Source organism: Polypterus senegalus, chromosome 1, assembly GCF_016835505.1.
Source record: "Polypterus senegalus isolate Bchr_013 chromosome 1, ASM1683550v1, whole genome shotgun sequence".
In the NCBI taxonomy this organism is placed as follows: Eukaryota; Metazoa; Chordata; class Cladistia; order Polypteriformes; family Polypteridae; genus Polypterus; species Polypterus senegalus.
The window spans coordinates 223204995-223349173 of NC_053154.1; the positions used below are offsets into that span (position 1 = coordinate 223204995).

General features: G+C 36.7%; 3 protein-coding genes across 4 annotated transcripts; all 3 read left to right on the plus strand.

Annotated features, from left to right (window-relative positions):
• The first annotated feature begins 19580 nt into the window (after nucleotides 1-19580).
• On the plus strand, nucleotides 19581-22832 carry hmx3a (H6 family homeobox 3a). Its single transcript, XM_039769476.1, has 2 exons — nucleotides 19581-20246; nucleotides 20981-22832. The coding sequence occupies exons 1-2, from the start codon at nucleotides 19955-19957 to the stop codon at nucleotides 21592-21594; spliced, it is 906 nt and encodes a 301-aa protein (XP_039625410.1). The 5' UTR covers nucleotides 19581-19954; the 3' UTR covers nucleotides 21595-22832.
• A 2743-nt stretch (nucleotides 22833-25575) lies between these two features.
• hmx2 (H6 family homeobox 2) lies at nucleotides 25576-34716 on the plus strand. 2 transcript variants are annotated; one of them, XM_039769498.1, is made up of 4 exons: nucleotides 25576-26294; nucleotides 32314-32457; nucleotides 32595-32881; nucleotides 33702-34716. In XM_039769498.1, exons 3-4 carry the CDS (start codon nucleotides 32596-32598, stop codon nucleotides 34244-34246), a joined length of 831 nt encoding a protein of 276 aa, XP_039625432.1. In that variant the 5' UTR covers nucleotides 25576-26294; nucleotides 32314-32457; nucleotide 32595; the 3' UTR covers nucleotides 34247-34716. The 2 variants fall into 2 exon arrangements, with proteins under 2 accessions (XP_039625432.1, XP_039625423.1); XM_039769489.1 differs by lacking the exon at nucleotides 32314-32457.
• Nucleotides 34717-36087: 1371 nt separating this feature from the next.
• bub3 (BUB3 mitotic checkpoint protein) lies at nucleotides 36088-92938 on the plus strand. The gene is made up of 8 exons (XM_039769512.1): nucleotides 36088-36274; nucleotides 38859-39053; nucleotides 61747-61816; nucleotides 68452-68603; nucleotides 78558-78716; nucleotides 78953-79130; nucleotides 86767-86983; nucleotides 92575-92938. The coding sequence occupies exons 2-8, from the start codon at nucleotides 38859-38861 to the stop codon at nucleotides 92582-92584; spliced, it is 981 nt and encodes a 326-aa protein (XP_039625446.1). The 5' UTR covers nucleotides 36088-36274; the 3' UTR covers nucleotides 92585-92938.
• The last annotated feature ends 51241 nt before the right edge of the window (nucleotides 92939-144179 follow it).

Genomic DNA, 144179 nt, shown 5'->3' on the forward strand with positions numbered 1-144179 from the left:
TCTTCCGAGCGGACACAGGTAATCCTACAGTCCCAAGCTCCAGTACTCGTCTACAGGACCAGGTCAACAACAGTATACCCGCCAATTACAATAAGTAGTGATGAGCTATGCATGTAATACAGGGGGGTCTCTGGTACCACCTATTATAGCAGGGAACTTCTGTGTTACTAGCCAATATCCCCATCATCCTTACATTTTCTGTAAGACGAAGGATACTAACCACTGGGATTCTCATTACCATATCCTATTTAGGAATGGCCATTGACTACGGCAAAGCTGTACCAGTTGTTAACATCAATGAACTTTGTTAGAACATTTCATGAGGCATCTCCATTTTCTGCCTTCCCAGTCCCAACCAGATCCTTTAATACAATATACAGCAATTCAATACTGAGGGATGGTCTGATGAACTCTACATAATCAACAACCTTGCTTACCAAACAAATCAATGTACATGTATCCGAGAAGTACAAAATCTGATAAAGCCTAGAGCTATAGGAGCTAGTGCTTTGATTTCATACGCCATGTTTCCAATACAAAAAAAAAAAATAAACAAGCCACATACTGTATGTTGGAAAGTCAATAGTAGATGAGGCTCAGCAATTGACAATTCAGATATCACAAAGATAAATACATTTCAAATAGAAAATATGAGCAGCTTGCATGATGGTTACTAATGGAGGCATGCTGCATAGTAGTACAATAATTAGTGTTTGTGTCTTTCTTCTCCACAAGTTTTTGCCTTAGTCATTGTCCTCCCATGTTCAAGGGGTGTTTAACAGCAGATATTCTGGTTTCATCCATATCATAAAGACATGTCTGTTGGGTTAATCACTACATTAAACTTAGCCTGAAATCAAAAATGTCATTTCTTATACTGACAGGGCTACATCATGTCTTCTTCTAACCCTGCAAATATAAAATGTGGGTACAGAATATGGAAAAAACTTATTTTCTTCTGTGTTGAATGTATTATTTACAAAATTCCTACAGTCATCACACACACTAGAACTTTGATATGTTTAATACTTGTGGCGCACAAAATTTAAAATTAATACTTATAATGTGACATAAGAAAGTAAGAACAATTCTGATGACAACAGGCCATTCATCCCAACATGACTTGTCATTCCTTATTTCCCTAACTTCTGCAAAACACCATAATGTTGGGATTTTAAAGTCCCCAGTGTTACGTTTTGGGACTTCCTTTAATTTTTTTTGCAATGATACCAGAGTGCTTTTTTGATGTTTACTCATCCATTTTTAATTTTTCCACTCAACTCAATTTTTATATTATTTTTGTATGTAATGTTGTTGGAGAATGTTACTTTCGTAGCTACACCATTTTGTATTATTATTGGTTGCCACCATTTTCCACACTTAGCATCCTGATTTCCATGATGATCATTCCAACAGGCACCAGTACTGCAATGTTTGCAACATCATTGGGGTAAACCTATAAAGATCAGCCCATGCAGCCCACAGTGTCAGTGTGCAATCATGTGTTGGCCTTAAAACTCGCTTTGGTTTCTTACACTTTTGATTTTTTGAGTTGCATTTTGAACTTGACAACATATTGTTTTACAATTTTGGTAGTAAGAGGGGCATGATTTCTTAAATAGATCTCATCACCTGATCCCTTTCATTAAAATCCTCACTGTCTCATCTTGAGTTAGTACACCCAGTACCACACATAGGTTTGTATTGAACTTAAGCTTGTCTAAATTAACATTTCATTGACTTAGGTAACAGGAAATAAATGTCATTTTAAAGGAATAACTCAAAATGATTATCATAAAGCAGATACACTTTGAAACACATTAATTAAGAAATGTAAATCAAAAGTTGTAGTCAAAGACTGATTTGTAGCCATTCTCCAAAATAATATTTTTTTTATATTTAGTGGCAGAAATACTATGATACTCCATGCACCTTCTGAAGTTATATAAGACTCTCAAATTGTGTGTCATGAGGGGCACAGTACTCTTTGCTTGTTACCTGCCCTCCTCTCTACTGTATACATCTAATTAGTTGAAATGTTTAAGTGTTTAATGAGAGACAGATTGTGAAAAGCATCAGCAAGGGGAGGCACAGAGTTGTGACTGACTTGGAGGGAGAAGGATGGAATTAGCATGCAGAATTCCTAGTATTTAGGGAGGTCATTCCTTAGGTTTTATGCAAAGTTCAGACAAATTACTAAGCAAGCTGCCATATTTCACTGTAGCACAGCAATGACACCATGCACCGCACATCATCAGGACATGTGAATGGTTATAAACATTGTTACCATATGTCAGTGGCCATTAAACATTCATAAAATATGAGAAAAATAGCAACCAAAAATAGTAATGTGATGATGTCACAAAAATTACAAATTATAGATAAACAAGAATAGCATTTAACTAGGATTCAAGTCTGCAATTCAGAAACCTATAAAAGAAAACAAATCAGCACAGAATTGATGTGTTTCTGACAATCTTTTTTTAAAAAAAGCTTTTGTTTATTTTTTTAAAGCATGTTATATTCCATACAATCAAGTCAACAAAACTAAATTCAATTCAACCCCCACCCAAGAGAAAGAAGGAAAGGCCAACAGCCAGAGTAAAACGTTTGAGAGTCGTATAGAGGGAAAGGAGTCTTTCACCCTAATATAAGCGCTTAATCTAAAATAATATTGATTAAAAACCATCCAGGTTTTAAAAAAGTTACATTGGTTCTGTATTCTGAGTGAAATAAGGACAATTGGGTTGTTAGTATATTGATGATACCTTGTATTTACTGGTGTACAAAGCAAAGAATATAAAGAGGTACTGCAGGAATTAATTTCTGTTGCAGACCAAGATAGTGTGTGTTCATCTATTTGTGTCAGTGTCCAGGTTTTTATAGTTTGTATTTTTGCCACCCAGTAAAAAAATTGTCATGCTGCCTTCTGATTTAGGTCGTTATAGGGCCACACTTTGGATGCATGGACATTTCGAATTTCAAATAAATGAGGTTATGGTTGAGTTGAATTTCTTAAAAAAATTTGTTAATGTATATGGGGATGTTTTGAAATAGAAACAGGAGCTTAGGGAGGATATTCATCTTGATAGTGTTAATTCTCCCTTCTATATAAAGATGGAGGGTAGTCCGTCTATGCACGTCTTGTTTAATTTTGTCCATGCAAACAGCAAAATTTTGTTGAAAAAGAGCTTTACATTTACTTGTGATGTTTAACTGCTAGATATTTAAACATCTGCAATGATAAAAGGGAAGGTGTCCAATCTAATCCTATTTACTAATTAACTGGAAAAACCACAGTTTAGTTCAAATTAATTTTCAGTCCAGATATCTTTTGAAATTCTGCTAGTACAGTTACAGCTGCAGGCACTGAATTTTATGGGTCTGATATATACAGTACCATATCATCTGCATATAGTGATATTTTCTGTTCAAGTCCTTCTCTGAAAATCCCTTTTATCTCTGATGCATTTTCAAAGTGAACAGTGAATGGCTTAGTGGAGATTACAAATAGCAGTGGTGACAAGGGGCATTCTTGTCTAGTACCGCATTCTAGTTTGAAGTACTGTTGTTAATACAAACTGAAGCTTCTGGACTGGTATACAGTAGTTTCATCCATGCACACATCTTAGGTCCAAACCCAAATTTATGCAAAGTGGTGAATAGCTAATCCCATTCAACCATACCAAATGCTTTTTCTGCATCCAAAGGTAATAAGATCTCTGGAGTGTTAGACTTTATGGGTGAATATATAACATTAAATAAGTGTTGAAGATTGGAAGCCAAATGTCTACCTTTAATAAATCCAGTTTGGTCTTGTGACATTACTGAAGGGAGCACTTTCTCAATCCTTCTAGCTAGGACTTTGGAGAGTATATCTTAACATCATTATTCAGAAGTGAGATAGGTCTGTATGATGCACATTGTAATAAGTCTTATTTTTCTTAGCAAAAACAGTGATTAATGCTTGGCGAAAAGTTTGAGGTAGAATTTTATTGTCTCTGTCTATAAGTGTTGGTAATAAAAGAGGAGCTAACTTGATTAAAATTATTTTATATAAATTAAGCAGAGTAGTCATCAGGACCTGCTGATTTCTCACTCTGAAGTGAGTTTATAGCATCTAGTAATTCTGATATTGTCAGAGGTTTATCCAATTCCTCTGCACAGAGAGTATCTGTGATGTATCAAAAATGCATTAGATTGTGTCTTGTCTTCTTTAAATTGAGTAGAATATAAGGACTTATAGTAGTCTTGAAATGTGTTCATTATATTTTCATGATCAATAATTTTATCTCTGTCTATGTTGGTAATTACTGATATTGCATTGCAAAATTACTGCTTATGGATTTGTTGAGTTAACATAATTTTGGCCTTTATACTTTCACTTGCCTTAGCTGGGCTCATGATGTTTCTTGCACACTTTTACTACCTACTGTGTGTTTCGCTTTGCCTGTAAAAATCGGAAAAAGTTCAGGAACTTTGACAAATTTGTCAAAATGCATTGAAGTCAATAAGAAGGGAGACATTGAGCTAGTTTTGACTAGATGATAAATGGTGTAATTGTCTTTTTAGTGTCCCTGAGGGCTGGGGAAGAATTTGCCAACTATGCTGGACTGATTATTGTGGCTAAACACTTGACACGAGCTGTGAGACAACATGGTGAGCCTCTGTGCCACCATGCCTCCTGAAGCTATAATTAATAGAATTAAATATTAAAATTTCCTGCAAACAGTTGCAACAGGTGCAGGAATCATAAGTTCACAGAAGCTTGGTCCCCAGAGATTCTATAGCAAGTCCTCACTTTTCTCAAACTAAGTTTTATTCTCTGACATTCTTGTTTGCTTACCGAATAAGCACAACACTAAAGCATATGGATTCTTCAGTCCTTTCTGTTTAAAGACCACAGCACTCTGGGTAATGTTATTACATACAGGTTACATACAAGTCTATACAAATATATATTACCTATAATACAGTGAAAGCTAGGTGGTGCCACTGGGCCCCAAGCCCCAAACTCAAACACAGAAAACAGTCCCGAGTTCAAATCAAAGGGGCTTTATTACACAAATACCTTTGTACAGAACAGTTAAACAGGTGCCTCTTCTTCAATCTCTCCCTCTTTCTCTCTCCTCCAAAGGGAGTGTTTTTTTCTGTCTCCGCTCCTGGTTCCAACTCGACTGGACAAGGCAGTGTGATCTCTTTTATTGAGAACTTGGAGTACTTCCAGTGTTAGGACTTCACCCATTTTAACTTCCTATAGCACCCTATGGCAGAATCCATCCATGGAGGGCTGCATTACTAGACTACAATTCCCAAATTTCCCTGCTGTTGTCCGCATGGGTATCAAGACCCAGGGGTGTTGCCACCTAACATATGGGGGGAGACAATAACCTAGATATATTGCTCTCCCCAGTTCTTAAGGTAAGGTTCCCAAGTCAAATCCACCTGGGACACTAGTCCTCACATGGCCTCCCTCAAACATGAATACTCTGACAAATTTGCAGTTTCCTTCTGTGTGTGTATTTTGTATTCAAAATGTGTTTGCAATTTTTCTGCTAATTTTTTAGCATTCCAGTAAAACAGTTCTAAATAAATCCATTCCAGAAGAACAATTTCATATGGTATAGCAGTTAATCCATTTTACCACCAACTACTAATATCAGTGTTATATGTTTAGGTGGCCATCCCATCCATCATTGGCTACTAAGGCTTGGTGATGTCATGCAGGCCTTAGAAAGCATTATGGGGTGCTGTAAAAAATATTTGCCTAATGCAGCTGCTTCAAAGTCACCAACAAACCTAGCATATTCACTGCAAAAACACTTTGGAGAATTTTGCTGAGACAACACTACTAATCACTGTCACTTAAAAACCTGATTAATGTGTAAGTCTAATACAGTTCAGTAGTATATATCTTGCTGATTTGTACTGCATTAATTGCAATTAATTTCTTTAAATCAGTAATGTTAAAAACTGTATAAATACATATCTTTGGCTGGATTAACTGAAAATAAATTACTTCTGACATTTTGCTTGTAGTATTGTAGTATGTAGCATTTTTAATAGGCAACATGATGGCATAACATTACCATTCTGAAGAACAGCTGGATTCCAGCCAGTACTGTCAGTCAATCATTTTCTAACTCACTTAGTCCTGAGTAGGCACAAGGAGAAGTGCTGGAGCCTATCCCACCCAGCATAGGGAGCAAGGCAGGAACAAACCTTGCAAAGGGCACCAGTCTGCTGCAGGGCTAACACACACATGTGCATCAGGGCCAATTTAGTATCGTCAATCCACCTAACCTGTGTGTCTTTGGACTGTGAGAAGGAACCACAGCACCCAGAGGAAACCCATGCAGACATGGGGAGAACATGCAAACATCGCACAGGGAGGACCCAGGACGTGAATCCGGTCACCTTACTGCGAGGTAGCAGCGCTATCACTGCGTCATCATGCCGTCCACCAGCCTGTACTTCTTTTTCTGATCTACTTATGCATTGTAACTTTAGTTATGTTAACTATATAGTATTATTATAATTATTATTATTTTAGTTATATGTCTTTTGCTTTTAAGACAATTAAAACAGTTTAAGAATTCATGCATTACTTTTAAATATAAAATAAAGATAATAATATATTAAAGGCAGAAATAACACCCACCTTTTCAAAACCATAAGGGTCAAATACACTACAAAATTGTATAGGCCGGAATTCATTATAGCAGAACTGGGGCCAGGCCTGGAACAATATAAATAATACTTGAATAAGAAATTGAAAGATAACACATTAGTTAAAAAGATATCATTATTAATCCAGTGCACTACTGATACCACCCCAGCACACTAAACAAGATAAGGTATCCTTTTTCTATGTGCTGACCACTAGCACCTTGAAGATGAAGTGACTAGACCATTGAACATAGTTTGATTTCAGACATGCAGGAAGTGTTTTTTATAAAATTATTGAAAATCAAATGCAAGTCCTTAATCCTCAGTTTATAGAATGAGGTTCCTCCTTAAAAAATAATATCCCAGTGGCAAGTTAAACATATATTATTAACTTAAATCAAATTTTATTTGTCATGTAAGATTAACCATACAGTATAATATGTAGTGAAATGCTTAGCTGCTAAAATCCAAGACTATGCATTAAAGAAGACTATAAAAGGACAATAAGCGATAATACACGACTTTATACATACATATATAAAAGCATGGTAAATGACAGCAATAGTATGCATTATATTACAATTATAAAAAGATGCAAAAAATAAGTAAATGATGAATAAAGCTGGTGCCCTGCCCAGGTATTTGTTTCCTGCCTTGCGCCCCATGTTGGCAGGGATTAACTCCAGCAGACCCCCATGACCCTGTAGTTAGGATATAGCGGGTTGGATAATGGATGGATGGATGGATGGATAATAAATAAAAAAACATAATTGCTTAAATACTTTAATATAAAAGAATTAACAATAGGGCTGAATATAGTTGTAGACATTTATTAGACAGGTCTAGATTAGACTCTCAGGCTGATTCCTGCCACTTCCAGTGACAATTAGCAAACATGGCCTCCTTACTTTGCTAACCCATTTTATATTCCTCTGCAGTGAAGTGACTGGAATGAGTAGATCTAACTCTTTCCTTCAAACCTTCCTGGGCTGGGCTGGAAATGGCTCTCAGGGGATTATGGGAGCATATCCTCACTGATACATTTCTGATCCTCTCCTGAAAATAGAACAGAACAGGCTTGGTGCCATTCAGAATTTGGACTTCACTTTTTAACATTTTCCATTGTGTTCTCGAGTGACTTCAAAGATACGGCATAATACGCTGTGATAGTCTCCTCAAAACTTCCCTTATTCAACAACACCAGTTACTTTACAATGAAATGTAACTCTTTCTCATTCACTGCTCTGAGAAATTGGTGGTAAATCTATATACAGTATAATGCAATGTTGACTGACTCACTCACACACTGATCAACCAAAACACTATTTTCCATTAAATTAAAAACCTGAATTTTATTAGGTTGGTATGTCTTGGGAACAAAGTACCTACTAACAAAGGACATTTCCATATATCAATATTTAGGGTAAACCTCCACCCCCCTCAATAGAAAAACTAAATATCCCAAAATCTCAAAACTGTTTTGACCAATTTAACTGAAATTTGGTGACATTAAAGAATATAGAAAACTTACCGTCATTTGTCGATATCTGTCTGTAACAATGCTATAGCAAGAGAGCTGTTCTTAGGGACCATGTCCTTTTTTCTGCTAAGCACTGGGAAGGAAGAGAAGGAATCATGCAGGGATGTAATGCTGCTGCTTTATGCAAATGAAAGCTACTGCCAGATATGAAGTTGAGGGACAAAAGTTCTGCAAAGCTCAAAGACCTTGGGCTTAGCAAGTTGAATCTCTGGGCACATGCAGTTCCCCCTAGTTTGTTGGGTTTTTATTAATCCTTGCAGTGCAGTATAAAATAAATACAAGTTCACAGAAATTGGGAAATGCTAGTACAAGCTTCAAGATCTGGGTACAACGCAAGTCAGGTGTGATGGATGGCATACCTACATTTGCTCAGATCACTAAAGGAGTCTTCCACAGACAGAACTTAGATTAGGTAAACACAGCTAGTTTTTTTAATAAAATTCGTATACTGAGAATTCTCAATTGAGAACCAGCCGGAGGCACATTTTTAGTCTATCAGTAATTTTAAACTATATAATAAATGCAAAATCCACAAGCTCTGGTCATTTTGGGGCTGTTAAAGGATAAGTTTGGTATTTTTCAAGTCAAACTTATATCTTCACAAATATGGTGTGTATGCATTTGCCACATGACATTGCGTTCTAAAGTTAAGAGTATTCTATTAATTTAATTAATATTCTTGTCCATACCAGTGCAATGGAGGCAGTGTGGCATGGGGCACCAATGAAAAAAAAAGTTCAAAACACCTACCGATGAAGCACCAAAAATTTTGATATACCGAATACATCCTCTTTGAGTTTTGATAAAAAGAAACATGCCTTCCAAGCTTGCAATAAAAAAAGAGATTTGGAAATAATTGTTTTACTGCATATTCCTTGTACTATTTTATTGTGGCAAGGATACATTTACTAATCACTTCTGCGAGTTCTAATATAAATACATAAATAAATTAAAGCAAAATAACAATGTGGCATGAAACGTTTACTGTAATTTTGTGTGTAGAGACGAAACTATGCCCTCAGGAGGTTAAAGATTGTGGCGCAGGTTAAGACTATTGCACACAACTGGTCACCTTTTAAAATGGCTGAATTTCATAATATAGGTCCAAAAATTACATGTATAAACAATTTTACGATGTGTGTGTAATTTCAAGATGCAGATCCATACTTGACAACTATCTTGGCTTGAAAAATGGATGTATTTGGTAAGTGTTTAAGTTTCTCCTCCATGCCCTATAGTCTCCATTGTAAAGTGCCAGTACGGGTAAGAGTTCTTATATTATAGAAAACACTTAATTTTAGAACACAGTTTCACATGGCAAATGTGTATATACCATGTTTGTGAAGAAATGAGTTTGATTTGACAAATACCAAACTTACCCTTTAATCTATATATGTATATCTTTTGATTTCTTACATACTTATCTAGTTATTGAAACAATTAATGATCCCTTTCTCTTCATATTCATCTGCTTGCATATCCATAGTCAATATTTCTTTCTCCAACCTACAGTAGTGTTTCTGCATTAAACGCAACAGGGGCACTGCTCCCCATATGTCCCAGCAGATGATGATGTGCAAACATTTAATAATATACTCACCTTAATAATTTAACTTACTGTTAAAATGTTTATAACAAACTCAACTTAGTCATCATATTCAATCTTTTTCAGTTTTGTATGATATGCTCAATGCAATTGGTGATACAACAAAAGCACACTGACAAAAGGATGTTGTGACATACGCAGAGAGGAAAAAGGAGCACAGTAACAAATGCTAGTATATCCCCCTCAGACATTCACACCTCAGTCTCAGGTTATTTAATAAGTAGGAATAGTAGTCCAGTTTGACATCTGTCTTTTTGTCAGTGGCTAACACATTAATAAAAACACACACCAAAAACCTAGCTGTAAATATAAAATAACATTAAGCTTTGCAGGGGATACTATGTGGCATAAACTAGACATGCAAAAGGAGTTATTGAGCAAGAGAGCGCCATTGCAGCTCCAGGTTGTACACATGTTATAAGCACATTATTGTTGTGTGCGCTGGAACATTAAACACAACTCAGATAGTTCAACTCCTTTCATTTTGAATCTAAAAGCAGTGAACGCCTGCTCCAAATGCCTTATTTCCCATCTTTTTACTGTGCGATACTGGTTGTTTTTGCTTGTCCTTTGCACATCTACCTGTTCCATTTTATCAATAAACTTTGAATATCTTGTGTTCAGAAATAACATAATAAACATAATGGCTTTATGATTTAATTTTTAATACATAAGATGTACTAGTTTTGTTCATGTTCAAAGCAGTAAAAACTCTATGGTAGCTTAATTGCAAAGTGTAGGCAGCTTGTCATCCTGCCAAAGCTAACTGCCATCTTGTACCTGTATAAGCATGTTATGGTTCAATACCCATAACTTTTACATTGAATCCCATGGGGCCCCAAACCTGATACACACGTCTAATGCACAGCTTCATTCACTACCACCCACATTAGAATTATGCTATATGATATTAGATTATTAGGGGGTCAGCACCACTACCGTTTGTTTACAGGTTCTAAGATTGGTGAAAGAGCAAAGCATCATAGAATTCAAGGCGTCGATGAACTGGTGTCGGAGATTCTTTGGAAGAAATAAGCTTTCAATAAGACAAAGAACTACTATTAGTCAGTGACTACCCAGAGGAGTAATTAACGAAATTTCAAAGTTATGTCATCAAGATGCGTCAGAAATACAACTACGGCATGAGCCAGATTGGACCAAACTCCGTTGACATTCGACCTGCCATCCGAGAACACAGGAAACATCAAAGGCACAAGGACCATCACTATGCGATCGACTGGAAACGAAAAGAACCGTTTCACCTTGATGCTTGGGTGTATGGCTGATGGTACAAAGTTACTACCGTACGTCGTCTTCAAGAGGAAAACCATACCCAAAGACAAGTTCCCGAGTGGTGTGATAGTCAAGGTGCAAGAACAAGGATGGTTCAATGACAGCATAATGGACAACTGGCTGAAAACAGTATGGATGAAACCTGATGGTGGTCTAGGCAAACAACGATCGATGCTGGTGTTAGATGCCTTCTGATGCCATACAACCGATAAAGTTAAATCCAAATTGAAGCAACACAATACAGACCTCGTCATCATCCCCGGCGGCATGACCAGTATTCTGCATCCGATGGATGCCGTCGTGAATAAGCCATTCAAAGCAGCACTAAAGAAAAAATGGGCTGAATGGATGATTAATGGTGAACACACTTTCACCAAGGGCGGCAACATGAGGAAAGTCGACATGCCTACGATCTACCAATGGATAGTAGACGCCTGGAAAGAATTGCCAATCAAGACCTTGGTGAAGAGATTCAAAAAATATTGTATCAGCAACATGTTAGACGGCACGGAAGACGACATTCTTTGGATGGACGACGCTGACGATGATGATGATGACCAAAAGGAGGAAGAGCTGGACTATCATGATGACTGTATAGCACAACAGGAGTGGGATGCTTTGTAATGAGGGCAGTGACGACGAGAATAAATATTGATGAATACGGTATTGTAATTTGAAATTTTTATAATAAATTTCTGATATTATAATAAATGTATAATTTTTGTAATAAAAGTATCCATGTATAAGACACACCTGGGTTTTTAGGCCTACTTGTTAAGAAAAAAAATGCGTCCTATATACGGGTATTTACGGTACAGTTAATTCTGTATGCCCAATTGATGGATGGATGATTGACAGTTAATAAGGCAAATTCAACCCATCTCAGCCCATTTTAACCATTATGTACTCCACACCATAACATCAAATGTTTCAGCCAGAAACTATGGCTACCTTGCACCACCACAGAGCATCTTAAAAGTCATGAATGCCAGAATCCTTCTTTCTAAAGCAACAAATCTTTGGAGTCATCTCTTGCACACAACCCCAGTTCTTCTGCTTAAAGAAGGAAAGAAAGAGATACTGCCAGAGCCATGAACTTTCCAAAAACCATCACATTTTTGACAATGTCTTGCTTTCTTTACCATTATATTAGTTTTGATTTGCACAAAATCAGATAACGTATTCCTCCAAAACTACTAGCAGTCAAAACAACATCTCTTCATAGGTACTTTAGCACCAAAAATGGTAATATTTAGAACAATGGCTACATAATTGGACTTTCTTTTTCTTGTTCTTTTCACAATTTTATTTTTGTATTATTTTTCCTAAAACATGACATTTCTCTAGCAAAACTAATCTTTTGATGTCTTAACTGGCAATCGTTGACACATAAGGATATTTTGTAATACATTATTTAACAGTGTAGTTAGATAAGTGTTGCAGTGTTTTACCTTTAAAGTCTTCACCTGTTGTCATTTTTGACTTAGAGCACTGTATTCACATTTAGTATAACTCATCTCTTTCTGAATATTTGGATTTATAGCTCAACACCAAATATTCATTATTATTGGTACTATTTCATCAATCCGACATCCCATGCATAAAATAGTAATTATTACAACAGGACATTGGCAACCCCTCCTTGAACCATCACCTTATCGTGGTGGAGGGGTTTGCGTGTCCCAATGATCCTAGGAGATATGTTGTCCGGGGCTCTATGCCCCTGGTAGGGTCACCCAAGGCAAACTGGTCCGAGGTGAGGGATGAGACAAAGAGCGGTTCAACAAACCTCCAATGATGAGCGAAAATTTTGGACGACGTTTTCCCTTGCCCGGACGCTTGTCACCGGGGCCCACCTCTGGAGCCAGGCCTGGAGGGCTCGATGGCGAGCGCCTGGTGGCTGGGCCTGCACCCATGGGGCTCGGCCGGGCACAGCCCAAAGAGGTAACATGGGTCCTCCATCCCATGGCCTCCTCACCTATGGGAGGACCCAAGGAGGTTGGGTGTAGTGTGAATTGGGTGGTGGCCGAAGGCGGGGACCTTGGCGGTCTGATCCTCGGCTACAGAAACTGGCTCTTGGGACGTGGAATGTCACCTCTCTGAAGGTGAAGGAGCCTGAGCTAGTGCGCAACGTCGAGAGGTTCCGGCTAGATATAGTCGGACTCACCTCGACGCACAGCTTGGACTCTGGAACCAATCTCCTTGAGAGGGGCTCGACTCTCTACCACTCTGGAGTTGCCCCCGGTGAGAGGTGCCGAGCAGGTGTGGGCATACTTATTGCCCCCCGACATGGAGCCTGTGCATTGAGGTTTACCCCGGTGGACAAGAGGGTGGCCTCTTTGCAGTCGATCTACGTTCTTACCCTCACCTATGGTCATGAGCTATGGGTAGTGACCGAAAGAACGAGATCGCGAATACAAGCGGCTGAAATGAGTTTCCTCCGCAGGGTGTCTGGGCTTTCCCTTAAAGATAGGGTGAAAAGCTCAGTCATCCAGGAGAGGATCAGAGTAGAGCTGCTACTCCTCTGCATCGAGAGTTGTCAGATGAGGTGGCTCGGGCATCTGATCAAGATGCCTCCTGGACGCCTCACTGGTGAGGTGTTCCGGGCACGTCCAACCCGGAGGAGGCCCCAGGGAAGACCCAGGACACACTGGAGGGACTATGTCTCCAGGCTGGCCTGGGAGCGCCTTGGGATTCTCCCGGAAGAGCTGGAAGAAGTGGCTGGGGAGAGGGAAGTCTGGGGCTCTCTGCTCAAGCTGCTGCCCCTGTGACCTGACCAAGGATAAGCGGAAGATAATGGATGGATAGATGGATGGACATTAGCATGGCTACAACATCCTTGTCATCTGTATGGCAGACCTAGGCTAGTAAAATTTGCAATTTACGACCTTTTCATCCTTCAAAAATCTTATGGTATTAGTAATGTTTAAAAATAAGTAGATTGATAGAAAGGCTGAACAATGCCTTTATTTTTGTAATTGTTTCAATGATGCCAGGATGACTCCACATATGTTCAGCAAATTCAACAACTGTACACTGGAGTCTGCCTTCACTGGTTCCACAATATTCTGGGATACCACCTGTTCAATTTAGGACTGCAGAGCACTACAGAGGTTGGTGAAGATGGCACAGCAACTCACTGGCACACAGCTGCATTTTGTTCAGGACAGGTGCAACACACAGTGCCTTAGAAAGGCAACAAGTAGACTCCATTCATCTTGTACAATGTTTTATGTTCTGTTCATGCTAGCAAACAGTATGAGACCACTAGCACTTGCACAACCAGATTCAGGGATGATTTTTGTCCACTGGTCTTAAGGCTTATTCTTTGTCTATTTTTGTATATGTTATATTTAAAGTGCAATGTTACCTTCATTATACTTTTGTCTATTGTTGATATTTTCCTAATGTCACCAGTCTGGGAAACATGCAAGAAAATAATGTAATTGTATTGTGGACACAAGGCAATAAACCTGAACAAGGAATCATCATATTACTGTATAGAGCTTGCACTTACCTGTAGTGTAATTTTAGAAAGAATTAAAAATATCAGGCCTGCAGTGAGGAGTGATCTGAAACAGGACAGTAGTATGCCTCTTTGCTGAGTGAAAGAGGTTTTGCTATTCTCAGTTTCGCCACAAGAGTGCAATAATTCGTTTTTTAATTACTGCAGACGGTGAGGTAGCAAAAGCCCTTCCATATCTGGAGGAAGAGTTCAGAGTGTGGTTTAAAAACCGCATCGTTACGGCTGATGTTTTTAAAGGTAAAGAAGTGTAAAATAAATATGTACTTTATTATAATTTTATATATTATTGCACGTAAACATAGAAAATGAAAATGTTAACCAATCACAAATGAAATATATCGTTTTAAAAACACATCTTAAAGTTAACGGCAGCTCCGGAAATGTGACATTTTTCATTCAACTTTATAAAGTCACACCTTTGTACAACTAATTTATGTTGGACAATTCTTCACAGCGATTTATGCAATTGTAGAAAGAAAAGAATCATGTTATACACTATCAACAGTCCACAAAACGACAAAAATAATTGTATACCCAATTATTGCAGTTTCACGCTTAATTAAATAAATATTTACAATTGGAGCCAGAGTACTTGTCTATTCTCTCCCACACTGGTTAAAGGATATTGCACTGTAGTCCTATTTACGAACCACTCATTCCAATGACATACAACCCAAGCAGGCAGCAATTATCGTTCTGAACATACTATTTCATTCGCGAACTACATGATTAACTATTATATTGCAGTGTTTATCATTTTAATACATGGTGAAATCTAGTAACAAGATTTGCTTTCACTATTAAATCCGTAGGACACTTCTGTACTATATGATCTGTTTTCTTATTAAAACAATTTACACACAAAATAAATTCTCTTCCTTTAACTTTGGTCCCCGATAGACGTTACACGTTATCATCAAAGTCTGTCTTTCACTGCAAAACCGATTTTTGAAACATACCATAATATATATATATATATATATATATATATAAATTGGCTGTTGTAGGATTTATACAAAATAGGAAACTCGTATGGCACGTTCACCTTGCGTTGCAGACTGCCAATCGTCTAATAATGATAAAAGATTGGCCCACGCACAAATCTAAGCTAATTATTTCTGAATACAATGAATACAAAATCATTATCTTCCCTCTTTGCATGGAGTTTGCACGTTCTGTGACACGTGCGTTTTTCCGATTTCTTCCCACAATAACGCGTTAGATTAATAGGCAATTCTAAATTGTCCTGTTAAGGGTGGGGGTGAGGGTGGTTATATAAACGAGTGCGCCCCCTAATGAACTACCATTCCTGTCCAGGACTCCCGATTACTGGCACAGGGTACACTTCTCTCCACTATGTTTTAAATGGAAATAAAAATCGAGTCGAGAAAATGGTTGGATCGATCAATGGTTAGAATTGATAGAAATAATAAATATCCTCAAGGCCATTTTCTCATTTTTGGTTATTCAATATATATTACTTAAAAAGATCTCATGCTTCTTTATCGATTGAAGGTTAGATAGACATTTACTTAAATTTAAAGTGAACTAATTCTTACTGTATCCGATGTTACAAATGATACCAAGAAAAATCAAATTAACCGTGTAATTATCCAGTATTGTTCTTAGATACTTATATAGGTATACATGGGAATTCACAGTAAATATTTTACAGCTGTGCGTATATTATGCATTTCTCAAATTCTTTACCCAATTTAAATTCGTGCTTCGTATAACGACTGTCTCTCCGTTAATATAATGAAATTGCATCATATTTTAATACTCTTGCTTACAAGATAAGGGATTTTATACTCAATTCCACTTAACAAGAATGTGAGCTGGTATAACGTGTTTAAAAACGTTAATTTACGTATGTGAATACTGCAAACAATGACGCATGAAGAAGAAAAAGTAGATACAGTTTGCTCATCAGTTTCTAAGTATATTTCGGTCTACATATTATTCGCCACAGGTGGGCAGAACTCTGATCCATAGGGGGCACTGTTCGACAATCTAATAAATACGCTACTGCGATCTTTTGCTTATTGATGGTATCATTCAGAAGGACCTTCCCTTACTTTTATGATGGACACAATCGCTTTTTAAATTGGACCATAGGCTCATATAAATAGGTAAAGTGTAAGAAATTTGCAAGAAGACCAATGAGAGTGTATTCGTATAAGATTCTTACTTCACTCGGAATAATTTCGTGATCTTATAACCAGTAATTACACGTCATATAAATCGTTACCTAAGAAATATGATGTTAGGAGTCTTGACATAATAGATACCCCTTACTAGAATACTTGCCTGAATAGCTTTATCCGCAGGCATTTGTTTAAAGCTAAAAGAAAAATGTAGGAGCCTGAACAATGTTTCACCTCAAGGGGACAAATTTAGCAGGGGAAAAACTCTGTAACTGAAGACGGATACTTGATGTATAATAACTTGAGGTTCTTAACGCTCATCTAAACGTACGAAGTTAATTAATCGCCCATTGAAATACTTAAAACACACAAACAGATAGATAGATAGATAGATAGATAGATAGATAGATAGATAGATAGATAGATGAACGAAACAAATAATATATATTCTAATATATTATACATATAATAAAAAATACACACACACATATACAATTGTGAACATCTAAAACCTTTGAAACATAAATTATTTTATTAACACATGGTTATCTCGGTGTATCAGCAACTTAAATTAATAATGATAGCATTATTAATAATGATTACACTTCAATGAGACTTGACAATAAAACATTACAAATTAGCAAATCACAGAAAACACAAAAAGAAAGAAAGAAAGAAAGAAAGAAAGAAAGAAAGAAAGAAAGCCTGATAACTTTAATTCAAAAATTATTTCCTGGACTTAAAAGTTTTCATTTGCACCAGACAGATTTGATATTCATATATTGAAATGACAACGGTGCTCATCACTTAACGTGAATGGGACACTATAGTTATCTTTATTCACCCATCCTTCTAATTCATTTAGCACATATTTACAAAGGCATATTTAAAGATAGAAACATCGCACATTAATGCAATTACTGCAACATTTTGAATATTTGTTTTTTAAAGGACGATTTTAAATTTGTTTTTTAAAAAACGCAAAAGCTAACATGTCCAAACCTACGTACAATTCTGACAGAAAATGCAATTGCTCATTATAGCATATAATGACAATTGATGAAAGAAAACGTATATTCCAAATACTTTCGGCAGTAATTTACATCTTTAAAAGAAACAGCAAAATGTTCAATTATAGTTTATTTATGTATACATGATTTAATTTAACAAAAGCTCTACCTTCGTATATATTGTTCTCAAATACCCTCGTGGAATAGCAGTATTCAGTAATGAAGTAAAATATTTTAAGAGCAGACTGATTTAAGAAGTGAACGACAACGAATACGAAGCCGCAGCAGTTAAACATTGTTTTTGCATCAATTAATTGCATATTTCACAATATTTTGTGCGCTCATTCATACTAGGGGTAATGAAAAAGCTTTACAGACAAATATGTATGCCTAATAGTAATTATAAGTTACTTCTGTCATCATTATCATAACAGCGGGCGCTGAACGAGGAGATAAATAGACCTACTGTTTTGTGAACATAATTATTAGACTGTCTTGCTAACAGTAAACCATTAGTTTATTAATTGAATGCGTCTGGTTCTACAACAAAGCTGATAACATGCCTATAAATGGCAACAGCTTGATTGGTTATTTATGCAATGAAGAAATAAAGAAAGAATTACAGTAACTTTAAAAGTTTATAAACCAATACAGCAGCATTTCATGTGAGATACAATATTATGCGTTTACACAAATATGTGATTGAAGGGGAAATTTTCTTTTAAGGACTTTGGAAACCATTATATTGCGCTTTAGTCACAGCGTATTCATCTACAAAACAGCTCATGTAGCGGAATCAACTGTCAAATATTTAATCTGACCAATTTGCGAACTGTGGATGCATTATTCATTCCCATAGCACTAGAAGATTGTTAGGTTTGATGTCCTATCCACGTACAGCCCCCTAACTAAATGTACAGTCTTTCTTGTAAACGTTTAGTTCTAATGCTATCGTCAAACTGCTGCTCTCTTGTAGACCCACAGTAATACAACCAAGCTAGTAAAAATGTAGCTCCTAACCTCCGCTGCTAAATCTAACGGATACAAATGAAGCGGATTTTCGTTGATCTAATTTTACATTTGAAATGTCTTGGTTTTAATTTGCTATACTGATAAATTATAACTGAGAGCATTAAAAAAGAGCTTCCCTCGTGATTTATTCTGAAATCGCGGTCAGGAGTTATTTTCCATCTCTGTAATAAATTAAACGCTACAAGCCGTTTATGTCATTGCGCTTTCACATCTGTTACGAATACACAGGGTGGTGGTCTTTCTTTCTTTCTTTCTTTCTTTCTTTCTTTCTTTCTGCCATTTCACGCTCTTCTATAAGTTTAAATGTGTTTCTAGTCAATTTGTAAACCTTGTTTTCAAAAATACTTGTATAAGATCATTCTTTTGAAAGTTTTATATATGCGATGAAGTTAATGTTTACGTATTGCACCAAAACTTCAAGAAGAAACAAAGAAAGAATATAATTTAATTTGTTACTGTATAACGTAAGCTTGAATGTGAACAATAGCCATTTCGGATGCATTTATCAATCGTGTGCTTAAAGGTTCTTAAGCATACCGCGTATGCCGTAGTCTTAATATTGCTATCCTTATTTTCCGTGCAATAGTATTATATAAGCCGAATAAGAGACAAACGCTTTCAGTCTGAAGTCAAACCGCAAAATATAGTGAGTGTGGACTTGTTGCAAAACCTTACCACCCCCCCTCCTCTCTCTCTCTCTCTCTCTCTCTCTCTCGGTATCTTCCTCTCTCATTCCCCTCTCTTCCCTAATCCCATTTGCCATTGTACGTGCCCAATCGCCGTATACTCTCCGCATTTAACTTTGATGACATTTTTATTTCATCATTAGCATCTGGCGCCAGACTGACGCAGTGAGCACTGTCCCATTTTCAGGAGGATCTCTTTGCGGACCGAATGCAAGTTTGTTTTTGATTTTTACTTTATTTTCTGTTTATTGCAGGCAATCACCCGCTAACGTAGATGAATAGTTTCAAACATACATATTATTTTAAGTGTATGTTAAGCTTCTCATAGCAGACGTATTGGTGATCATTTTAAAGACGCGCCGGAGGACGCCACTATACCTCAGAGCAAAAACATTTTGAGACGTGTGTTTATGGTGTGAGACTCACGGACCACCGACTCCCAGCAATGCCCGAGACAGCGCAAGAGAACGCCACTCAACCCAAAGAATCCCCCTTTTCCATCAAAAACCTTCTGAACTGTGACAGCAAGCCTTCCAAGCCAAAAAACCCCTTCACCCCGACGAAAGCGGCCTTGGAAGGAGCCGGTTTCGCTCTGTCTCAAGTTGGGGATTTGAGCTTTCCTCGATTTGAGATACCAACTCAGAGGTTTTCACTTCCTGCGCACTATTTAGAAAGGGCGCCCGCCTGGTGGTACCCCTACACCCTGGCATCGGCTGGTCACATCCCCCGGAATGAAGGTACGTTTTAACAAACTTTGTCTGCATTTAAGGTATAATTTAGGTCGTGACAGTAATCCGGGGACGACACACTTTTAAAAGTGGTTAAACTACAGAGCACAAAAGGTGTTTGAAGTTCAATTTACTTCTTCTGTACGTAGGGTGACTGCTTGAAGCATGATTAATTTAATTTTGTAAAGGGTGCATTCGCATTTTAAATAAAACGTTTTGAAGAGGGCCTGACTATGTCTATGCTTTTCATGTACACGTTATTCATTCCTTTGCTTCAGGATTACAACTTAATGGTTTAAGCATAAAATGCGATGTATTAAGAACATTTTTTGGTAAATGCATCATTTATAGAAACGTGTTAGCCAAAATAGTTGCAGTAATACTAGAGGTAAAATTTGCATTTGCTTACTTCTCGCAATTATATCTTTGGATCTGTATCATTGTAATAATAGGCTACTGATGCAGAGCTATATGCATTATTCTAATAGAAGCTAAAATCTACTTAAATATTTCAGTATATATTTTTAGAGCAAATGTACTATCAGTTATTTGCGCTGACTTGTTTTAGACATGTATGACAACCTTCACAGATTGCAATTATTACTGTGCGTTGTCGTGGCTGACTGTCAAATCTTAAAATTAACACCACAGCATTATGTTCTCGGTAGCTGCTCTGGGCATGCTGTGACTAACCTCAGGTCAAACATTTTTTTTCACCGATGATTTTTGTTTCATTTTTCCAGTTTCTGAAAAGGCCAGTATTCGAGACCTGTCTCCGAGCTCAGGCACCGATAGAGATTCGCCAGATCCCGGACTCAAATCCGATCTGGACACCAAAGAGGACGACTCAAATAAGAGCACTGAGGAAATCGTCCTAGAGGAAAGCGATTCCGAAGAACCCCTGAAAGAAGATTCCAACCCTGAAGATCTCAAGAAAAGGGAAGAAAGTCCTGACAAAAAGCCATGTAGGAAGAAGAAAACGCGGACGGTGTTTTCTCGCAGCCAGGTGTTTCAGCTGGAGTCGACCTTTGACATGAAGCGGTATCTGAGCAGCTCGGAGAGGGCCGGACTCGCCGCCTCGCTGCACTTGACAGAGACACAGGTCAAAATCTGGTTTCAGAACAGGCGCAACAAGTGGAAACGGCAGCTGGCGGCCGAGCTGGAAGCGGCCAACTTGAGCCACGCAGCTGCGCAGCGGATAGTAAGGGTGCCAATCCTGTACCATGAGAACTCGGCAACAGAAACTGGCAATTCCACGGGCACCGCCCCCGTGAGTCAACCGCTGCTAACCTTCCCGCATCCCGTTTACTACTCGCACCCAATTGTCACGTCGGTGCCGCTACTAAGACCCGTCTGAGAACTTTTCTATTCCCTCTAATTATTACTATTATTATTTTTGTATAAAAATCGAAAATAAATAAAGCAAGGTTTGTAGTTTCCCAAAGCCAAGAGGAGCAGCTAATCATTCTCGGTAATGTTTTGTAAGTACCGAATAATTTGTGCAATTCATCACTGACGCCAGTTATTTGATGTTGCTGATGTTGTGTGTGTTTAATATGTATTTATATTACCCTCCTACCTTTCAAAGATCCATTGTTAAACATACATTATCCTGTTAGTTTATTTTATTTTAATAAAAGTACATCAATATGATTTTGTTATACAGCTTCATGAAAATAATGACATTTTGGGTTCAGTATGTGGACTGAGTTAATACTTGCCAAAATATCTACAGTAGTCGAAAAAAATAACTTCATATCGACGTATTTTCAACGTGTTAAACGGGATTTAATAATATTCCTTCTGCAAGTCTGTTTTATAGACTGTTTTTAAAAGCAAAAATAATACGACTAAGTCATACAATTTAAGGCAGACTTACGTACATGTGTCTATTTTCTTTTGTATCTTTTATTTTTGTACAATGGTGTCTAGACTGAAAAGGACATGAGTGAAAGTGACCTAACTTATTGAATTTTGTAGAAGATTGTACTTATTATTATTATTATTATTATTATTGATATCCCCATTTGTTTTTTCCCAAAGGTTTGTTAGTTTGACTATTGCAGATGTGATAAAGGCAGTTAATTGTACCTTGAGTCTTGCTAAACAAGAAACAGAATCTTGTACTATTTCTTTTAATTCTTCGCTTCTTTACTTAAAATGTGTGCAATATTGTTAAAGCCTTGTTCAATTCCAATTGAGAATATTAGCTGTAAAATATGTCATCGACGGACTGGACTACTGCAGGGCTCATGTACTTTACTGCATACTGTACGCTTTAGCAGATTTTAAGTTCAGGCTCTTTAACCGAAGGACAATCAAAAACTTTATTTTTTATTTATTTAATAAATGTATTACTTAATTCTAACTTTGAGATGCATTTGGTCCAAAAGTGGAAATTTCTTAACAATCATGAGGTGACAATGCCAATTTACAGTTTGTAGATAGAATTTACTTCCTAGATGACTTGTTGTATAGGAACAGCAACATACCGTCAGCTCGCTATTTGTTTTCGTCTGTTTGTATAGGAACAATACTTTTTTTGATATTGTATTGCTGAATTATGTTGTGAAATAAACTGAACCATTCCTTATAGATTTAACAGTGTAATCTTCATGAAGTCAACACAAGACACGATTTATAATCTGGAGCAGAACCTTCTGATACCCCCACCATTTCTTACACACCCGTGGCACCCTCTTTTGACTCTTTCAAATGACATCCTTATCCACAAAGTACACAGCTCGCTAAAATGAATATACAATCAGAAGAAAATGCACTCACTGAAACACAAATTCTCTCAGTCATAAAACCACACAATTACTGTGTCAGTCATGCATTGCAGTGTAATTTAAGTGTTATTCTTAAGACACTGAAACTGTTTCGTGCACTATCGTTGATAAGGTTTGGCAATACGCACACAATTTTATAAAGTTATCTTGGTGTATATTTTATTGTACCTTCCTAAGAATTTAATTATTCCGTGTCATTTTCTTTTGCATTACATTGGGTATAGATTTTCCGAGCAAAACGATATCCTTTATATTACATAAAAAAGTAAACAAAGACATATAAATTGAGATGGTATGAAGTTGAACTTGTCTGTAAAAATTAACGTGTCATTTTACTTTCACTCTTACGGATCAATCCAAAGCAATTCGTCACCTGAGAAAAAAAAAATGAACAAAATTATTTTGAAAACATTGTCTAAGTAAATTATAGGCTAGTAATAGTTGTAATACATCGTGATTATGTTTATTTATCAGGTAAATGCAAATATCGAATTCGTGTTTACAAACATTCTGTATTTCATTAATTTTAAATTATAGTTAACACTTATTCAACAAGGGTGTAAGGCATTAACAAAAGAACAAACTAAAATTTTCTCAAAGCATTTTTATGGACGGTATAGTGCTGATTTTTTTCGTCTGCTACCTCTCTTTTCCATATTTCCGTAAGCTATAAGAGTAATGTTGAGTATTCATGCTGTTAAAAATGATCAGGTTTTCGTGTGGATCTTCGACCGTTCACTGAACATTCCATTTAACTCGGGGCGTGCCGTTTGAAAAGTGGTGATGAACGTTCATGGTGCAGAGTGACACAGGTCACTAAAATGTCATCTAAAGCTACAGGTACCGCCATCGGTTAATTTAACGAGTCTGAATTTGAAACAAACCGCTCTTTGTAAATTTGGGTCTGTTTATTTTGGCTATTGTGATGAGGGATGATGCTAAAACAAACTCCGCGGGGCCGGTCTAGTGCAGAATTTTCTCGTAAACTCTGAAGTTGGACTTGTTTGTATTAAAGTTAATTTGTTTTGACTTCTTTAGTATTCCTTAAGTTATACATTTGGAGCCACTCTTTAAAATGACTTCTTTTAATTAAGGTTAAAACAACTAGTATGCAAATTTATTAAGTCTTCTTCTTCTTCTTATTATTATTCGCCTTGAGATGGACTGGAGCCCAGTCCAGGGATTGTGCCTGCCTTGCTTCTGATGCTTGCTGGGACAGGCTCCAGCTTCCTGCTGTGGTCAAGCGGGTTCGGAAAAATTGATGGATTATTATTGTTAGCAATAGTAGGGGTACTTATTTGTCTGATGTCATGGATGTAATACGGACGTTTCAGTTTATATACCAAACAGGAGACATTAATCCTGTATATATGAATCGAGTCAAAATGTGAATACAAAGAAATAACGATGCATTTGTCTTAAGTTTGCAATTCGGAAAATCGAGCCATATGTCACAAGCAGAATATAAACAGACAATTGGAGTCAAAATATGTTCTTCTATGTATAAACCAGCAACAAAGTCGTGCCTCCTACTGTTTTTAGTCGCAACGTTAATACAAGTAAGTCAATGGTTGATAATTTGTGTTGTATCAACAAACATATAACAAGACAAATGGAAAACACAGCTGTTTCAAATGTCTGTAAAATATCTTGATATTTTGTGTTTTAACACTAAATCGACCTCACCTGTAATTCATGCATTGATTGATTCTAATTTTAAAATGGTCTAGCCCTCTTTTTTTAAATTAAACTCACACATCAAAGAAGTTTTTAATCACCTTGTGTTTTACAGATTGAAAACACGAATGCAAGAATAAATAAATAGACTGACTCTCCCACGAGTTATTTGCTATAGATACAAATATTACTATTTTGCAAATTGAGTTTGTTATCTTTATCTTTTTAATACAACTGCTTTGTGAGGAAAACATTTTAATTATTGTCTTCCTTAAAGATATTGTGGTCTCTGTAATTATTAACCCATTACAAATGAATTAATATGAAAAAAGGAAACAAATAAAATATCGTGAATTTATAAAATTGATCATTACAACAGGTCTCAATACTGATATATAGTGTTAAAATAAACGACCAATATGTATATGATAATAAAACTTGTAAGGGAGCAAAATGACCGACATTTTCAATTGTGTCAATAAAATAATAAAATAATACATCGTTTTGTTCCATTTTAGTAAAAGAGGAGTATGAATGTTAAATGTGACTCTCATTAGGCCTTTAGTGGTCATAGATAGATAGATAGATAGATAGATAGATAGATAGATAGATAGATAGATAGATATTAATATGAATTCTACGAGTTTGTATGAGTATTTCAGTGACTTGAGTATTAATGACCGGATAGGTGTGAACTTTTGTAGGCCAGATTTTACGAAGACAGGCACTAGCAATAATAATAATAATAATAATAATAATAATAATAATAATAATAATAACTAGTTTATGGGAAGTTTTTTTTATAAATGCAGCTTGAAAGACACCTGTCATCAATAGATTAGTAAGTATTTATGACTTTCAAGAAAAGGTAATGATGAATTTGCAGTGTGATGGTCTCAGACAATGTTTACATTTTTCTGCTATTTTTCCAGATTGAACTGAAATAAAAAAAAATGCTTGCCAATAAGAAGCATAGCGTAATGTTTATTTACATGAACTGTGGAGAAAAACAAGAAAGTGCAGTGAAATCACTGAATAAGTACTATTGATATGCAAAGCGGTGTTGCTTCAAATGACGCATTTCAGAATTAGGAGCACAGCCTTAGGTACCAAACGTCATTTTGAAGATGGCTTGATCATCATCCAAAAGATTAGAATATCGCTTACTGTTAATGAGCTAAAATCCCCATGAACGTTCATTTATGTTTAGAAATGTGCGGCTTACAAATCAGTGCGTTTGTTTGCAGTTAAAGAGTTACATAGGCTAGTCATAGACAGTGTTATGAGTTCGACTGCATGGATCTGGGCACGATGTTTGTATTTAAAACATACGTGTATTTCTTTTATTTGGTGTTAAAATAGTTGGTTTCGTGTGTATAGAAAACAACTGCAAAACACTGGAGAACATATAAACTTCAGTAATCAAATATAGCCCACTCTGTAAGCTTAATTCAACCAGTCTGAAGCGGACATAAAAAACATAATACTTTAATAGAGACAATCTTTTTGGTGTCTTTTTGTCGAAGTCATTTTGTAAGTGGAACTCTCATTTTTGCATGCTGTCATCTTGGCAACAAACTGAAGAAAGGTCAGTATACTAATATTATTCGCATTTTATCGGCAATGTTGTGTTATTCTGTAACACAGCTTCCTACGCTAAACAAAACATAAAGAATCAGGTTCTCAAAGCAGAATTTGCTATAACGTTTAAATAATAATGATAGTAGTTTACATATATGTATCATATCAGAAAAGAAACGAAAAGATGGCTATTTCACATACACCTCGAGGTAAAGGGTTAACACACTTAAAAAAGGGTTCATCCATGTGTCTTTGATATAATCACTTTACTGAATCGACTTATTATGCCATGCAAACTCAACGAGAGGCCATTAACAGCATTAACAGATTGGCATAGCATTATGCTTCAGTTGATATTGATCGAAAATGTCTGTAAAATATTGTTTCAAATAAAGGACATTGTTGGTGTGCTCTTTTGTCAGTGTTTATGACCTTGGTTTGCTCACTTATGAAATAATACTGCCCACTGATACAACATTTGTTAACGGTTTATGACAAGATTGAGCAGAAAAATATTCTTGGGCTTTTTTAACAAACTCAACTTTATCACCGTATATAGCTGAACATACTATTCTTTATTAGAGCTCAAACTTTCTTGAACATATTGGTTAACCAATGATGATAATTCCATCACTGTTCAGTATAATCTCGTCAGTAAAGCACGCGTACATGAAAGATGAATTTGTTTTATGACTAGGAAGTGCTTCATGTTGGAGGTAATAGTATAATTAACCACTTTTAGTTTTAATGATACTAGAATCATGACGGTGAGGTTGAGGTTTTGGTGGGTAATTTGCATGGGCTGTTTAGAGGGCTTTAGACTTTGGGGGTGCCCATAGCTGTATCTTTACGTATGTTTCAATTGACCAAAAGATGTAGGTCCGACGAAGAAAAAAAAATTATGTCAATAAACAAAAAAAAGTACATACCTCTGGTTGGTAAAACCACAAATCAGGTTAAAAAGTAAGTGAACCATTAAAAGTGTTCATTCAAATGCATATATATATATAAAGTTACAATGATAACATTATTATTGTGAAGAAGAAAAAAATACAAATAACGTATAAAATGAACGTTTGTTTCCTGGTCTTTTAAACCGCACTCGCTTTCATGATGGAGAACGACCGTCAGATTTTTCATCAAAGTTCTATTAAGTGAAACATAGGTTGCAGGGCACCCTCTGATTGAAACAGTTTAAATTTTAATTGTGTTTTTAATTTGACATATAGTTGCAGAGAAGAATGACACTGCAACGCCAAGGGGCGGTCGATTTTCTTAATTTCTCCCAGAGGAATTGATGAGTCTATCAGGGCAGTAGATTGGAAACTCATTAAAGCTCAATGGTTAGATTGTTAATTGGAACTTGATGGATTGGGTCCTTTGGATGGGCTATGCTGATCCAATCTTCATAACTTTCTGTTTTCCAATAAATCGCACAATTCATTTCACAGCCACAGATTACATAAATTGTACACCTTCAGGCCGCCCATTTTAAATAGGGATTTCTCACTCTCTGTCTCTCTCTCTCACTCTCTCTCTCTCTCTCCTAGCCCCCCTTTATCCCCGCACTGGTAGATGTCATTTGAACCGAAGAAAAGAGCAGCCTCGGTCTCCTGAATGAAAATCGAAACATAATCAACGTTTATACTTAGAAAATTTATTGAGATCATTTTCTCTGGTAATTTCCTTATTTTAAAGTTTGGACGCACCATATATCATAATCCACACGTATAAAGGGTTTGTGTTTAATATTTATCGGAACTTGATTCCCAGGATCAAACCTGTTTATGACTTCATCTGTCTTTTCCAGAGAAACCTTTCCTAGTGTTAACATAAAACCATGCATAGATAGATAGATAGATAGATAGATAGATTTCTTTAAAAAGACCAACTACTTCTGCGTGATTTTAGCATAGTTATCTTTTCCCATGTTTTTTTTAGTAAACATACAGAAAGGTTGCAGAAATTAATTGACTTTAGTTAAATAGTCCAAAGTGTCTCATGGTTATCACGTTATTAGTTAATGTACTTTAAAAATATACATGTGCTTTTAGTATGGCTTTTGTGAGCAAACACGTCGGTAATATAAGGTACTATAATGTATAAATTAAAAAGAGCGAAATATTTTAGCAAGCATGGATTTCTTTGCTAAAGCTTTTATATGCAGATGTTAGGACATTAACATTAATAACAGACTGAAAAAATAAATTCCTGAAATCCTTCATTGTAAATGATATAGCTATTGAAATCATATTTCATTGCAAATGATATAGCTATTGAAATCATATTTTCTGAAATGTTAATAAAAAGTCGTATCATCATTATATTTTAGTATTATTTTGCCATTACTCAGTATACATTTACGAATCCTTAATTTAAGGTCTTGTATCTTCTATACTTCTCTGAAGTGGCATGCAATTGCTAACAGATGTCCTGATTTAAACAAGCTTTAGACAGATAAGACGTAAAAAATCTACCCATTTAATGCTGTCATTGTAGATTTCACGCCTTATCCGTAGGCCCTATAAATTCTATTCAATCTCCCTCTGTAGCAGACAGCAGTAATCATATATCATTTTAGTAAAGTGCGCGTTTCAAGAACATATGCCAGGTTTAGTGTCCAGTGTGATCCGGCAAATATTTTAAAGCTACACACATCTTATGAAACATTCCAAAATTAATGTTTTCATTCATGGATTTCTAGAAATTTAGATGAAAATTATTTGTAAGCTTTTCTACAGGTGCTTAATGAACACAAAGCTTCAACACTAAAGGGCATGTTAAAAATAGTCCATAATATTTCTGGATTGCGGTTAAACAATGTTGTGATATACAATGATAAATAACTCAATGAAAGAAAAGTTTATTATTATTTTTTTTAACTTTAAAAATACTGGCTGCATCTATAAAACAAGTAGAAGATCTCAAAATAAGCTACTTGTACATTAAAGCTCTGTTCTTTTATACTTTATTCGACATATATTCGATGAATGTCGCCTTTGAATTTAAACCAACCCAAAATTAAAATCAGGTATAAACTGTAATCAAAAAACATGGACCTACTTGAAAAAATATAAATAAACGGATAAATTCCACCTTTTTGTTGTCTGTCCACAAAGAGGTAAGACGAAGACACGCGTTTTGTAACTTTTTGGATCGAGTAATATTTCTGTTTGGGGTGGAAACAGATTTGGTAGCAGTATTCTCCCTCAGTAGCAGCCCTGGGGAAGGGAGATGATCATCAATGAGCAGGAAGATGGCAGGGACAGTCTGGGTTAAAGAGCTGACACTATGATTAAAGCTGACCATTTGTAATGCGCCCGACCCCATGAAAAGCATTGAAAAGGTTAATGTGGTAGAACAGCGCATCATTTCCCAGCACCTGCCCTTCAGAAACGAGGAGGGGAAAGCTAACCCCCAAAGCCAATCAATTAGTCAATCAATTAGCCAGGGTTTCTACTGCTGTCTGCGGGGGTGAGAAAGATTATTCACCTAATTATCAAATTAAAACCTAATTGGATACAACACGTCGCATAGTAAGTTGCTTATTATACTATTAAAAAAGGTCTAGAGATTTGATTGCAAGCTATTAGTTCATACCTTAAGAGACGCCTCCTAACCATTGCATTACATGCAAGTGGTATGTGTGCGTGCAATGAAAATTTACTGTTGTTCAAAATTACTGATTTAAGAAGTTTCGTGCCCCCAAATATACCCCTCCCTCCACTCAAACCAGCGCTGGACTGCAGTGTACAGTCCTGCGCAAAAGGTTTACGTATATACGCTGGAGTAGGTAAGCATATTTATTCAGTCTGAATGTACTTGAAGAAATATTTGTAAAGAAAAAAAAATACATTGGCTTTATAGTTTATATTAATTTTTTTCACATGCAAATCTATGGAAGATTATGCGTTTTTAGAGTATATTATCTAACAAGGCGTAACAAAGCATTAACCGAGTTGGAATCTGCGCATTTGTCTGTTTACATGAAAAGATGAAGTTATCAAAAAAACATATCTAAATGTTTGCAAGCACTGCGTATGCCACTGACTTTACCTGTAAGTCATCTGAAGTGCATAAAATGCACGTACATGCAAAGAAAATGAACAAATTATATATTCAGGTTCTCACACGTGGGAAGCAGACACTGTCATGCAGTAATAATGTCAGTGGAAGTGCAAAGCAGATTTCACGGGACTAATCACCATATATTTGTCAGTTCAAGCAGACTTTGAAATTATTCACAGTATAGGCACATTGAGCTTTACTTTAAAATATGCATTTAAAACATATGGATATAATAACATATACAAAACTGTCATTTTAAATATAGCAAAAACGATATTTTTTAAATGCGGAAAAATTATTTCGATTTCAACTGTTTGAACTCGCTTAATCCCGTATTAAATGGTGTGAATGTGGGGAAACTGCTATATAAATAAAGTTTTTTGAGCGGGGAAACTGACATTATTATTATTATTATTTTAAGTCTTAAAAAAGTGATCTGACAAGACACCTCCCCCATCACACACATATACGCACCCCTCAATACACACACAGTTTGACTTATGAAAGTGGAAAGTTCTTACAGAAGATGTGAAATCATGTTTACGTACTTTCCGCCAATTAAAATGTGGTTTATCGCTTGGTTAAAGTCAAAGTGATCGTATTTTGCGATGCAACTAATACATGTCTAATTGCTTCTCCTAAGTCAGAATACCACAACCAGTTATCGCGCATTAGAATTCAACAGACAAAGTGTTACTTTCAAAGGTATTAGTGTATCTCTATTCTAAAGTTACTTGTATGTGGTTATGGAGATAACGTTCCCTTTACTTTAATGATCTTGGTGCTACAATACTGCAGTACAGATCAGTTTTTGATAAGCATCAAAGAACCGTTACATCCCTTCAAAAAACAAAACAAAACAAAACAAAAAAAATCTTCTGAACAGGATATTGGAGACGGATCAATTCAAGAGGTTTCCATTTAATGCAAATTTAAAAAAAAGACTTGCACTAGTTGCAATATAAATGTCAAGTAATGACATACATTTTAAATGCCATGTGATGTATGTTGGGGGGAGATGATGCACTAAGCATCATATTTGTTTGGTCATAAATTACTCAGCTCGAGTAGCATCTTATGAATGATACCTATACTAGCTCCGCCATAGCTAGAATTCCTGGCGCCAGCAAAATGCCTGCATACACATTCAATAATTTTCTTTTCAGTTATCTGATATAGATCCATAACGTACGCAGAGTCATGCTTTACAGTACTGCCAGCCTTATTGTAACTATCAACAAATATTAATAAAGTGCCATGTGATTAAATCTTTATAAGCTTATTCTGTATGCATTTAGTGATTTCTTGGTTTTATTTAAATGACAATCAATGCATAAATTACTATTACTATTATCATTAGTAGTAGTAGTATTATATTGGATATACATATATTTGTACCATATCATATATTTAAATGAATATATGTACATATACAGTATATATATATATATATATATATATATCTTCTAAGGCTGGAATCAATTTCATTATGCATAACTATCAGGTAAATTATTTTTATACGAATCCAGTTCAACACTGGAATATTATCCGGCATAATTCGCAGCAATCTGGAGCCAATTCTATCGCAGGACAAAATGAACGCCTCATTGCAAATCTAATAGCCTCGTCCCGCCACCCCATTGCTTTGCCTAAATATATCTTTACTATAGATACAATTTTATAAGTATATTTTAAAGAAATAATTTGCACAAAGCCTAAGGTTTTTCGGGTAATTCAATCAATTAATAACTATTACATTAACCAATATTTTCTAAAACAAAATAGTATCACTTAGACAGCTGTGCTTGTGTAGATTCAAACTAACTGCTAATTACATTTCTATTTACTTTGCACAGAACTGGAATGCAAGAAGAGTTTGCGTGTACGATAAACATTAATTACACTATTTACTGTCATCAAAGTATGACTTTTCTCTTTTTTCTGTTCTTTCCTGACAGAAAAGTAGTTTAAAATTTCCGGGGCTTACTTCGGCCTGTGATTGGCCCATGCGAGGCTAACCTACATGCAAATGAAGCAACGCCACAAAGCTGCCTTGAGATCGATACGGGTCTGGGCTGAGGTAGAGGGTACATACAAGCTGAGTAAGCGCTACGAAAAACAGCAAAAACCTTTAAAGTCTATCCTTTGCCACTTCTCTAAATTGAGACGTTTTATTTCTCCCTCTCTCACACTCACGACGTGTTTCTTTATCTTTTCCCTTTGCATATTATGAAACCAGAATGAGTAACAAAGACGAGGGCAGTAGCAAGTGTTCATCAGTCCCTATCTCCAATTTTACGATCCAGTCAATTCTCGGCGGTACTACTGAAGGTGGTCGATCAGGGAGCAGAGAGATTTCCAGGGGAGAGGTGCAAAGGAAGAGGACTCTGTCGGTGTCCTCCGAAGAAGAATGCAGCACGGGAGAGGAAACGTGCTTCAAAGAGCGCGGCTATGTATGTTCGGAACCTGGACACAGCGACACATGCAGCTCCCCACAGCAGCAGCCCATAAACTTCGCTTGTATCGGTGAGTACGTATACTTCAAATCATTTACACGACCATTGGTCGTGCTGTGTCTGTATTTGAAACTTAAATTGGGGTCTGATTTGCTGTATACAACAACGAACGCTTAAATGTTTAACAATGCTATGCATCTTTCAGCTGAAACACTGAACTGATTTGATTTTACCGAAACTGTGCAGGTGTATTTGCAGCCAAAAATATAGCTTCAAATGTATTCTTTTATTTTATTATTATTATTATTTTATAAAAAAGCACCCTATAATGATAACAGTCGGACAATGATCGATTAGGTTAATCGATTTAGAATACGCAAGAATTAAAACTCGACTTTTTGTTTTTTGGTCATATATAACATTATCGAATGCACACTTCATATTTATTTTTAAAATGAATATTCCATCCAAGAATTCCACCATATGAAAAATAAAAATAAAAATCAGCTAATGTGATTGGTGTTTTTTGATGGTCAAAAATGAAATCTATTTCTAAAAATTGTAAATAGGCAATAGGCATACCATTAATAATATTTATCATTTATATAACATGGGTATTGATGTGTTTAGGCCTAGAAAGAAAGAAAGAAAGAAAGAAAGAAAGAAAGAAAGAAAGAAAGAAAGAAAGAAAGAAAGCATGGCTGTAAAAGCATAACAGTAATTTAGAAATGGAAGGTTAAACTGTCAATAATGTATAGAAGTTGATGATGTTTATCGATTTGTTAAAAAGGTAGTACATTTGAAACAAATTGTCATACTTTATTGGTATTTAATATGTTAATAATGCGATTCTTTTGTATTGATTTAAAATGTTACTTTTCAATTTTTAGGTGCCACCAAAGGATTAACAGTTCGACAAGACGGACTGGAAAGAAAGCACATTCCGCCACAGCTGATACAGGATTATAAAGAGGAGAAGGACAGATCTTGTAGTCAAATATCGCCGATTTTAGAGGACAGACCAAGAGATGCAAACGACAAACAAAGCAGTTCTGCCAAGAAGAAAACACGCACTGTTTTCTCCCGGAGTCAGGTGTATCAACTCGAGTCCACATTTGACATGAAGCGCTATCTTAGCAGCTCAGAGAGGGCCTGCTTGGCCTCAAGTCTACAGTTAACAGAGACTCAAGTCAAAACGTGGTTTCAGAATCGCAGAAACAAATGGAAGAGACAGCTCTCTGCTGAACTAGAAGCAGCTAACATGGCTCACGCTTCGGCTCAGACTTTAGTGGGGATGCCACTCGTTTTCAGAGACAATTCATTATTGAGAGTTCCAGTTCCCAGGTCTATTGCGTTTCCTACCCCACTGTATTATCCGGGCAGTAATCTCCCAGCACTGCCTCTATACAATCTCTACAATAAAATTGACTACTGACTTAAAGTAAAAAAAGAAACGAAAACATAAAATGTATATTTATATATACCTGACAGCATTGTGTGTAGATTTTATCTTTCTTATAATACAACTGTAAATGTAAAACAATAAAGCTACTTGCTTCTTTAGACAGTATATGAAATAATACACCATGTGTATATTAACTATTTGTAGCATATTATTTAAATGGTAATTCCACGAAAGTTTTGTCATATCAGCTCAAAGCTATTTTCTATGATAATATGAAAAAGAAAAAAAGTAGAAATTCCTCTGTTTGTAAATTGTTTTACTTTGTTACAATCAATTCTGAACCTGTTTTTAGAAAATTCTTTTTGGCAGGTACTGTACTTTATTTTCCATCATAATCATATCCACTGGCCTAGATTATGGCAAGACCTCTCAGTTTCTATAAGATTGTATTTATATTGTTTTCAAATATATCCCGTCAATTAAAAGAGAAGGAAAGGAAAGTTGTAGTTCAAGTGTTATTTTAGTGACCTCGAAACATTTGATTGTATTTATTTTCCAAAATATATACGGCTGAAACATATTAAAAGGTTACTTAACATTGCAAAACTCAAAACCATCTGTTAAGATTCAATGTGCTGCCTGCCATCAAAAAATGTATCTGTACGATATGGCATAAAAAATAATTTACAAAACATTGGACAAAAATGTTTTCTTTTTTTTTAATAGTTAAGAGATAAAGAAAACGATATTGCACATTATATATATACATAAACATTTCGGCAAAACAGTCAAATAACACAGTTAACTACAATGCAAACTATGCAAAAGCACAGATCCGAGCTCTATAAATATATTTGTCTATTCATCTGTTGGAAATTAATTTGGATTTATTTTTGTAATCTGCATTAATATTTGGCAAAATTTGTAAAAAGTACCGATTTTACTATTTTACCTCAGATCACGACAATGCAAGCCATGCAAGCAAGCCCTGAATGTTTTAATTTAGTAAAAGAGACAACTATAGCAATTGCACTGAGTGTCGTAATCAATATAAAATGTTTTGGGTGTCCATTCATTGATCCATCAGCAAATCCTGAAAATTCAGCTATGTGCTTGTTTTTTTTCACTTAAAGAACGAATTGAGTCTTATGCAAAATTTAAAACTGGGTTCAATTTAGTAAACTAAAGGACATTCCTAAAGAAGACAAACTTGTGAATCTGCTATTATAAACATGTATGTGGTGAGCATGAATGTTTTTGATGTAAATGAATACTAATTTGCGCATTTTATTTGATTTGAACAAAAGAAGAAAAATGACCAAGAGCTGCGTATTATTCTTTCATTCTACTCATGTTAAGAAAATCGTGGGATATTTAATAAATACACTTTCAATATGTAATGAATTGAGAAATTGTTCTGCGGCAGAAAGAACAACTGCTTAAAATGGCTAAATGCTTAGTAAAGGCCCCTTAGCAATGTGCCTATTTATTTAATTTGCATTGCAGAAAAAAGGTCGAAAGCACTCCAAACGTCTCCCGACATTAAACTCATTTCATAACCATAAAGTACTGAATACAAAAACGAATACGCTATATTTTAAGATTAAACTCAACGTGTAAAAATACAAGTAATTAAAATATAAACGCAGAATTATCCCGTTGTTTTTTTTAAACATATTGTAATGATAATTGCTGGGGCGTTGTGCAATTGAAAAATAATACCGCTTAATATAGAACTATCAATATTAGCATTTGCAGCAAATACAACTATCGCTTTTTTGTTGACTCTCATGTCACATGATGCTCCGAGTGGAAGCGGAAGTGCGTAACGCCAAAGACGCACTTTGGCAGCATCATTTGGCTCGTGTTTTTTGCGTCATAGGCTAGTGTTCAAACTGGCCAATGACATCCCTTTACTGATTTGTCTTTTGGCATTGTGAGACCTGCATGGAATTTGCAGTTTTGATGCTAGGCTGGAAAAAAGGCGGCAATTTTATTCTTAAAAAATTTATTTTACCCGGAATATTTTGTTTTACATAACCAACGCTAATTATAACGGTAAGTTTAAAAGTAAAGAAAAGGTTTGTTTTAAATGTAATTCATTCAACTGAAAGTGTAAGGCCTGGTCTCAGTAGGCTTGTAATCGCGGCAGACATCTATTTGTTGAAACGATAAATGTTAACATTAAAAAAAATATATATATATATATATATATATATGTGTGTTTATGTATGTATGTAAATAAGAAAACCCCATCATATTTGGGATAAACCTAAATAACGTGTCTAGACGTAATCCACAATTTAGTCGCCTTTTGTAGTGCACTTCATTCAGTTTATACCGTTATTCAGTTTAATAAATACAACATAGCGTCGTTTTCTTTTTTTTAACCTGATTACCCGTTGTTGTAAACAAGTTTTCGTCAGTAAATTATTGAGTGTTTAGAGTGCATTTTAATGAGATTTACCCTACACTTGCCTTTTACCCTGGGAAGTATTGGTTTCCGCCTTGCACGCAGTGTTGTTGGAATGTGCATCGTCTCGACCTCGGGCTGGGCTTGAACATGAAAATAAGAATGATTGGAGGTTTTTGAGTAAAACTCTTGGCTTAATCAGACATAGACCCATTCCGTTACAGTACAGGGCAACAGAATTCCACATGCATCGTGTATTTAGTGAAGTTGATTAAAATGAGTAACGGTGTGCTCCGTACAGCAGTTTTAGTAAAAAAAAAAGTTGCTATACTTTGTATAGAATGACAATCAAGTAATTAACCGTCGTTTCTCAACCCCTATTTCCTCCCCATTAAAAAATAATTACAACTTATTTTTCGTGCACTGTCATGCAGCTTGTGTGTTAGGAAAAACATTTTAAATCTTCGTATAATTACAAACACTGTGTTAGAAGTCTATTTAAGGAATATATTATTTGGTGTAGAAAAAATTTGTACACTTGTTTATGTAAACTGTACATTCAACCAAAAGGAATGTCAGTGTTCTAATTGACATTGAGAGAATTTTTATGTGCTTTTAACGTTATGTTTAAAAATAGTTCATTTTAAAAGTAGGTTCATAGTAAATAAATGTGCACTTTGGTCCGGTCTAGGTATATTTATGCAGTGACCGCTATTTTAAAACTGAATTCAGTGTCAGTAAGTGTAATTGTAGGAAATACAGACATAATTATTTGTACTTTGAGGCTGCAGAGGAATGAAGGCTGGGTGAGTATTCCGTTTAAAAAAACAGTGAATACCCTGACAAATGATAACTCTGAAACTTCAGTGGAGCATTTCTTCTGTGTCAGTATTGGACTGAATTAAGACACAATCTGATCACCATTTACAGTGTAACCACTTCTATTTAGAAATGCACTTGTACTTTAAGGTTTAACATTTCTGATATAGCATCAACTGCAGGCTTCCTCAAGTTAGACCCGAAACTTGGCTTGCTTGCCATCTCAGCCAATGCAGATAGTAACCAAGGTCAGATTGTTAGTTTCACTTTGGATTATTTGGTTCTTTCACATTCAGTAGTGTCATGTCCTGGTCATCAGTGCTGCTAAGAAAATTTTGTTCAAATAATTTTAGCATTATTATTAAAAACTCTAACTTTTGAGGCAAATATCGCTTTGAATAATCACTGATATAGTATATCATCTGTTTATAGTCTAACTGGTTTGAGAACGAGGTTTAGCAGTTTTTTAGTCCAATTTTGAGATATTCCTCATCCTGCAAAAAATGCAGGTTGCATTGTACACCATTCTGTGAACATCAACATTTGTAGAGTTGCATTTTAAGTGAAAAATATTGTTTACTTATCTTATAAAATATTTGATGTTCATATATGCAACTCAGGACAAAGGATTATTTTAAGAAAATATTCAGTAAATTCAAGAGAATTATACAGATTTTACAGGACTATCAATAAACAGGCACTCCCTATACATTTCCTTACTACAAGCAGTCATTTGTGTTTGTGGCTGCTTCATCATGTTGAATATATTTGCCACTGGCAGTATTGAAATCGGGAAAGTCATTTAAGATCTGTGGCTGCTTTCATTGGACAGCTGCCTGGCAGCTTTTACTAATATGTGTAAAATAAAATGTAAAAAATTGTAATGCCTCACTACTTATACAGTTCCCAATATTTGTTAAACCCCTGCTTTTTCTCTCTCATTATCCCTATAAGAATGCTTAGTATCACAATTATTTTCCAAGTATTAAGATAATGTACGTTATTTGCAACAGTTAAAAAAAAAATGCTTATAATTTAGCCACAACTGAGAGATTCCTAGCCGATTCAACTCTTTTACAATGAAAACTTTTAAGGATTGGCCTTTATTTTTGATTGTGTAGTACCATCTATTAAATCTTTGTTTCTCTTTTATGTTAAAATTAAGCATGTTTCATTTGGATTTATACCTAGATTTTTTTCCCTTTCATTTCAGTGTATTTATTCAGTTTGTAATAATGCTAACATTTACAATTAACTTTTACATTTCCTGGCAACAAATGGCTTTTCAGCGATACCCAATCATTAAATCATTCTAAAGCCTAGTCTTAATTTTACTTTGTTTTAGCACACACAGTTTTTCTAAGACTCTTCTGTGCAGCTTTATATTATTACTTTTATTCACCTTTTTAGATGACGGGATCAAATGAATTTAAGCTTAATCAAGGTCCTGAAGATGGTGTTTCAGCAGTCAAATTCAGTCCTAGCACAGCACAGTTCTTACTGGTGTCTTCCTGGGATTCATCTGTGCGTTTGTTTGATGTTGCTGCCAATTCAATGAGGATGAAATATCAGCACTCTGCTCCAGTCCTTGACTGTGCTTTTTATGTAAGTGGTCTGAAATATGTAGTGAATTTTCTTTTATGGGGATGTCGATCTTTAAGTTAAATTAAGTACTGGTTAATGAATTATGGTTTGGTGATTTTTAATTTTGCATTTGAAGCTTTTGTGTACAGTGTTTTTTTTCTCTGAGTTAATATAGAGCACAGAATGTGAAATTTGCAGTTAAATAAGCATTACAAACAGGATCTATTGTTTGCAGTGTTAAGTTTTCAAACAAATGAATAGCTTTTACTAGACTTGAATGAGGTGTAGACAAATTATAATTTTCACATTTTGTTTTATTAAGAGGGGTGTGTGTGTATGTTTTATATATTTTTTTTCTATTCCTAAAGAAAACCATCATTAGTAACTTAAGATGTGGACAGAGCATATGGCATCGTTAATATTCTATACCATTTCATTCAAATCTTATGTTTTATTAAGCACATCTTCATTATGGAAAAGTTAAAAATATATATGGCATACCTCTCCAATGTTTTATGCCTCATCAGTCACATTTGGTGTTTCCTGGTCATGGCATTTTTTTTTTCATCTTCTGAAAATCCAACCAATTTTCAGCACTTCCACAAATATGTTGGAGTATATGTACATCTTAAGTAATGTTCAGCATTACTTTACTCGGTGCCTGTCATTGTGTGTTTTGCTGAATAGTTCATATAGTTAAATCACAATAGAAAGAGGACGTCCATGTCAGTATAAACATACCTTGTGATCAGGTATTTACTCTTTATGAAGAGGTGGACTTACATGACATGAAGTGAAAAGTATGGATTCTCTTTTTTTCATTAAGAAGCATTAGTAACATGTTAATCTTGGTTTAATTTTTAGCATGGTAGTGATCTGTGTTTTTTTTTTTTTTCTCTCTCTCTAAGGGTTAGTCTCATTTTAGATGAAATGGGGCAGTATGCTTATGTCGTCACTCAATATAAATAAAAAAATTAGTAAAGTAGTTTTAAAAGTTCTGTAAATGCAGTATGTGAAATCTTTCAACAGCCGCCAGGTCTAAAAGCCACAGTCACAAGGTAGTGACCCAGTCCCATTCTAGACAGTTCCTCATTTTATCAGAGGGAACAAAAGTACACTCCTTCATACATGCATGTTTTTGTTGCCTAATTACATAATAAGATTGCTGTATGGCTATGAAACATGTGCGGTTATTTTTTTAGAAGAATATCAGTTGTTTGTACATAAGTAATGAACATGTAATAATTACAGTCACAACTTGTTTAAATCAATATATAATGATATATGATGCTCCTGATAAGTTAATGTATAATTTCAAAATACAATGATATAAATACCACTTATAAGAATCAATATTTCAGCCACACAAAAAAAGTGCTTGTGTTTGAAATCTTCTACTAAAGAAGCAAAATACACATCATGATTAGGCTGGACACGTGCAAAACCCCATAATTACAGGCACATCATCATCGGGGAAACAATTTGTAGATCATTATCTGAGGTCTTAGAGGAGAGTTTGTGAGATGTTCAAATCTTGTACAGCCTGTCTGCCTGCCTAAAGCACCCATTCCAGTTGGCAAAAAGGCACTTGTTCATTGGAAGACCAAGCTAGTGTCATCTTCCTGCACTTGCCGAAAGGTTGTGAGCTTACATCTCTACACCTTAAATGAGTATAGACAGTGAATAAATGCTGTGCTCAGCCTCATGCTTACTTTATGAAAAAGAGTTTCCGCCAAGAAAGCTGAAATGTTGATTTGTTTAAAAAAAAAATATTGCTAACGTATTTTAAACAAAGGCTGATAGTCTAAAGGAATCCTTACCTTCTTGAGACAGTGATGATTTCATATTGTTATATTCTGTTTGTTTTATAATATAATAAGACTGAAGCCCCTTTTGTCATGCTTACTATGAAAACTTGTTTAAAAAAAGTGTTGCACTCTGGATTTATTTGTATTTATAAGTCTGTAGTACTAGGGTGTTGTACCGTGTTAGCCATTATGAATGTAGTGAAAAGTCAAGCAAAATGACACCTTTTATTGGCTAACTAAAAAGATTATAATATGCAAGCTTTCAAGGCAACTCGGGCCCCTTCTTCAGGCAAGATGTAATCAATAAAAGATGTCATTTTGCTTGACTCCTCACTACATTTGTATTTATAAGACATACAGTTTAGTTGCTATTTCTAGTACCTGTGGATTTGTTTAATAAATGAGTGTTTTTTAAACTTCAGTTTAAAACACAGTATGATTAATCAGATACTTAGTGTTTGCTTATAACGCATTTCAAAGAAAACTTGTCTTATTGTTTAGTATTAACAGGAAGGCAAATTTATAGAAAGTATAGGAGTCAATTCTAATAACTTTGTCATCTTGCAAGCAGAATGTTGCCTTATCATAAATGTTTAAATTCAGGACTGGATTCAAGTTAATTGATCATGTTTGACCAAGAAATTATTTTATTAATTTACTAATTCTCATACTTAAAAACATGGTTTTGAGAGTCGGCACCCATCCAAGCAAATCGTGGCCCAAGGAAGGGGCATACCCTTGATTGGACACCAGGCAATTGTAGGACAAGTTCACACTAACCCACACCAGGCCAGTTTAGAGTGGTCTGTCATCATAACATGCATGTCCTTGAGATGTGGAATAATAAATAAACTAAGAAAAAATTGTCTTTCAGATGTTTAAGGAAACCTGACTACTGGGGGAAAACCATTGCCCATAGTGGGATTTAAACCAGTCTCCACAGAACGGTGAGACATGTGTTAACCACTACACTCTTTATATAAAAAAATAAACCAACACTTTTTGTACTTTAGAATGGTAGGCTTGAATGCTATGACCAGGTTATGGCTCTGATGGGTGTTCTGCCCTCTGTTGAAATTTAGGAGTGTGGAGTTTTATTTTCATTTAAGGATGAGTTTGGTTAGTTTTTCCACAATTATTGTCTGGATTAATTTCCCACATGAAATTGTCCTTTAAAGGAAGTATTTTTATAAATTTTAAAGAATGCATTGCCTGTCTTTGCGGTTTAAAATGAGCTACAGTGGGTACGGAAAGTATTCAGACCCCCTTCAATTTTTCACTCTTTGTTATATTGCAGCCATTTGCTAAAATCATTTACATTTTTTCCTCATTAATGTACACACAGCACCCCATATTGACAGACAAAAAAAAGAATTTTTGAAATTGTTGCAGATTTATTAAAAAAGAAAAACTGAAATATCACATGGTCCTAAGTATTCAGACCCTTTGCTCAGTATTTAGTAGAAGCACCCTTTTGAGCTAATACAGCCATGAGTCTTCTTGGGAAAGATGCAACAAGTTTTTCACACCTGGATTTGGGGATCCTATGCCATTCCTCCTTGCAGATCCTCTCCAGTTCTGTCAGGTTGGATGGTAAACGTTGGTGGACAGCCATTTTTAGGTCTTTCCAGAGATGATCAATTGGGTTTAAGTCAGAGCTCTGGCTGGGCCATTCAGGAACAGTCACAGAGTTGTTGTGAAGCCACTCCTTTGTTATTTTAGCTGTGTGCTTAGGGTCATTGTCTTGTTGGAAGGTAAACCTTCGGCCCAGTCTGAGGTCCTTGGCACTCTGGAGAAGGTTTTTGTCCAGGATATCCCTGTATTTGGCCGCATTCATCTTTCCCTCGATTGCAAGCAGTCATCCTGTCCCTGCAGCTGAAAAACACCCCCACAGCATGATGCTACCACCGCCATGCTTTACTGTGGGGACTGTATTGGACAAGTGATGAGCAGTGCCTGGTTGTCTCCACACATACCGCTTAGAATTAAGGCCAAAAAATTCTATCTTGGTCTCATCAGACCAGAGAATCTTATTTCTCACCATCTCCGAGTCCTTCAGGTGTCTTTTAGCAAACTCCATGCGGGCTGTCATGTGTCTTGCCTCTCCTCAGTGTGTGGAGACAACCAGGCACTGCTCATCACTTGTCCAATACAGTCCCCACAGTGAAGCATGGCGGTGGCAGCATTATGCTGTGGGGGTGTTTTTCAGCTGCAGGGACAGGACGACTGGTTGCAATCGAGGGAAACATGAATGTGGCCAAGTACAGGGATATCCTGGACAAAAACCTTCTCCAGAGTGCTAAGGACCTCAGACTGGGCCAAAGGTTTACCTTCCAACAAGACAATGACCCTAAGCACACAGCTAAAATAACAAAGGAGTGGCTTCACAACAACTCTGTGATTGTTCTTGAATGGCCCAGCCAGAGCCCTGACTTAAACCCAATTGAGCATCTCTGGAGAGACCTAAAATGGCTGTCCACCAACGTTTACCATCCAACCTGACAGAACTGGAGAGGATCTGCAAGGAGGAATGGGAGAGGATCCCCAAATCCAGGTGTGAAAAATTTGTTGCATCTTTCCCAAGAAGACTCATGGCTGTATTAGCTCAAAAGGGTGCTTCTACTAAATACTGAGCAAAGGGTCTGAATACTTAGGACCACGTGATATTTCAGTTTTTCTTTTTTAATAAATCTGCAACAATTTCAAAAATTCTTTTTTTTGTCTGTCAATATGGGGTGCTGTGTGTACATTAATGAGGAAAAAAATGAATTGATTTAAGCAAATGGCTGCAATATAACAAAGAGTGAAAAATTGAAGGGGGTCTGAATACTTTCCGTATCCGCTGTATAAAGGACACAATTCCAGATCATTAAGACTTACTAAATATGTTCAGGCAGTACTTTACACATCATTGCCTGTCTCCCCCTGCAGTGGTTATGTGATGTGCACGGAGACAGAAGTAATGGGTATACACACGCAAACACACACATAGACAACACAGAATGTGCAGATGTGTGGCCTTTGATCACCAGGTATTTTTATTTAACACTACAATGCAGAACAGGCATATTGCTAAACTCAAGAACATTTATGCAGGCTCCCCTACTTTAATGGGCGAGTGGGGAATGTACCCAATATAGCAAAAATGCTGCTAAATGTTCTGACTAGTTATACCTAACTCTGTACATGCAAAACTGGAATGATCGCCGGGCTGTTCCTCACTTGCCCACCTCTCAACTTGTTGCCACATCTTTGTGGCCCCTTTTCTCACAAGTAAATCATTAGGACTTCTGACCCCCGCCTCCTTGTCTACTCCACCTCACATACTTTGGCTATTCCATCAAACACCTGTTATCCACATTGAGGTTCTCCTTAAGAAGGCTCTTGTCACCTTCTTCCATCAGGAATGGTAGACCCGTGTTTTAATGCTTTGAACCAGGAGATGCTTAGATACTAATAAAAAAATAGGTACTAGAAGATCAGTGCTCATTCGGTAGGTGTAACATGGACTGCAATTGTCAGTTGTGTAATTTGACCTGGTGCAGCAACATGATCATTGACTGCAGTCCGATAATCTGACATACCCCTAAATAGCACAGAAAAAGGTCATGTTATACGACATTGGCTTTAGTGAACAATATGCTTAACCTAAGAGCCAAATATGCCTATTTAATGGGTATACTTGTTAAGAATGTTAGCCTTGTATCTTCTTGACAAACATTATGAACATTTTATTAGAATTGTGGCTTGTAATTATGATAGTAATTTCATTTTCTTTTATGCCATATGTATTATGGATAAATATTGTACATGTTTTATTAAAGTATTCTAAAATACCACTTGGAGGTACACTCGTATGTATCACTACAGTGCAATTAAAACAGTGACTATTGTCACATTGTTACTAGAATGTGAAAGTGTAGAAGCAAATTACTCTACAAAAGAAAACTACTGTACTTAAACAAAACAAAAAGCACTCATGTTTTCAGTAAGAAATTCTGTGAGCATATTGCTGCTCCAGTAGGAGGAAAGAAAAAACTGTAAGAGTACAAACTCTTGTAAATTAAAAGGTCTGTAAATTCAATATTTTACAAATTCACAATTTTCTTTCATGAAAATTAAAATACTGTATTAAGCATCATATCACTCTGCATCCCACTAGCCTTTTCAGTGCACTTAGATTTAGTTATGCAAATATGGTTAACAGAATCGAACTACAATTTGACAAGAAGGCTATGTTGAAATTTTGTTTTCTCCGTAATGCGAATTTTGAGGGGTGGGGTGTAGGAGGAGATGGGACTTAGATACTAAACATTTTTTTATGTTCCACAAATGTTTTTAACCTTAAGTTGGCTAAAACTTTAACTGTCTTTTTATTCATATCTCTAGCTTGTACACAATGTGTGTGAATGTGTATTTTTATGCAACTAGCCATCCCCAGCAGCTTCACCCACATATTAGTGAAACAGAACTGTGAGGAGGGCCTGGCCCAGTTCTCTACTCCTGATGTCGCTCTTCCCCCACCCCTTGGCCTGCAGCTTCTGTCTCGGATTAGCACAAATATATCGCTCCTGCAAGTGTACTTTGACTCTTAGTGCAATGAGAGAAGTTGCAAAATCAACCAGAATTTTTAAGCAAATTATAGAAAAAAAAAAAAAAAGTCTATATCCGTAAAGTAGTTCTGTCATTCGCTAACTATGCAGAGTTTAGGTTACGCCCCGAGGCAGACACATGAGTGAGGAGGCCCCGCCCCCTCTCTGTAGCTCGAAGAGTCTCTCTCGGATTTGCGCTAATAAATCTGTAGCGCAAGCGAACTATAATACTTAGTGCGATGAGAAAGTCGCAAAATCAACGGAATGTTCAAGCAAATTATAGAAAAAAAATGTCTAAATCCGTTAAGTAGTTCTCTCGTGAAAAGCTGACAGACATACAAACAGGTCTAAAAAAAACTATAAGAAATTTCACGAAATTTGTAAAACCCTTTCTTAGTGAGCACCTAGAGGGCCAAGGGTAACCTGCATTCTAAATTTCAAGTCCCAAGTCATCATGATTCGGGAGATTTCGTGATGAGTGAGTCAGTGGTATTTGGCTTTTAAATCTATCTATCTATACTAATAAAAGGCAAAGCCCTCACTGACTGACTCACTGACTGACTGACTCATCACTAATTCTCCAAGTTCCTGTGTGGGTAGAAAGCTGAAATTTGGCAGGCTCATTCCTTACAGCTTACTTACAAAAGTTGGGCAGGTTTCATTTCAAAATTCTACGCGTAATGGTCATAACTGGAAGGTATTTTTCTCCATTTACTGTAATGGAGTTGAGCTCGAAAACCGTGGGGGGTGGAGTTTCGTGTGACATCATCACGCCTCCCACGTAATCGCGTGAACTGACTGTCAACGCAGTGCGTAGAAAACCAGGAAGACCTCCAAAAAGCGCTGAAGAAAACATGCATTATAATTGAGAAGGCAACGAAACAATAAGAAACGAGCGAGTGACATATACTACCATATTCATGAGTGCTGCTACTTCGGAAAGAAAGCAAGGCGTAAACCCAAACTTTAAATTAAGTTCAAAGACAGGCTGCCGCTGGCGTTTCTCATGCCCACGGGTAATGCGGGATACGAGTTTAATGAGAGGACACAGGATATAAACGAGAGTTTTGATCACTTTGTAACTAAGTTAAAATTGCAGGTGAAGGGGTGTGCTTATGCAAATTCCGAGAGACTGTGTTTGTGGGGAATTGACAGTTAAGGCGGGTGGGGGAGTCACATCATCATCTCCCCTCCCATTTACCTAATTTCGCTTTGAGCTGAGCTCCTCGGCTAACGCCGTCTTTCGAAGCAAGTTCGTCACACTGCCACCAAATACTCCCAGAAAAATCCACAAGTTAATACACACGCGGTCTGTAGAGTTTCTCCAAACTGAATCCTCCAGGCACTACTTACAAAAGGTTACATTGACAATCGTGTTAGGTTATTTTTAAAATCTTTCCTTTTCTTAGCACAAGCACAGCTGAGAAGCTTCGATGCATGTGTTCCATAACGCGTTAAAAAAATAATGCATTTAATCACACTTTGCATTACAAGCAAAGGGGAACTTTTGTCAATGCATGATTTCCTGGTACACCAATTACTTTGATCAGCGCTTCCCGATTTATTTTAGCCTTGCACCCCCTTGGTTTGAGAAGAAGTATGAAAAAATATGACGTTAACACAGATAAACAGATCACTAATTCAAGCTTTTTGAATAATTGATTCGCCATTAATAATTGTTTTGGTAAAGCCATACTCGGTGTAATCCTCCTTCCATTTTATCATTTTTCCCGCCACTAGCCATGATTAAATGAACGGTAAAAAAGTAACTTATTATAAGTGACTTATTTAGGCAGGCATATATATGACAGCAACACTCATGACATTGTCAATCATGACATGACACACACTACTTCTCCGCTGCGAGGTGCGAGTATTTTGATATATATATATATATATATATATATATATATATATATATATATATATATATATATATATATAATATATGAATGACCTCTAAAGAGCGCTGAGACTTTTGATATCGTGAACGTGTCTGCAAAAACTGGGGTCTCCTGCCCAGCAAAGTCGAGCAGCCGCCGCGCATAGCTGTGCCGGAATTTGAGACGCTGACTGCGCTTCTGCCTTAAGTCAAAGTGAGCACTTTTAATTTTTTTCATCCTCCCCCTGAGCTATAGCCCAGACAACTGCAAACACGGGACCCTTTTCTACAACGCGGCAAACTAATATTAAGGCGATTCCCACTTTTTTTGCATGTATACGATTATGAGGTTGTCAGCTCGGATTATGAAGACACGCACACGAGTGGAGGATTGACAGTGCCATCACAGCCGATTAATGGCAGGGACGTCTCACCAGTCTACACAAGACCCACCGCGACTGTCCCCAAAAGGCGATCATATCGTCGGCAAACACATCTCTCTATACTATATAAAAGAAAAAGGCAACTTTCCTTTCTTTACACCTTTTTTCCTTTTATCCCAAACCAAAGCCTTTCTCTCTTAACACTGCAGAGGACACAAAACTAATTTTCTTTAATTTGCTGGTAATGCCGGTTAGGCACGTTACCAGAGGCAGAAATTTGGACGTTCACATAGGAAATGTAATTTCTATACCACAGCCGTCGTGTAGCGCCTTTCAAAAGGGATCTACTACCGAGAGATGATCCATATATATTTTAGCTGCTGTTAGTACTACTTACCTGTTGTGTTACACAGTCTTTAAAATGTAGTTTACCCGAAACCACTCCAGTAGTGCTCAATGTATTGTAATGTTACGTAAACGTTAATGTTTTACAGTTTAATAACTTCTAGACTACATTTTATTTTTTGTCCCCTTGCACTCAGTGACCAAAGCTATATACACACACATATAGACACGTACACACACACACACATATATATATATATATATATATATATATATATATATATACATACAGTAATCCCTCCTCGATCACGGGGGTTGCGTTCCAGACCCCCCTGCGATTGGTGAAAATCCGCGAAGTAGAAACCATATGTTTGTCTGGTTATTTTTATATATTTTAAGCCCTTATAAACTCTCCCACCCTGTTAACATTATTAGAGCCCTCTAGACATGAAATAACAGCCTTTAGTCAAACGTTTAAACTGTGCTCCATTACAAGACAGAGATGACAGTTCTTTCTCACAAAAGAATGCAAACATATCTTATCTTCAAAAGAGCGCCGTCAGGAGCAGAGAATGTCAGAGAGAGCGCTCACTAAGAAAAGCAAACAAACAAAAAATCAATACGTGCTTTTAAGTATACAGAAGCACCGTGATAAAGCGGAATTTTGTAGAGGAGCCTCCGTGTCCTCTGTGCAAACAGCCCCTCTGATCACACCCCCTCCGTCAGGCAGAGAGAGTGAGAAAGATAGAGAGAAGCAAACAAGCACCGCGCGGGAAGCATATCTTATATCATTGAGGAGTTTTAGTTAATATGTAATACATGCTCTGATTGGGTAGCTTCTAAGCCATCCGCCAATAGCGTCCCTTGTATGAAATCAATTGGGCAATCAAACTGAGGAAGCATGTAACCTAAATTAAAAAAACCCATTGTCCACAGAAAGCGACGAACCAGCGAAAAATCCATGATATATATTTAGGTGTGCTTACATTTAAAATCCGATAGAGTGAAGCCGAAAGTCGAAGCGCGATATAGCGAGGGATTACTGTATATATATATATATATATATATATGACAGCAACATTCATAACAGTGACAAAACAATTACATTGACAATCCTGTTACGTTATTATCAAAATGTTTCCTTTTCTTTTTCATTACTTCTTCAACACACTACTTCTCCGCTGCGAAGCGCGGGTATTTTGCTTATATATATATATATATATATTTATTTATTTATTCATATATTTATTTATTTATATATTTATTTATTTATATATATATATATATAGATTTATATATATATATAGATTTATATATATATATATTTTCTTCCTTTGTAATAATTTCTGGTGTGTTTTCAGACCATAGTGTGTGTATATATTTATCTATTTATTTAAAAAGCTTCTGTGAAAAGCCACATTTCCCACTGGGAAGAAAATTAAATTCAATCTACAACTGGGAGCAGCAAGCTGAAGTTGCTGTAGCTCTCATGGGCTATGAATGTGTGAGTCATCAATAATTGTTTTATTTACCCTTATTCAGAAACAGAGGTACATTATAGTGAGGCAAAATTATATGGAAGTGAATTTTGCATTGTGCTCAGTAGTAGTCCTGTTACATGGTGGAGAAAGAAAACAGCCCATTTCCCAATACCTTCTTTTCTGGTCAAATCGTATGTCGTCCGCTACCATGTCTGTGCCCAGTAAGTGAGTCTTTCTACCATGCACAATACAGTGGAGAGGTCTCGGCTTTGTGCATAGTATGGACATTCTCATTTTTCCTAAAAGAAAATGTAAAGTTTTCGAAGATCCAGTCTGAACCCATAACTGTCAGTCAGTAAGGCATTTTTGTTGTTTACTCAATAAAAAAAAAAATGTACATTTAAATTTGAATGGTTTTGCACTTTAAAAGCACTGAAGTAGCTATTAAAGTTCATATGGTGATTTTTGTTATGTGTAGCATGTGGTAATTAACTTTAAGAACTCCTTATGTCACTGCGGTTTTAAATATTTTAATATTTAACATTATTCTACATACATTCACGGAGGTTGTAAGAAAGGAACATAATTGTCCCATTCCAAGTCAGCAAATGTAATTTACAAATGAACCCCCTCATTTACAGTGCTTGAGTAATGTGCATAAAGTAAGGGTACTTAACTTGATTTCTCTGAGGATGATGCAGACATAGGAGGTACATTTTAATGTACTTATGAATTCTGACTAAATTCTACGCAAATACAATGACTGAGTCCAGACAGAAAACATGACTGGCCCTCTTTTTTTTTTTTTTTGTAAATTGGTATTAAGTATTAAGTTTGTTAAACAGGCTATTTAACATGTTTCATTTTGCACTTTCTCTCCATAACCATGTTTCCCAAATTGTTTAAAATCTGTAAGAAAAATTGCAGTAAAACACAGTTATTAACATATTAACTTTCTGACCACAGGGCAGTTTCTCACTTTGCCTTAGTCCATTTTAAAAGAGTTTTGGCCCAGAGAAGATGGCTGTTGTTTCTGGATCATGTTCACATATGGCTTCTTCTTTGCATGACAGAGCTTTAATCTGCATTAATGGGTGGTACAGACAATGATTTCTGGAGGTCTCCATGAGCCCATGCAGTGATTTCCATTACAGAATGCAGGATGGCCTAAAGATCACGGGCATCCAGTATTGATTTTTGGCCGTGTCCCTTGCGCACAGAGATTCTGCCTCTCTAACATACTCATTTTACACCCAATCATGGTACTGACCTGTTGCCAGTTAACCTAATTAGCTGCAAAATGTTCCTTCATATGTTTCTTTTAAGTACCACTTATTTCTCCAGCTTTTTCTTGCCCCGTCCCAACTTCTTTGAAACGTGTTGCTGCCATCAAATTCAACATGAGGTAATATTTTTCATGAAATAGAAAAATCTGTCACTTTCAGCATTTCATGTTTTCTGTGTTCTATTGTGAATAAAATATCGATTTTTAAGATTTGCAGATCATTGCATACTTATTTTATTTACATTTTACACAACATCCCAACTTTATTGGAATTGGGGTTGTAATTTATCTTCCTGAGCAAATAATGTGGACAGATTCCAACACCCAGAATTTCAAAGTCTGAATTACAAAGTGTAGTTTAAACTGTAAAATGCTGCCTTTTTCACCATTCCTTATTCACATAGATGACCTGTCCCCCTCCTGTCTTTTTTTACATTTTTTTATTTATATAAACACTGCACTGGGTCTTTGCCTAAAACAGTGTCAGCTATATGTGGTTTAAGCTCTCCATAAAGCACAAAATACCACTGTACTTGTATGATCCATGTTTCACTATTGGCATAGACAGTTCACCCATCTTACGCAACAGCAATCGAGTATTTCATGTTACAATAGATGGTAGATCAGTCCTAAAACCATTTCGCCTTGCTTTTACTCTTGAGCCGGCACGTCACCCTTTACGTTTGTGGACAAACAGCTCCTGCAGTAGTAACTGAGCTGCTTAAGTACTTGCAATCACAGTGCAAGTAGCCGATTACGAGAGAATTTAACACCGTCCGCTTTTATTTTCTCAGTGTCTTTTACTGTTTCAGGTGTTGCAAATGTAAGGCAGCCTTCAGGTCCTGTTCGTGATCCCAACCAAGTTTGCAGCCAGTTTGAATTATAGTCACGAGAAGCAGACACCTGGGTTTGTTTGCCTTGCAGTTTGTGTGTATGTGTGTGTAGCTTCCTCAGTTGTCCCCTTACTTTGTTTTTGGTTATGGACAGCTTGTACTGATGGTCAGTGGTGTACTCTTCACTGGTGATTCCAGTTGACATGATAGGAGTTGTTAATATAGTAGGGATGGTGTGGAAGACTGGATATTAAAAAAGGTTAGCAGTGAGATGAAAAATTTATTAAAAATTGGTTCAGGGCATTATCTTCTTTTCACATACCCTTTTAGCATGTGAGCCCTGGAAACTTTGAGTTCAGTAATTATGTTCATCTTTATTCATATTTGTCTATATATATAGTTGTATAAAACTGGAGCTGAAGAGGCTTTATCTTTAAGCTCAAGTCACAGCAAGGCAAGGGTCACAGTCTATCAGTTTTCTTGCGTTCCATAATGCCTTAAAATGGCTTCAGAAGCCAAAAATGGGCCAATGGCATGCTCAAGACAGGCCTGTTGTGTTCCTTTGTTGCCAGAGACGATAGATTAAGACTTTCTATTATGTCCTGATTACAGGAGAGGTTTCCGCAGATCGTCAGAATAGATAACCATGCAAGGTCTGGTTTCCCTTGTTTAAACTCACCAGAACCGATGCAACACATCAAAGCTGGTCACCTGAGGGATCATTTCAAATCTCTCGCATGCAATGCTCTCTAAACAGCTGGAAGACACAATGCCTGTAACAGTGACAGTGAGAGACATGCTGCCTGCTCTTGTCTTAGCAAGGTGAGTGGCCTTCTGCTTAAAACTCCTAGATGACTGACCCTATAGTAGGATACAATGCCAGGTCACATACAGATCTGCTGTGGTCAGCATTACTGAGGAATGCAGCTGTGCATTTGCTGTATTGACTTGCCTTCTCTCTCCCAGCCCTAACTGCATATAACTCCTTTGAGGTGTCCTGAATTGTAACATCAGTAGATTTGGCATTCTACCTTTCTATGGCCAGCAACTTCAGGTTCAAGAATGAATAAGCATTTCATAACTGTAAATTTAGAGACTTGTTGGCTATGTGATCAGAAGTATCTGTGCTATAATGAAATGGTAATGAAAAACTGTAGGTTAACTATTGTTTTATCTGTTGCTTCTGTTAAATTTGTTTTGTTTTCCTATTAAGTTGATTTGTTGTTTCAGCAATGAATATCAACATTTCTAGAAAAATAGACATTGTGGTTCTTTTTTCCATCAGTCTGTTTGTTTGTTTATTTATACACACACACACAGTTGTGCAGTTATTTACAGCTGACTGAGTTGAGGTGATTTGCACTTAAGGCCAAGGGAAATAGAAAGATAACAGAGTAATGTTTTAGAAGTTGCCAAAACCAACCACAGTAGTATGTCTGTCTCTATTATTATTTCATAGGTTCTCATTTTTTAAAAAAAAAAAAAAATACTTTTTTTTTTTACTGTTGGAGGGCCCTTGATTTTTAGGTCGTGAAAATGAAGACTAAAGACCATTCAAAAATGTAGAACTGTTGTAAAAATACCTCAATCAGGAATGGGATACAAAATAAAATCCAAGTAATAGGAAAAATACGTAAGGCGGTATTGGTTCAATTACCAGGAAGTGGAAGTAAATTTAATTCATTTAAATGCTACCTAGAAATGTTTGTTCTTGAAAACTCTATGCAAATAAAAAGTAGACTTGTAAGAGAAGCCAATCACTTTGAGGGAGTTGCAGAGTTCATTACCTGTGACCAGAGTAAAGGTGCATTAGTCACTCATATCAAGTGCTCTACATTACACTGGCCTATATGGGAGAGTGAAACAAAAAAAGCCATTGTTCAAAAAGGAACGTGAACGCATGTGTTAAGTTTATCAGATAGCATGAGAGTGATTGTGTTGCAATGTGGAAAGTGATTTAATGGTCATATGAATTATGTTTTTTGGCCAAAGCGCAAAGATATGTAAGACTGCCCATACCTAAACAAAACATTATACTTCTAGGACTATCAGAATAAATGATATAAAAATATCCTTATTCAAAGGCAAATACAGATATATTTTTTATATAAAATATATATATATATATATATATATATATATATATATATATATATATATATAAACCTCACACTGATTTCAGGTATGTTACTGTAGAAACACTATGCTGTAATACTTTTTTTGCATATCATTTCAAATCAGCATTTTTACATTTTTTGTTTATTAATTAGGACAGATTTTTCTACTGCACAAGTGTGCTAAAAACAGATTTTAAACACTTCTCCAGTACCCTTGAAGTAGCTTTTTGCTCCTGATCCTCTTCTGTTTCTCTAATTTGCTGTTGCAAAACTGTTATTCATTATATTTAACAAAATACTAGTTTACTTTCTCATTAAACTTAATAGGAAATAACTGCCATATTTCCAATTTTCTTTTTATTATTATAACATCTTTATATTTGCTATTTGAAACAGCAATATCAGAGTCAGAAAAACATGCTTTGCTACCTCAACCAACATGTGTTTTTGGAGCCTTGCTGACTCGACACAATTCCTAAAATAAAGGTGACACGAAAAATTGTGATTATGTTTTATAATTTTGCTAAATCTGCAGAGAGGAAAAATAATCCTGTTTAGTTCTGTATGTTATTCTTTTTCTACCGGTACCCGTTCTGCAAATGTATCAAATTGTGTTGCTCTGCAAACTTGATTCTTCTTCCACAATTTATTTTTATTTTTTTCACCTATACCCTACACTTGTTGTGATTTGTTTGAAAAAATCCGCAGAAGTTGCTTTTAATGAAGACGTATTCCAAAATGTATTTTTTGCAATAGTGGAAAGGCACACAGCTGAGTGTAGGGTTGGAGAAGGAGGCAATATGAGGAGGACTAAAGTAACAGGTGTGTTTAATGTGTTTTGAGCAGTCGTGAGTGCTTTTGTATGTATTTCATATATAATTTTACAATTATTCAGTTCTCTGGTTCCACTTTTATGTTTGATCACATTATGTTCCATGCACAGAAAATCCTGTTTTTTGTTAAAAGCAAAAACATGAATAAAGATACAAATAAAACAAATAAATGTAGGAACACAATATTTTTTATTTACATTTGAATATATTTAAATATGTCTTAATGCAAGTATTTGAGCACTAATTTTCTTGCAAGTTGACTGCTGTAACCTACATTGTGTGGTTGTAGTATGCTGTGGAGGTGCTGTTTCATCTGCAGGTTAAAATGAAAGGAAGAATGGATTGTGGAAAACACAAGAAAATGTTGGAAGGGAATGTATTTCAATTTGCTAAAAAAACTGAAGCTTAGGCGAAAGTCTTAATTTTAAGCTGGACAGTGATTCCAAACACAAGGATAAAGTAGCCTTTGAGTAGTTCAAGTATAAAATGGTAAATGTCTTACAATGCCCCAGTCAAAGCTCAGGTCTCAATCCCACTGGAAATATGTACAACTGTTAGAAAATTTCATTGAACAAGTGTCATCCAACTAACTTGAACAACTTGAAATCAGTGGAGGAATGGGCCAAACTTACATCTGAATAGTATGCAAAGCTAGTACGTATTTATGCCAAAATACTTAAAGGTGTTATTACAGCTAAAGTTTTGTGTACAAAATATTAAAATGTAGAGGTTGAATACCTGTTCAAACAAAATACTTATTTTTTGACAAGATGTTTCTAATATAAAGCAATAGCTCTCATGCTACAGTGCTTCCAAATTACATTATATGACACATACTAAAATTTCAGTGTTTGATTTGTTTAGTAAAATTAGAAAACTGGTAAAGGCACTGAATATTCTTGCAAATGGAAATGGGGAGGGCAACGATTAGAAGTCATGTAATGTACTACTAATCTAATAATGAAAAGTAGGGGTGTAATCCTGACGCAGATAGTAAACATTTGAGGGGATCGTTTCAGGAGTGCAGGAAATAATCTACACTCGCAGTGTTGTGGCAGATGTGAGATACCTCTTTATTCTACTTTTTTAAGCTGTTTAGACTTTAACATTCTTTAGTTTAACCATGACATAGCTAATAATAATGAATGTTCTCCCCTCTTTGCTTATACTTGGCCTGCAATGTTTCTTTAAAATAATTGCAGTTTAACATAATTCAGATTGCTAATGAATCTTGTGTCCTGTCCTGTTTTGTTATTTTCTTTGCAGTTTTATTGCATCCCTTCTTGTGACACAAAATTGCCTATGGGCAAATAAAAAATAAGTCCATGTAGAATTTTTTTTTTTTTTTTATTAATTTTTCTCAATTTCTGAGCATTTGACTGGGTAACGGACATGTAGATTGTGACATGGGTAACATGAGCCATAACTACAAATGATACTGATTAATATTTTTTAAAATATTTAGGAGTACAGCATTCCTTTAAACATAATCTTGAAAGCATTGATTAATAATACTTTGGAAGCTTTAGGGCTCCAACTAATGATAATTTTCATAATTGATTAGTCTTGTGATTATTTTGATAATTGATTAATTGCATTGCAAACCTAATGAAATATTTATTATTTTCATGTGAAATTAAACGTATTAAGTGCATGAAATGGAAATGTCAACATAAAAAGTGTACAAAAGTTATAGAAAAATATTTAATTACTTGTAGATAATTTAAATAGATTATAGGTCTTAATAAAACATTTTATATATTAATACATTTTAAATTAATAGTATTACATAAAGAATCACTAAGTAGTACTTCTGGTTCTGGTTGTGCAATGAACACACACAATTTCCTTAAAACTGCAAAAATATTTTAATTAACTAAACTTGGAATGTGGCTTATGTATTCAGAATCACGTTTAATTAACACTTCAAAATTAGGCATGTAATTTAAAAGTGTTTATTCCTTTCTTTTTTGGGAAAGAAAAGATTGTTTATTGGCAAAGCACCATGTAAATATCTGGCCACCACAGAAGAGTCTGTTGCAAACTTTGTAACTTTGCAGCCATAACTAAAAATTAGTTTAGCACAGTGAACATCGTCATATGTTAGGGAAGTGTCCAAACAAGTAGTTTCATTTGTGTAAAACTCAGTTTTTTCTTTGCCATGTACTGTAGTATGCAGAGTTTATTTTAACTGAAAATGTAAATCTTTTTGAATCATTATTCTTTTTTTTAGTGTCTGAAAACCTTCTACCATCGCAAATTCTTTGGCACATTTGCTTATAGTTGACACATTGTCGCAGCCTGCTGCATGTTATTTGCAGCTTAATGTCTGAAGCTGTGATCTTGCCACAAAATCTGCCTTTTCATTTGGAATGAGAGGTACACCTTTAACTCACGGTTGACGTTTTCTGGCATACACTGCTTCACTCACTACTTAGTTCTATCTGTATGCTGCCAGATGGAGCCTTTTGATTTTCTTTGCACAACGAACTGGGAAAAGTGTTTTCAGCAAAGACAGAAATGTATGTTTCTTCACATACATTTTTTGTAAGCATACTAGGGCTGCAACGATTAGTCGACGCAGGTTTTTTATTGTCGACACATCATAAACAGAAGCTTCAATAGAGGCTCCAGTCACAAAGAACCACATTGGTTTTTGTAACTGCAATGCAGTACATGAACGTCTGAGGGCAGTATCATTTGTTATTGTTTGTCAAGACTGTACACAGTCCTACCAACGAAGAACGACGTCTGAGGAGAAGAAGAATGTAAAGGAAAATAAACGTGGTTGCAATGGCGAGTTGGATAGAGGCGGGGGAAGGAGATTGAAAAAAATTAAGACAGAAACCTGCTATAGTGTGAGAGCACTTCACCGAAAAAGAAAAAAAGTTGAATGGAAATTATGCAAAGCGGAGCTTTCTTTTCACGACAGCACCACTGCGATGCATGAGCCTCTGAAACGCAAGCATCCTGGAGCTGTGATGCCACCGTCTCTTGAGAATTTATGCTGGTGCTTTTAGTTAGTTAGGGTCAGATCGGGAGGGGAGGGAGAGCGTGAACAAGACTGAGGAAGTAAAAGTGAAAAAAGCTAACTTGTACAAGTAACAAGTTTACACCCGATCGGTTCATTTTCAAATAATATTGCATTAGTCTGATGATATTTTCTGATTGGTACTATTCAGGTCACACAATGATTTCTTCAAAATGTCACATATTTGTCTCTCTTTTTTTTTTTTCCCCGGTGCTGGGTGCTCCCCAGAAGGTGTGAGCTTATTTAGGGCTAGCAGGAGCACGCAGGTGGCTGGGTGCTTGTGCTATAACAAGATTGACCTGGTGGCGATCAAAGCACATGTACTATGCAAGGCATGTACGGGGTCCACTGAGAAAAGAAGAGTGTTCATGGCTCACCTTGCAGAGGAACATTCTTTCCTCTGCATGTCCTATAATCCTGTGCAGACTGGGCAAGATCGGGGGGGAAAAAGAAATGCGGTCATTGATTACAACCGCAAGAAGGTATGCAAATGAATATGAATAATGTTGCATCTCTGCCACAATGTTTTCCGAAATGTACTATAAGGTCATAAAATGAATAATTCCAAATATCATATATACCCATGTCTGGTTTTTTTTTCGGTGTGGCTTTGACATCACGGGACATAAGGCACATACTAATTCAGCGTAAGCAGGAATACTCAATAAAATTGAATAAAAAAAGTCAAGTGACACTGAGATATGAATAAGGCAGATTCGCCAGTGTTAGTGTTTCAGCTTTTATCCATCCAGATCAGAGAATTTCCAGTTTGATTGTCTCAAAACACCACTCGCATCTACAGTTATTCCCAGTTTCAGATAAAAACTAATAGCGTCAGATCCCTGGGGGGCAGTAGTATGTATCGTGATCGTGACTGAGAGAATAAAAGTGGAAAAAAAATCTTCTATAGTACTACAAGTACTATACATTTACAGTGGCTGTTACAGATGCAAATCAAATGTATTTATTGTATAATATTTACAATAAGACCAACTCACTACTCAAAATGGTAAATATATGAGGCAGTCAGGATCAAACCGGGGGACTCTTTATAAGTCAGCAATTTGTACTGCTGCACCACGGAAGCTATTGTATCGTCCTTGAACCTTTTGTGAAAGTGTTTATTTGACCTTTGCACTTCGGGCTTTATACATTATATAGTTTATGTCTACATTTTGTCATTTATTACTAAAATATGAAAAACGTTTCAGTTTCAACGATGTATTTTTTGGTTAAGTTAAATGCACTTTTTTTGTTTAAAGACTATGTGCACTTTAGTTTGTATTGTTTAATGTATTTCTTTTTTATTGTGATGGTCACACTAATATAAAAACATGATTATTTTCAAATTCAAATATTTTGCTGGTTATTTTAACTTGATTATTATTCATTTTAATCGTGTTAATGTAGAGACATCAGGGTGACATTCACAGGTTGACAGACGTGAGAAGATGAGGTAAGACATGCACTGGAGCCCAGAACAGGATGTGCAACCACAGGTCACAGGCATCAAAATAGTCAGGCATGAAATAATTGTGACTAATCGAAAAATAAATTGAATGATTAGTCGACTACCAAAATAATCATTAGTTGCAGCCCTAAAGCATACATGCACTATAATGCGCTAAGGTTACAGGTGTTTGCAAGTGTGTAATGCAGAGCGACTGCGTCAAAAAAATAAATAAATCGGGAGCGGTCTACCCTAGGCTTTGTCGTATTCTCAGATATGGGAATGGATATTTGAGGAGTAAACTGCAAGACAATGATTATATTAATAATTATGTACATTAAAGAACCATCATCGGCAAGTCAAATTAATAATATATTGAACAATTATTATAAAAGTAAAGTTGAATAAATCGGACTCTGCAGCTGCATAATTTAAAGGTGAAGTACCACTTCCGGTTAACGGAAATAGTCCAAAAGTTGATGGAAATCTACGTTTTGTACCTAATACTTATGTGCAAAATTTGGTTGACCTAAGTGAAAGCACACTCAAATTATTGTGTTTACATACACACATGCACAGACATAATTCCAAAAATGTTTTTTTCAGACTCGGGAGGTCTAAAACGTCAAGATTAATCAAAATCTCAAAATGGAATTTTTGGAGGATTCCAATACTTTCCCTATACTCCGTATACGAGGAAGTCATGGAGGTCTAAATCGTCGAGATTCATGAAAATCTTGACATCAAATCTTTGAACGATTACAATACTTTCCCTATACTTTGTATATGAGAAAGTTTAAAAAAATAATGGCAAGTGAAAATCTGAACATTTGCTAGCTAGTGGTACACATTTTTTTTTTTCCTCGCCTATCATGAAATTCTTTTGCATTTGAGTTTTATTCACATTGTATAGGGCTGAACTATGACTCTGATTATTCCCCACTTCAAACTGAAAGTTGTGTCATTATGCCTGAAAAAATACTGAGCTTGCTAGGATGACGCCATCCCCCTCCTCCACAGAGCCTATAAACGGTGTGTTTCTTTTTCAGATGTTCATGCATAACCATTGTGCTATCATGAGGTCAGACCACGTGTTTTGCAGTTCCCAGTAAAATGCACTTAAATTATGGAAGCCTTAGGTCGCACCAGCTTTTTTATCACTTTATTCCTTTTTTTAAATGCATTGATGAAATACAGTGATCCCTCGCTATATCGCGCTTCGACTTTCTCGGCTTCACTCTATCGTTGATTTTAAATGTAAGCATATCTAAATATATATTACAGATTTTTCGCTGTTTTGCAGATTTCTCCGGACAAAGGGTCTTTTAATTTATGGTACATGCTTCCTCAGTTTGTTTGCCCAGTTGATTTCATACAAGGGACGCTATTGCCGGATGGCTTAGAAGCTACCCAATCAGAGCATGTATTATGCATTAACTAAAACTCCTCAATGATATATGATATGCTTCCCGCGCGGTGCTTGATTGTTTGCTTTTCTCTGTCTCTCTCACTCTCTCTGACATTCTCTGCGTCTGACGGAGGGGTGTGAGCAGAGGGGCTGTTTGCACAGAGGCTGTTTGCCTAGAGGATACGGACGCTCCTCTAAAAAATGCCGCTTTATCGCGGTGCTTCGGCATACTTAAAAGCCCAAAAGCACGTATTGATTTTTTGACTGTTTGCTTTTCTCTCACGCTCTCTCTCTTTCTGTGACATTTTCTGCTCCTGACACGCATTCCTTTGAAGAGAAGATATATTTGCATTCTTTTAATTATGAGAAAGAACTGTCATCTCTGTCATGTCATGGAGCACAGTTTAAACTTTTGACTAAAGGGTGTTATTTCATGTCTAGAGGGCTCTAATAATGTTAACAGTGTGGGAGAGTTTATAAGGGCTTAAAATATATTAAAATAACCACACAAACATATGGTTTCTACTTCGCGGGGGTTTCTGGAACGCAACCCCCGCGATCGAGGAGGGATTACTGTAGTGATAAAATTGGATGCCACAACATGCTCAGCCTAATGACATAATCAAGTAATCAAAATGTTTTGCTTAAACTAGCTATGTAGCCCTGATTCACCCAGGAAATTTCAATAAACAGTGGTTATTAGTTATAGTGTCGTTGGTTAATAGGATGTTTCAGAAGTAATATATTACGAAGTGCTTTTCTGTAAACAATATTTGTAGTTTATTTTTAATCAAGCGATAATATTGGCAGGCTGTGTGGTGTAGTGGTTAAGACTTTGGACTTAAAACCCTGATGATGTAGGTTCTAAATCTTGCTACTGACACGTCCCGACCATGTGCAGGTCATTTAATCTGCCTGAGCTCCAATACTGATGTATTGAAATGTCCTTTCTTAGTAGATTCTTACTGGCCTAAATGTACCATCCTGACACATTTTAGGTTTTAAATGAAATAGGAAATATTGTTTCTGTTGGTAAACAAGTGTATGAGTCAGTCAACTTTGCATTATATATACTGTATACAGTTTATCAATTTGACTGTGAAATTACATTCTTTTGAGGAAAGTTGATGGCTGGATTTTTCACAGATTTTTCTGTTTAAGATTGGACAAGGCTTATAGAAACTGTAATATCTAAAATGTTTGGAAACCAGGCTATATAGAATTAAGTAATTCTTAACCATTATACTTATGTATTTTTCATTTTAGGACCCAACACATGCTTGGAGCGGTGGATTAGACTGGCAGCTAAAAACACATGACTTGAACACAGATCAGGGTAAGTCCAGCTATTTCTGATATTTTTAAACCAAGCAGGTTTTTGCCAAGTGTATTTTAAAACCCAGAATATGCTGTATTAATGGTCTATACACAGACTACCATTATAAATCACGTTTAATTTCAAGGTTAACATGTATACATAGTGTAAAAAGTCTTACTTGCATATCTCCTCAGAGTAAAAAAAAAATGCATGCCAGTGCATACAATGCAACATACATACAGTGCATCTGAAAAGTATTCACAGCGCATCACTTTTTCCACATTTTATGTTACAACCTTATTCCAAAATGGATTAAGTTCATTTTTTTCCTCAGAATTCTACACACAACACCCCATAATGACAACGTGAAAAAAGTTTACTTGAGGTTTTTGCAAATTTATTAAAAATAAAAAAACTGAGAAAACACATGTACATAAGTATTCACAGCCTTTGCTCAATACTTTGTCAGTGCACCTTTGGCAGAAATTACAGCCTCAAGTCTTTTTGAATATGATGCCACAAGCTTGGCACACCTATCCTTGGTCAGTTTCGCCCATTCCTCTTTGCAGCACCTCTCAAGCTCCATCAGGTTGGATGGGAAGCGTTGGTGCATAGCCATTTTAAGATCTCTCGAGAGATGTTCAATCAGATTCAAGTCTGGGCTCTTGCTGGGCCACTCAAGGACATTCACAGAGTTGTCCTGAAGCCACTCCTTTGATATCTTGGCTGTGTGCTTAGGGTTGTTGTCCTGCTGAAAGATGAACCGTCGCCCCAGTCTGAGGTCAAGAGCGCTCTGGAGCAGGTTTTCATCCAGGATGTCTCTGTACATTGCTGCAGTCATCTTTCCCTTTATTCTGACTAGTCTCCCAGTTCCTGCCGCTGAAAACCATCCCCACAGCATGATGCTGCCACCACCATTCTTCACTGTAGTGATGGTATTGGCCTGGTGATGAGCGGTGCCTGGTTTCCTTTAAACGTGACGCCTGGCATTCACATAAAAGACTTCAATCTTTGTCTCATCAGACCAGAGAATTTTGTTTCTCATGGTCTGAGAGTTCTTTAGGTGCCTTTTGGCAAACTCCAGGCGGGCTGCCATGTGCCCCTTTACTAAGGAGTGGCTTCTGTCTGGCCACTCTACCATACAGGCCTGACTGGTGGATTGCTGCAGAGATGGTTGTCCTTCTGGAAGGTTCTCCTCTCTCCACAGAGGATCTTTGGAGCTCTGACAGAGTGACCATCGGTTTCTTGGTCACCTCCATGACTAAGGCCCTTCTCCCACGATCGCTCAGTTTAGGCCAGCCAGCTCTAGGAAGAGTCCTAGTGGTTTCAACTTCTTCCACTTACGGATGATGGAGGCCCCTGTGCTCATTGAGACCTTCAAAGCAGCAGAAATATTTCTGTAACCTTCCCCAGATTTGTGCCTCGAGACAATCCTGTCTCGGAGGTCTACAGACAATTCCTTTGACTTCATGCTTGGTTTGTGCTCTGAAATGAACTGTGAACTGTGGAACCTTATATAGACAGGTGTGTGCCTTTCCAAATCATGTCCAATCAACTGAATTTACCACAGGTGGACTCCAATTAACCTGCAGAAACATCTCAAGGATGATTAGCGGAAACAGGATACACCTGAGCTCAATTTTGAGTTTCATGGCAAAGGCTGTGAATACTTATGTACATGTGCTTTCTCAATTTTTTTATTTTTAATAATTTTGCAAAAATCTCAAGTAAACTTTTTTCACGTTGTCATTATGGGATGTTGTGTGTAGAATTCTGAGGAAAAAAATGAATTTAATCCATTTTGGAATAAGGCTGTAACATAACAAAATGTGGAAAAAGTGATGCGCTGTGTATACTTTCTGGATGCACTGTATAGTGCATTAGAAAGAATTCAGACTTTTCCCTTTTTTTCACATTGTGTTATATGGCAGCCTTCTGGTAAAATCAAAAAATTTTTTATGGACAACACTCAATGCAGAAAGACAAAAAGCGAAAACAGGATTTTAGAAATGTTAAAAGCAAAAAGAAAACCTTAAATATCACATTGACACAATTATTGAAGTTGTTTGCCTGTAACACTTTAAATTTGGGTCAGATACATCTCATTCTACTGATAACCACTAAGATGTGTCTCCATCTTGTTTAGAGTTCATCTGTGGTAAATACAATTGATTAGACATGATTAGAGCAGGCACACCCCTGTCTATATATGTTTCCATAGTTGACAATATAGTATCAAAACAAAGCAAAAGCCAAGTCATGATGTTGAAGCAATTGCTTTACAGACATTAGAGACAGGCTTGTAAGCATAAATATGGGGAAGGCTACATAAAAGTTAAGTAGCATTGAAGATTTCCAAAAGCACATTGGCCTCCGTAATTCTTAAATGGAAGAAGTTTGGAACGTCCACAAATCTTGTTAGAGCTGTTCCACCCAACCAATCTGAGCAATCAGATGTGAAATATCTTAGTATTAGAGGCAACCAAGAACCCAGTGGTCATTCTGGTTAAGCTCCATAAAACCTCTGTGGAGATGGGAGGAATGTCCAGAAGGACAACCATCTCTGCAATAGTCCACCAAAATGGGTTTTATGACAAAGTGCCCAGATAGAAGCCTCTTCTCGGTGAAAGACAGAGAAAAGCCTACTTGAAATTTGTTAAAAGACATCTAAAGAACTCTCATACTGCGAGAAGCAAGATTGTCTGGTGTTAATTAAGCAAAGTCTGATCTGTTTGGCCTCAGTTCTGTCATGTCTTGAGAAACCAGACATCAATCATCTCTTGTGCAGTACTATTTCTGTGGTGATGCATGATGGTGGCACCCTCATGCTCTCAGGTTGTTTTTCAGAGGTAGGAACTGGGATACTAGTCAGGGTCAAGGGAAAGTCGAATGAGGCAAAGTATAGAGATCTCCTTAATGAAAACCTACTCAATAACGCTGTGGACCTCCGACTGGGCCAAAGTTTGACCTTTCAACAAAACAACACAAGTACAAAATTAGAATTGTTTGGGGATAACTCTGTGAATACCTTTGAGTGCCCCAGCCAAAGATGCTTTAACTAAAAACTAAGTAAAGGGTTTGAATAACTGTGTTATACATAATTTTATTTATATATATATATATATATATATATATGTATATATATGTATGTATATATATATGTATGTATATATATATATGTATGTATATATGTATATATGTATGTATATATATATATATGTATGTATATATATATATGTATGTATATATATATATGTGTATATATATATATATGTGTATATATATATATGTATATGTGTATATATATATATGTATATGTGTATATATATGTATGTGTATATGTGTATATGTATGTATGTATATATGTATATGTGTATATGTATGTATGTATATATGTATATGTGTATATATATATATGTATGTATATGTGTATATATATATATGTATGTATATATATATATATATGTGTATATATATATATGTATATGTGTATATATATATATGTATATATATATATATGTATATGTGTATATATATATATATGTATATGTATATGTATATATATATATATATGTATATATATATATATATATGTATATATATACATATGTATATATATATATATATATATATATATACATATATACATATGTGTATATATATATGTATATATGTATATATATATGTATGTATATATATGTATATATGTATGTATATATATGTATATATATGTATGTATATATGTGTGTATATATATATGTATATATGTGTATATATAAAAATAAAATTATCTAAGTAAAATCCTAAGCCTAAAATTGCAATGATTTTATGTCACGTGTTTTGTCACACTTTAAATCGGCTTATTTTAAAACCTACATTATATATGTTTGGTATCATTCTTTTCAGAATTTAATGTGATATTGTTAGATTTTCAGATTCTTATTCCGTTTTTAAATTATATACTAAAAAATATCAAGAACTTGTGTCCCGCGAGATGAGACTTTGTGCCAAGAGATTTAATCATGCGCAGGGCTAGAAATAAAACAAAGGGTAAGACAGCTGCTATACAGGCTTTTAAATATTCAAAGCACTGCGTGAAATGTAGATCACGTGATACGGCAGCAGCAGCAAAAAGGAGGTAAAAAAAAAAAATTTGTTTTCCATTGTATCGCCATTTAAGAGGGGGTTTCGGAGGAGCGACTGCGTCTCCGTGGGGTGCATTCATATACATGAGTATATACGGTAATTAAAACTTAAATGTTTGATTAAACAATTTTGAAAGTTGTGTACTGAATGCATAACCAATGCGGTAAAAGAATGGTTCCCTTTTTTAATTACTAGTCGGTTTTAAGTAAGCACTGTTTTGACAGGGCAAATAAATATCTATAAGATGGTCTTTCTCAAGTGACATCGTAATATTCACAACTAATTATCAAAGGATTAGAAATTACATTAAGTTGTACAGTACACAGATGGGAATGGTTACTCTATGTAGGAGTATTTTCTATTTTTAAATACACTGGAAATGTGGTGGTAAAAAGTCAGTAAGTCACTAACATGAGCGATTCATGTAGGACTGAAATTACAGAGATTATCTGGCATTATTCTACTTCTCCATTAAAACCTAATCCTCTTCCAAATTAAGTCTTAAATGTGCAATTTGTTTTTGTATAGTGTTGTCAGAAATAACAATCCATATTCGTACTATTTGCTGTACTAATCACATTTGTTTAAAGGCACTATAATTTTAGAGCCCTTACACATTCTGGGTGATGGGAACAGTGCATCACAAAACTCACACATGTACCACCATATGCCACAGCCAGGTGTTAGGTGGAATTCACTTTAGCCTGATCCAGCTGCTCAGGTCCTCAACAATGAGGATCCTGCAAGCCGGATCAGCCTCCGAGTATCACGGCGCATGGCCGTTACGGCACTACTATGATGTAATGGATGGAGAATAATAATTGCTTGATTATATATAGAATTATTTAAAAATGAAATTACAGAGGTAAAGACAGAGTTATTACAATATAATGAACACGACTGCATAGTAAAGTTTTCCACCCATCTTCCATACACTGTAACTTTGAGTGTGTTTGAACTATATCCCAGTAATTAGTACAGTTTTAATGTCAGGGTTTAGGATAATTACAAACCGGATTCCAAAAAAGTTGGGACACTAAACAAATTGTGAATGAAAACTGAATGCAATGATGTGGAGATGGCAAATGTGAATATTTTATTTGTAATAGAACGTAGATGACAGATCAAACGTTTAATCCGAGTAAATGTATCATTTTAAAGGAAAAATATGTTGATTCAAAATTTCACGGTGTCAACAAATCCCAAAAAAGTTGGGACAAGTAGCAATAAGAGGCTGGAAAAAGTAAAGTGTAAGTAAAGAGCTGGAAGACCAATAAATACTAATTAGGTCAATTGGCAACATGATTGGGTATAAAAAGAGTTTCTCAGAGTGGCAGTGTCTCTCAGAAGCCAAGATGGGTAGAGGATCATCAATTCCCACATGTTGCGCAGAAAGATAGTGGAGCAATATCAGAAAGGTGTTACCCAGCGAAAAATTGCAAAGACTTTGCATCTATCATCATCAACTGTGCATAACATCATCCGAAGATTCAGAGAATCTGGAACAATCTCTGTGCGTAAGGGTCAAGGCCGTAAAACTCTACAGTGCAAAGAAGAAACCATTTCTAAGCAAGATCCACAAGCTCAGGCGTTGTCACTGGGCCAGGGATCATTTAAAATGGAGTGTGGCAAAATGGAAGACTGTTCTGTGGTCAGACGAGTCACGATTCGAAGTTCTTTTTGGAAATCTGGGACGCCATGTCATCCGGACCAAAGAGGACAAGGACAACCCAAGTTGTTATCAACGCTCAGTTCAGAAGCCTGCATCTCTGATGGTATGGGGTTGCATGAGTGCGTGTGGCATGGGCAGCTTGCATGTCTGGAAAGGCACCATCAATGCAGAAAAATATATTCAGGTTCTAGAACAACATATGCTCCCATCCAGATGTCATCTCTTTCAGGGAAGACCCTGCATTTTTCAACAAGATAATGCCTGACCACATTCTGCATCAATCACAACATCATGGCTGCGTAGGAGAAGGATCCGGGTACTGAAATGGCCAGTCTGCAGTCCAGATCTTTCACCTATAGAGAACATTTGGCGCATCATAAAGAGGAAGGTGCGACAAAGAAGGCCCAAGACGATTGAACAGTTAGAGGCCTGTATTAGACAAAAATGGGAGAGCATTCCTATTTCTAAACTTGAGAAACTGGTCTCCTCGGTCCCCAGACGTCTGTTGAGTGTTGTAAGATGAAGGGGAGATACCACACAGTGGTGAAAATGGCCTTGTCCCAACTTTTTTGGGATTTGTTGACACCATGAAATTCTGAATCAACATATTTTTCCCTTAAATTGATACATTTTCTCAGTTTAAACTTTTGTTCCGTGATTTATGTTCTATTCTGAATAAAATATTGAAAGTTGGCACCTCCACATCATTGCATTCAGTTTTTATTCACGATTTGTATAGTGTCCCAACTTTTTTGGATTCCAGTTTGTAAATGTACTATGGCTTAAATGTATATTTCAATTATGATGTGATTATTACCCTTTTTTCTACCCATAGAAACTATTGTAGGAGCTCATGATGCTCCTATACGATGTGTGGAGTTCTGTCCTGAAGTTAATGTGATGGTAACAGGCAGCTGGGACAGATCAGTAAAGCTTTGGGATCCAAGGACACCTTGTAATGCTGGGACTTTCTCTCAACCTGAAAAGGTACTGTTTACTGCTTATTTTAATCTCTTTTATGTAAATAATTTAGAAATCTGCAGTGTAATTATACAGTCGAGTTTATTATATTTTGTGTCCCAACTATTTAGGCCCTGGAATTCTTCAAATTTCTACTGTTTCTTTCTCCAGAGTAGATGAGGATAGAAGAGTACATTTAATATTTAAGTCAGCAGGTTTTGTTAAGTAGATAAAGAAGAACAAATGTAAATATATCAGTTTAGAGATTAAGAAATGAGCCTCAGAAAAAATTTGCAGCAGTTAAAGGCAACAGGTGGTAGGTGTTTAGAAAGAGGAATAGTAGGGGAATAAGAAATATTTAATCTAATGAGCTTTCATCTGGTGAAATGCAAGTGATGAAAAGTGATAATCATAGTGACTGTAATTGTGTTCTGTTTTATTATCTGTTGTTTTATTATCCATTATCCACTGCAGGTCTATAAGCCATTGGAATATCAAGGCTATGGTCTCAGGGTATTTGCTGTTATTGTAAAAATAATTTGAAGTGGTTTATAATGGGAATTACTTGTGAAATAGGCCCAGTAAGTGTCAATGTTTGATTAGTTGACACAAGAATCATAATTTCCTTTCACTAAAGTCTTTCACTTTAAGACTTCTCCAAAGTTAGAGGAATTAACATTTCAGTGGCAAAGCATCTGTTCAAACTGCTTTTGAAAACCTTTCCACCCTGTCTGCATCACTTATGATAATGAATTAATAGAGTGAAATTAGTGTTTAGCTTAATGTTTTGTTTCATTTTTCTGAAGATGTTAGAATGCCCTATGCTAATTAAATGAATTAAAGGATATTTTTCCAAAGTTCTTTCTTCACACTAATGGCATTGTAGTTATTTGTCACCTGGAATTGTGTTCTAAAGTAAGACCAATTTTAATATATTTTTAAAAAGTAATGAGTCTGCAATTGCATTTTACATTGGAGCTAGAGGTTGCTGGAGTCCCGGTGTGCAAGAAAAGTATCAAAACTTTTACAGAACTAGACAGTAACAGATAAAAATCTCACCTTCACATACAGCCTTTCACTATACAGAAGCTTTTTTTTATTTCATAAAGACGTTGCCTGCTGTCACCTAATATCAACATGTACACGTATGTTTCAGTGGCCTAGAGAGAGAAAAATTGAGCATGTGTGTAGTACACAGTCAAGTGCCAAAAACTTTAGCCCAATTGTCAATTGATACAAAGTAAACACGTCCACTTGGCAGAGCAGTGTGAAGGACTGCTGCCTCATAATCAGTAGGATGCAGGTTCGATCCCAGTCCTCCTTACATTTACCATTTTGAGTATTGGGCTGCTATTATTATTTCTATTATATATAAAAATATACCTTTGATTTGAATAGCTGGTGTAAATTTATGGTACTTGTGAAATTTACTTGTAGAACCTAATTTCTTCTTTGTGTCTTGATTAGCAAACAGACACTGCAGTGTTACTTTTCCTTGAAAATGGACATTCACATCAATGTCAATTGAACAATGTTTTTATTCAAGATTCCTAGAAAAACACTGAATAAAAAATCATTCAAATGATAGGTTAATATGAATGTCCGTGTGCAAGGAAAAATATCTTTTACAAGTACCATAAATTTACACAGAATATTACTGAATCACATCAAATGTATTTTTTTTTTGTTATAGGATAATAATAATAGCAGCACATTATTCAATTCACTAAATACAGAGAAGATGTGAGATTTTAACGTATTAACTCACCATTGCTAAATGGTAACTTATCTACTGTGCCATCTGCACAGATCCATAACAGAGCAGTGTAACCACTGTGTCAACTTGTTGAAAATGAAACGTGCAAGCACACACGTATGCAAATGTCTTTTATTTTGTACTGACTGATAGTTGGGCTTCAGCAACGTGTCAAATGAGCAATTAATTTTTCTTTAATTTGATTCTAGAATAAAAATACTTGTTTTGTTACACCTTTTGCAAAAGTGTTTCTTGGATATTTGGGCTTCACACATCCTACATTTCAGAGCAGAATTGTCATTATTACTATAACATATTTAAACATTTTCTGTTTCAGCTGTGTGTTCAGCATTTCTTGACTCGCATTTCCTCTCTTATTCTATATTTACACAGATCGTTGTATACATGGAACACACATGAAATGTATGCATTTCAAATCACGATATTTCATTACTTATACAATTCATTTTATATGCATTGTCAGATAAACACTTCAACACAGACTTCAGCGTGTGGATTTCAGCCTTCATCTGACTGAATGGGCTGTGGTAGGTGTAGCAGGCTGTGTCCTGCTAAATCACACATTTGTAGAACAAAAGCGGGATACTAGCTCAGTGATAAGCAGCTATGAGCTTCTTGGCATATGTCATGAAATTTTAAGAAGGCCAGGGGCAATGAAAAAACTCACAAGCTTCAGGAATTCTAGTGTTAAAGCATATATAAATACTCTAACTGAATTTACTCACAGTCTTGTTGCTACCATATCCTCAGCAAGGTGACTCATCATGCATTAAAAAAATCTATAATCGGTTTGTGACACCACTGTCTGCTGTTTTCATCTTCTTAGCATTTTTTTTAATCTTGTGCATGCACAATACACCACAAAAACACCGTGTCAAAAACGTAGCTTTTTCAAAAGTTTAAGGCTATCATTAAAAATAAAAGGTGTAATCACATGCTGTGAATCTCGCTGTGTAACTAACAATGTTATATTAGTACTGCAGGCGCCATTTAGAAAAAAAAATCATATAATTTAAGCACACATCTGTCTCTTTTTACAATGTCAGCATTACTGCTGAAGAAATTGAATTGCAGAAACAAAATTAAGATGACAAGTAGAACATAAGTTGGTGATTGGGTATGTGGGAGTGTCATAACTTCATCCACGATGCCTGTTGCAAGCAGATAAATGAGCAAGAAACATATCCTTATCTTGAGAAAATAGTACCAAGAGTTTGATAAAATGTATTTTTTTCCAGTGTACGTTTTTGTCATAAGCGTTCCTCAGAAATATCAATGTCATGTTTTTTATTTTTTTTATTTTTATTTTTTTTTAAAGCCTTTTTGGCATGGGAGCCCATTATAAAATCTAAGAGCAGGCTAGTCATTTTTTAACTGTATAAAGTATGCTTTAGTTTAGAATGCAATTTCATGAGATAAGTATTATATACCATGATTGTGAAGAAATAGGTGACTTGGGGGAAAAAATACTTAATCCTTGAAGGTTTTGCTTCCAGAACAGAGTAACTTTAGTGCACTATTGTGACACTGTTTCACCCAACACCTAGTAAAATCATGTTGATTCATTATAGTAGATTAAATCATGGTGTGATTATGCAGCTCTTTCTGCAATATTTACTTTTGTTAAGTCAATTAGATTTGCATAATTCTAAAAGCAATTTGTGTTAAATTATATATTGTCAGTCAGATAGAGCTTAATTAAATGAAGTTGCTGCTTATATGTAGATTTTATATGTTTTTACAAGCTGTTAGTAGAAATTATTTATTTAGCATTAGCTACATATTTTTCCTCTTGGCCAAGAAAGTGCTTATACTGTATATGCATATGTATAGATTTTTTAAAGCAGGTCTTTTTCATTAGTTGGTCTTATTTTGTTTTTATGGGATCATCCACTGAAATTACTATTGTATTTGTTGTAGATCTTCTACTCAAGTTCTTTTCTGTTCATGCTGTAGCAGAGTATTCTTAACTTTGTTTGCATTATTTTGCAGCCTTCTATTAGGGTTTAAGTTGTTTGTTGATTTTTTCCTTCACTGTTGTAGGAAATATTTGTAATATACCATTGATACACTGAGGACTTTTATTTTTTTCCCCACCATCTGTGTGGAATGCAGAAGCAATGCCTTTTATTGGTACTTGCATACAATGTTCATACACTGTCATAGTTTGCTGCCATGGCCAAAATCGCTTGTTTTTCATTCATTTGCAGTATATGTGCTGATCGTACAGCTTCTTCACCCTGTTGTCTCAATGATATATAAATCTGGCATGAGCTGCAACAAAGTTCTACAAGTAAAAGGAAAAAAGGTTGAAGTTGTTAGTTATCAGATATTTTTCTCCCCATGATTTTTGTAGAATTTTAAATGATTTTCATATTATATATCATATATTATATATTGTATATTCAGAATCAGTTATTGGTTTACAGCCCCTCACTACAAATATAAAAGCTTATCTCAAAAGCAATCATTGAGAGCCAAGCCAAGACAATGATCTGATATGTGTGTTATGTGCCATAACAGAGTATTTCTTGTTTTGCTGTGGATCATACTAAGATACTTAAGTTAATTTCCACAACCAAAAAAGATTTAAGGGATTTATATTGAGTATAGATTTTTCTTAAGTGTAACTGATCATCACATTTTTGCATTTGTGGATCTAATATTGACCTTAAGTTAAAAAGGGAGTAATATATTGTGTTATTGTAAGACGCAATACACATGGAAAAGTCATTGCATAAAAGACAGCCGTAATTTTTGTCAAGGAAAACTTGACCAGTTATTCAAGTAGGGGAATACTTACAAAAGCAGCAGTTTTATGTTTCATCTACTCTTCATATATAAAAAGATTATACTACATCTACCCACCTGGTGAAATATATTTCATAAGAAAACTTTTTAAACATAAAAAATAATAAATTTTCAGTAACCTCATTGTCAGTGGGCAAATAGAAAAATTAATTTCTAGCTTGAGTTAAGATTCTTAGTGAGGCACAGTTATCAGATGTGCACATGGCATCACTTTTTAAAAATTACATTGTGGTAACGAAGAAAAAAACCAGTACATCCTGATTGATAAAGTCTAATATAAGCACTAAAGAATAAAAAAAGATGTCTGAGTTCTTTTGTGTTGTCAAAAATGCCAACTTTAATAAATATTGATTCTGAAAGTTTTATAACAGTTTTAATTGTGTTTTCCGTAATAGTGATTGTATCCACATCAGATGTACTTTCCTGCTCACTTGTTTTGCTAGAGAGTTCAGTTCCCGCATGGAGCAGCAGCCCTGCCTCCTCTCACTGTGCTGCTGTTCAAAATTGGCTTTCAAGCTTAAACATAGAACAAACAAATCTGAATCTGGTAGATTATCCAAAAAATTTAATTTGAATTCTCGCAATAAAAATAAGTTTAATTTTAAATGCAGTTTACTATCTTGAGTGCTACATGTATTTTACTCTGTGTTTTTAATATTCCTCCTTATTAATATTTTACTTTTTTGTTTGTGATACATCTTCAAACAATGAAGTGGTCATTACTTGTGAATAACTGCTTAAAAGAATCCTTCAAACAAATGTGGCACTTAAAAACAGAGGCCTTCACAAAATTAGGATTCTCTGTTAATGTAAAGAATTATAAAAAGACAAAGCAGAAATGGAGTGTTCCTATAATTCAGTATCCCTTTTAATTTAATGTGGGCACAGTAAAATGTGATTGTTTAACTCTTAATGCTGACATATCTTGCTTTGTCATTCCTTCTTTAATTTTACATGTTCTCCATGCCAGATGCCATCATGCTTGATGGTAGAATGCATGCACAGCAGCTTCCTCTACTTTTTTTATCCTGGAGTGTGCATTTGAGGATATAGGTGTGTTGTTTTTCAGTGTGGTGGTCTTCTTTGTAAGCTAACAGGAAACTTTAGTAAAGAATATCAAAAATGCAACTTTTCAAAAAGTATTCAAATTTTTCATCAACTAGCTTAGTGTGCATACTGTGTTCTATTAGTATTAGATTATTGTCTGTACTGATACCAAAGAAGTGTGTAAGATGTGATGTACAATAAGCGTAGTAAAATTTTCTTGACACCTAAGAACTTAAGACATTTAAAAAGAAATCCTTTTAAAGAATTGTACTGATTCAATTTCTGTTACTGGTCCCTTGTTCATTTTTTTTTTTTTAAACTATACTGGTGCATAAAGTAAAATTTTCAATGTCCTTAGGAGGTTGCCATGGAAAAAGTTTGTAAAGCACAGCTTTAGGCTACAACATTGTTTAAATAACCGTGCACTATTTTGCTTGCACTGCTTCTGTTCCACGGACTTATAACACGTGACACGTCAGAGGTTTTTTGAATAAGTGGTATACCCTAAGACAAAATATTTGCAGTATTGTAAAATTTTTGAAGTATTGTTAATGTTCAATAAAGACAGAACCACTGTTCTGTTTTAGCATTTCATTACTTTTTAATTTGTGAGTCTTTTGAACCAATATACCCCCTAGGAGAATCTAGCTGTCTTAAAAATAAATAAATAAATATTTGCATCTCTCCCCTTCAGAATATCAAAACTTTTCTTAAGCTTTATATCATTAATTGAGAATTTCAGTAACATGCCGGTCCTACTCCAGTGTACGTTGTTTGATGGTGTTTTTGTTTTTTTAATATAAAGACAGTGTTAATTCTTTCAGCTGGTTTATCTGGCTCTGCTTTACTATATGTATATACTCATAGGTTGTATTTTCACAATGTGAAAAATCCTTTGCTATATCCATTCAAAATTGTTGATTTAACAATAGTTGTTTTTAGCAATCCTAACTTGCCAGTTTACCAGGATCTTTGCCCTGATATAGTGAAAATGACCACATTACACGGTGCATTACCGATGAGCAGCCTTGTTGCTCAATAGATTATTTTTGCCAGTGTTTCAGCGAAAGCCCTGTGTTCAGGATAAATGGATTGCATTAGATAATAGCTGTGATTTATAGCTGTATTTGGCATGTGCAAGGTAAAGGGATGAATTTGTGACAGATTGGAGTGCAACAGACAGCCTCGCAGAATGAAGCTGTGTATTAGTTCTGCAGGGTTCATTATGTCATCATTTTTGGTAATACTTCACTGGATGAATGTTTGCACACCGTCAACTGGCAAGAATCTGCATGACTTGTCATCGTGGGCTCTTGATTTATAGCACCAGAAGGGCAGAAGGGACCATTTAGGATGAAGGCTCAGGCTGACAACCAATATTTATAAAGAATAGCTTGTGTTATGTATTGCTAAATGACTGGTATGAATTACAATTTTTAATAGCAGAGCAATTGAAATGATTTGAAGTGGTTAAACTTAAGAAGACAGCACCTGGCATCACAGTGAAGATTTGTTGAGAAGAAAGGTAATGTTTCAGGATTTAGAAAGGCAGCTCGAAAGGCAAGGAATGATTTGCAGGACAAGTAGAATGTAAATAAAACCTGCCATAAATTCTAATGCTTTATTTGGCATACTTTAATGTTTCAAAGAATCCAAGTTGTTATACTCTCCATATTTTTTAGGTTAAGTTTAAATACCTTTGCACCCGTTTAAATGTATATGATGCTATGTAACGTCATACAACACCATGTACCTTAATGTATTTTTCAGTACTAATTGTCAAGCATGATTAAGTATACCATTCCTTGATGGAAAATTAAATACATTATTAGCATAAAAATGATTGTCCTGTGTGAGTATTTGTTTGCAATTACAGTAATCCCTCTTCAATCGCGTTCCAGAACCCCCGCAATAGGTGAAAATCCGCGAAGTAGAAACCATATGTTTGTATGGTTATTTTTATATATTTTAAGCCCTTATAAACTCTCTCACACTGTTTATAAATATTCCCCGCCGAGTTATACAGCATAAACCCTTTGTATTCTCTTAGATATTAGGTAACATTCATTGAAATTATGTATGTAAACACACTGTTTATATACAGTAAAACCTAAATTTTATTTTAAAGATATCGAGTGTCTCCGATATCACATATGTTACAGCCACCAGCAATAAATACGTACAATGCAAGAAAAATTGTATACAGTAAATGTGTGTACAGTGACACTAAACGTGCGTACATGTACTAAGGACTGTACGTAGAAAATTAATTATGGTTACTCACCCACGATGACTTGTCGGATAACAATGAGTTTAGTTTTATTGCACAACAAAGGAGAGCTTTACAGCTCTTATAAAGGAGCCTATTCAGGCGACTGTGTAGCACTGCCGTTGTTCTTCTTCCGGCAGTCTTCAATCCAAATCCCTAAAGCAGATTCCATCCAGACTACTGCTTTATTACATCCACTTACAACTCATTTTGCACCCTGGTTAAAAGGACACTGCGGCCATAGATCTTATATTCCTTTCCTACTTTTTAAATAAAAAGAATCGTAGCTTCATTGATGCCATAATGGCACATGGTGTAGCTTTTCCCTTCCTTCAACATATCCAATACTTTTACCTTTTCAGCAATCGTTAACATCTTCTGTTGGCGCTTGGGCACGGCCCCTGAAGCAGTAGTAGTAGCAGGAGCAGATCTTTTGGAGCCATAATGAAGGGCTTGACTATGCACAAAGATAAACACAAAAGAGCACAAAAGTTAACTCTTTACACAGCGAAACACGTTGATGCTGAATGAGTGAATGAACCATTCAGCACACAGGAACTTAACTGCATGCTCTGATTGGTCAGTTTCTCAGCTATCCGCCAATAGCGTCCCTTGTATGAAATCAACTGGGCAAACCAACTGAGGAAGAATGTACAGGAAGTTAAAAGACCCCATTGTCTGCAGAACCTGCGAAGCACAAAAAAACTGCGTCATATTTAGATATGCTTACATATAAAATTCGCAATAGAGTGAAGCCGCAAAAGGTAAAGCGCGATATAGCGAGGGATTACTGTAGTTCTTACTAGTTAAATGCAAGTGAGCATGAGCTACATTTAACAAAGTCCTGTGTGTGTGTATTTGTTATATAAAAAAACTATCTATATAATTTAATAATATACATTTTATAGATAGTTTGTATAAAAAATTGCAGAACTTATCAGGTTTTCTGTTAAATTATGTGGATTCATCATCTAAATCAGTGCAATATAATTTGACTGTAATATAAAACATTTAAGGGTCTGTCTGTTCAAATTCAGTTGTTTGAAATATCTGTTGTACTAAATTAGGTTATTCAGTGTTGATTATATTGCCATATTCATCCAGTTTCCATATCTGGGTACTGTACTTCAAACTGTACATATATAAACACAATGTTTACAGATTTATTCAAGATTTTACTTTATCTCTACTGTCCTAAGAGTATGTTTGTTTGTCCTAAGAGTAGTGCTTTGTTTTGGATATTGTGAAATGTATGTGTTTGTTGAGGGGCAGAGTAATCATTATGAGATTTATACTACAGTATTTCTACAATCATGCCTTGATTTTTCATATTGTCTGAGAGAACGAAGCCACTTATGACATAGACACAATAAGCTAAATGTATTGATTGCCGAATTTGGAAAAATAATGCTTCACACCATTCATGTGCTGGTTTTTAATATAAGCACAACCTAAAGTGTTATCTTGAAAATGATGTTTAGACAATTCACACATATCCCAAATAACATACCTTTCCTCTTTTATTTTAAATATTTCCTGAGATGTATATTATATGTTGTATTAACAGTGTTTGATTGTCTTTTAAGTAACCCAGCATGTTGTAGAAAATTTCCTGCATTGCATGCAATGTAAGCACCATGTAAGAAGTCCCATTAATAACTGCATTTTTATTAGATACGCTTTAATTTGGTATTTATATAAATTTGTTGATTTATAAGCATTTTCCTTTGTCTTTTTGAAGTTTTTGTTATCTCTCACATCTTTAAAACAATGGTATTGTTAGTAAGTCTATCTTTTACACACTTTCAGTAGCATAAATAAAGCAACCAATGCATTTGTCTATTTTTCAGGTTTCCAAATTTATTATCTGATACCATAATCTCCACTTTCAACACATTTTTGAGTCATTATCAGGAACAAGTATTCTAGAACATAGCCTTTACCAGCTTGTTTCTTGAGTAACAATCAATAAAGATATCTTCAGCAGTTGGTATAATGTAGACATGAGGTTTCATGTTTCCTTTAAAGTTTGTAAGTTTGTGTGTTTCCATTTATGAGCTCACTCTCCTACTCCCAGGTTTACACCTTGTCAGTTGCGGGAGACAGACTTATTGTTGGAACTGCTGGTCGGAGAGTGCTTGTTTGGGACCTTCGGAACATGGGATATGTGCAGCAAAGGAGAGAGTCTAGCTTGAAATACCAGACTAGGTGTATTCGAGCTTTTCCCAATAAACAGGTATGACCTGTATTTCAGTAAATTTATTATGAAGTCTTTGCATTTTGTGTTTAACAACCTAGTTCTCAAAACTCAGTTTGTCATTCTTTATATAAATATTTATTTTGTTTTGGTCATTGAACAGAATTTTAATGTAAATTGTTCATTTATTTGATTTTATTTTTCAGTATGCATCTATATGGGAGTAATTCATCTCCAGAAAATTCATATTAATGTTAGTTTAATGTTCATTGCAGGGTTATGTCCTGAGCTCAATTGAAGGCCGTGTTGCAGTTGAATATTTGGATCCTAGTCCAGAAGTACAAAAGAAAAAATATGCCTTCAAATGCCATAGGTTAAAGGAAAATGGCATTGAGCAGGTGTACCCAGTCAATGCTGTTTCATTCCACAGTGTTCACAACACTTTTGCTACAGGTAAGATTTTTTTTTTTGTAGGGGGAAAAAAACAAAGCTTTTCATTGCTTATAAGATTGCTTTGAGTTGGCTTTGCATGAACCTTTTAATTTATACTGCTCAAAAAACTGAGAGAGCACTTAAATTCCACATTAGATCTTGATGAGTGAAATATTCAAGTGGAAAATCTTTACTGAGTAATACTGTATAATTCATTAAAAAAAAGATGTAACAGTTAGTGAAAACCAAAATCACCAGTCCATTGTGGGCTGGATTCAACATCACACCGAAATTTGAAAGTCAAAAATTGACATCACAGGCTGATCCAACTCGTGTGATTTTCATCTTGACAACTCATAATGTGACTCAGTAGCGTGTATGGCCCTCCCAACAACTTCTGGGCATGCACCTGATGAGATGGTGGATGGTGTCCTGGGGCATTTCCTCCCAGACCTGGACCATGACATCAGTGTACTTCTGAACAGTCCGTGGTGATACTTGGCAACAGTCAGTACACTAATACATATTGACGCAGAGGTTCAGGTCTATGTGGTATAAAGGGTCCACACCTCAGATTGTAAAGGCCAGTTTTTAAATAGATAATCGCCGCACTTGCAGTTTAAAGAAGGGGGCGTGGTAGTGTGACCGGAACATTCCCCAGGCACTTCATGATGCGGGCGGTTCTCACTTATATGCACAGGTGAGGAATTGTCCGCATCCGTAATTGATACCAGGAACTGCTAATCGCCACACCTGAACCACGTCCCCATTATATATTGTAGGAGCTTGAGTGTGGAGGAGAAAAGAAAAAGTGAACGAAAGTTAAGAGAGTAGAAGGCAGCTGGAAGTGAAGGAGCCCATGCGTGAGGGAGTGAGCAAGAGTGGGCTCGCTGTAAGAAAGGCGGCAGCTGGGCAGTGAGCCCTATTGGGGTGTTTGGCTGTCACCCTGGGGCAGTCGGTAGTGGTCACTCCCACTGAGCGTTAGTGAGGAGCGGGAGTGACCCGAAGGAGGCTGGCTCGCCGCATATGGCTGTGGGAGTCTGGGACTTGGGAAGTGAAGGCCTCAGCGTGAGTGCCCTGGTTCCTGGGGAGCCTAAGTCATGGTCTGGTGGAGCCCACCTGAGCCAGGGATCAGAAAGGCGAACAGACCAGCAGAAGACAGAGAAGGTCATCTGAAGATAGGGTGATTCCTCTGGTGCATAGCCTGGATGGGAGAAGCAGAGGAGTTGCCAGTAGAAAGAAGGCACCAGGCTTTGTTTTTAAAAGGACTGCTTCCAGCCATTGTTTTAACCCTGTTTTTAACCGGATTTATTTATTGGATTTTAACCTCCACCTTTTCACTGGCTTTTAATGGATTATTTATTTATTAACGTTATGATAGCTCTGCACTTATTTTTGAACACTTTGTTTTTGGTTTTGTTTTAAATAAAAGCACTTTGCACATTTTGCACCATCCCCTTGCTTCGTTGTTGATGTGTTCACAGTCCAGCTTATTCCGGTTACATTACTGATAGTGTCTGGTTCAAGAGCTCCCAAACTGGAGATGGGAGCCTGGAGCAGAACCTGTAATGTCACAGTCCAGAGATTGTGAATGACGTCAGTTTCTTCATCATCCAGGAACTGCCTACACACATTAGCCACATGAGGCCTGGCATTGCCCAGCACCAAAAGTAACCCAGGGCCCATTGCACCAGCGTAAGAGTTGATAGTGGCTCTGACTACCTGTGCAACCTGAATCAGCTGCAGGTACTGCCTCGTGCTACCATTAATAACAAGGACACTAGCAAAATGCAAAACTAGAGAAGAATCAGTCGGGAAGAATAAGGAGAGAGCAATTGTCTGTGGCCACTAAATTTTATCTGTCCAGTTTCAGTACTCACTTTTTGTAAACTAGGGTTTTGAAGCCATAGCCTAAAGTGCAAACCTAAAACAGACTGGTAGAAACTGCAAGTAGTGCACAGAGAGTGACCAACCCACAGACTGGTAGAAACTGCAAGTAGTGCACAGAGAGTGACCAACCCATGATTTGAACCCAAGCCTTAACGGCTCTTGCATTTTGTTCAGGTGCAATTTTTTTTTTGTAATTTTGTTAAAGGATTTATATCTTGCACTAAAATATACCAACATAAATGCTTAACATAATTATATACTTCATCTATGCATGAAGTACTGCATGGGGTTGTCGCATTTAATATTGTTGCTGATTTATATTCTACAGTCGGGTGCACTGACTCACCCTTGCGGAATTCCAGCTGTCCATTCCCAAGAGGCTACTATTGCTATGCCTGGTGTGGAGCTGCACCTCTTTCAGCAATGACTTCCTCAAACCCCTTGTCCCGGTCCAAAGCAAATGAGTTTCATGCAAAACTTGAAAGTCGGCACTCTGAAATATTGACCCCCTAATAACACTTTGAACACCACCGTATATCAAAACTACACCCACATCTCTGCTGTTTGAATGAGCAGTACACTACATTCACCACAGCTGTATACTCCCATTCCAAAAAAATTTTTCAAGGGGATATGCTGGCTAAGCATGACATAGTTGATGTTTTTGCAGTGATTCTTGGTAGTTTTAGTTTTTCAGTTCGCTCCATACTAGACCAGTAACATCATTGCTCTGCTCTTTCCTGGCAATTTTTATGAAAATAGCTACATAGTTTCATATCGTAGTTCTTTTCAAAGCTTCTAAAAGAGTTCACTGTAAAACGATAGAAAAGTATGACTGTTCTACTTTAAGTCAAAAGGGAAATACATCACAATCCGTGTTTATATTGTAAACTTGTACATATAGACATACAATTATATGAAATAGTTTGGGAACCCCTCTCAGCCTGCATAATAAATTACTTTCAACAAAACAGATAACAGTAATATGTCTTTCATTTCCTAGGAACATCTGAGTACTGGGGTATTTACCTTTAAGATTTTTAGTGAAGCAGTATTTAGTTGTATGAAATTAAATCAAAGGAGAAAAACTGGCTGAGCAAAAATTTGGGTACCCTTGTAATTTTGGTGATTTGAATGCATGTAACTGCTCAATACTGATTACTTGCAATACCAAGTTGGTTGGATTAGCTTGTTAAGCCTTGAAATTCATAGACAGGTGTGTCCAATCATGAGAAAAGGTATTTAAGGTGGTTAATTGCCTTTGACTCTCCTCTGAAGAGTGACAGCCTGGGATCCTCAAGGCAACTCTCAAAATATCTGAAAACAAAGATTGTTCAGTATCATGGTTTAGGGGAAGTCTACAAAAAGCTGTCTCAGAGGTTTAAACTACCAGTTTCAACTGTAAGACATGTAATCAGGAAATTAAAGGCCACAGGCACAGTTGCTGTTAAACCCAGGTCTGGTAGGCCAAGAAAAATACAGGAACGGCATATGCGCAGGATTGTGAGAATGGTTACAGACAACCCACATATCACCTCCAAAGACCTGCAAGAACATCTTGCTGCAGATGATGTATCTGTACATCGTTCTACTGTACAATTCAGCGCATTTTGCACAAAGAACATCTGTATGGCAGGGTGATGAGAAAGAAGCCCTTTCTGCATCACTCCACAAACAGAAGTCGCTTGTTGTATGCAAATGCTCATTTAGACAACCCTGATTCGTTTTAGAACAAAATGTTTTGGACTGATGAGACAAAAATTGAGTTATTTGTTCATAACAAAAAGCGCTTTGCATGGCAGAAGAAGAACACCTGCTACCTACTGTCAAATTTGGTGGAGGTTCCATCATGCTGTGTGGCTAGTTCATGGACTGGGGCCCTTTTTAAAGTCGAGGGACGGATAAATTCAACCCAGTATCACCAAATTCTTCAGGATAATGTTCAAGCATCAGTCACAAAGTTGAAGTTACGCAGGGGTTGGATTCCAACAAGACAATGACCCAAAACACAGTTTGAAATCTACAAAGGCATTCATGCAGATTGATAAGTACAATGTTACAGTCCCCTGACTTGAATATCATCAAAAATCTATGGAATGATTTGAAGCAGGCTGTCCATACTCGGCAGCTATCAAATTTAACTGAACTGGAGAGATTTTGTATGGAAGAATGGTCGAAAATACTTCCATCCAGAATCCAGACACTCATCAAAGGTTAGAGGATAAAAAAAAAAAAATCCAAAGAATTAAGAGGGGTTCCCAAACTTTTTCATATGACTGTTTATAATCATATGACCCAAGTATTAAATTGTAAAGGATTCACATTTTTCATTACCAAGTTGCTCACCTTACGTTTTCCATTTGACAGTCAATAAGGTGACTTCTTGATAAATTTTAAAAATGTAGAAAAATTATTGTGAATTAATAAATCACTGTAGAGTGGGGCAATAAATTGTTTTGTATTACAGCTTGGAAAACTTAACACTGTAACAAGTATCCAGCAAGATAATCGTGCAGCAGTCCATCAAGATCTATATTCAAACTTACCATCCGTTTCTTTTGTATTTGATCAACCTAATGCCTGGCAGTCTGCTTGCTGAACATGCCTAAATTTTTCCAGTGTTGGTAGCAGCAAGTACCTTCCTCAAAAGCTTAGGCATTTATTCATGGCAAACAATAATAAAAAAATGAAAAAAACACCTTAAATACTGTACATTAAATCATAACCTGCAATGATAAATTGACAAATGTTGGTGGAGCAGGCTTCTAATATACACAAAAACAGACTGAGGTATACAGCAGATATATACCTGTATACACAGTGGCATGCAAAGGATTGGACAGCCTTGCTTAAAATATCTGTTACTGTGAGCAGAAGATGAACTGATCACCAAAATGCATAAAGTTAAAGGTGACACATTTCTTTAATATTGAGGCATTACTGCTAAGTGAGAAGTTGAAATGTACTGGACAGCAAAACATTTCCTTTTAAATACGAAGTCATAAGTGAAAAGGATTATGTTTATTTTTTTAGGTGTTTTCATTTCATCTCTCACTTTTCACAGGAGAAATCCTTTCTGAAAAATAAGTTTTTTGATGCACTCACAGACTCTTGTGAGAGACTCTATATCTGAACAGAATGTCTTTGGTGACAAATCACTTGTGCTTTAGAAGGCTGTTTGGCAGTGAAGCAATACAAACCTATGAGAAAAAGTAATTTCCCCCTTAGTAACTCGGTAGACTAATGAACCACATTTTAAAGATAACTTGTTGAATTAGACTAGACACACCTAAGCCTAATTACTAAAAGCCCCATTGAATCAAAGCATCACTTTAATATAACTTTTCTGGCAAAGTAATGTTGGCTAATCGATCGCAACAAGCAGCACACCATGCCTCAGTCAAAATAAGCACCACAAGACCTGATAAAGAATGTTATAAAGCAGTATCTTAAGCTTTGACCTCAAGCAAGCCACAGGGAGAGCTATCTCCTGCAGGGCCTACCTACAGGGCTGGATTCAGATTAACGTCATACCCAGGATGGAGCAATTGCAGGTTAAGGGCCTTGCTCAAGGGGAGTGGTCCAAATATCAATATCCTTTTACCAAAATTGTTTGGTTGTACTTGTTGCTGGTAGAGGTGTCACAACTAAGTATTACGTTTAGAGGACAGTTATTCTTTCACATATGTAGTATAGGTTTTTTTTCTTCCTTCAATAAATTAAACAGTCATTTAAAAATTGCATTGCTTTGTTTGCTCAGGCTTTTATATTATGTGTTTGTTTGGAAATCAGAAATTTTAATGAGTAAGCAAAAATGAGATGAAATCAGGAAGATGAAATAATTTTACACAACCATGTATATCTGAGAATATGTATGTGTGTGAATGTATGTGTTTGCACACCTACATATTGCTTATAATCTCAGATGCTTTTTCTGGCTTTCCGCTCCCCTCTTGTGTGTTCTCTGCTCATGGACTATTTGCTGTCCTTGTGTATTGATTGTTCAAGTCTAGGAAATGCCTACGTCTCATCATTACATACTGCTGTAGTTTTTTTGTGGTTCCCTCAGTATAGCTGGGTGGGGCCTAAACAGTGACTGACTGTGACTCAAGTTCCTTATTAAGTGATCACTATGGTCGGTAGACAAATGACAAAGCTCATTGAAAGCAGCAAATATAGGAATGCATTAATTTGGAACAGGTTATGTAATATGCTGCTGACATTTGGAATAAAGCCCCTCCATTTTTTAAAGTCATTTACAGAGTAATTACAAATAAGCAAATGATCTGTTTCCGTTCAAAAAAGCGCGAAGAATGAGATAGCGTATTACTGTCTACATCCATATAACACAAGACAGCCAATTTTAACATCATAATTGCAAAGTGGAGCAGTCTGGGGTAACAAACTCGATCAAACACAGAAAATGCAAAAAAGCCTACATGTCTACTGAAACTGGCAAAAATTTCAGAAAATTTGTTAAAAACAAAAAAAAAAGTTTCTTGTTAATGTTTAGTATATGGGTTGTTTGTTGCTTGTTTTTAACAGGCAATATGTATAGGCTTTCTTAAAACAGTTTATTCCAAATCCATCGTCTCCAGTTAGCAGTGTTTGTGAGACAAAACTAAACTCCATAGTATTTATTTAACCATGCCACCATTACTAAAACTGAAACTAATATTTATAAAAAAAATAAAATAGAAACCTCTTTGTAAAATAAAAACTAATGTAATAGGACAAAACTATAATAACCTTGATAAAAACAGGGGTTTGTAATTTTATTTATTCTTGAGTATTTCTTTCTTGAAACATTAATCTGACCTAATAATGGACCCTTGTAGTGTTAATGTAATAACTTCCAAAGGCAGGTACACATGTGAGCCATAAAGTGTTAATGTTGTGTGTAATAATATATTGACAAAATTGTGAAATTTGATTAAAATCTCATTTGTGTTTTGTTAGTTGGCCAGGGGGCAGCATGGTGGAACAGTGATCGCACTACTGCCTCGCCTTAAGGAGACCGGGGTTCATGTTCCATTAGTTTTCCTAGAGTGTTTTTTTTATTTTATTATTAAATATAATCTAACATTTCATTTTTGTGACAGTGTAATTCTGTATTTGTCTGCAAACTTTACATATTTCACTTATAATTGGTTTATTCTTATGTTTTATGATTATTCTTGTTTGATGTTCTGTTGCTTATATTTTTTCTCTTTATAACCTAAGATACAGTTGTTTTGTATTTTTTTCTATATATTAGACATTTATCCCATATATGTATTCAAATCGATTGATTCTGTATCCAGTTTATAATTTAAAAAAAAAAATTTTTTTTTTTATTTTATATATATATATATTTTTTTTACTTTATAAGCGATATGCACCACAATGTATGCAATTCATTCCTGGCAGAAATTGCTTTTCATTTTGCAATGTGCACCACTGTGTGGTCACAGGCTTGAAAATTTTATGTTTTTCTTTCACCTACTATATATTGCACAACGATATTGGTGTATCCCTTGGACATGTGTACAGTTCAGTAGACAACTTACAGAATTAATTGAACATGTTTGTTGAAATGTATTACTTTGTTGGCTTATTTCAGGATGCACACAGTTAATTTATTTGTTAAAAAAAAAAGATTCAAACAAATTAATTACCTTTTATCTACAGTACATCTAAGTTGATTGATTTTCTTTGTATTTTTTGTGGTTTTTACACACTGAAGTGAATGTTTCTAATGATAATATATCATTTTTTTTATCTCAAGGAGGTTCAGATGGATTTGTCAATATCTGGGATCCATTCAATAAGAAGAGATTGTGCCAGTTTCATCGCTACCCTACCAGCATTGCTTCTCTGGCATTTAGTAATGATGGGTCAACATTGGCCATAGCTTCTTCTTACATGCATGAAATGGGGGATATTGAACACCCTGAAGATGCAATTTACATTCGCCAAGTTACTGATGCTGAAACAAAGCCCAAGTAAGTCACTATTTTTTATATATTTAGAATCGCAATCTGAGGTATGTTATGCATTTATTAAAAGATCTAGTCTAAAAGTGCATTTTCTGTTACATCTATCAATATAGTGTTTGTTTGGTAGCTTTTCCTACTTCAGAATTAGATTTAAGGTTATCTGAACAATGCCGTGTACATTTTGGTCTTTGTACCTGGGTATGTTTTGGCATTTTGTGAGTTGATTTCCTCCTTCTCTTGATGTCCATGTTGTTCTAAATTGTGAAAAACAGATTGTACAATGCAAAGTTCATTACCTACCATTGTAAGGAAGACTAAGGCTTCTTAATTTCAATATTATAATAGGTCAATTTCAATATTATAAGTAACCTATTACCAAACAGACTGGAAAATTGTTTTTTGTTTTTGAATAGACGAATGTACATTCTAGAGTACTATATGTATTTTATTTATTTTAACTTTTGAGTCTTCAGACTACCAGTCATTTTAGCTGTTTTAGCTGTCATCCTCTTTTCAATAGTCTTAAGATTCTGTATTGGCATCACTATTCATACCACTTCAAATTAAAGAATTTGAATAAATAAATAAATCTTATGTTTAAAACACCCTTTATCAATTCATGTTGTGGAATCAGTCAACAGAATAGCTTAAATTTTATTTTATTTAAATTTGTGCATGTGTATGAACACTTAATTTAAATCTATTTATTTTGTGCTTTGTTAATGCATGTCATTGTACATAATTCAAGTTTACATGAGGTCTAAATTTGTAATCCTCATATAATGGTACTGAAAGGTAGTGTATGGACAAATATTTATTTTTTGGTTATAACACATTTTCTAACATTGTTCTGGGCAGATAAAATATATGTAGAGTAACTGTGAGGTACTTTCAGTTTGAGACACTTTTCTCTGGCAATGCTATATTCACATGCTGTGTGTCAGATGGGAAATGTGAGTATTCCAGTGATAAATTTCAAGCTTAAGCTCTTCCGGATAGTATCTCCCACTGCTAAAGTTTATTAATAAGTTTGTTACCCAAATTAGGCAAGTTGTGATGGCCCTCTTGAGTTCTGTAGAATTTTAAAAGGATATTGACTCCAGAACTACTTTTGGGTACATCCACTGCAGTTTTTGCAAATGTTGAACAATGTCCAAGTTTGACATTTAAAAAGTAGTAATAGATGTAAACATGACTATTAAATCAGAGTAAGTTAATGATTGCAACCACAAAATAGTAAGCATTAATGTTGAAACAGAGGTGGTAAAAGATATAAAACCGTACAAAATGTAATAAATACAGTGAATAATTCTAGGACTTTCCTGTAATATTTTCCTGTTGGAAGAAATTTCCTTTCTAGAATCATTAGGAATGTCACTGTATATTGTATGTTGATTAAAACACATTTTTTAGCCTACTATGTAAAATTAAATCATTGTTAATAGTAACAAATTGCATAACTAGGTGCAGCATGCCATTATGTCTATACCGATTTCAGAATAACTAAAAGGGAAGGCTGACACCATAATAAACTGTAAACCCGTATTTTAAATGAATCCATTTACAAATAGATCCAGTTAGGGCTGGGCGATATATCAAAAATTTATCGTTACCGAAATTTATGACTCTCATCGACGTCATTTTGCCCATGTCGGTAAATTCGGTATTTTAAAAAAAAAAGAAAAGGCATGTGCAGGTTGGCGATGTTCATGTCCCTTTAAGACGCTGTGCTACGTTACAGATTTGACGGGGTGGAGTCACATGACTCTACTACCTGTAACAAGACGAGACACGGGTGAACAAATGGAGGACGATTTAAATGTTGAAGCAGCAGCGACGAAGGTAGAGCTGGTGGAGGAGGAAGAGGAGACGCTTGTTAACAAAAAAAATGCATCATCAATCGTTTGGCAACATTTTGGATTCAACAAGGATGATATTGATCAAAAAATTGTTAAATGTAAACTCTGCAAAAGACTGTTGCCAAGTCAAGGTAACACAACCAACCTCTTCCACCACCTGCAGCACAACCATGTGATTCAATTCGAAGACATAAAAAGCTCAAAGCGAGAAGAGATTAGGAGGACCAGCAAAAACGTCTTCCTCCACTAGGCAGCGGTCAATAACCGAAGCATTTGCTAGTACTCAACTATATGAGCGAACTTCAAAAAGATGGCAAGAAATCACAAATGCTATAGGCTACCACATAGCAAAAGACATGGCTCCTATTGCTACAGTGGAACGCAACGGGTTCAGACACTTCATGAAAATAATTGACAAGAGATACGAACTCCCATCACGAAAATATTTTTCAAAACTATCATTCCCAGCATGTACAGCACAGAGAGGAAAAAGGTTGCTGCTGAATTGAGATACGTTAAGCACGTTGCAGCCACATCCGATCTCTGGTCCAGCCGCACAATGGAGCCGTATATTAGTCTCACAGTTCATTACATCGACAACAAATGGGAGCTGCGTACCAGAGTGCTCGAGACGGCCTATTTTCCATCTGATCACACGGGGAGATGGTTGGACAGGGTTGAGAGCGATGCTGTCTGCATGGGACATCAGTGAAGAGGACCTTGTTGCTATAACAACTGACAACGGCCCAAATATTGTGAAAGCTGTCAAGCTCAATAAATGGACACGGGTGCAATGTTTTGGGCACAGGCTGCACCTGGCAGTCGGTAAGTGTGTACATCTTAATATATTTGGGTGGTGACATCTGGTGTGTTTTAAAGTGACTTTAATTCTGTGTGTCATATTCAAAATTGAAAGTATTAATGTTTGAATAATGTTTATATAGGCATAAAATACTTAAGACTGCTGAGCAGCAGTGTATCCAGAAAGTTTTACAGAAGACTTATTGTGAGCCAGTGTTGATCATGTTGTGCTGTGAAATGTAGCAAAATACATGATTTTTAAAATGTTTTATTACTGTGCCAACCCTTTTTAATTTTGTAAATATGGTCTGAGAGGTCTTATTTAATTCTTACTTTATTTTGCTTGCTTTATTTGAGAATTAGACCATGAATTGGGGTGATGTTGGGTGTGAAGATTTGGATAGATATGCTACCTCAAGGCCTTAGCAGAGATAGGCCTTTGTCCATGATGGCATTTCATTTGCACAATCATTGTTTACTTTGTGAATAGCCAATGTGAAACATATTTATTATTAAACTATTTTGTTTACAAGGGATACACATTTTTTAGAGAGCATGGTTACATATTGTATCCTACACTTTTTATTTTGTTCAGTTAATAAATCTTAACCACTAAAAGTACTTACTACTATTGTCTTCATTTATTTTCAGTGACATTTTACAGTCCTTTAAAGTGGTAATAATATAATTGCAATGAATAGGTCTAGGGGGAATAATATTATCAAAATAACTGGAGGAACTATGCTGCCTGCCACAGCCCCATCAAATGAAAAAAAAAAAGTTAGTTTTTTTGGCACTTGGGGGTGGTTATCGTCCATTTATCGTTATCGAGGTTAACTGCTCAATTTATCGTGATATTGATTTTAGGCCATATCGCCCATGTTTAGATCCAGTTGATATATTCATGTCGAAGTTCATTTTCATCATATCACTATTTTGCATAATGAAAACAATTTTTATTTGTTAAAAATTAATTTCATTAGCAAAACAACTTTTTGCTTAAAAAAATGGCATTCATGAACAACTAATCTTGTGAAATGTGCTTTAAGTAACCTGAAAAACATACATAGCTCGTACAGAATAGTTCTTCAGTGACTGGTTAGTTTCCTAACATGACATTTGCTCAATTGTACAACAAGTGCAGTGTACCTTCTGACAAGGTTAATATACAATTAAACTCAGATTTCCAATTGGCACTGGCTTGTTTTCTATAGCAGATGGTTTGTTTCCTGGCCTGTTGCAGTACAGAGGGGTTTGGCTCTGGCTCATGGGAGATGCAGAATTTTGAATTTGATTTACTAGCAAAAATAAAGCCATTAATAGTAAATCTGACATTGTTTCATGACTTAAACAATCATCTATTAGCAAACAATTGATCCCAGAGGGGGATATACTGAGAAGGTAATAGGTTGAGAAAAAACAGAGCTAAGAAGCTTATTTAGAAATAATTTTAAAGCAATTGCAATGCATTAAGACAGGCAACTCTTTGGACCTGTTTCTGTCTTTAAGTGAATTTGAAGAAATAGTAACGAGGTTGTGATACTGTCTTGTCATTTTTAAGCTATGAGGTCTTTCATTTGTCGACTAATGGACCAATGGTCTGTTTCAGCTAAATGTATATGATTTTGTTTCTGGATTGTATCGCTTTTGAATGTTGTGCTAAAAAGATCATGTTATTAACATATTCTTGTATAATTTACATTTAATGCTTTAAATGGAATGCTTGATTTTATTATAGTTGTTCATTGATGAATTTAAAATATATATGCACAACTTATAAAGTTGGTTAAATTTTAGAAGGTTGTTATTTAGGTGTTGGGGGGATTATAGAATAAAATGGAAAGAACTGTACAAACCAAGTGGCTCTCTGTTATGAAAATGTGATATTGACTATCATTTTCAGCTCAAAATGAACAGCACATATGTATTTTTTTAGTTTCTCCTTTTGCTTAATTCAATGGAATTTTCAGTACAAATGTGCATTTCCTAAATAAACTGTTATAATACTGTGTAAATACTGCTTACTTATCCTTATGTTAGTAATGTTTTTGGAATTTATATATGTGCTAATTCGCCAGGGACTGATATATTTTGCATACCATAAATATGCAGCATTCTCAAATCTGCTTAATCCTGTTCATGAATGAGAGGGGGATTGAAAACTATCGTAGCACCACTGGGTGCAAGTCAGGGCACAGCCCATCAAAGTATACAAAAAAATTTTACCTAAACTTTAATGTCAAATGTAAAGTTCAAAAGGGCATACCCCTTGCCAAACCTACCTAAGAAAACAACAGTAAGTTGTTTGAAAGGATGCTTCACTATTGTAAGATCTATATTTTGTGTGTGTCAGTCAGTCAGTCATTATCCAACCCGCTATATCCTAACACAGGGTCACAGAGGTCTGTTGGAGCCAGTCCCAGCCAACACAGGGGGCAAAGCAGGAACAAACCCCAGGCAGGGTGCCAGCCCACCGCAGGTCACACATTTAGGGACAATTTAGGATCGCCAGTGCACCTAACCTGCATGTCTTTGGACTGTGGGAGGAAACTGGAGGAAACCCACGCAGACACGGGGAGAACATGCAAACTCCATGCAGGAAGGACCTGGGAAGTGAACCCGGGTCTCATTACTGCGAGACAGCAGCACTACCACTGCGCCACTGTGCTGCCTAAGTTTTAAGTTCTGTTTAAAAAAAAAAAAAAAACCAAACTGAAGTCACAAACATTTACCAGATGTGCCCTAAGATACAGTCTTTAAGGAGTAATGAGTGCTGCAGTTTGGTGAAATGCCATTGTGTAGAGTTGTGTGCCAATTGCAACGCCATCAGTAATGGAGTCTGAAAGTTGTGTGAAACATTGTCTACTCAGATTAATGTATCTAATTATGAACCTGTCTTGTGTAGCTATTAAATTTTCTTAACTTCTGTTTCCACAGGTCAACTTAACTGCCAGTCATAAAGTTGTATCCACTTCTCTTTGTGAACCCTTAAGCCAGCTGTTTGTTTCTTCATTGGTTTATGGGAATGTCTGCTGTTCTCTAGCCTGAATTATATTTGTGAAGACCTCTCATTCCCCTCCAGCTCTTGCTCTTTTCTCCTGCACCTCTTTTTATGTATTTTTGTAATTTCTAAATTTCTAAAATATGTTTTAATTATAAGGCAAAGTAAGCCATTTCAGGTCTCTAATACTTGTAAATTTTGTATAATTTCACTGTACCATTGTTTTGATATTGCTCAGACACTGACTTTCCATAGTAATTTTAAAACTGATAAAAATAAACTTGTTCTTTTTTCTGTATAGATTCTTTGTGTTGTTGTTTTAAAGTGCACCTTTACTATACAGTATACATACACATTCATACAGTATACACACACACAGAGTTTGTAGGGAAATAAATATTGAGCCTGTCAACATTTTTTTCAGCAAGTATATTTCCATTGAGGCTACTCACATGAAATTCTCATCAGACATTAGTATTCACTCAAGAAATCCACAAATATAAAGAATTTACAACATTAAAGGCCATAAATAAAGTAGGATGAATGACACAGGGAAAAAGTATTAAACACCTTAAAAGTTAGCAGTGAAGTATTTGTTTATAATGATGGATTCAAGATGCTTCCTGTAAAGAAACCAATTGCCTGCAGTGCTCAGGTGTGATTTTGACCCATTGTTCTAAAGTGATTGTCTTTAAATGTTGAAGATTCCAGTGGCCTCTCTTGTGAACCCTGATCTTTAGTTCCTTCCACAAATGTTCAATTGGATTTAAGTCGGGTGATTGACTGGGCCATTCTAATAACTTGATTTTGTTTCTCTGAAACCAGCTGAGACTTTCCTTTGTTGTAAGGTCCACCTATGTCTCATCCTTATCATCCTGGTGGATGGCAGCAGGTTAATTTCGAAAATCAATCGGTACATGGCCTCATTCATCGTTCCTTCAATTACGTGAAGTCTGCCAGTACCGTGAGATGAGCAATCCCACACCATGATGCTTCCACCTCCAAACTTCACTGTTGGTATAGTGTTATCAGGTGATGTGCAGTGCCATTTGTCTTCCAAACGTTTGTAGTATGATAGCCAAAAACTTCCACTTTGGTCCAAATGCTGTGTAGCAATCTTTAAATAAGCTTCAACATGCCCTTTCTTCAGTAATGGAGTCTTTTGGGCTGTGAGCTCACATAAAGGCCATTTGAGTGAAGTGCATTTCCTTTTATATTTTCTCTGTCACAATTGTACCTGCTCCCTCCAAGTCTTCCTGGAGCTTTTTCTGTGTGGTCCTTGGCTACTCTTCTCACTATCCTTCTGATTCCCCAGGCAGAAATATTCAAAGGAAGTCCTGTGCATGGCCAGTTGATGGTGGAGGAATCAAAGGCAATATATAGCAAATGAGGTGGAGGGGTTTGGGGAGTGGATCAAAAAGGTGGGGTTTGAGGTGTTGGTCATAAAGTCTTTTTTATTATTTGGGTATCCTTTTTAAGCCTGTGTTCATGTTCAAATGTCTGTTCAAGGCTTTTCATTTGAGAACCATGATTCAGCCAGCTCTTTGGCACTTTTAGTATTAGCCCTGCTACCTCAGCATGTAATAACTGAGGAGAATGTCCATCAATTTGGCAAAAAGCTGAAGCAGAAATTGAACTTGCAGCAGAGCAATGCACAGTTAACAGCCAAATCAGGAAAACTTTAGAGTGTGCTATAATGCTCACTTCATATAGAGCCATAAAGAGATGCTTACCTATAAAGGAACAAAAAACAAAGAAGCAAATTTGCTGTCCAGGTCATTCAGCTAATTCAGGATTAGACGTTTGCATTTTTAGGTGTACATTTTTCAAGTGACAAAGTGATGTGCTTAAGAAAGCTTGCTAAACCTTATTAAATGACTGAATTACCTCCTTACAGGGATGTAAGGTGTAAACTGGTAAGAGTAAAATCTAATTATAATATGTGTGATCAATTGTAATATTAAAAACTGTTCACAGTAAAGTTATATCAATTATAAAAATATTAATGCTATTCTCCATAAATAATATACTCCACATTTTGTTTTAATTTATTTCTCTGTGAACATATTTGGAGGTAGTTATTAATTACATAAATATTGCTAAACATTAACAATAATATGAATATGCTGCAAAACAGTGCCATAAATTGCTTCTTGTGTGGAACAACACTAAGCCTGGCTCATCCTGGATTGCAGTGGGAAAAAGGCATTTTATGTTTATAGATTATGCAAGTTTTGAATTGTATCCTTGTTTTATAAGTGTTGTCTCTTTATTTTTAAAATGGTTTGTATTTTTTATTGAAGAGAGGGGTTTATTAGGGTTTCATTTTTTCAAATATATAACCTGATTAATCTCATTCACAGCAAATAATGCAATTAGCTAGTTAACTATTTTTATTTGTTTGACAGCCCTGTTCAATACGTAAAGCTTTATGGGGCCCAAATTTCTGTATTATAAAGGTTCAGGAAGGAAATTCTGGCACACTTTTGTCACTCCTCTCTGTGAAAAAATGTGTTAGACTAAATGTTGTCTTATACTTTTGGATGTTTTTTACGGGTTATCACTCAACCAAATTAGCAACCCCTGAGACAATTGATTTAACTCTCCTTGCTTTTCTTTTCCAATATCCTGCTGTTTCTTGATGCCTGACCAATGAATGTTTCTTTTTACAACACAGAGATCAAATTTTTCAGAATATTCCCTTTTCTTCTCTATACTGAATCACTACCAGCACCATCTGTGTGTGTCTCAGTTGGAGAAGTGAGCTAATGTCTGCATTCATTAGTAGCCCTTCGGTGTTATGTGACTACCTTTTTGTATTCCTTAACATTCCAATGGACTTTTATCCCTTCACCATCATCTGTCATTGGAGACATTCAGCTCTAAGATGATCACATCTCTGTACTGGAATCTGTTGAGTTCTGGACAATGTCAGGGATGCCAGGGGCGACGACCCGGCCGGGACGCCTTGAGGGACCGGAAGTGGGCGTGCACCCATCTGGGATCACGTGGGTGCTGCCACCTTGGTTGCTTTGGGGGCCACGGGTTGGGGTCTTTGAAGCCCAACCCTGTAGGGGCCCATTGTCACAGCCAGGGGGCACCCCGATGCCCTTGGAGCCCTGGACCTCAGCATTTCCACCACACCATAAAGTGCTGGGGGGAAGAGAAGATGGGACACCCGGAGAGCTTCTGGGAGTACAGCCGGCACTTCCGCCACACAGGGCCGTGTCGGTGGGTGATTGCCGGAGTTCACCTGGAGCACATCCGGGTGCTAATTAAAGGGGCCGCCTCCCTTCATTCGAGGCTGGAGTCGGGTGGAGGCAGGACAAGGCAGGATAAGAGAACGTAGAGGCGGCCCGAAGAAAGGCATTGTTTGTTGGCCAGGACTTTGGAGTTTGTGTGCACTTTTGAACTTGTATATATTATCTATAATAATAAAAGGCAAAGCCCTCACTCACTCACTCACTGACTCCACACTAATTCTCCAACTTCCTGTGTAGGTTGAAGGCTGATATTTGGCAGGCTTATTCCTTACAGCTTCCTTACAAAAGTTGGGCAGGTTTCATTTCGAAATTCTACGTGTAATGGTCATAACTGGAAGGTATATTTCTCCATATACTGTAATGGAGTTGAGCTCGAAAGCCGTGGGGGGCTGAGTTTCGTGTGACATCATCACGCCTCCCACGTAATCACGTGAACTGACTGTCAACGCAGTACGTAGAAAACCAGGGAGCGCTCCAAAAAGCACTGAAGAAAACATGCATTATATAATTGAGAAGGCAGCAAAACAATAATAAGCGAGCGAGTTACATATACAACCATATTCATGAGTGCTGCTACTTCGGAAACAAAGCACGGTGTAAACCTAAAGTTTAAATTAAGTTCATAGACACACTGCCGCTGGCGTTTGTCATGCCCACGGGTAATGCGGGATACAAGTTTAATGAGAGGACGCAGGATATAAACGAGAGTTTTGATCACTTTGTAACTAAGTTAAAATTGCTGTTAAAGGACTGTGCTTATGCAAATTCCGAGAGACTGTGTTTGTAGGGGATTGACAGTTAAGGCAGGTGGGGGAGTCACATCATCATCTTCCCTCCCATTCACCTCATTCCGCTCTGAGCTGAGCTCCGCAGCTAACGCAGTCTTACAGAAGTGACTCTGTGACGCTGCTACCAAATACTCACAGAAAAATCCACAAGTTAATACACACGCTGTCTGTAGAGTTTCTCCAAACTGAATCCTCCAGGCACTACTTACAAAAGGTTACATTGACAATCGTGTTACGTTATTTTTAAAATATTTCCTTTTCTTAGCACAAGCACAGCTGAGAAGCTTCGATGCATGTACTCCATAACGCGTTAAAAAATAACGCATTTAATCACACTTTGCATTCCAAGCAAAGGGGAACTTCTGTAAATGCATGATTTCCTGGTACACCGATTACATTGATCAGCGTTTCCCGATTCATTTTAGCCTTGCACCCCTTTGGTTTGAGAAGAAATATGAAAAAATATGAGGTTAACACATAAAAACAGATCATCAATTGAAGCTTTATAAATAATCGATTCGCCATCAATAATTGTTTTGGTAAAGCCATACTCAGTGTAATCCTCCTTCCATTTTATAATTTTTCCGCCACTAGCCATGATTAAATGAACGGTAAAAAAGTAAGAGCGAAGCGAGGGTGACTTATTCAGGCAGGCGACAGCTCAATAGCTCGAATTTGGATATAAGTAGATTCTATTTAGTCGGCAGAAATATCTTTGGTTGGAATGGAAGTTAAATTCAGTCTTTAAATTTCTATGGTAAAGAAATAGTTATGCAATGATGACTAAATCTAACTAGACTTTATATATTCAGGTTTTGACTTTATATATTCCAGTGCTGATTTTATATATTCAACTTTTGAATTTATATATTCCAGCGATGACTTTATATATTCAAGTTTTGACTTTATATATTCAGAAATGACTTTATATATTCTGACGCCGACTTTACAGTATATATTCAGAAAATCAATGTATTTGCCTGTTTGGCACCCCATAATATATGTGTCTGTGTATATATGTACACATGTATGTGTATATACAGTGGTGTGAAAAACTATTTGCCCCCTTCCTGATTTCTTATTCTTTTGCATGTTTGTCACACAAAATGTTTCTGATCATCAAACACATTTAACCATTAGTCAAATATACCACAAGTAAACACAAAATGCAGTTTTTAAATGATGGCTTTTATTATTTAGGGAGAAAAAAAATCCAAACCTACATGGCCCTGTGTGAAAAAGTAATTGCCCCCTGAACCTAATAACTGGTTGGGTCACCCTTAGCAGCAATAACTGCAATCAAGCATTTGCGATAACTTGCAATGAGTCTTTTACAGCGCTCTGGAGGAATTTTGGCCCACTCATCTTTGCAGAATTGTTGTAATTCAGCTTTATTTGAGGGTTTTCTAGCATGAACCGCCTTTTTAAGGTCATGCCATAGCATCTCAATTGGATTCAGGTCAGGACTTTGACTAGGCCACTCCAAAGTCTTCATTTTGTTTTTCTTCAGCCATTCAGAGGTGTATTTGCTGGTGTGTTTTGGGTCATTGTCCTGTTGCAGCACCCAAGATCGATTCAGCTTGAGTTGGCGAACAGATGGCCGGACATTCTCCTTCAGGATTTTTTGGTAGACAGTAGAATTCATGGTTCCATCTATCACAGCAAGCCTTCCAGGTCCTGAAGCAGCAAAACAACCCCAGACCATCACACTACCACCACCATATTTTACTGTTGGTATGATGTTCTTTTTCTGAAATGCTGTGTTCCTTTTACGCCAGATGTAACGGACATTTGCCTTCCAAAAAGTTCAACTTTTGTCTCATCTGTCCACAAGGTATTTTCCCAAACGTCTTGCCAATCATTGAGATGTTTCTTAGCAAAATTGAGACGAGCCCTAGTGTTCTTTTTGCTTAATAGTGGTTTGCATCTTGGAAATCTGCCATGCAGGCCGTTTTTGCCCAGTCTCTTTCTTATGGTGGAGTCGTGAACACTGACCTTAATTGAGGCAAGTGAGGCCTGCAGTTCTTTAGACGTTGTCCTGGGGTCTTTGTGACCTCTCGGATGAGTCATCTCTGCACTCTTGGGGTAATTTTGGTCAGCCGCCACTCCTGGGAAGGTTCACCACTGTTCCATGTTTTGTCATTTGTGGATAATGTCTCTCACTGTGGTTCGCTGGTGTCCCAAAGCTTTAGAAATGGCTTTATAACCTTTACCAGACTGATAGATCTCAATTACTTCTGTTCTCATTTCTTCCTGAATTTCTTTGGATCTTGGCATGATGTCTAGCTTTTGAGGTTCTTTTGGTCTACTTCTCTGTGTCAGGCAGCTCCTATTTAAGTGATTTCTTGATTGAAACAGGTGTGGCAGTAATCAGGCCTGGGGTGGCTACGGAAATTGAACTCAGGTGTGATACACCACAGTTAGGTTATTTTTAACAAGGGGCAATTACTTTTTCACACAGGGCCATGTAGGTTTGGATTTTTTTTCTCCCTAAATAATAAAAACCATCATTTAAAAACTGCATTTTGTGTTTACTTGTGTTATATTTGACTAATGGTTAAATATGTTTGATGATCAGAAACATTTTGTGTGACAAACATGCAAAAGAATAAGAAATCAAGAAGGGGGCAAATAGTTTTTCACACCACTGTATATATATATATATATGCCAGCAACACTCATGACAATGACAAAACAAAACAATTACGTTGTCAATCATGTTACGTTGTTATTAAAATGTTTCCTTTTCTTTTTACTTCTCCGCTGCCAAGCGCAGGTATTTTGCTATATATATATATATATATATATATATACTGTGGAGGATTGCTGGCTTTTGGTTCCGGTCCTCACCGCCAGGAGGAGCTCACCTGACAGCAGGATCTTGCCCCCCTTGGGGGCCACCAGTAGTCACTGTAAGGGGGCTTGTGGGCTCTTTTGTGCCTTATGGCCCGGGAGTACGTCATGGTCACGTGACTGGAAGGAACAACGTGCTCCCGGGGTGAAGAAAAGGACTGCTCTGACCCGGAAGGAATAAGGAACTGTGGTTTGATTGGACAGGAACGCCTCCGGGTCAGGGGCTATTAAAGGACTAGAAACCAGTCCTGACACTGAGCTGAGCTGGGAGGTAGAGGAGCAAGTGTCTGGGCGAGGAGGAGAGTTGTTAGAAGAGTTTATGAGTAGTGATTGAAGGTGCTTGGTGCACTTTAAAAAATAATAGAGTCTTGGACTTTTATCCGGTGTCTGGAGTTGTACCTGAGGGTTCAAGGGAGCACTCAATCTAATACATTTGTGTCTCTATTTGAGGTGAATCACTCCTTTTATGTTTACTTTGCAGCACCTCCCATTTCAGGTCAGGGTGCATGTTGCAGTAGATAATATACCTGAAATGATCTTCAAAATAATATCTCTTGAATGTTCATTGTGCACTCCGGTTTCCTCCCACAATCCAAAGACATGCAAGTTAGGTGGATTGGCGATTCTAAATTGGCCCTAGTGTGTGCTTGGTGTGTGGGTGTGTTTGTGTGTGTCCTGCGGTGGGTTGGCACCCTGCCCAGGATTGGTTCCTGCCTTGTGCCCTGTGTTGGCTGGGATTGGCTCCAGCAGACCCCCGTGACCCTGTATTCGGATTCAGCGGGTTAGAAGATGGATGGATGTTCATTGTTCTTCAGGTGATTGTTCTTGTACTACGAAATACAGTATTGTATTTTAAGTGATCTAACAGAACTGCAAACCTAGTAAAGTTCATTTTCTCAGACAGTCATTCTGGCAGTTGATTTCAATATCAACAATGAGATTCCTACATGTAAGCTGACAAATTAATTCCAATCACTGTTGGACTATGCAGCTTGTTCATTTTCATACCCACAATAATGGTCATATATTAGACCTGATATGTAAATCTGGTTTATGCTGACAATACAATCTCGGTGCTTCTTGCTTTTAACTGTATCAGATTTCTTTCTGAAACATTAATACTCAATATCCTCTGTTTGCTGGATCTTGCCCTTTCCTTACACATTAGATAGTCTTGTTAATTACTATAACTCTGCACTAGATTTACATAGCTCATTTAAAATAGAGAGAGCTCTGCATTAAGTGTTTTCCTCCATTGTATAATTTAGCTCTACTGTCTAGGATAGCAGCTGGCTAATGCCTTGAGATCTTGTCACATAAGACTGGTCTCACTTAGCTTTCTCTGATCGTCAAAGGAATTGTTGTAGCCAAGAATGAATACTATGGCTATGAAAACCAAAGGATTTTGCCCCCTGTGATTAATAAACTACTTCAGCCTGTATCTGGCCCGATCACTTCCACTGAAGATAATCCCTATTCCAAAACAGGTAGTGGTGATGTCCCTGAGTGATTATTGCCAGGTGGCCCTGACCCCTGTTATGAAGTGCTTTCAGTGACTTGTCCTTAGATGTATTAAGTGCAACATCCCCACTTCCCTGGACCAATACCAGTACACTTACACGGCAAAACAGGTCAACTGAGGATGCTGTCTCATTTGCCCTTCAAACTGCCCTATCATACTTGGAGCAGTTGGACAGCTATATTCGGATGCTGTTCACTGGGTACAGCTCTGCCTTCAACACCACCAGCCCCAACAAGCAATCAAAACTAAACAACTTGGGTGTCAACTCACACCTGTGCAACTGGATTTTAGATTTGCTCACTCACAGACTACAAACTGTGCTTATGGGTAAGCACTTCTCTTCATCCATAATACCGAACACGGGGGTACCACAGGGCTGTGGGCTGAGCCCTATCCTGTACTCCCTTTTCACAAATGACTGCAAATCTACCCATGATACTAACCTAACAAAGTATTGTTGAATACACCACTGTGATAGGCCTCATATCCAATAGAGCAGCCCATAGAGAAGAGGTCAAGAATCAGAAGAGTTGGGGCCAGAACAACAACTTTGCACTCAATTGCAAGAAAACAAAGGAGCTGATTCTGGACTTCAGGAGACTGAGCTACAGCGGTCACTATCCCATCAGCATTAACGGCAAAAGGATAAAGATAGTCCAGAGTTTCAGAATCCTGGGAGTCCACATCAGCCAGGACCTGTCATGAAAAACATGCACAACAGCATAGGCCAAGAAAGGTCTTCAGGGACTTCACTTTCAAAACAGTTGATGGTTAACTTCTACAGGTGCACCACAGAGTCAGTCATCATGTACTGCATTACAGTGTGGTACTCTAGCTGCACTCCAGTGTATCATCAGAACAGCTGAGAGAATTACTGGCACTCGGCTACCATCACTGGAAGATATTTTCACTACCCACTGCAGCAGAAAAGCAAAGAACATTCATAGAGATCCAACCCACCCCGGCCATAGCATTTTTACTCCTCTGCCCTCCGGCTTGCCCTACATGCCCACACTACCAGGCTGAAGAACAGCTTTTACCCAAAAGCAATTGGCCTATTAAATGCACATCGTTCACTGTCCCTTCCTACATAGAACCACCAGTGATTGAACTGAACTTCTGCATCAAACACACATAGCCACCCACGTATACATGACTATTGTAGAATTCATGATCTTTGCTTGACTGTAATCTTCACTGTGAGTTCATTTACTTCTGCATTTATAATTACATGTTTATTTTTACTCCGTATATATTTGGAACTGTTAATAGTAACTGTGCTTCTCATAGTTTAATGGTTAATTAGTTTGTCTACTCTTATATTTTTATCTATGCCATCTATAGGCCTCTCCAAACAATATTTCATTGTACTGTACAGTGACAATAAAGGTATCTTGCATCTTAACTCTGAAACATTCCTTCAGTTTTTCCTTGATAAAGTTAAAAACCTATATAATTAAACTAATATACATGTACACATATCCTTTTTGTTTCCATCCGGCTTCTTTTCCAATTTTTCTCCAGTTTCATTTAGCTGCAAGATCAAGTCTACTACTTCAGTGCCTGACCCCATCTCCACGACATTTTTCAAATTCTGCCTTCATTGAGCAATGTTTAATGTACAAACCATGCTGCTGAAAAGTCCTGTAAACAAGAAACATTGAATCCATGAGGAGGGGTGAGTTAAGAGAGGAACCCAATTAGTTCTGTTTTGAATAATCAATTAATGGTAAACAATTTTTGGATGTATTAAGAAACTGAAATACCTTAACAAAAACTCACACAGATTTTGACCAGGCGAAGAATTAAAAAAAAATCATCTGGAGTAGAAGGGAAGAAAATATGGAATAACCCAGATAGTTTAAATGAGTTTACAAGATGTGTGCCAAACAATCCAACGGTAACCTAAAATCGCCTCCACACCTTGTGACTCAGGTATTCAGGATGCCCAGTTTTAATAACTTTTTTGCAATCTATAGGATTTATAAACATGATTCCATGGTAATCAAAATAAAATACTGCTAATGTTACTAATAAGAACAATTTAGATGTGGAAAACAATGGCATAGCCAATACAGTAGATCAGTAATAATAATCTTAATAATATTTACTGGCTCAGACAAGCTCCAAGGTTATCAGGTGTCAAATACAATAAACATGTAATAACAATACGGTACGTATTTTAGAAAATAATCTTAACATAAGTAAGTAGGTGCTCTGCTTATTTTTCCATTGATAGCAAGTTAAAGGATAAGTTCAATATTTTTCAAGTCAAAGTTATTTCTTGACAAACATGGTATACTCTATATGCATTTGGTAAAGCTGCCTTCTGAAGTTAGGCATTTTCTATAAATATTTTTAAAAACCATAGGCTGTCCTGGTATATTATAATGAAAGTTATGTGGCATGGTGCCCAGCATCAATACAAAAGCCATTATTTTGTGTTTTACGCATATAATACACAAGATAATTGATCACATAAGTATTCAACTCCTTCAAGTCAATGTATAGTAGTAAATGATTGTTTGGCAACCATGACAGCCTTGAGTCTGTGTGGACAGGTCATCTCTCTATCAGCTTTAAACATCTGGATATTGCAATATTTTACTATTCTTTGCAAAACTGCTCAAGCTCTGTCAGGTTGCATGGGGATTATGAGTGAACAGTCTTTTTCAAGTCCAGCCACAAATTCTCAATTAAACAGAGATCTTCATTCTGACCCAGCTGCTCCAGAGCATTAAAAGTGTTGTTTTTAAACCATTCCTGTGTAGTTTTGGCTTTATGCTTGAGGTTCGCCTAAGGTTCAGGTTTCTTGGTGTTATTGTTTGGTTTTTTTCCCCAGAATTTCCCTGTATTTTGCAGGATCCACCTTACCCTCTACTGTCTGTCTAGACCAGTGTTTCCCAAACTCTGTCCTGGGGACCCACTGTGGCTGCAGGTTCCAATCAGATTCATCATCAGCGACAACACCTGATAACACTAAGCTCTTTTAATTAGCTGGTTTTTTTTTTCTTTTATTTGACATTCAGAAAAATCATAGCAGAATGATTTTTACATTTATAAGACATTTAGAAATATGTTTATTTTTGCTATAGATTTAAATGCTTAACTCTTTTTTGTTGATTTCATTATATTATGTCCTTTCTCTGTACAGCTTTCCCCCTTCGTTGTATCTTATTAAAGACAATTAAAAATGAACAGAGCAGACACACAGGCAAACAACACTAAATAATCAAAGGCTGCAACTACTTTAGTGTCAGACCCACTAATTAGTAAATAATGGATTAATTAAACAATTAGAACACAGAATGAAAATCAAGATGAAAATCCTGTTAAAAAGAAAAATACATTATTCTCATATAACTGCTTGGTACATTTTAATTTATTTTTTTTTTTTAGCAAACTTACTTTTCTAATTTGTATATTGTTCCCAAAACACAGAACTTGGGAAATAACAGTTCACTTAATTAGCCCAGGGGTCCAATTAAAAACAGAAGCTGGTTGGAACAAAAACCTGCAGCCACAGGGGGTCCCCAGGACCGAGTTTGGGAAACACTGCTCTAGGCCCAGGATCTCCATCTGTCTTTACCAGGCTAAGGGGTGAGAGATCTGGAGGCAATGGTGACCATACGGCCCTTTGGGTTCACCCTACAGTTCCAAGCCTCTGGTCCTACCACCTGGGGCCTCATGTATAAACAATGCGTACGCACAGAAATGTTGCGTAAGAACGTTTCCACATTCAAATCGCGATGTATAAAACCTAAACTTGGCATAAAGCCACACATATTTCCACGGTAGCTCATACCCTGTCGTGCGCAAGTTCTGCGCTCGGTTTTGCAGACTGGCGGCACCCAGCGTCAAAGCAGTGCTACTGTTCCTGTGTGGTTCTTCTTTCTTTTTCAGATCCACATTTCTCACGGGGCTTTATAAATACACTGAAACTAACTGCATATTGTTTATTAGTGTAATGCATCTGATTGTAATTAACCTGTAACAATATAATGGTCCATGGAATGGTCAAACTATTCTAAATACCATAACTGCTTTAGCGTTGTTACTGTCACTGCACCTTCTTTTTCTTCTTTCTGCTGCTCCCATTAAGGGTTGCCACAGCGGATCATCTTTTTCCATATTACTCTCACTGCACCACAGTATTTACAGTTACTGTAGGTCCATAAATATTTGGATGGAGACAACTTTTTTCTAATTTTGGTTCTGTACATTACCACAATGGATTTTAAATGAAACAACTCAGATGCAGTTGAAGTGAAGACTTTCAGCTTTAATTCAGTGGGGTGAACAAAATGATTGCATAAAAATGTGAGGCAACTAAAGCATTCTTTTAACACAATCCCTTCTTCAAGATGATCTGTTGAATCTTTCAAATCTCAATTCTGCTTTTATCAAGAATTCCTGTTTCAGATTGTTATGGATGCTTTAACTTTTGTCCCACTGTGCACTTTACCTTTTGAGAAGGTATACTACTTCTTTTGAAATGCACAACTTCTGTTAATGTCTAACAAACCATAACATATAATTAAAATATAGATTTCTTGCACAAGTAATATTTATTTTGAATTCTATTACAAATTACATGTATCATATCCTTTACACTTACTCTAATTCGTTCCAAAACTCTGATCGCAACCCGATTTGGTTGTGAACCAAAGTAATTTCCCCCTTAGGATTGTATGTAAATACAATTAATCCATTCCGGACTGTACGAGCTGTATGTAAATATATATTTTTTATATATTATTATTAGATTTTTAATCAAAATAATAGTTAATTATACCATAGAATGCACAGTGTAATAGTAAACTAAATGTTAAAACATTGAATAACACTGAGAAAACCTTGAACAGAGAAAACTAACCTTGCAGTCTCTTTAAAAACAAGCCTGGTGCATTCTTTAACTGCCTTCTCGTGCTCTCTCTCTCTCTCTCTCGCTTGCTCTCTCATGCTCTCTCTCTCGCTCGCTGCACAGGGAGAGGCTGAACATGTGCAGAAATCATCACCACATACGAACCGGAAGTGAAACTGGCTTGTTCTTTACCCGAGTGTGTGATCGTGAACAGATGCAAAAGTTTGGCGAACTTTTTGGCCGTAACCCGATTTGTATATGGTCCGAGACGTTCGTGACCCAAGGTTCTACTGTATATACTAGGGGGCTTCAACCCCTGTTCGCTTCACTCGCCAACCCCAAAACAATATTTGGAATCTTTTGAGTCCCAATATTCTGAATCTTTTAAATAAGGTCAGTGAGACATGTGTTTAATGACTTTGTACCATAATTCAGGATAGGTTTTTCTGTTTGGAATTTTAGCACAGACACAATGATCTACATCATCAGCAGTTAATGATTTTTTTTTGCAAAGTAACCAATAAATGCATATGAGGTAAACCACGTTTTTGAAATTCTCTGACTTAAACTTCAAAGCCTTACAATATTTACATACTTCTGACATATCACCTGTGTCCATATATTCGATCTCTATTCGCCGTTTCGTTAATTCTCCGAGTAATAATTTCTTTTTTTGCGCTAATGCGATTTTTACTTTCTTTGTTTTGACACTGTCGTTTTTTTCTGCTTTCATATTCTGTATCTTGCTCTGTTTGTGTTTCGCGCCTATGTTTTTTTTGAGTCTTTTGAATTACAGTTTTCATTATCTCTAGCCTACTCTGCATGTGTTTGGCCCCCTTGTTTTTTAACCTCTTTATGACTTCTTACTTTGTTTTCTGCTCTGTCTTTTATTTCTGACCTCACTTTGCCCTGCTTTTTTGTCAATGACACCTGGTCCATGGTGAATTATTTTCACTTTTTCGAGTAATAATTTCTATTTGTTTGTGCTACTGCGATCTTTACTTTCTTTTTTTTTATACTTTCTAATTTTCCTACTTTCATATTATTTAACTTTCTCTACATGTGTATCATGCCGTTTTTTTTTTTTTTGAGCCTTTTGAATTCCACTGCTTTCATAATCTCTAACCTCCTCTGCAAGTGTATAGCGCCAACGTTTGTGAACGTCTTTATGAAGTTCTACTTTGTCTTTTACTCTGTCTTTTAATTCTGAGCCTGATTGGACGTGCTTTTTTTCAATTTCACTTGTTCCGGGCTGATAATTACTTTCCTGATTTTTTGAATTTGCACATAGATATTCTTTTTCTTTTTTGCTCTTTTTTCTCTCCAGCGCTTTTGAGTCTCTTTTCTCTGCGCTGCTTTCTTCTTCACTTAGTTGTCGACGTTTCATTTATAACGTGTTGTCATTATACGCTTTATATGCGCTGAGAGCCCTGGATCTGTGTGTGCTCAAATCCTTACACTCACACGACTGAGTGTTTTGCTGCCCGTGGTCTTATTTGATATTGGTTGTAAGTATGGTGTGTGTTGCAATGACGTAGAACATGAGTGTCTTGAGGTCTTTTAAGTGTCTTCCATGATCTTAACGTGAAGATCACGTCTCGTCTCCTCTCTTTCTCTCCCGTCTAGCCGTCTAGCCTAGGAGTCCAATTTTTTTATTATATATATATATATATATGAATTGTGACTGGTGAAGCCATTAGGAAAAATTTATTAACTGTCTCTACAATCTGATCCACTGTTGCTTGTAACACCTTCAGAATTATCATAGATCTCTTGGTGGCTTCCTTCACTAGTCATCTTATTGCACAATCACTGTTTTTGTGGGTAACCAGCTGTAGGCAGATTTAAAGCTTTGCTATCTTCTTTCCTTCATAATGTTTGATTTAACTGGACTCCAAGGGATAATCCATGAATTGGGGATTTTCTTGTATCCATTCCCTTAATTGTGCTTTTCAATAGGGATGCTCCAAGCAGGTTTTTATGGCCAATACTTATCACTGATTTCATGTTACTAGAATTGGCTGATTCTGATTTGCTTTCTTTATCCATTTACAGTAATCCCTCGCTATATTGTGGTTCGACTTTTGCGGCTTCACTCTATTGCGGATTTTATATGTAAACATATCTAAATATATATTGCGGATTTTTCACTGGTTTGTGGATTTCTGCAGACAGTGGGTCTTTTTATTTCTGTTACATGCTTCCTCAGTTGGTTTGCCCAGTTGATTTCATTCAAGGGACACTATTGGCAGAGGGCTGAGAAGCTACCCAATCAGAGCATGTGGTTAAGTTCCTGGGTACTGATTGGCTCCACAACGGAGAGCAGCATTCGATTCTGCTTTGTGCTAGCCAGCATCTCGTCTCGCTCATTCAGAATCAATGTGTTTCGCTGTGTAAAGACTTAACTTTTGTGCTCTTTTGTGTTTATCTTTGTGCGTAGCCAAGCCCTTTGTTATGTCTCCAAAACGATCTGCTCCTGCTAATGCTTCCAGGGCCATGCCCAAGCGCCACAGTCGCCTGAAGAGGCTCCTTTAGAAGAGCTGTAACGCTCTCCTTTGTTGTGCAGTAACATTTATCTCATCGTTATCGAACAAGTCGTCGTGTCATTGTTGGTGAGTACCCATTACTAATTTTCTACGTACTTAGTACATGTACGTACGTTTAGTGTAACTATACACACATTTTATACAGTTTTTCTTGCATTGTACATATTTATTACTGGTGGCCTGTCTATCGTAATGGCTGTAACATATGTGATAGTGGAGATGCTCGATATTTTTAAAATAACATTTAGGTTTTATTTATATTTACATGTTGTAGATTTTTAATTTATTTTTATGTTACCCAATCAATTACAACCCCTCCTCAAACCGCCACCTTATTGTGGTGGAGGGGTTTGCATGTCCCAATGATCCTAGGAGCTCTGTTTTCCGGGGCTTTATGCCCCTGGTAGGGCCACCATAGGCAAACTGGTCCTAGGTGAGGGATGAGACAAAGAGCAAACCTTCCATGATGAATGAAAACTTTGGACAGCGTTTTCCCTCGCTCGGACGCGGGTCACCGGGGCCGCCCTCTGGAGCCAGGCCTGGAGGTGAGGCTTGATGGCGAGTGCCTGGTGGCCGGGCCTGCTCCCATGGGGCTCACCCGGGCACAGCCTGAAGAGGCAATGTGGGTCCCCCTTCCTATGGGCTCACCACCTATGGGAGGGGCCAAGGAAGTCGGGTGCAGTGTGAGTTGGGTGGTGGCCGAAGGCGGGGACCTTGGCGGTCCGATCCTCAGCTACAGAAGCTGGCTCTTGGGACATGGAATGTCACTTCTCTGAAGGGGAAGGAGCCTGAGCTAATGCGCAAGGTTGAATGGTTTCGGCTAGATATAGTCGGGCTCACCTTGACACACAACTTGGACTCTGGAACCAATCTCCTTGAGAGGGGCTGGACTCTCTACCGCTCTGGAGTTGCCCCCAGTGAGAGGTGCCGAGCGGGTGTGGGCATACTTATTGCCCCCCAACTTGGAACCTGTTCATTGGGGTTTACCCCGGTCGACGAGAGGGTAGCCTCCCTCCGCCTTCAGGTGGGGAGACGGGTCCTAACTGTTGTTTGCGTGTATGTGCCTGCGTAGCCCATTGGGTAGATGCCTTATGTTCTATAATAAAGTGGTGTTTTTACAGTTAAACTGCAGACCACAGGTTTTGCCTATATGTTTTGTATTATTAATAAGTGAAATTCTGCACTTATTGTTCAGTGACCATAAAAAATCTATCTCGTATATCCTGTGGCAGTACTTATAATATTCATTATGGTCAGCTAATTAATGTTAAAAATAACACAGGGTGGAAGGCTGGATTGCTTAACGCTTGACATAACGCTTGTTTGAAGCAGCTCTGCAACGATCCTACAGTACAAGTTCAACACATAGCTGCTACAGCTCTCTGATGTCATGCTGACCTCGCAAAGCATTATGGGATGCAGGGGAAAAAATGTTCATCCAGTATGGCAGAAGGCAAATTAGAAGGAAAATACTCAGCAAACAAGGTTATCCAGTGAATGCCGCATATTCACCGTTAATCACTATTACATGAATTTCGCAGATTAACACTACTTTTAAAGTAACAAACCAATTGTTTATTAAGCACAAGGACAAATTCTTCTTTATCTTTTCTTTTTCTAGATAAAAATGTGGAGTGCTGTACTAAACACACACTCACTTATCGTCCCCACTCAGAGAAGGAGTGTCTGTTTTAATTACAGGACAAAATGAATAGGTTAGGAGTCATTCTCTTTCCATTTGTGTCAAAGGCGCACATCTCCATTGCTACACTCCAACTTCAATTGGACAACCCATAATGTTTTCTGTGCTTTTCCATGCTCAGTGCAACACAGAATTCCCCAATTTATTGTTAAATTTTCTTTAATGTAGAAGTTAATATTCCTTTCTTCATTCTCTCCAAAGATCTAACTGGCTGAACTATATTTCCAGGAAGTTTTAGCAACAAAATGACACCTTCCATTCCTCACGTACTGTAATACTTTGAGTAAAGGAATACTACAACTAAATTACCATACAGCTTATCGAAAGCAGAGTCTGAAAAAGTTGTTATTTGCGTTTGGTTAATTTACTGATATCTGATCGAAACATTCGAGGTAAAAATAGATCGATTTAGATAGGCGATCAATCGATTGGAGCATCATTATTTTTCAATCACTTTTTCACAGAGCTGCTTAGAGTTTTCTTTTGTCTTCATAACATACAGTAAGTTAGACCACAATACTGATTCCCCATAAGTTGGACTGTATATTGTTTTAAACCCAAATTTGATAATACAATGATTTTGCTTTTTCTTTATCCAGAGACAGCAGGAACCCGGAAGCTGAGATACTGCTGGGGTATGTACTACACTAAACATTAACTGCATGTTTATTATTTAACTAGACATTAAGCCCGTTACAATAACAGGCGCTAGAACAGTAGTGCATAAGCATTAGTAGGAACAGTCTATATTAAATGGCAAGGGACCTTGAATGTGGCTGTAATATGCGTCACTGTATTGTGTGCCTTTAATTTTCTCTCTCAGTAATACAGGTTTGTATTTCCGTAAAATGCCTGTAATTTTGTCTGACAGTAATACAGTGGAACCTTGGTTCACGACCATAATTCGTTCCAAAACTCTGGTTGTAACCTGATTTGGTCGTGAACCAAAGTAATTTCCCCCATAGGATTGTATATAAATACAATTAATCCATTCCAGACCATATAAACTGTATGTAAATATATTTTTTTTAAGTTTTTAAGCACAAATACAGTTAATTATACCATTGAATGCACAGCATAATAGTAAACTAAATGTAAAAACACTGAATAACACTAAGAAAACCTTGAACAACAGAGAAAACTCACACTGCAAGAGTTCACGCTATAGCCTTATGAATTAATAAACAACCAAGAAAAGTAATATTGCAACAATGTACGCATGCGCCTGTGTGAGTGTGTGTCTCTCTCGTGGGCCTGCGCGTGTGTGTGTCTGTCTCTCGCGTTTGTGTGTCTCCCTTTAGCGCGCACCTCTGAGTCTGTGTGTGTGTGTGTGTCTGTCTGTCTCTCTCTCATGCTTGTGTGTGTGTGCCTGTCTCACGCACGCCTGTGTGTGTGTGCCTGTCTCACGCGCGCCTGTGTGTGTGTGCCTGTCTCACGCGCGCCTGTGTTGTGTGTGTCTGTCTCGCGTGTGCCTGTGTGTGTGTCTGTCTATCTCGCGTACGCCTGTGTGTGTCTGTCTCACGCGCGCCTGTGTGTGTGTGTGTCTTGAGCGCGCCTGTGTGCGTGTCTGTCTCTCGGGCACATGCACCTGTGTATGTCTCTCTCTCTGCACAGGGAATGCACAGGAAGAGACTGAACATGTGCCATATGGCCCCGTGCATGCGCACTTCAAAAGAAGACACACACACGGACACCTGGATGCACACAGGGGTTTTATTAAAGAGGATGTTCACCTGTAACAAATCCAGTTTGATCTTGTAATACTGTAGATGGGAGTATTTTACCTAATCTTTTTGCTACCACTTTAGACAGGATCTTGATAGCATTGTTCATTAAGGAGACTGGTGTGTAAGATATACACTTGAAAATGGTAACTGGCCCTGGAGTAGTGGCATTTTTACTTTCTAGCTTCCTTAAACATAGCTAGCATTAACGAAGATAAATTAACAAATCTACTGTGACGGGCTAACACCACGTCAAGTGTTTACTTCTGCCTCGCTACCTATGCTAGCTGGGATAGGCTGCAAACCCCCGCGACCCTTGCCTGGATTTAAGCGGGTTAGAAATTGAAATGACAAATAAACAGATCTAATGACTTTTTATTTTATATTCCCCAGGTAGCCACGTGGGTCTGCAGACTTCCCACATTTTAAGGAAGTAATAGGAACTTGCATTTCGTAGGACCTCAGTTGTTTATCCAGTTACTCTCTTCAAAGTCCAGTGAGCTGTTGCATTATCCATTTTATATAATAAATCTTTATTATGAACCTCATTTTCAGTAGACTGAAGTGCTTAAAATCTTGCAACTTTGCAGGGAGCTGGAACCTATAATGGTGGCACAAAGGGCACATACTCTGAGAAAGTGAATTCTGAAAAGACTACAAAATAAAAAAGAAAGAAAGCTAAATCTTAAAAAGGCTGAGGTCAAAACCTGAAAAGCAACTAATCAAATTACAGTACAAAAACCGAATTCACACACCAGAGATGTAGTCAATAAACAAGCAAAGATCCAAAGCCTTAAATAATAAAAGAAACACTCTTGACACACATACACATACAGTTTTATTTTCAATATTTTGAAACTTGGATGCCAGCAGAGACGTGTAACGCACACAGCACATCTTGTAACCATGTGACACCCGCAGGATGGTGCCAACAAAATGGCAACATGCACCAAAGATGATTCACAAAGTTGAGGTGCAATGACATCACCAAAACAATGCTGCTAAAATATAACAGTGTCAAAGTGAAAATAAAAATACAAATTAATAAAAGAAATTGATGCCACATAGCTACTGTAAAAATTCCAGAATCAGAAAAGCCACAACATAGGAAACAGATGTCAACAGGGAGGCAGTTCATTTCAAAGCCCAAAAATCTTATTAATCTGCCCAGAGGGGACTGGGCAGTCTAATGGTCTGGAATCCCTACAGATTTTATTTTTTTCTTCAGCTGTCTGGAGTTTTTACGTTTTTTCTGTCCACCTTGGCCATTTGACCTTACTCTTATTCTGTGTTAATTAATGTTGACTTATTTTATTTTCTTATTGTGTCTTTTATTTTTCTATTCCTCATTATGTAAAGCACTTTGAGCTACTTTTTGTATGAAAATGTGCTATAAAAATAAATGTTGTTGTTGATATTCCTTAAATTATGTTATTTATTTACTTTTGTTCAGTGATCTTAATTTCAGCTGCACTTTTTATTTTGGTAATTGCACTGTGAATTCCCTTAATTTCTGTTCATTAAAAGGCAGAAAACTGAATGAAATACCAACTAAAATGTAGGAGTTTAGTTGAAGAGGGAGTAGATGAAAATTTAAAAAGGGTTATAGAGAGAAGGCTTAGGAAAGAGACCACCATAGGGAAGGAGAAGTTTGTTTCAGTCTTTGCATTGAGACCGCTAATAGAGAAGTATTGAGATAGAAAGGATTGCATACAGTGTTTATTGATTTGGAGAAGGCTTATGACAGAGTACCAGGAGGTCTGGAGGTGCATGAGGGAGAAAGGAGTGCCTGAGAAGTATGTGAAGATTGTCAAGTATATGTATAAGGGAGTTAGAACTTGGGTTGAGAGCAGTGTTGGGGTAACAGGTAAGTTAGATTAGGCCTGCACCAGGGATATTGCCTCTTTGATTTGGTTATGGATGTGTTGAGTCATGGAATAAAAGACATTGTGTTGTGTAGCACCAAAAAAGAGGAAGTGTTGAGGAAGTTGGAAGAATGGGGAATGGATTTGGAATTTAAATAACTAGGATCAGTGGTAGTCCAAGATTAAAACTTAGATGCAGAGATCACAGATACATAGATAGATAGATAGATAGATAGATAGATAGATAGATAGATAGATAGATAGATACTTTATTAATCCCAAGGGGAAAAATAGTGTGCAGGGTGGATAGAACAATTGGAATATATCAAAGAAAATATTGGAAAGAAGGCTGAATTGGTAAGGACATGTGATGAGGAGAGTAAATAAATATGTGGGCAAAAGAGTGATAAGAATGGAAGTACAAGGGAAGAGAAAATGAGGGTGGCCAATGAGCAGAGGTTAATCAAGTACATCAATCCCATAATGAAATGGGAAAAGATAAAGGGGAGTAAGATTGTGAATTTCCTTTATATGGATTTATTAAGCTAAAATCTTAGTAGCCTTTCCTCCAAGTTCATAATTAGGTACAGCTTAAGAATCACTTCCTCTGTTTCCCTTGTGGTCAAAAAACTGAATTGTATTAAGATAAAATTGAATTTTTTCTTAATTTATCTTAATTGAATAACAACCTTATTAACTCTAAAAAGATATTTCCAGCAACAATAAAATAATATCTGGCTGCCAAACATCTGTCTGGCTTCAGAATCTTAAAGTCAAACATTTTAAGCTGATTGATAACCATAAAGTGTCTGAGTGAGTGTAGATATCTGCACTTTAACCTGTCCGAGATGCCTCTTGTCTCATGGTCATTGTTGTTGGCTCTGACTACCTAAAGGCCTGCGATCGAAAGATCAGGTATAGAAAAATGATAAATCATCAGATTTGTTACAAAATGATTAAGTAATTACAAACACAAATCTCTGATGGGTTTTAAGTTAAAATTATTTACTGAATATTAGATAATGATAAAAGGATTGGGTGTGGCACTGTGAATAACATTTCCTGCTCATGGGATTTGAACATGGATTTTACTTCCAGATAAAAATGTATGTATATATGTTCAGTGTTCACTCAATCACAATTCCTCCAACCTTTCAAAACCATCCTATTACAGTAGATTGATTGAGAACTTTTAAACGGCCCGGCATGATTATGTATGGAGGGAGATCTATAACAGACTGGCTGCTGAAGTGGCTTATTGTAATTTTTTAGTGCGCAATAGGTGGATGAAAGTTACTATATTCAGTCTATTTATTAAACTAATAATTATTAAACCACATTTTTCAAATGGATGTTTTGTTTTTTCATACTCCCTATCGAGCCTAGAAAGTAAAATTAGCCCCTGAAAACAAATGTTTTAAACAGAAAAACCATAGCGTATTTTTAACATAAAACAGAAGACTGTAGCACATAGCATAAGCAAATGCTTTAAATACCTGAAGGAAATTTAATGTCTGCAGATTAGCTAGTTTAGGAAGAAAAGCACATAAAATATCAGTGATGTAGTGTGTGTGCAAAAAAACAACTAGTGCCAGATGAACATTTGTGCAATAGCTTGCAATGATTTGCAATGTTAGGTCGTGTATAACAAGTACAGCAACATGCAAAAATAATAAACCTTTGCTGTAAGTTAATATTTAGCAAATGTGAACAGTTTTGTTTGGCTATAGGAAATAATGGCCAAAGACCCCAAAAAAATCAATCTGATAAAAACATCAACAATTGATGATCTGCAGCACCCAAAAAAGCCAGGCTCTTTTACCGGTCCTTAATGATCAACTTGGGGTGTGTAAATGCTTAGGAAACAGACTTGTGCCTCAATTTAAATGGCGGTGGTTCATTCATTATTGAACTAGTCATCCATTGTAAAATCCAGTCTGATTTGTGAAGTTTTCAAACACACCTGTGTTTGCTCCATTCCTATTGTGAAATGAATGAGTGACTCGTCTCTTTTATTATCTTTCCCACATTTCTTCATGTGGTATGTAAAATTCAGTGCTTTTCCCAATTTTTATTCATCTGCAAACCAACAACAACCATAAAAAATTTGATAAGGTCAGCAAATAGCTTTCTTCATATTTCCATGAGCCCAGTATACTGTGAATTTACAAAAATACTGTACTGTATGTGCAAGATGCTGTACATTTTACATTTTAACCCACTTTAAAGGCAAATGTTTTGTAAGTAAACACATTTTATATTTATGTAACTAAAAATATGGACTCAGTTTGTAAGATATAAAAAAATTAAAGAAGAAGAAGTAGAAGCCAATGTCTTCTGCTAAGTCCTGAGACTAGCACACCAACTCAAGGCACCGAGTTCAACATTGAAAGTAGGAAAACAGTTTTAAATAATCAGTAAACATATCTTTTGAAAAGCATGATCAAGTTTCTTCCATGGTGAAAAAGAAGTTTGAAGAGAGAAATTGGGTGTCTTCTTTCAAATAAATCATCACTTTCCATTTTGTCTGCTTTCTCTCATTAGTAAAATATGAGATTAGCACTTACTGTATATATGTATACTGAGGCAAGCACCGTGTCACGGCTATATAAATCTGCTTTTATCAAAGATCCCATTTATCTCGTCACATACAGTGAAAGACTCATTGTCATTGGATATCTGTGTTTCAGACCTTTTCAGTGATGTATAGTTGTCTATGATTGGTCACTTGTACTACAAGTCACACCCATGTGTAAAAGATAGGAAATGCATTGTTTATCCATCCATTCATCATCCAAATTCAGACTGACACGTACTGTAACATCCATCCACCCATCCATTATCCAACCTGCTATACTCTAACTACAGGGTAACGGGGGTCTGCTGGAGCCAATCCCAGCCAACACAGGGTGCAAGGCAGGAAACAAACTCCAGGCGGGGCACCACCCCACCGCAGTACTTTATTAATCCCAAGGAGAAATTCACATACTCCAGCAGCAGCATACTGATAAAAAGCAATATTAAATTAAGAGTGACAAAAATGCAGGTAAAACAGACAATAACTTTGTATAATGTTAATGTTTACCCTCTCGGTAGTTTATGCGACAGCTAATCTTTACGCATTGTTAATGCACAAACTTCTGTGAGACTGCATGCAGATTGTTTTGTTGATGCGCAATAATACTTGAAGTTTGTACTAGGGCAATGTCTTCGTCTTTTTCATCTTCTTCATCAAAAAAAAAGATAACGCATGGTTGCTGAAGTCCTAGAAAAGTCACCAAACACACTTTTACTGTTAAAGCGTCATGGGTTCAGTTACCATATCTGGACACCACCTGCTACACATACTTCCTATCTTTATTTTCTGAGCAGTGCTCTTCAAGTTTCATCTTCTTTGCATACTCACTTGTAGTTTCACTTTGATTTAATGTCACTAGTTGTGAAAACTTTCAAGGGGGGATCACTCTTTGCATTCTGATTGAATGTGTTGGCATCACGTTGCTCCACACTGATCTTTGCAGTTTCATGTGTGGAACCCTGTCTACCCAACCTATCAGCTGTCCTTGAATCACACCACACAAACTTTCAAGAAGGGGATGTTTGGAGAATCGGTGCTTGTTCCAATGTCACACCATGCCACTACTCGAAGTTTCATATGGAGAATCCCACTTGTCCCCCGGAATCAAATCGAACACCAGTGTTTCAAGCCGCTCGTGGTGCAAGCATATGAGGAAAACAGTTTCAGCTAGTGTCCTGTCTTGTTCATGGTATAATCCCCCCCCCACACCACCAAAGAGATAGACAGTGCAGTATTTTTTGTGCCATTTCTAATTGCACTCAATTCAACCCCATAGCCCCACCAAACCAAAAGGCAGAAACATGAAATAAAACTGAACTGCACCCATTTTGGCTTTAGTTGAAACTGTGAGGATAAAGCAAGTGCGATTAGAGTTGTTGTCAGTGGGGGTGAGGCAGATTATATCATGAACAAGTCACATGCGATGCAATGGCGGATGAGAAACACTGGTAAAAAGTATGTGTGATGTGTTTTATTAGCTCTGGGGTCCTGTCCAAGGCTGCCAGCAAAAGGCGTTGTGCCTACTCCTGTAACCCAGCACTGGAAGAAACTGGTATGTAAATGTATTGTGAATAAGGCGCTATATAGGCGCCCAATCTGGCACAGAATCACACTGAGGCAAGTGTGCAGATAACAAACTTTTATTTTCTTCACCCGTGGGGCAATACACAGTCCCAAATCACAATCCATAAATCAAACGAACACTTCCTTTGGCACCACCACTCCTCTCAGGCAACCTCGTCCTCGTCCTCTTCCTTTTGATTCTGGCCACGAGTGGTGGTGGCTGGCCCCTTTTATAGCCCTATAGGGGCTGAAGACTTGTCCAGCGGGGCTGTTGATTCCAGGCAGCCCCCCTAGCAGCCACCCCAGCTCCCAACCAGGCTGTGGAGGACTCCATCTTCCATGGAGCCATGCAGGAGGTTGGGGAATCATCATCAGCCAGGGAGGCTGCCACCAAGCATCCCGGGGGAGGTATTGAGCTGCCCATGGTTGCTCCCCCGGAACATATGCAGCAGGGGCGTCCCGGCTGGGCATGGGACCCGGCCGTCCATCACAGTATGCATTTACTTAGTTTATTCCAGACTTAAATGCAAGAAAAAATAACAACAAAATAAATAAATAAGTGAAAACACACTCAACTTTGGAATGGCAAATACAATAGAGGGCAGGGGAAGATGTGTGAATTGCAGTATAAAAATGTAGTGTTCAAAATGTAATAATAATAATAATAATTAATTTTATTTATATAGAGTTTCAGTGTGTCTATTGGTAAACAGAAATTGTTTTAAGTACTGGCATGAAAAATAAATTTGAAAGTAAAGGTTTGGATGAGTACATAATTATATGATTGCTGCCTCGCAGTTAGGAGACCCGGGTTTGCTTGTGGAATCCTTCCTGCGTGGAGTTTGCATGTTCTCCCCGTGTCTGCGTGGGTTTCCTCCCACAGTCCAAAGACATGCAGGTTAGGTGGACTGGCAATTCTAAATTGGCCCTAGTGTGTGCTTGGTGTGTTTGTGTGTGTCCTGTGGTGGGTTGGCACCCTGCCCAGGAATGGTTCCTGCCTTGTGCCCTGTGTTGGCTGGGATTGGCTCCAGCAGACCCCCGTGACCCTGTGTTCGGATTCAGCGGGTTGGAAAATGGATGGATGGATGGATAACTATATGATAGCTGACAGACTGGGGCACGAAAGAAAGTTGATTCCAGGGTTGGGAATCATAAATCAACTTGGTTATGTACTGTAAAATCCATTTTTTGACAACAGATCCATAAAGGACATTTTTTGTTTTGTTTAGTTGGCATTGGTGTGAACAAAGGTTTTTAATCATGTAAATACTTTCTTTGAAAAATTTTGAGTGTTGTACTCACTACCCTTCAACCATTTGCAGCTCCTTTATAACATAGGCAGAATAAAGGCCGTTTATGTTTGGGTATGTAATTTAGACAGAATGATGTCAAAAAACCCTTAGTACTCAAGGGGTTAAAAGGGAAACATTTCATCCTGATTCAGGAAAGACAAAATCTGCTTTTTCCTCTTTGCAACTCATACTACAGACAAACTATATATAGAATATGAAAAATAAAGAAAACAGCTATATGCATTTTTACACTTGGGCATTTGTAGAGTCACCATCCAAAAATCTTCAGTATGCTTTAGAATACATTAATGCATTGAAAGGATGCAATACCATCAATATATCCATTTTCAAACTTGCTTAATCTAAGGACATGAGAATCTATGCTGAGATTTTTTCATTGTTTGGTCTTTTTATGACGATGGGTGAAAATTTCACATACTGCTCTGGAATCTCCCATTAGCACTCATTTGGACTGAGATCTGGTAACAATTCAAACAATTCATTGATCACTCATGTGAATTAGTGTTTTCCCATTCTAAAATATTCTGCATCTGCAGGGATGCTTCATTAAAGGAGTGAATATGATCACTGAGGATTGCTTTATATGTATCATCCTTTACTTTGTTCTCTAAAGGAGTCAGTAAATTCATCTTTGCCACACCATAACAGAACTCTGAAGAGCATTCACTATGAGAAACAAATGGTCTTGAACCATAGCTGCCCAGTATTAAATCTTTGCCAGTATCACACTTGTCCAGATTTCTTATAAAACATCTGGACCATTAGCAGTCTTTGTCCATGAAGCGTCTCCAATCACAAAATGCTAAAGGCGCAAAGAACAAAAGCAAGCTTGAAGCAAATAGTGATAATAAATGGGGACCACAAGGGGATGGCTAGAAATTAAATGGAGCATAGGTGAGAGAATTATTAATCAGCAAAATAAAGAGACCAAAATATCCAGAACCAAGACGGTGGTGCAGTGGTAACGCTGCTGCCTCACAGTAAGGAGACCTGGGTCTGCTTCCCGGCACCTTCCTGAGTGGAGTTTGCATGTTCTCCCAGTGTCTGTGTGGGTTTCCTTCGGGTGCTTTGGTTTCCTCCCACAGTCCAAAGACATGCTGGTTAGGTGCATTGGTGAACCTAAATTGTGTGTGCTGGGCGTGTGTTTGTGTGTGCCCTGCAGTGGGCTGGCGCCCTGCCTGGGATTTGTTCCTGCCTTGTGCCCTGTGTTGGCTGGGATTGGCTCCAGCAGACCCCTGTGACCCTGTGTTAGGATATAGCAGGTTGAATAATGGATGGATGTTACAGTACGTGTCAGTCTAAATTTATATGTATTTTATAACTTATTATTGTTTTGTTAATTTTAAATTATTATTTTTAAACATAAAATAACTAATGAAATAAAACTATATCCTTAAAATATGTCACCATTCCTTGTGTTTTATGGGGTAGCCACCCTGACATCATAGCTCCTAGATCCTCATACTGCCTATTTATTTACACTCAGAAGTGATACCCAACATCAGGAATTAAGCTGCTGTTTGGGGTCTTATTGAAAGTACTGTTTTTTGTTTTCTTGAGATTTCCTTTTAGGCAGCTTATTTTTCGCTCTTTTGAGCATTCTTACTATATTTTTAAATACTGATAAATAAATCTGTTTATAAAGATTGTGTGTTGCTCTTTCATCCTCAAACCAGGGTCTTACAGTTGTCTCTTCTCTTGCAGGGAATTTTAGAACATTTCCTTACACTTTTAATCCAGCTTTCTATTTTTGAGGGCTGCTGGGCCAAAGCATGCAGTTAGTATGGATTCAGGTGAGCTTTTTATAATTTCGCCTGGGAAGGTCTTGAATTTCAATTTTATGCAGCATATTTAGAGGCATTGTGTCCATTTTTACCATTTCTAAATAAAAATCCTCTCCCTTACTATAAAAATTCACAAGGAGTGTGGTAATTTTCAAAAGAGATTCAACACTAGGATGTGAACAAGAGTACACTGCAATCTTGAATTGGGTTGATCCTGATGACACAACATGCCACATGACTGCCATTTATTGCGTCCAGCAACTGGCATAGTAATTGCAAATAATGTGGCCATGGTCATGCAAAGAAATCTACCATTCAACAAACAGAACATGTCTACAGGATAATGATACATTTTATATGCAACCAAAAAAATACATAAATTCAATTTTTTTTTACATGGATGCAATTTAATTAAGTCAAAACCTAGCAATTAACTTTTTTTTCACAGTCAATGACATCTCTCCCTCAGGCAAACGTATTGAACAACTTGGTCAGCCTCACATTTTTATACATGATATTAAGTATCATAGGTCACTACTTGCATTATTCTTTCAATGATCACACTAATGTACAAAGAACTACTCTCAATACAATTTATGTTCTCACTCACTTCTTTTCTTTATTTTTTCAGTTACTGGTGCATTCTATATATGTATTCCTTAAGATGCAAACTCTAGTGTTTTGTCTATATCATCTTCAAGCTGGATTCGCCATATCTAACATCCTATAATACTATACTTAGAGAAGACTTTCACAAAATCTTTAATGCAATTCTGTGTAGAAAATTAGACCTGTATCTAAAAGCCATTTATTACCAAAGGTAATTTATAAAACTGGGTTTTAAGATAGACAAAGAACAGATAACAACAAATACAGGTAAGAGGACAATGTAAATGTATGCCTGGTACAAGGGTATCAGTGGAGATTTTCACAGGATTATGCCTTAACTGTTAATCATATTCATTCATATTCACCATTTGCGTATGTTTGAATAAGGTAAATAAACGTGTAAAATGTACAGGAAACTGGAGTGATGTCCAGTGCTGAAAATGGAGCAAAAACAATTTTGGAAAAATCTTTTAAGATCTGAACTGAGGTTTTTCTTAAAAAATGCAGATGAATGCACTTCTCTGTAAAAGTAACAATAATCGTAAATAAACACTAACAGGGATTTACTGTTTGACACTGACAGAATATTCACAATCTCTAGGTAATGTGCAGAAGCAATTAAAAAGGACAAATAAAACAGTATGTACCATCATAAGGACTCTGTGTTGCCTACTGACTCATGCAAAAAACTGAACTTCTTCTGTTTGTTTATTTTCTTGGCAAACCCTGTGCATGGCTTAGCTTACCAACATCCAGTAAGTGATGTGCACATTATTGTCATTTAATACTAAGCATAACATGCAAAATGGAGGAGTGAAACACAAGATGATAGTCACCTTTACCATGAAAACTAAATATATTAGTAAAATGAAATACTGTCTGTCCACATTTACACTTCCTCTTTAATTTGATGTCTATTTGGATTCATCACAGTGGATTATTATTTAGTTATATTAATCATGCCAGTTAAGCCAATGTCACATTACTTATGCTTATCTCATTGCTTATATTGTCCTCAAAGCAAGTTGATTTACATAACTAGAAATCATAGGGCACTGCAAATTCCAAACCTCTGTGATGATATTCCAACATTGTTTCACATTTCCAAAGATCGCTGCAACATGCTGTCTGATGGGGCCAATGGATGTCACACAGACCAGCCACTCTTCTGTTTGTAAGGTCAAAGCTGCCGCATTATGTGAAGTTTCCCTTGGGATTAATAAAGTATCTATCTATCTATCTATCTATCTATCTATCTATCTATCTATCTATCTATCTATCTATCTATCTATCTATCTATCTATCTATCTATCTATCTATCTATCTATCTATCTATCTATCTATCTATCTATCTATCTATCTATCTATCTATCTATCTATCTATCTATCTATCTATCTTAATCCCTGTTGCTGCATTTATATGCATATTACTCCAGGTGAGTGCACATTGGTTATCAGCTCAGAGTCCATCACTACCATTTATTTGCTGGAGATGTCAGACTAAATAACTGGATGTCACAAAAACATGCCAAGACTTCCTAAGATTATGTAAATGAAGTCTATGAGTGAAAATTGCTGGAATATTCATGTAATGTGACTCATTCTTTACTGTCTCTGATACAATAGAAGACTAGAAGTATTGGAAAATGCTACTGGAAATGGACAAATGTGTACAGAGCCTTAATAATATATACAGTGGTACAGGCATCACTAGGTGCCATTCCAATGTAATAACTGTTTCTCAGCCATGGGACATAGTCCATATGTTAGGAAAGATTATTATGGTACTGATTATTCCAGGTGTATAGGAAATAGCTCAACAGAAGTTAAAGTGTGTGCTTGGGATCAGCACCGTTGTTATACCAAGGCCAGCAGGGAAGGTTCTGGGAGGATGACAGACAAAAAATTTGCGTACGAACGTTTCCACGATCAAATCGCGATGTATAATACCTAAACTTGGCGTAAAGCCACACACATTTCTACGATACCTCATACCCTGGCGTTTGCAAGTTCTCCGCTCGGTTTTGCAGACTGGCGGCACCCAGTGTCAAAGCAGTACTACTGTTCCAGTGTGGTTACTCTTTCTTTTTCAGATGCACATCCCTGACGCGGCTTTATAAATACATTGAAATTAACCGCATATTGTTTGTTAGTTTAATGCATCTGATTGTAATTAACCAGAAACAATATAATGGTCCACAGAATGGTTAAACTATTCTAAATACCATAACTGCTTTAGCGTTGTTACTCTCACTGCACCTTCTTCTTCTTCTTCTTCTTCTTCTTCTTTCAGCTGCTCCCGTTAGGGGTTGCCACAGCGGATCATCTTTTTCCATATTACTCTCATTGCACCACTCGGAGTATTTATATCACTGTATCTGAGTGGGGAATCAAGCATCTACAGAAACTGAGAAAGAGAATTATCGGTATACAGCATCAAGCACACGCTGCAACAGCCATTCTGTCTATTGAACTGCTGTCACACGGCAAACGTTTCAAAGCCTTTCCTGTACGGACCTCACTGTTCAGAAACACTTTCATTCCAAGAACTATAAACGTACTCAATCAGTCCATCAATTACTCCTTGTAGAACTGTTTGTACTTTTAAGTACAATTACCTCACTGTAAACTTGTGATACAGTATACATCTCAGTATTTTAATTATTCAGAGAGCTGTAATATCACTAATGTAATGGATTCTATGTCCTGTCGGAGGAAGAGAAAGCCTGGAAGCATGTAGTGATTCACACACATAGAGCGCATAGAAGATCAAATACAAAACAAAGCATTTAACGTGCTACTTTAGTTACGATGGGATTTGAGAAACTAGTAAATTAAATGATTTTAAGATTAAGTTTATGATATTCTACTTTAATGACAAAATAAACTACGTGATTAAAGTGGAAATGTCGAGATTGAAGTTGACATTTCGTGTTTTTTTTTCCCCACTGTTTACCTATTTTTATTTTTCGTCTGTACCCTAATAAGCTTTCATATGACACTCAGATGGTGGGCTACGACTCGCCTTTTCACGGCGAATTTGATATGTGACAACTTTTTTATTTCGGGCACTGTGCGACTTTGTGAAGTTGAGCTTTCGAGTTTCTCTGACACGCTATGTCACTCGATCAACTTCCTTTTGTTAATTATACCACTGTTTAAATCAACAAATAGTATGTTTTTCCTTTGCTTCCACTTGGTATTCACTGAAATTCTTATATTTTCCCCCATGCTTTTCCCATTGTCTTTCACAGAACACTGAGCTTAAGGGCTAGTTATATAGATTTGCATATTCCAAGAGACGTAATTCTGGGAGGAGTTCAGGCGGGACAGCAGGCGCGTGCACGTGTGTTACTTTTCACGCTGACCGGGATTTATGCGGCGGAAGAACGTGGAAGTTTGCGTACGCACAGATTTATGCATCTGGATTTTATTGTGCGTACGCACATTCCCACTTTTGTGGTTACGCCATGTTATAGTGTGAGTTCTACGCACAGCATTATACATGAGGCCCTTGGTAACTACTTCAATAATCTTGGAGTATGGAGGTAAGTGGAGAAAACACACTGACTTTAGAAAGAAAAGAGGCTGGGATATTGAGGAAACGGTACAGACTGAGAGAGTGGAGAGTTACTGGTGGTGATTATAGGTGGGTAGGTAGACTGGCATTCCTTCCATTTCCTTTTTTCCCCAAGGTTTTTTCCAAGAAACTCAGTTTTCTGAAAATCACACAAATCAAAGGTTTTACACTTAAATCAACATAAAGTGCTTATTTATGACAAAAACAGCTTGTAGTAGTCGAGTGTCTGGTAATCTGTAGTGCCCACTAGCATGCTGTGTCATTTGATGAAGTCCAGTTGCCAGTTTGCCTCTCATGGATCTATGTCAGTGTAGTCCTCCTAGGACGAATGTTGCCATATGCGCATCAGCTACATGAGCATGTTCAGCACGACGATCAGCTGGGGACCTATCAGCTAATGCAAGTACCTGTTTTTTATTTTCGATTTCCAGATCATTTGCATCAAAATCGGAGTTCAATAAGTGTCTATGTAGTCCACCCAGGTGAATGTTGTTATTGGGGCATCAGCTGGACTATTAGCCAGGGATCCAAATCAGTTGATGCAGGTACCTTACTTTCATTTTTGATCTGTAGATCATGTGCACCAAAATCAGAGTTCAATAAGTTATAGTCTGATTCAATAATAACACACAAAAAATAAATAAGTAAATAATACGCACAGACTATTTTGCTTTGAACATTTGCTTCGCTCTCTCACCCAATGTCAATGCCATTTTAGACATTGTTTACTCTCCACTATTTATGCAAACACAGGGATTTGATGTTAAGTCAATGAGTCTAACAGTCCTAGCAAAGAGGGTCTACCTATAAAGAAACAATGAGTTTTATCGACGTTTACAGCTTTTTTTTTTGCCCTCTGCCCCTGATTGTCGACTTTAGTCGACATCCACCTTCAGAGCTACATGTCGACAAACGTCAACATCCGCTCTAAAGGTTTTCAGCCCCATTCAGCTGAGATGGGGTCCAACTTCTGCAGTATAACATAACATTTTCAAATTAGTTTATTACTTTTCATGGTTGAGGAGTAGGCTGAAGTCTATCCTGGCATTATCAGGGGCCACCACAGTATTGCAGTGCACTGTCTTGCACACAGTCACACAGAAACTAAGCCAATTCAGAATCTCCAGTTCACCTAACCTGAATGTCTTTGGAAAGGTATTTGAAAAACTGGAGCATTCTGAAAAAAAAAACACCAGGGGAAAAGTAAATTCTACATGGACAACAAGGTGCAGAATCCAAACCCATGATGCAGAATCTGTGATTCTACATGGACAACAAGGTGCAGAATCCAAACCCATGATGCAGAATCTGTGAAGCAGAAGCACTGATCACTGCACCACTATTCTATCCATATGAAGATTTATATATTTGAATGACCCTGTTATCCAAGATAACTTAGAAGATTTGACACATTAAAGCTGTTTAACAATGACTTTATTGGAGCCACACAGTAAATAATAGACAGGAATTGAACTGGCAAATTTGTGATGTAAAAGCCAATTTCAGTCTAGTTCCAATAAATAATTCCAGAATTGACGTACTGCTTAAAATGATGTAATAAGTGCTAAATTTGCCCACAAGTGTCACATTGGTTATATGCTGCTGCTTCACACCTTTAGGGGCCCGAGTTTATTTCTGAGCTCAAATGACGCTGAGCAAGTATAAGTAATTATTAAAAAAAAACAAAAAGCTACGGATGATTTGATGTGTGCTTTGTCTAAATCTATTTTCTAATGTGTTGACACTCAATGGTCTTTTTTATTTTGAATCATTTCATTTTACATTTTACCAATCTTGGGTTTGTAAGCCTCCCTCAAGGTTTCTGCTGCAAACAGCATAAGGGGTTACTTCCCAATACATCTCTTCAACAGATGTTTGCAGATATTTCAAAATCCACTCTACTTACTTTTTTTTTTTCCTGGTGCTTTCTTTGGGGGGAAAAAAGCAAGGTAGATGAGACCTCAAATTATTTCATGAAAGAGGTGCAATTTTTGTAATGGGACTTACATTGCCCTGTAGAAGTGCAAGCAGTTTCTTCAATATCCTGGGTATTATTTGCTCGTTTAGTTAAATGATGTTTCTAATTCCCTGATAATTACATGTAATGAGGCCCTCTTTCTCAATTTGATGGGACTTTAGCTTAATATAGAATGGCTTGCTTTTTAGGGATAATTACCACTCATGAGAGAGCTGAAGGAAGGCTGGGGTTTGTTGTGTAGAACATGGCAAATTGCTTTTTTTTCTGCCTTCTTGACTCCAAGTAAATTATAAAATTAAGTTTGTCTCAGCTGAGCATTAGCACCGTTTTGGAAGTCCTTTTTTTTTTTTCTTTTTTGTTTGTTCAGTCCTTGCATTCACATCCTTTGAAATGTTCAGGGCTATTATTGTTATTTTTTTTTCAACAGAAGAGATTATTCTTTTTTCAGCAGCTCGCTGTTATTAGTTGCATTAAGGTAGAAAAATAGGCCATACAGACGATGGTCCGCTTTTAATGTCATATCAAAGCTGCTTTTTCAAGATTTTTGTTTTTCACATTTAATGGGGTAGATTACGTTTATGTTTGACATAAAAAGGATGAAACATTAGCATTTATTTAATGTAACATATTTTGAAATATTGAATTGCTTTCAGCACTGCTATCCTAACAAGGTGCAATGCCTAGGTTAAAACTTGAATTGTGCTTAATACCTTTTTAGATTGGGAAAAGATTTACATCTAATTAAAAGGCACACAGGCATTTTTAAATAAGACATAATAGCAAGTACATAAACAAGCAGTTTCATTGTAGGTCCTCCCTAATGTAATATTTTTCCATTTTCTTTAATTGGAGCAATGCCTAATAAATCTTCAAGAGGAAACCAATGTATCTTGTCAACTGCTGTTGTGATAAAAACTAAATAAACTGTGTCAGTTTGAATTTTGTTGTAATTACCTTTCATTTCTGAACCAGCATAGTTCAATTCAGGGTCTGCAGGGCTGGAGGCTCAGAGCTTAAAATGTCCAGCCCTTAGACCAGCCATTATTTAGCCAACCTAACCCTGCCAAAGGCTATTGTGGCAGCACTGGGTGCCAGTGATGCCCACTCACTCAAATGGGGGCAGTTTACAGTCATCATTTACCCTTACCTGCACATATTTGGTATATGGGAGGTATATTGAAAAACGTGCAAAAACACAGTGAAAACGTTCAAACCTCACAAAGTTTAAACAGCAACATATCAATGTAGTTTTGTAGTCTTTGATCCCATGGAGAGAAATAAGTGCATATGTAAATTTTGAAAATAATAAAAAAAAAAGCCTGTGTTTTGTGGAATTAGGGTCAGTTAAAACTACCCCAAGTATCACATTATTGAGCAAACAACTGCTTTTTATTATTTATTTTCTTATTACTATTTTTTGGAATTCGTTTATCCATCTATCTATTCCATGATCCTTGCTATTCAATTACTAAGCTAGAGGGAACTAAACATTATTCTTGGAAAATTAGTCATACAGAAGAAGAAGAAGAAGACAACACTCAAAGTGCTTTACATATGGCACTTCAACCACCAACCAACGTACAGCATCCACCTGGATGATCCCACAGTAGCCACTTTGAACCAGTATGCTCCCCATTTTAGTTATTAAGTGGTGAAGTGGTGAGAGAGATAGTTATTTAATTAGAGACAAGGGATGATTAGGGGGCCAGAATGACAAGGCTGTGATGGGCAATTTAGCCAGGACATTGGGAAACACCCTACTCTTTGTGAATGATGCGCAGAGATCTTTTATGACCACAAAGAGTCAGGACCTTGGTTTTACGTCTCATCCAAAAGACAGAACCATTTTTGCAGCACAGTGTCCCTAGGATCCATACTAGAACACAGGTTAAGCGTCCCATGCTGGCATTTTCAACACCTCTTACAACAGTAACTCGGGCTTTTAGTAGTTGGTGTCACACTGAAGTACTGGCCGGGTTGGAGACATGCTCAGCTTCAGGTGTATTACCTGATGTGAAGTGCATGAGGTGTGGCTGCTGTGTAAACCAGGAGACAACCGTGTAAAGGATGTCAGTTCATCACAGTTTATTTGCCATGTGTACACTCACTTATCCATCCAGCCAGTCACTAAATATACTTCAGTTTAGTACGCAGGACGCTGGAGCCTAACTCGGCAGCATCCAGCACAAGGCCACATCTGAACATTTATAGAGTATTCGTTAATCAGAAGGCATACCCACTTGCTCCATCACATTTCTTTCATCAATTCATCCGTGCATTCATCCATGAACCCGCATGAAGAGCAAAGCAGGAACTAAGGTAGGTAATCACAAGGCTTATGCACACATCCATAGTCTCTCAAAATAGATAAATTTAAAAGTCTATAAATAAGGCAAAGCACTTTACTTTAGGATGTGTTAAGAAACAGATAACCATGGAAAAAAGCCATAGTCACACAGAAACGGGGAGAATGTGTAGACTTCACACAGGTAGTGACTGGACCACCATTTGAATTACAGACCTTGTAACAGGCATTTCCACAAAAATTAGTTAAAGGGTGTGCACACTTTCGCAAAAAAGGCCATTTGAAGTTTTTAGTTATTAAATTTGGCTTTAAATATGATCCACTTACTTACATTTTGTTTGGCAGAAGAAGACTGACTTCAGCCTTTAGGTGACATTTTAATAAGTGTGTGTAGACTTTTGATGTGCACAGTGTATTGTATATTTGCAACATTTCTTTTGTTATTAATCTTTACTTAAGAAACATGAAAAATAAACTATTTTTTCAAAAGTAATAATTATTTTGTAATATTGTCATAATGCTCCTTTGCTTATGAAAGTCTACCATTTATTCCAACTAAATGTGAACATGTTTACCATGTGTTAAGAAAATGCAAGCAAATCATAAGGTAATAAAAAGACATTACGAGTTGTTTTTGATACTTACTAACAGTACAGAGAATGATGAGAATGACAGAAATATAAATAAAATAGAAAGGCCAAAGGTACAAATGATAACATTGCACCAGTTGTACTTAATTTTAACCGAGTACAAAGAAAAGCTAGATAGAACCTAATGCCATGATGCCATTATACATGCCAGGGCCCAGGAGAGTACTGTCCTCTTAGACATCACCTCACCCTCAGCATCACAACGTAATGACCTTTTAAAAAAGTATTTTAAAAGATTATTATCAATTTGAATTTAGTAATGTTGCAGACGAATGCAAAACATTGCCAATGAGTATTTTTTTTTACATTTTAAGCCAAATACAAAAGATTATCAATGTGTATTTTGTAACGATGCAAACCAAATGTAACAAAATATTTTTAACATAAATATTTGCTCCTATCTTCCTGCACTAATTTCGGAGTCCACCTCAGAGCTCATACAGCTGTGCAGTCATTATTAACATCTCGCTAATGTTAAAGTTTCTGTTTGATGGATGGGATTGTAAGACGGTCTTTCTTGGTACATTGTAGAGTGCAAGCCATTTTAAACAATTTTTAGTTTACTATAAAAGTGTACGTTAAAAATAATCAATTCTTGACTATTTTTAGTCAAACACTTTTTTTTTGGTCATTTATAAAAAAATTACTTTACTTCCCTGTTCTGGCAGCAGAACGATTGCGTTGCTCCTATGTTATGTCTCAGTTAAATTAGCGCAGTTCTCTATTCTCTATAGTCTTCCTGCACGATATAGTAATTGGCTACAAAAGGTTCAAAATTCTGCCGCCAGACTTGACATTACTGTTGTGGATTCCAGCCTGGTAACAAATCAAAATCAAAATCTTCAATGTTTGCCTCCCTAACCTTTTACCTTTTATCCTAGTAACTCACTTAAGCAACATTTCACACTCAGTTCCTCATTTATTGGTTGTTTTTTAAATGTATTTGTTCATGTAAAGTGAAGTGGATTAATATTTAACATTTTAATAAGAATTATTTAACCTTTCTTTAAGCAAGTGAGTGTGAACTCCCTAAAGTTTTAAAAATGCTATTACGTATAAGAACCTAAACTACAGTAAGTGCTGCTTTGGATGTGTACCTTTTGGTAGGAGGTTGAGAGACTCCATCTATCTGCTTGTAATCAGTTTTGCTTTATTATAACTCTTTGTAGGGCATTCTATTAGCTAAAAGGTAGGCCTTAAACTGGCCAACTATCCATTCATCCATCCATCCCACTATATCCTAACTACAGGGTCATGGAGGCCTGCTGTAGCCAATCCTAGCCAGCACTGGGCGCAGAGCAGGAAACAAACCCCAGGCAGGGCGCCAGCCCACCCACACCTCAAGCACACATTAGGGACAATTTAGGATCACCAATGCACCTAACCTGCATGTCTTTGGACTGGGGGAGGAAACCCACGCAGACATTGGGAGAACATACAAACTCCACGCAGGGAGGAGCTGGGAAGTGATCCTGGGTCTCCTAACTGCGAGGCAGCAGCACTACCACTGCGCCACCGTGCCACCAACTGGCCAACTAATTTGAGATAAAAGGGCTATCAATCTAGCTGGATGGAATGCCTTCCCAGTCGAAGCAGGGTTGGCAGACATCACCCCTCGCTGTCCATAGTTGGTTGTTAGTATTATTAGACTTTGACAACCTCTTTGTAGTCCCCTCAGTTTCCAGAGTGTGTGCTCCTTCAATAGCACAAATAGTGCTCCATTGTACATATGAGGCCTGACCAACTAACCTTATAGCTCAGGAACCAAGAGTAGGAGAGGAGAAACAAACAGATGGTTATAGAACATTTTGTAACTTGTCACAGGCTCATCTCAATTATTTCACACGCATGTTCAAATATAGAAGTTCACCCTTTTTCAGAAAATGTCAGGGTGCAAGAGTGATCAGCAAGTTAACATCAAGCTTCTTGTGAAACTGAAGAAATCAGTGATGGAAACATTTCAATTATTGACTTAGGTGGTGAAGAGTACAGTACATGTCTCATGCATGCATTTTTGAATGGCAGACGTAGGTGCTCAAAGGAAACCATTTTTTGTTGGTAGAAGATGTGAAAGCAAAAACGATGGAGATCCTCAACAGCCTTTCAGAAAATGATCTGCGCAATTGATTTGAACATTGGCAGCATTGTATGTAGCTGTGTGTCAACTCAAAAGGGAACTATTTTGAAGGTGATCATAGTTAATTTTCCTATTCTGTTGAAAAAAAGAGTTACAGGCACAGTCTCATTTTTTTTTGCGTCAGACCTTTTATACTGCGGACTTTATGGAGCATGCATCCATTGGCGTATCAAATGTTCACACTTTTTCTTCCATAAACAGGGCCCACTCAATATTATCAGAGTTTGATGACCGGATGGTGTGTAGGGTGGTTTCCCTTCAGGGTCAAGAGTGCCTTAACTTTTATAAATGGCAACCCTCAGATGATGGCACCATAATGGATTGACCAGCTCTGATGGAATGGAATGGTATTCAGTCCTGAACCTTGCCAAAGCAATAACTGGTATGAAGCAGGGTTTGGAGGACTCATTAAAAACAAGAAGGGCTACTTTGTACCACTAGACCTCATTGGTCTATGACATATGACAGCAACTAGTATATGTCTGTTCTCTCTCCCTCCAAAATTCCCTCCCTCTGTTTCTCTCTGCCATTCTCCATTTTTGAGAAGTCCTCTTTCTTGGCAGTCATATTCAGAAAGGCTGCTTAGCCTTATGACCTGAAGAGTGCTGACTGGAATTAAGGTAAGAAGAAGAATCAAGTGTAACTACAAGTTCACATGTGCCTGAAACTACACATCTAGCAATATTATTTTGTATACTTTGCCATCACCCACATCTGCACTTTATTTAAAATCTGGGGTATACTACCTATAATACATAATAATTAAAAGTGTAATTCTTTCTACTCCCTGCTCTTTTAGTCTTCCTAAGTGCCTGGGGTTATAGGTATAAAAGGAAAGAGGGCGTTGAACTACAGTTACTGACAGTGTGGTAGGAGTATTGACTTTTAGACTTTTCTTGAGGCCTAAATAATACAGAGTACAAGGGGGAGAATAGGATCACCCTAGAACCCCCACACGACAAGCCATTTACCAAATGATTATATATTGTGGTCTTTTTGTACTTAACAAATCTTGTATTTGGATGCACAAAAAACATCCACTGATTCTGATGTTCAAATGAAGTGTTAAATGTTGGAAGCAGTGTTTGGTGTGGAATAAAGAAGTTATGGGACACTGTGATTTATCTGTGCACAATCCCTAAAAACCTCTACAACAACAACAACATTTATTTATATAGCACATTTTCATACAAAAAATGTAGCTCAAAGTGCTTTACATAATAAAGAATAGAAGAATAAAAGACACAGTAAGAAAATAAAATAAGTCAACATTAATTAACATAGAATTAGAGTAAGGTCCGATGGCCAGGGTGGACAGAAAAAACAAAAAAAAAAAACTCCAGACGGCTGGAGAAAAAAATAAAATCTGTGGGGATTCCAGACCATGAGACCGCCCAGTCCCCTCTGGGCATTCTACCTAACATAAATGAAACAGTCCTCTTTGGATTCAGGGTTCTCACGGAAGGAGAAAAAGGAGGCTCTAAAAAAGCCAAAACCAATCACATAGGTTATGTCAAAAGTACATAACATTTATTTATATAGCACATTTTCATGCAAATAATGTGGCTCAAAGTGCTTTACATGATGAAGAATGAGAAAAAAGACAAAGTAAGAATTAAAATAAGACAAAACTCATTAACATAGAATAAAAGTAAGGTCCGATGGCCAGGAAGGACAGAACAAGCAAAAAATAAGATCTGCAGGGGTTCCAGACCATGAGACCGCCCAGCCCGCTCTTGGCATTCTACCTAACATAAATGACCAGTCCTCATTGTGTTCAGGGTTCTCATGGAAGGACTTGATGATGACGGTCATGTGGACTTCTGGCCTTTAATCCATCAATGTAGGGACACCACGGTGCTTTGATTAGGTGGAGGTGGTGCAGGTCGCCACCACAGAAAACCGGAAAAAGAACAGAAGAGAGAGTAGGGGTTAGTACGGATTTTGGAGCCACTATGAATAGTAATGATAATTAATTGAATACACAGAGCATCAGGGTTAAACTAAAATGAAGTTATGAAAAAAAACATGTTTAAGTAATGTGTTTTTAGCAGTTTTTTAAAGTGCTCCACTCTATTAGCCTGGCAAATTCCTATAGGCAGGCTATTGCAGATTTTAGGTGCATAATAGCAGAAGGCCGCCTCACCACTTCTTTTAAGTTTAGCTCTTGGAATTCTAAGCAGACACTCATTTGAAGATCTACGGTTACGGTTATCTAAGGTTACGATTTGGAATATAAGATGTCAAACACTCTGATATATAAGATGGAATGAGATTATTTAAGGCTTTGTAAACCAATAATAACCATAATCATACACATATAGAACATTATCAGATTCATATACAGTAGTATGAATTTTCTTTCATGGAGAATTGTTCAGGCTTTTTTGGGTGCTTAGGATTCTTCTTGCTTAGTGAAGTTTGTAGACTATCTCTGTCGACACTGCTATAAACAGAGTACACTCACTAAATTCATTTAACAGCTTAAGTCCGTGGCTTGTAGACAAACCAAGCAAATTCAGTGACTAACACATACTGTGTCCCAGTTTATGATGTAACAGCCAGATACAACTTAGTTTCTAAATGATTTAATTGCTGCATAGATACAGCGTTTCAAATGATTGCCTCACTCAGATGTACTGTTAAATTTGTTGAGGCCTTCATACCTTGATTTCTTAACTATGTCATTTCATGCTTGTATACATGTATTTTTTGTTAAAGTGCATTATTCATTGAATAAAACACTCATGGACTTAAAACAGTTAACCGCTACCTGAGCCTGACACCAGTCCAGACACAGTCAAAGTTATATTGAGAAGAAGTACACTTGGTAATGGACTGTGTGAAAGAAGTCCTAACTGGTGAGAAATTCCAGTCCATGGTCCTACACAGCAGTCCTTTATGGGTGCCAGTTTCATTTGTGGATGTAATGCATTAAAAAACAACACACACTGTGCCAGTCTGTCTTGTGATCTACCAGTAGAGCTGGTTTCCCAGATCTTTAATGATGGGTGTGAAAGCCTTTCTGCAACTATTGCCTTTACAATCATGCCACTTTGATTCAAAATGTACACATTTATACTGCACTGACCTTGCAATCTTGTGAAAAATAACAATTTTCATTATGTCTTGGTGTGCAGCATTGGTATAAGCACCTCAAAGTAAAGTGATCCAACTCTCTTCAGTTGTTGCTTTTTTCTGTCAAGCCCTCAGGGGTTTGTATTTTCTTCAGGGTACTGGTCCATCGCATACGCTGTAGCCTGCAGATGCCAGAATCAAATCTGAAGTCTGTTCATTTTAGCAGAAAATACTTTTGTAAAGCTGCTAATGAGGCTGCTTCAATGATTTTTACAAATCTCCATTACTGGTTGTTTCTATGTGTCTCATATGTTCTTTGTTTTATTAATGTTCTGTGTATTTGGTGTTATTCTTTTACAATTTTGTTATCCCATAAAAGTTAATAGTGGAGTACATTTAATGCATTTTTTCAAAGACCAAAGGTAGTAAATACTTAAATGTCCAAAAAACAAAATATAAAAGTAACAACAGATTTCAGAAAATTCATTTTTATAAATCTTCTGTTATGCGCATGAGTTTTATAATACCAGAGAGTGCTTGGCAAACAGCTGTTTAAATCATAAAGGTGAATTAGATTAATTAACACAAACTATATACTGTATTAACAGAATTTTGCTTTTTATTGTCTATCTTCAGTTGGTATTCATTTTGTTTCTTCTCACTCAGTGCTGATAGCACACATTTCTTTGAGGCCGCCTGTAACACTTATCTGGGGTATATTATCGTGAGGTTTTATTGCTAAGTGCTGAGGTGTTGCAGACAGTTTGGCTCTACATAAGGCTGTTACATGACAATTAAAAAGGGGAAAATTGTACTCTAAGAGACTGTCATATACATTTACCCAAACCACAAAATGGTCTTATGTTTACAGCCAAACGTGAGAATGACCTTCAGTCTGATCAATGTGTTTGAATATAGTTTGGCAAATGCCCTTGAAAGAAATCCATTCATATCAGAAATAGTATAACAAACAAATTCTTGGTCTTCAGCATTAAAATCTTTATTTAAATGAATGAAAAAAGAGATCACTTGTGGTTTTCCAGCAAACATTACCAGCTTTTAAAGCTGTATCAATAAGCTATTACATGAGTCTCCATGTAATTGATTCATATACATTTTATATTTATTTATTTCATTTTGAGTTACACAGCAAATCTGTTAATTTTCACTTTTATTTATTTTCATTATTTTCTTATGAGGTGACTACTTGTGTTCCATTTTATTATAAAAGCTGCCCGGAAGCTACAGTAAATCTTACTGGTAATTTTTAATGAACTGTAAATAAAGTAAAACTTAAAAATTGTACTTTTTTTCTAATTATACATTGAAATATATAAATGTGGGATATAAAATACTATAATATAATAAAATTTTCATATTTGCCTAATCTAATTGAGGGTCACAAGGGCTGGAGTTAATCCCAACAACACCAAAAAAAATGCAAGAAAAAAAAAGAAAACACTGTCAGTCATTGTCCAACCCGCTATATCATAACACAGGTTCTTGGGGGTCTGCTGGAGCCAATCCCAGCCAACACAGGGCACACACACACACACACACTAGGGACAATTTAGAATCGCCAATGCACCTAACGTGCATGTCTTTGGACTGTGGGAGGAAATCGGAGCGCCCGGAGGAAACCCATGCAGACACGGGGAGAACATGCAAACTCCACGCAGGGAGGACCCGAGAAGTGAACCCAGGTCTACTAACTGCGAGGCAGCAGCGCTACCACTGCGCCATCATAGAAAGTAACCCTACGAAACTGGGTAGATACAACTACAACATTTATTTCTATAGCACAATTTCATACACTGAATTTAAATCAAAATGCCTTACAAAATGTTAAAGAAATACTTACAAGAAAAACAAATTAAAATTAAGCAAGAATTATAATAAATAAGCAATAATCAATAAATCAATACAAGCATGCATAACATAGATATGTAGCTAGTAATACAGTATATAATTTTGTATTTAAAATCTATAAAGTTCAGTCCGATAATATAGTCAGATGGCAGGGAGGACAGAAAAAACAAAACAAAAAAACTCCAGTTAAGCTGGAAAAAATAAAAACAAACAAATGAACAGAAAACCAAACTTTGCACGAGTCTGATATGCCAGAAGACCATTCTACCTAACATCAACATTCTTATGTCTTTCCTCATTGTTTCCAGGCTTTCTCCCAGATGATTTGCTGTAGTAGGCCTCATGGACAGCTGGGCACTCATCTTCATTCAACCATCACAGGCAGGCAATTGCAGACAGAGGTCGATCAGACTGTGGTGGCACAAAACCCCAACACAGGGAAACTGGAAAAGAATGCAGAGGAACGCCAAATTAAAAATGTGGATTTTAGGAGTTTGTTCTTAAAACGTTCCACAGTATTATCCTGGCATATCTCAATGGGTAAAGTACTCCAGACTTCTGGTGCTTAACAGCAAAAGGCCACCTCAGTACTTCTTTTATGCTTAACTCTTTGAATAATAAGTAGACCACTATTAGAAGATCTAAGGTTATGACTTGGAATGTAGGGAGACAGGCTCTCCAAACTATAACCATTTGTAGTATTTTAAAATTCAATTCTAAAGGACATGGGTAACCAATATAATATTGCTAAAACTGGTGAGATGTGCTCAGATTTTCTTTTTCTTGCTATTGCATTCTGAATTATTTGCAACCAATTGACATAGGTTGACTTAGGTAGTCCTTTTACGAATTTATTGCAGTAATCTAGTCCGCTAAATACAAAAGCATGAATTCTTTTCTCAGCATCTTGCAGTGTTATTAGAGGTCTAACTTATGCAGTGTTCCTTAAGTGAAAAAAATGCAGGCCTAGCAATCTGGTTAATGTGTGATTAAAGTTTCTGTCAGAGTCCATGATTACGCCTAAATCTTTTACCTCAGCCTTGACTTGTAAAGGATCACGTTTATTTCTAATACCCTCATTATTTCCATTTTTGACAACCACTGAGGATTCTGTTTTTTCTAATTTAGTTTGAGAAAGTTACTACTCATCCATTCGGAAATACAAGTAAGAGATCAAATCAGAAAGGTCAAAGCATCAGGATTATCTGGTAATATAGAAAAGTAAAGCTGCGTGTCATCTGCATATCTGTACTTCACCTTGTTTTTGATATAATCTGGCCTAATGGGAGCATGTAGATTGAAACAAGTAAGGTACACAATATATAATATCATGAAGCTCCGAACTACAATCACCACAGCTAACAAAGAATGTCCTACCTGTTAAATAAGACTAGAGACTACCATAGAGGCCCACCTATTGTCTAAAGAGATTTATAATAATGCTGCAGTCTATGGTGTTCAATGCACTCAGGTCTAAGAGAAAAAAAATCCTCAAGGATGAAATATTTGTTCAAGTAATCATTTATCTGCTGAAAAGCTGCTTTTTCTGGAATTTTACTTAAGAAAGGTGGGCTTGAAATAGGTCTAAAGAATGCTGAAAGTTCCCAGAATAATCAAACAGTCTGCTATCGTATTGCTAGTTAACCACCTGTTCCTTCTTGGAGACTCCATGTCATTTGAAAATAATTATTTTGCACTTTGCATTGGTAAATGCTTATTTATACATTTTTATATCATTATACTTATTCAATATCATTGACACTTTGCAGGGAGAAATCTGAACGTGACATGTTAACATTTTAAAATGTTTAATGATTTCGCTAGCAAGTCATGAGATCCATACCGGACAGCTTTTACTCATAATGTAAAATACTATTTACAGTTAGGGACCGACAGTGGCATATGCCATCTGAACCTCTACCCTGTCTCCACAAAGTGAGAACAGAGGAGCAAACCTGAAGTGTTTGTTGTTGACATGCTGATGTTGTCTTACAACCTAAACTCCTGGTGACGTTTTATGCCAAGTCCCTCTTAGAAATGATTCACAAGCAACCATCTATCAACCATTAATTCAGACACAACAATCAGCTGTGAGCTAAACTCTGATTTATGACGTATTCTGCACTGTGTAACCTAAAGCAATCCTTTTGCTGTTTGTTTGTATGCCTAGCAATTCATATAGGTAATTGAATGAATTTGTTTAACAGTAAATGCATGATGTTTATAACTGTTCGAGTCAGTACAGAGGATGTTTTTTCCCCAAACATATTCTATCTAAACAAAAGCTAACATTCAAATGTCCAAAACTATGTTTTTTCTGATGTTCTGCATTGTTATACATCATAAAGGCCGTTTGCCCTCCATACTCAAATTCTTTCATTTTTTTGTATTCACTGCTTTCTGTTGCATGCTATTCTGCTAATTACTAGCACATAAAATTAGTGAATAGTGAATATCCACCCACAAAATTAACTGACCGCCTATTCATCTTCAAGAAGAGGTCCAGATGTTTTCCTAAGATCAGCTACTTGCAAAATATTAAAGTGTGTTCCTACTCAGGCTGCTTTATTACCCTGTTGTAATACTGTATTGCTCCAACTGTGGAGCAAAACTAAATAAACATTAAACATAATTGAAAAGGCTACATTTTATGCATCATGTACATAAAATATGTACTGTAATTTTCTTTTTTGATGTGAATATTTATGCTTTGCTCATTCACGATGCAGATGTAAGGCAGAGGAAAGCTTTCAGTGTTAGGGACAAGTTACAGTTTTCTGTAGCTCAATTTAATTCATTTTACAACATCTTCACACCAGTCCTAAAACAATACGTTAAGCTGTTATGTCTTAAACAGAGGCTTGTCAGATGAATGCATATCAAAAAAAAAAAAAATCACAATGTTGCTATTGCTTTATTCACCTCACTACCCCGTCATGTTCGTGAAGGCAGACAATATACAGTAAAGAAAAATGATAAATTAAAAATATGTACTGCATACCAATATTTTGCATGCTCTCCTATAGGGTGTACATTATATGCCGAGGATATGGAATTATTCATTCATCAAATGTCTGTGAATGAACTTTTAGAAAAACAGGAGAGCCAGGGCCTATGAAGCACAAGGCAGAATCTAACATACCCCTCAACATAACACTCATGTCTTTTGGCTGTGGTAGGAAAATCAGAGTACCTGGAGAAAACTCTATGAAGAGAAGGGAAGAATGTGCAAAGCCCAAATGGATAATGACCCAGTAGAAATCAGTTCTGGATGTAGTTTGGATCTGTAGGCCCAGTGGCAAGTGCATTGTGGCTGCCAGGCTGTCTTTCCTTCCGGGACAGGAGTGTTATTTATAAACCTTTGCATGAATTTGATCATGAAAATATGCAAATACCAAAAAAACAAGAGAATGCTTAAATCAAACAACAAAAAAATGCACATTTCCATGCAATTTACTTTTAAAAATCACAATCATCTTATTAATGTGCATACATGAGCATGCCTCCCTTAAACAACCATCCATGGCTTATGCTAATTGACCTCATACATATGCAGTCATAATGCTGCAGGACTTCATTGGCTGGTAGAGTTGCCTTCCCCACTGCATTCAAGAGTATCTGTCTGCACTCCACAACTGACTGTGCAAGACCATGGCCTGCATTATAGTGTCTTCCCTCCACATTCTGGGCATCAAGGAAAAGCATAAGGTGCCAGCATCTGAGCTGGTAGCCACTATTAATTGCACATGTAATGGCATGATTACTGCCATATGCAAAACTGAGGGTTCAGTAAGGCTGACCTTACTAACAAGTCAACCACCATGTACAGCACCATCACTTCTGACAAAACTACTTTGCCTCAAGACAAATGAATTGCAGGATGACCCAGACTACTAAGACATGACGTTTGTCAACCACATCCTGGCATCACCATTGACTTGTGCGTTAATGGAATATCATTGCTCATGATGGATGGACGGTTAACAAAAGCAGCTTCATTCTCGCTAGCTGCCCTTATAGCAATAGGAGTGCAGTAATTACAGTAAGAGAACCAGACACTGCAGCAAATTGTCTCTTAATGTTGGTAAAAACATGTTATGCTTTATGCATGTACACCCACACCATACGAAAACTGAATATAGTACCGCATCCTTGATTAATGGCTTCCAGAACAGCAGACATTGGCTGAGATATTCCAGACTTGTCGTCCAGTTCCCTAAAAAGTGACAAAAGGTAGCCAAAATAAACTGATTAAAAACCAAATAAGTTGTTCAGTGCAAATATGCAACCTAACCCTCTTAAAAGGGAGCTATAATAGAGAGTATATCAGAATTATCTCTTTTGAAGTGTAATATGTTTGTTGCGTCAACACACATTCTGTGAAACATGATGTGAAAATGAAACATCATTTACCTGGTCTGGTTGCCTTTCCCTACTTGATCAAGGATGTTATCATTTCTCCGTTTCTTTGAGAGGTTGTGTATGGATGTGACAGAGTTGCTGCGAATATACACACATTCCCTAATTCATCCATCCATCCATCCATTATCCAACCCGCTATATCCCAACCACAGGGTCATGGGGGTCTGCTGGAGCGAATCCCAGCCAACACAGGATGCAAGGCAGGAAACAAACCCCGGGCAGGGTGCGCACACACACACACACACCCACAGCACACACTAGGGACAATTTAGAATCGGCAATGCACCTAACCTGCATGTCTTTGGACTGTGGGAGGAAACCGGAGCGCCTGGATCAAACCCACACAGACACAGGGAGAACATGCAAACTCCACCGCCACCGTGCCGCCCCTTCTCTAATTCAAGTTTTCATTTAAATCCAGACATTAGCGTAAAAAGCTGAGTATGCACAGTTTGAGCCTCTGTTACTGTGCACCTAGGTTTTACAAATCTGAGAAGAGACGAAGAATTGGGGTGGATGATATATGTGTGATTCCACATAATGAAGAATCTGGGCGTGGGAATAAACGTTATCTATGTTTTAGAATGGGGTCACCCCAAAACATGTTATTAAACTATAGAACATAAAGTTTTATTGTGGCTGTAGTGAAGTTTTGCAACCTGTGGATTCAGCATGTGGTTTGTTAGCACAATCCCGTAAGAAAGACAAATCATTCAGAGAATTGTGACTAACTTTTCATGAAATCATTTGAATTGCACAATTCCATCCTAAATGCTGTTATAATACAGGGTGCCAGCCATCCAGGGTACAAACCACTCTCACCTCTTTGACGCAGCTCACACTTCACACTTCAAAGCTGATATCAACTGATTCAAACCACTGTTTATCGTACTAAGCAACAATGGCTCTTGCATTGATAAAAGCAGCCCAATGGTCTGACTGATACTCACCCCTTAATAAAAAAATGTTGCGCTTATTATGCATATCATTATTTACTTTGATTTGCTCTATTGCTTTTCTGTAATGTGTATAAAAAGGAACATGGTATATGGGGATATTTTTACTTGCTATATAGGCCCCCCTTATAATATAATACTGAATTTTTTATAGAACTGATGCACCTAGAATTGGTTTCTGTTTTATGCCCAGTTTGATAGGCTTTAGCACCATGAGTGTAAAGTGAATTAAGCATTTCTGAAGAATGAATAATGGTTGTTTTCTTTAATATGTTTGCTTTGAAAACAAGATCACATAGTAATTTCAAAGTACTTGTTATCCACTTTAATAAAACGATACAGTAAGTGTCAGTGTGTCTGTTTCAGGTTGCCATGTCTCTGTCATTCCAAAAGATATTAAATCACAAATATTTTTACATAATGCATTGCATTTGTTATTTCAACAGATGGTGCATCACAAAAATTAGTAATGCTTTTAAGAATCCCATATTAAATGGCATATAACAGAGACATATGCATTGCATTGTGAACTGCAAATGTTAACGTGGAGGTCTACGTTGATTAGTTAGACTTCAACCTGGCAGCACAGCTAGTATAACAAGAATAAACAGAGCATGAGCTTGAGCAACCTAGAATCTTTCAATAATGTTAGATGCAAAATGCCCAGACACCTTATACAAGGCACAGTTCCAGTTGCAGCTAATTTTCCCAAGTATAATCTATCGGGAATTAAATTTATGATTCATAAAATTTTCATCATTAATAGGTCATTTCAAATTAAAAAAGGAAGCTAAAAAATTAAAAAGTGACATATCTGCTAAAATTCAAGGTTATTTCTGACATTTATTTCGCACAGACACACTGAAAAACAATCCTTTTTGACAGTCACCCTTCTGTAAGAGGAACTGGTGATAAGCCGTTATTGCTGCAATACAGTTCAAATAAAATCACAAAGCTCTTTAGCTGTAAAGATTGTGACATGCTGGTAATGTACAAGAAATCCATCTGACACGTTGCATGGATTATATCTCCAAGGGCATCTGGAAGGATGCCTGCAGGCGTGGATTTTATATATGTTTTTTATTGTTCCAAAATTTTAATAAAGAAGGTTGACCAAAGGTACATTATTTCTTACCAAGAGTCAGAAAGGAAAATTGCAAGGACAACTGAAAATTATTAACAGCCTCCTATCAAGAATTCTTGATAAACTGACAACAAAACACCTCTTGTCCTTTGCTATATTAAAGATTATTAAAAATGCCTACTGTATATGCTTGTAAGATTTTCAAAAAAGATGTCCACTTTAGAAAAGCAGGATAATATTTTAACTTTAGGCAGAATTTTCTATGCATTTAAAAAAAAAACTATTTCATCAAAATATATTTTAATGATGTATTATTTTAAAAGAAACCACATATTTCACACAATTTTCAAACAAGCTCCATCCATCCATCCATCTATCCATCCAACCAGTTAAAAATTATTTGACACCAGTTTCCAATTGATGCAAAAATCACATGTTTGTGCTTTTATCAAGTTGAGGTTGCAAAACCTATGTGGCTAAATGCAGTTCGAATTTCTTAAACATAAAC

Excerpts from the sequence above, each read along its gene's own strand:
- bub3 (XM_039769512.1), top strand. The coding sequence starts at position 38,859 with ATGACGGGATCAAATGAATTTAAGCTTAATCAAGGTCCTGAAGATGGT. Across the intron at positions 61,817-68,451 it reads TGACTTGAACACAGATCAGG|AAACTATTGTAGGAGCTCAT; the intron begins GTAAGTCCAGCT and ends TTCTACCCATAG. Across the intron at positions 79,131-86,766 it reads TCACAACACTTTTGCTACAG|GAGGTTCAGATGGATTTGTC; the intron begins GTAAGATTTTTT and ends TTTTATCTCAAG.
- hmx3a (XM_039769476.1), top strand. The coding sequence starts at position 19,955 with ATGCCCGAGACAGCGCAAGAGAACGCCACTCAACCCAAAGAATCCCCC. Across the intron at positions 20,247-20,980 it reads TCACATCCCCCGGAATGAAG|TTTCTGAAAAGGCCAGTATT; the intron begins GTACGTTTTAAC and ends TCATTTTTCCAG.
- hmx2 (XM_039769489.1), top strand. The coding sequence starts at position 26,263 with ATGCTGTCATCTTGGCAACAAACTGAAGAAAG. Across the intron at positions 26,295-32,594 it reads TGGCAACAAACTGAAGAAAG|AATGAGTAACAAAGACGAGG; the intron begins GTCAGTATACTA and ends TTATGAAACCAG. Across the intron at positions 32,882-33,701 it reads CATAAACTTCGCTTGTATCG|GTGCCACCAAAGGATTAACA; the intron begins GTGAGTACGTAT and ends TTCAATTTTTAG.